Raw genomic sequence first — 140,359 nt, forward strand, 5'->3', positions numbered from 1 at the left:
ATCAATTGATAAACATATGATAATTGACAAAAGATGAGTGCAAAAGGGGAAAACAGAGCAATAAGAATGAATATGGCCTAAACGAGAACCTATAAAAATCGAGTTCGCGCAACAAAGACCTGTAAACGCCTCTTCATGAGCTGAATCGACTGTGCGATTGCGGCGGCGTGGCTCCTCCAATCGCTCTCGTTATCGTCGAGGATCGGCCAGCCGCGGGTGGCGATATCGTCGACGGTGAGCCCGTCGGAGCTCCTCTGCTCGAACTCTGCTTGAGATACGTACCGGCGATTGGGGAAGCGTCCGTTCCCCGTAGGAAGCCACCATGAAGGAAAGAAGCGACCTTTCTGTAATACCCAATACCCATCTTCCGTTCTCTCGTTGGAGCACGAAAATTCGAACGACCCACTTGGGAATTTGGATTGAAGAGGGTGGAAAGGGCGGGAATTCGAGAGATGGGGACGGAAACGGTGAGACTTTTGGTGGGTTGGCTGAAAAAGAGAGAATCGGAAGAGTGGGATCTTCCGGAGGGAAAGCTTCATGTTTTCCCTTTGAAATTAGTTCGAATTTGGTTCCAAGAAGCCTACGCTTCGCATTCCCCTTGGGGAAGAGGCATTTTGTGAGACAATTAGGTCGGGTTGTCAACGGATCGGGTTAAGTTGGGACTCAGGTAAAACCAAACCCAAACCTGATTTGAGATTATGATACTGGACCTGGACTCAGGTCTAATCGGACTCACCGTAAGAGAAACCATACTCGGATCCTATAATGGTTACATGAAGCCGACCCGGTAAAATAGTTTTTTTTTTACATTGAAAATTTGTGTATCTTAATTGGAACTCCTCAGGCCCGGGTCTGGTATGAAATTTCACAAACCATACCCGGCTCCATATATTAATCGGACCCTTAGGTCAAATCGGAATTCTCATCGGAACTTCTTATTTATCACCAAACCCTGACCTTATGGGGTTTGGTACAGGTCAGGTCCGAGTCAAACCCGACCCATTGACACCCTACAATTAGGGATGTCAATGAATCGGATCTTATCCCATACCCCGACAAAATTCCATTTCCTTTAGTTGCATTTGGTAATTCAAACCATATACCATTATAATCATACGTGGATGTGATTTTGATTTGTTGCCATTGGTTGTGAGACTGAGTCACTGAATGCTTGTAGATGCTTCTAAGGATGGGATTAGAGTTGCTGTTGAATCGGTTTTGGACCTTTCGGTCGCTTATATGAAAGTATCAGGCACTGGCACGTTCCCAACTATGTGTTCAGCATTGCATTTTCTTTCCTCCCTTGGTTGCAATGGGCACACCCATGGGTTTCGAACTCATGACGTCCCTTCAACTTGGTGACTTTCATGAGTTGTTCCTACTAGACAAACGGAGCCCTTCTGGGCTGCCTTCCATCCAAACCATGGCCTTTTATGCATCACGATGGATACTCATGTGCCATGGGCCAACTTTGGGCTGCATCTGCAACCCGAAACTAGATAAGTCTCATCCCTAACCTGACCCTAGATGTGTATAGGCTCGGGTTGAGGTAGGACTCAATGTGGTTCAAAAAAATTTCACTGGTGCATCCTCGCTCGTGAAACTATCATTGTTTTTTGTTTTTTAAAGGTGCACTCTCTCATTGTTTTTTTTTTTTTTAAAGACGAAGGAAAACCCTCACCAAAAACGGAATTACTTAAAGGCCCCGCCTCCCTGCTGACCACCCAGCCTTTGGTGCTGATAAAGCAATAGCCCCATGCACCAGCAGGATTCGACCCTGGGCCTTCAGCTTGACACAGGACCCTTGTTATATCATACTTTCTAACATCACAAGGTATTACTAAATTAAAATATAACAATCGAAATACAGCGGTTGAACTACCACAGACTTTCTCAAGAAATCAGGTCTCTTCATGTCAAAAAGGACAAGGTCAACCTAAATTTGCACCAAAATGCCATATAAATTTGAGCGGAATTCAGGAGGCACCAGCACCAGGCTCAGTGATTTCAGTAAATCAGGTTGTTTAATATTGCAAGCTAATTACAGAGGTTGTGCAGTCCAGATTTACCTCTGTTTGAAAGCTGTCAGCTGAGAATGAGAGTTTATGCATTTGATAGGTACATGGTCAAACTACCTTGGTAGTAAACTGGTAGCTGGGATGGGACTTCATGCATTTGGGAGAGGAAGTGAGACTGTCTCCCTTTTATATTTGCACTAAAAAGTGGATTTGGTAGCCTAAGCTGCCTCAAGAGCTTCCGTAAGGGGGGAAGGGGAGGAGGAATCATTTACAGGATCCTGCACATAGCCCCACATAATTTTGCTCATATTGTAAAACCCCACATGTTGCTGGTGAAGCACAATGCATGAATGTTGAAGAAAAACACAGAAGATGATAACAATAGATAAAAGAATATAACATGAAGATACATTTTAAATATGCCTAGTGATGCAAACTTACTACTTTAAGTACATGGGATTCCTTTGAACGTATGAAATTAGTAGGTTGGGTAATATCAATGAACCAATCAAAATCTGAAGCATACCACCAGCCATGTTCAATACAAATATCAGAGACATGTCAAGATGATCCATCATCCACAACTAGTATCACAACATCATTTCAAAGCAAAAAAGGAAATACCCACAAACAGAAAATATCTGGTGGGTTCAGTTTTGTGCATGTACCAAACTTGCATACAGAACATATAAAAGCAGGCACAGCTATGGAGTGGAGCACACCAAAGCCGTCAAAGATAAGTTAAACATTGGGAAGCCATTACTACCTTCAACGCCTTTTGCTATGCCTCCTGCTTTTCCTTCGACTCTCTTTATCTGAATGGGAATCATAAGCAGACTCTGAATCAGAAGAATCCGAAGAGCTATACCTATGGTGCCTTCTCTTCTTCTGCTTCCTCCTCCTTCTCCTTCTCCGTTCCTCCTCTGATTCGGATTCTGAGGAACTATAACTCAAACTACTTTCCTCACTGGAGGAATCGGATTCCGTCCCAGATGACCCCTTACTAGAGACGCCACTATCGCTCGTGAACACAGAAGCCTCACTCCCAGAATCCGAGTCAGAATGCTTCTTCCTTTTGCTGTTCTTGCTTCTCTTTTTTCCCTTGTTCGCCTTCTCCCCGCTGCCAGAACCTGATGGCTGACCCGCTTGATCAACACCCCGGAGTGGATTATCAGGATTGTCGAGCTCATACGAAACCGAGAACTTCATCTTCAATTTGGGGTTCTTAAGCTGTTGGGTACGAGAGGGACGCGATATATAAACCCGTTCGTTCTTGCACTCATACGTCCAATGGCCGGCCTGGAAGCATTTCTGGCACTGAGCAGCTCCGCCGACAGAGACCGACAGTTTCAGGTCCTTCCTCTCCCCCAATCTAACAGCCTTCTCAGTACTCATCAGATACATTTGCCTCTTTGCTTCTTTCCTCTCCTGCCATCTGCTCGGCCCCTCTTCCTTCTGCCCATAAGCATTAACATTCCTTGCTGCCGCAGCAGCCGCCCTTTCGGCTTGCGCGCGACTAAGACCCTTCGCCGCATTCAAAGCAGCGGCTTTAATCCGATCAGCCGCAGCCTGAGACTTCTCTTCTTTCTTGCTCGACATTGCACACCGACACCAATCAGGAAAACCCTAGATGAGCGAACTGCTCCTAATCCGAAACCACCAACGAACCACCAATCGAGAAATCCTAGCTCTTTCACAGAGAACAATTCCACCAAAGGTCAATACCACACCTTCTGCGTATAACCAAAAAACCCTTAATAATATACGAAGAAAACACTAGATCCACGAAATTCAGGGAAGCAAGCGATTCACTTCATCAAAGAACCAACTGGCAATTCTAGATCGTTCCTCAACCCAAACACAACCCTTTCACCTCGAGATTTCAGAACCTACGTTACTATCCCGGACCCAAATCCCCGAATCTGGAGAAAATTTCTCCCTTTCTTTTCAGCGTAAAACCCTAATCCCCAATTTCAGCCGAACCGGAGTGCTTAACAAAACACACACAGAGTATCAAACCCTAAACATCAAAACACAGGAAAGAAACTAACACATTGTGATCCAACTCCTTCAGAGAATAAATATCCAAAGAGAAAAGAAAAAAACCAAGCCGTTCTCCGAATCGAGAAAGGAAACGACGGAAAGAATAGGCTCAGAAGTCACAATAAGAAGAAGAAGAAGAGAGAGAGAGTTTTACCTGAGGAAACGGTGGTGACGGAGAAGGGAGAAAGAGAAACCCTAGGAAAATTGAAAACCCCCGACGGGTTTCCTTCGGGGCACCATTATATAGGTGCTGACTTCTGAGCGGTGTCCCCTCCCCCGAAGGTGAGAAAGGTTCGGATCTGTTTCTGGACCATAGATGATCCAGATCTATATCTGAAAGAGCATTCCCAACTTGCAAGCCTCGGACGGACGATTTTGGATATTATCATAATGGGATCCGATGGAATCTTGGAAAGGATCCTACCAAAATCAATCAGCAAAGGCTTAAAGGGGCGTTTGGATGGAGAACGGATCCCCATATGATGAGATCCACTCTATACTCAAACCTAGACGCCCAACCAATGGCTAGGGTCAGTTTTCACATTCTCAACTTAATTTACCTATGCAACCTTAACCCAATGAGGACTCAAATTTAGATAGGGCCTGCTCCTAAGAAAAAAATCAGGCTTAGTCAAGTTCAATAAGGTCCAACCGTAATTAAGCCTGAGCCTAGGCATGGACTTAGTCCAAAGCACAATGAGGTTCGGATTGTTAAGAGATGGCATGTCAGGTTTGAGGTTGGATCATCAGTTGACTTGTATTTTAAGATAAATTTGTTCAGTATTTTTTTAATTCGATATAAAATATAAGAATGATGTGTTTATAAAACATACACATATACATACATAATATACAATTTATAAGAAGATTTTGTTATTCATATTTGGTTAGGGATGGCAGTGGACTGGGGCGGGTGCGGTTGACAAGGTCTCCACTCCTGCCCCATCTCAAAATTTTGCCCTCTATCCCTGCTTTCATCCCCGCAAGGGTTTTGATTTTAACCATCATCGCCGGTTCATTCCCTGTTTCATGTCCTCCATCCTCGGTCCAAACGTGGCGAGGCTGGTGGGGCCCCATTTCTTTGATCCTTCAATCGCATCTACTTTCCACCTTCTGTCATTCGAGAAAGGGTCTGATGTTAGGGTTAGGATTATATATATATATATATATATATATATATAGTAAGTTCCATCCCCACACTGGTTCGAGACAGTAACTTAAGTTCTAAAATCTAGAGGTGAAAGGGTTGTGTTTGGGTTGATGAACGATCTAGAATTGCCAGTTGGTTCTTTGATGAAGTGAATCGCTTGCTTCCCTGAATTTCATGGATCTAGGGTTTTCTTCACATATTATTAAGGGGTTTTTGGTTATTAACAAAAGGTGTGGCATTGACCTTTGGTGGAATTGTTCTCTGTGAAAGAGTTAGGGTGTCTCCATTGGTGGTTTCATATTAAGACCAGTTTGCTCATCTAGGATTTTCCTAATTGGTGTCGGTGTGCAATATCGAGCAAGAAAGAAGAGAAGTCGCAGGCTGCGGCTGATCGAATTAAAGTCGCCGCTTTGAATGTGGTGAAGGGTCTTAGTCATGCTCAAGCCGACGGTTTCTGCGGCCGCAAGAGTAAGTCCATCCTCGCTTCATTCCTGCACGAGTTTTTTTATTTTAACATCCATTCTTAGTTCATTTCTTGTTTCATGTCTTCCATCCCCTATCCAAACGGGGTGTGACGGGATGGGGCTCCATTTCTCCCCGATCCACTACCTTCCCTATATTCTGTAGGGATGCAAGCCGTTGGAAACAGCCTAATACATGAAAGATTCAAATTATGTTGGACTCATTTTTATTCATAATACTTGGCTTGGACACCCAAATGAGCTTACTCATACTTGTTGAGCCAAAGTTGAACCAAATGGTAGGGATGGCCGTTAGGCCGGCCCGATTAGGGCTCAATAGGCCTGACCCATGTATTGACCTGAGCCCAGCCTTATTCAATCATACTTGAGCTTGGGTCAAGCTCAAATGTGACTTGGGCTAGGCCCTTGATGCAATGGCAGATCTCGATCCGGATTGATCTAAAAAGAATAAGAAAGACAAGAAAAAGTCGAAAGAGTATTAGTTTTAAGATTTATTTGGATCCAGATTAGGTTTATTTATTTTTGCTTTGTGTTTGAATTTTTGGATTTATCTAAAATTTGACTATAATAATTTATTTTGAGGGCTTTGTAATTAGTTTGATTGATTAATTATTCTAAATTTGAATTTCTCTTTTTTCTATAAGCCATATTTTCTATTTTCTTTTCGGAGTTAATAGTATAAATCAATAATCATGGCATAAATTTATGCCAAAATAAACAATCAATTTGGTATCTGAGCTTGCAATTGTCTAGTGAGAAATCTTGATGGGGCATATTTTGGACAGCAAACTTGTAGAGTTTGTAGATTTGATTGCATGCAATGATCGCTTTAATCAAAACGTGTCAGAGCTACTTGAAAGATTTGATTGCACGGAGGAGAAAAGTTCAATTAACGATCAAAAAAAAATTTGAGTCTCAACAGTTTATATCAGGTGTCAGCCAACCAATCTTCTACTCAAACAACTTCAATAGTGGAGGTAGCCATGGTCAAGCTACTGATCGAGTCCTCAGCCCAAGCCAATGAACCCCTACACCATATTGCCCTAAACATAATTGGAAGCAATGTCGTGGTGGTTTCAGAGATGTTATCAAAGGAGCTACGACTGAGTAGATGATTGGAAAATCGATTCCCAACCATGGAGGTTCATCGGCTCAACCCCACCATAGTCAGCCCGTGGGAACCAAAACAAACCCTAGGAATGGCCTAGCCCAGCCTTCACCTGTCAGATCGGGCCTAGTTGTCATCGAAAAGGCCTTAGGATGATGGGTTTTAACCAGTAAAACCCTTGTGGGTTCTGCCTCTTTTGCATAACCGGTCAGATGAGACCAACGTTGGCCAGAACCCGATGGGCGACATCACGTCGAGCATATCCAGCTTGCTGGACTCCTTCATTCCAGTGGGAGGGGCCCTTGGTCCACCGCCATGTTAGGAGGTGGCCTGGGGTTCTCTCCCTCATGCTGGTTCACTGCCACAAAGCCTGCAAGGCATCATCAGCGTTGATCGGACTTCGATCAGCAATGATCCACCAGTTGATTCTCGCCGACGGGACCTTGCCCAATTGGTGGGTGGGGTCCGTTATCCAAATTTTGATGTAAGATATAGGGTTTTCTTTTTAAAGTATAAATATTTTATTTTGAGGCTTTGTAATTGTTTTGATTCTTTTTTTTTCTAAACATGTTTTTCTTTTTCATTTTTTTTAAACCATATTCTTTATTTTCTTTTCTTATTATAGATGGTAGCCTAGGCCAACCGATTTGCATCAGCCCTTTAGGCTCAAACCAATTAATGTGTCCAGTCTGTCAAGCCTTGTGTACTTTACACAGGGACCCAGCCTGATTAAAGCTCAATTATCTAATCAGGTCGGTCCCAACCCAACATTATTCGGACTGAGGCTGCAAATTCGACCCAAATCAGGCTGAGTACCAGAAAGCCCGTTGGACACTCAGCCCGATAGCCACTCTTACCGAACGTTTTTGTTATTATTATTATTATTAGTAGTAGTTGGTTACTTAGATTGGGTCGGTTAAAGTGTCTGATACAGATCCGATCCATTAACAGCCCAAACGGAAATTGGAGAAAATTCCACGGATAATGTTTTAGGTCAATGGGAAGCAAAAACAAGTACTTGGTGCACCATGAAATTGGATTCCAACGTCTCCCAAACACATCAAAAGAAAAAAAGAGGGTTAACTGACCAATAAAATTTTCACAGAAGGAGCATTGGCATCAAGGAATCATGCAATGGAGAAACCCTACGGTGAGAAACCCCACTCCCAGACCCATCACCACCACCACCGAAGAACTCTCCCAGGATGAGATCGCCTTTCCATCTCCGATCAGAGGACTCTTTATCTCGTACTCTTTCTTTCCCTCCTTTCTTTTCCCAACTAAATTCGATTTCCCCACCTGCCACTGATTCTGTTTCATTCATTCATTTCCTGTAGGTCAATATATTCATCGCCCAAACAGCACGCTTCCTGAACAGGTTCTCTGCCCTCTGCGAAGAAAAGCTTACGTCCACAGGTAGAAAACAGAAAAAAGAAAAAAAAAACGAAATTGGTTCTTGTAAAAAATTGTGATTGACTAACAAAGTATCCGTAACCATCGCTTTCATTTCTTATCTTTTGCATTATTTTGCGTTCGATGATGAAAAGTTAGCAGGAGTTTCATCTCTTTAGCTTCATATAACAGAACCCATATGAAGGGGATGGGTGGTTTAATGCAAATTGAAGAATTTGGGAGAATGGGTAGGCGTGTAGAGATGTGAATGGACTGGATTCACAAGCCCATCTACATGTAGATTGGCAAAGCTTAATGTTAGTGATGCTGAATCGTATACTCTCTTCACTTAGTAAACGTACTCAAAGGACCAATTGTAGTTTAGTATCTAGCAGCTTCTCCATAAATTGGATGTTCTCACAAATGACTGGGTACTACTTTATAGGCCTATCTGCAATTAGCAATTGTGTTCATTTTCAAAAAAAAATAATTACTTTCGCGTTACTGATCAGTGACCACCATCATCACAACTAGCAGTATTTTGCATCCTTCATAAAGTTTTGTGTGTATGTTTTTTCAGTTTATAGCCAATTGGCTGCAAAATTTCTTATAATTTTATGCAAATTAAAATTTGACTGCCCATTTTTAATCTAGTTTGATGTCATGACAATTTTGCCTCATTGAATCACTGCAATTTCATAACAGGTAGAAACTCTGCAATAACTGAAATTAAATTAATTGGATGATAATTGTTAGAATGATCATATGATTTTTGAAAACCACAAAATTTATTTAGCTTTAAGTAAATTACGTCGAATCTCAATTCTGTATTACCTTTCAAATATCATACTCCAGAGGGTTGTGTACATGCTACTCCTTTATCCCATTTTTGAGAATGGCAAGTCAAGCTAAAACAAATTAGAAGTATCTATCATGGAGAACAGAACTAATTTTTATCTTTCCAATTCACCACAATACGCAAGTTAAATTTGTCTAGTTCATAGACTTACCTGCATTGATGAGTGAGTGAGTGTGTGTGGAGGGGGGGACGGGTGGATTGGTGGGTAATTCATATTACCAAAACTCACTAGTTGGCTGACCTGTTATTCATTTAGCTAAAAGCCTGCAGCCAATTCCTGTCCTACATATGCAGGCGGATACTACATCTGGATACAACACTTATGCTTTTGGAGGCCAAGTTGAGAAGCGTTGATTGTCCGGGGGATCTTAAAGATGGCAGTCCCTTAGAAGAAGATAAACCATTTTCTCAATATGCAAACAATTGTCAATCTGATGGTACAAGCTCCCCCAAGTCTCCGCAGAGTTCTGCTTCTACTTCAAGGTGAACAATCTTTATTCATTATTGCAACCTCGATTTTCTTGTTAAATTTTAATTTTTGCTTATGCACCTTTTTCCTGGTTGTGTAATGTACTGATTGTATAACAAATCTATTTTTTTCACCTTCATTGGTATTTTTTTTTGGTTTGTCAAGGATATCGGTTTTTTGCAAACTTATATGTACAGTTTTCATTTATTTTGTACCATATCCTTTTTATAGGATCTAATTCCTCTAATATAGCTTCTTGTCCTTGTTACATCCCTTTCAAGAATCCATGGGACTAGCTCATGGTAACAAACTACTGCAGGAATGGCCTAGTTTTTCAATAGCTATTACTGGATATGCAGCTGAAAGCTGAAGCACTAGAATGGTAGTGCATAGGATATCTAACTGGTGTGACAGAAGTAACTTTTATTATGTATATGCTTCATATTTGTATCATCCTCTGTGTCCTTGGATGCTGTTGTCCAAGGGGAAGTGTTTATGCAGTGAAATACGAAACTAGTAGTAATATGCAATAAAAATTGTATGTCCAAGGAGATGAATGTTTGGAATCGATGCCTTCTCAAGTGGTTCCTGTTTGGCCTAATAAGGAAGAGAACCTGGTCTCTGTATTGTTAGAGTTTCGTGGATGCCCAGAAATTTGTCAATCTCTGAAGATTTTCTTGTTTAAAGGACTAGATTCAGGTGGATTTTTACGTGATTAGATTCTTGAATGGTACCCACAGGAGTTTGATGTAATCATTTTTTTCTTTTGTTTTTGGTGGTTGACAAGAGGTTGGACGGCTAAAGCTTAACCTATTTTAAGCAAGCTGATAGTTGTAAGTATCATTATGGAAATTGGTCTAGTAATTTTGGCCATAAGCTCTCATTTTATCATAAAAGATTTTTCTAAAGCAGGTAAGGACACAAAGTGACCATACTGGTAGAATATATGTTCATCCATATGCAATGTATGATTTTATCTATTCATCTATATGCAATTGATAATTTTGTCTATAAGCTTTTATCACATTTGCTAGTTGGACAAACTGCTATTAGACATTGCTATTATTATGACAGTTGCCATCAAAATGACATGTTTGTTGAAAGGAGCAAAAATGTCACATTCAATGAAGATCCTATATAATCTGCAGATGGCATGACCATTTCTGAGATTGCAAGATCATCAAAATCGTGAAACTGCCTCCGACTTGGAAATTTCTTCCTTCTGGCAAAGTGGTTACCTTGTAGATTGAGTTAGGATACCATGTTTGTGTAGCGCAATCACATCCAGAGTTTCCACTTGTTGCAGATAAAAGTGGTTCTTGGGCGCAATGCCTTGCTATGCTCTACTTCTGAATATTGGACTATTGGAGTAATCTCATTTGGGTAATTACGTCATCTTGTCACTCTGATATTCTAAGAGGCCCCTACCGAGGTTAGCATGTGGGGACTACCGAGGTCAGCTCGTGTTTATATGGACTAACAGACAAACCTGCTGCTGTTCAAAATTTCCTGCAATCCCCGTTGTCATATATGCCTTGAGCCATCTTGCCTAAGTCTTCTTGGAAGGTTGCAGATTTTTTTATTGCTTCGGGTCAGGTTGGGTTGGTTTCAGTGCGAATCAATATTATTGTTATTATTATTATTGTTGTTGTTGTCGTTAGTTCTTCCACATTTGTTTATTCAGATTAGGGTTGGTTGAGGTGTCTTACAGATTCAATTCATTAACAGTCTTCTCCATGAAATGGTCATATTTTAAATGTGAAGGAAAGAAATGTTGCACTTGGAAGTGGGTTCCTATATTTGGAATTCTGATTGACGAGGGATTTTGCAAATAATTGGATTTTGTGATTTTGTTATTGTTAAACTGATTCCTCTTGCTATTCAGACCACTCCAATGTGCAGCCCAAAAGTACAGACATAGGCATTCATGTCTTTTTTATGTAAAGGAGTTGGAGCCTGCAGGCACCGGTTATCTTGAAAAAATAATGGCTACATTTGACAGTTTCAAACCCATGGTCATGAGTGAAAAGCTCTAATTCTTTTTTAGTTTTTTTGCATATCTAATCTCTAGATGTGATCTACATGTTTGGTTTAGTAGAAACTGGCTCTTGAATCTTGCAGGTAAGAAAGAGAAACAACTAGATGGAAAATGAGAATAACATTCATTCTTAGAATTGATCAACCACTAAATGCACCACAATGCCTATAGCTTGCGAGGGAGTGCTTCATATTTTTCAAATGATGAATTTTGGTTATCTAAATAATCTAGGTCTGATTAGTTGGGAGTGGGGGGCATTGCAACGAGACTGAATTAGATGATATTTTAGATACAAGCTTTTATTGCTAAAATATCCAAGTCAAAGCCGGATATGGAATCAAACCCACTTATCAGAATTCAGATACAGTGTCAAGCTAAGCATAACCAGATCAATATCCAACTCATTTGCCTCAAAATAGTTTATTTTCTTTTCTTTTTCTTTCATTTGCTCTAAAAAAGACATTGATTTAGCTCAAATTACACCATGAAAACAAAAGGAAAGTATTGATCCAACCTCCTTGCAAACGAAGGATCTCAAAACCGAGGTTCTGATATCCTTGGTTTGGCAAAAAAATAACAAAAAAGAGAGATCACCATGTAGGGCATTTTTATCATTTTTAATGAGCAAGTCTCCGTAACCACGTGGGGGAAGGAGTAAGCCCACGGAGTTTTAAGGACAGCAACTGTTCCTGGGTGTGGTTTCTCCTTGTAAATATAAAAAAAGAACTCTCCTTCACCATGGCATGGTAGCTAGGTTGGTCTAACCCTTAGCCATTAAGCTAAGTCAAAAGAAAGATACAAGTAATAACATGGAAGGCTTCACCAAATCCCTACCGTTCTCAGCTAAAAAATTACTGACCTATTTGAAACCTAGCCACTGAGACTCGGTCCAACTCAATGCAAGTAACCCACACGGCCTGTGCTGACTCGACCAAAGTGATCCTTGGTTGAACTTGCCTATACCAGATTGGCCAAGCAGCAAAAGATCACACAGATCTTGCAGACCTTGTCGCAACTCAAGATCAAACCAAGTCCAAGTCAACGACCGACCAAGGATCATTTGTTTATGGGGCTATCCTCATTGAATTGCTGAAACAAGCAGCTTTGACCACTAAACCCCAAGAAGTAAGAGCTGGGAAATGAGATGAGCATCTCGTGGTTTGGCTCGTAAAGGGCTTGTGTGGAGTCTTAAAGTAGGCTCATCTAGCTAAACATAAATAACAAGTGTTCGGTTTGTATGGATAGTGAAGTAGTAATAATTTATTTTAATTTGGCCTTAAAACTAATAATTTTAGAGTTCAAATCTTTGGCCTGCAGCTGTGAAACAACGCAATTTTTTCTGTAAATGAGCTAACTTCAACTTGGCTCAATAGGATTTCGTGAACAGTGGACTCAATGGTTTTTTGAAAAATATCTGGATTTTGATTAAAGGTGATGTAGGACCCCTACCTACAAGTCTTTCCTTTGTCGCTAAAAATGTACAACCTCACCAAGAATTTAAGCTTCCTTCGATCAAAGTTTTAGTTGTAGCATTGTGTGCCTTGTATGTGACTCTAATATAAAAAAATGAGCTTGATGGGGTACAAAACACCACCAATACTTGAAAATGGCCAAAACACACAAAATATACTAATATTAGCCGAATCAACACTGGATTAAATGAAAAAATCAATAAATGATAGAAAATGAGTAAATATGAGTCTTACCTCGGGCTTAGGCAGCTTTTTCTACAACGACAATGAACAAATATAGCTTCAACTAGGTCTATTCGAGACTGGTGAGTAAAGGATCTAGATCTAGGGTTTTGGGTATGAATTTCGACAAAGTATGGGTAAATATACTAGGCTAGGGGGGACATTGGATAGAATGTGGGTGCAAGGTGTTAGTCAAACGTAGGAGGGAAACCACACATTTATAAAGGATCTAAATGCCTGAAATGGGGGGACATGGCCCATGTTTATAGCTTTTTAATAGAATTATGGGTCTTGGTTTGATGGATCCTAGGTTATAGAAACCAAATCCAGATGCCATCTGATTGGCTAGAGACCTGGGGTGGTGCAGTCCTATTGGTTAGAGTTTTTAGCTTGGGGACCAAGAATTGGGTGTGACAGGCTGAAGAGGCTAAGGAACCAGATTTGAAAGGTTGAAGGGTTGAGTTTTGAGCTTTTTGGCAAGTTTTGAGGTCCAAAGTTCCTTTCAAATGTGAACTATGCCCAAAATGGGGGGTCCCAGGCTTGGGCACCACCCTAGGGGTATGGGCGCCAACCTTGGTTATCGTCCTTATTGAGATGGGTTCGGATCCATACCTGGAACGACAACTGGATTAGTATGGGCGACAACTCAACCTATATTCAATCTATATCCAAATAGTATGGGTGACAACCTGGATTGGATTGGGTCCACTAGGGAGAACTATAAGTGGCTAAGAACGATAACTTGGCCTGGATTTGATCCAGATCCAAATAGGTCGGATGACATCTAAGATGGATCTATTCTAGATCCACTTAGTATGGGTGTCAATTTAGGTTCAAATCCATACCACAACTAGGGTCCATATCCAAATAGTATGGCGACAGGTGGGGTCCAGGTTCAAACCAAGAATGACAACTGAGGTTTGGGCGACAAGCTTGAGTGGATTTGGGTTTAAATTCATATCCAAACAGGGTAAAAGCCTTGTTTTGGTCATAGCTTTTGATTTCCATATTTGTTTGAGGTGATTTTTAGTGGGCTTGAAAGCTTATGATGTATTCTTTGACTTTTTCTTTTAGATAGAAAGCTTGAAAAGATCATTTTCTAAGCCAAAAATATATTTGAAGTAGATACAATAGTTTTGGATACAAGACGTCAATGTTTTGAGAAAACATATATTTGGATAAAATCCATAGAATGATGATTGGTCAAATTTGCTGTGTCTGAGTGTTCAAATATTGATCGAGCTTTACACTTGCCATAAAACGAACCAAGCTTGAATAGCTAAAGTTTAGTACGTTTGGCTTGTTTACCAATGCTACAAGTGAGGGTGTCAATGGGTCAGACCTGGTTGGGCCCTAACCCGGATTTGACTTTGAAGTGCTGGTACTGAGCCAAACCTTGGTTTGATTAGACCCACCAAAAAAAACTGATTCTTAAATTTCTGCTTTTTTTTAATTAAAAATTATAGATCTTAATTGGAGCTCGGGTTGGACCCAGGTCTGTTATGAAATCTCGCCAACCATACTCGACTCAATATGCTAATCACTCTTTAGGTTTGATCTAGATTCTAATCAGACCTCATTCTTTATCACTAAACCCTAACCCTATAGGGTTCGGTAGGGGTCAGGTTGAGGTCAAACCCTACCAATTGACACCCCAACCTACAACCAGGTATTGGTAGCGGCTTGAAATCCCCTGGCTCGAAGTGTCCATCCATGGCTGAGGGCAAGACCTAAGCTGAGGCGTCAGAATTGGGTTCAGTGATTGTGTGGTACTGATTCAAAATACTAGTATCTTTTGTGTATGTTGTTGACATGCTGTTGCTTTCCTGGCGGGCTCATTGTCATATTTAGTATCTGATGGTAAAAAGTATGTAGATTTCTTGCAGCCCGGTGCATGATGTGGCTGATTCATGTAGGACAGGTTTCTTTGGCATGGCCTTGGGTACAAATCTGTAATATTTACCATTTTCACAATTACCATAGCCATCTGTGTGAGCTTCAGCTTGGCCGCTATGTATGGAATTGTCATAGCAGCTCTTGGAATGCTTAGTACCATTCAACAGGTCTTGCAATTGATACATATGGGCCTATTAGTGATAATGCATGGAAATTGCAGAGATGGTAGTGATAAGCCATAAGATCCCTAACAGAACAGATGCTCTTAATGCTGCTGGAAACTGTTGGATCAGGATATTGAATTTAAATATGGCCATTGGGTCTCATATAATGGAATTCAATGACCACCAAGGACTCTTAGTGGGGTGGTAATTGAAAAGTAGGGCATGCTTCTCCAAAAAAATGTGGTGAATCCCCTGCTTACGTAGATGAGAGAAATGAAAAAAAGACACACTGAGCTCTCTGCAAAGGAAGGGATTGTGAGATTCAACACATAAGAGAAGAGGGCTGAGATAGCTCAATGACAGAGGATGTGATCATTACAAAGTTGGAGGTTCAACCCTTTCTACCAGTGCACATCACCCCAACCTAAACGAGTTTCAGGAACCTAAACGGGGTTCCTACAAACTACCGCTGTTATTGGCAAGGTGAACACCTTACGAAACTCTCTGCTCATATTTCCATGTGTGTTCATGCACATACGTACACATAAACACACATATAATCATTTTATCATTGCATCTATCAGTTCATAACAAATTTTGGCTTCTGTAATTGTTTCTCAAATTTCTTTGAGTTTCAGCTTATTGTAAGAATTTGACATTGACAAAATCTGAACTAAATTCCTAGCTTTGATTTTACTTTCTTGATAATGAAATTCTTGTTCGATCCAGGAATTTGCCATCAGATCAGCTGCACTTGTTTCTCTTGCTCTGTTTGGGGCCTTAGTCGGGATGGCATAAACACAGTTGATGTGCTAACCCCCAAGGTCTTTATTGGACTGATTGTTGGTGCTATGCTTATTGTGACCTACTGGTTTTCAGCCATGACCATGAAAAGTGTGGGCAGTGCAGCTTTGAAAATGGTGGAATAAGTTTGCCGACAACAGTTCAATTTTATACCACCTAGGTACGGGTACAGAGAGGTACGATAGGACAATTTTGAAAAATATGGGTACGAGCATACCAATCAAGGAAAGTCCACAATAAATTAAAAATTTTCTTTTTTCTACAATATTGGAAAAGATCAACATATATAAATTTTAAAAATTTAAGAAGATATAAAAACGTAATAAAATAATGATAAAAATTAAAAAGTTCTTCATATCACTATTTATCGCCAAATTCGTGCAGACTGCAGGATTAAATTCAATCCGACAGTTCAAATTTTTAACAATCATAAATGACATCTAAGAATGGGCTGCCAAGAGACATCATTTGCAAAAAATGAGTGTAACTGAGATGCGTATGTTTCGATGGATGTGTGAAAATACACTAAAAGATAAGATTCGGAACGAGAAAATACGTAAGAAGGTAGGCATTGCATCCATTGAAAATAAGATGAGTGAGAATCGTTTATGCTGGTTTGGGCATATTCGGCGAAGGCCTAATGATGTTCCGGTTAGAAGGATGGAGAAATGGAAAAATCTTTTATCTAAAAGAGGTCGGGGTAAGCCTAAGAAGACTTGGATGGAGATGATAAGAAAAGATATGAATGCTTTGAACCTCACCGACGACATGACATTGGATAGAAATGATTGAAGAAGGATTCATGTGGAGGACCCAAAATGATTTTCTTTTTGGTTCATATCGCCGACCCCAATAGTTTGGGATGAAGGCGTTGTTGTTGTATAAATGACATCTAAGAATGATGAATTTTAATTAATTATTATACATAAGATAATTTCATAAATGATTCCTAATGGGCGGAAATCATTTATGAGAGCTTGAATTTTAAAACTAAAATTTGCATCGTTGGATTGAATCTAACCCAACAGTTCAGATGATGTCACAATGGTTGCTGCAAAATTGGTCATCTTATTCCTTATAAAGACACTTAAGCCATCAAAGCGAAGATGACTTGGAAGAGCTTAATGAAAGAAAAATAAGAAAAATTTGTGAAAGAGATAAAGAAAATACTGTGAGCCCCATTCATATTTCCCCTTCTCTTGTTCACATTGTCATGCATGAACAAATGAACAAGAACATTGTCGTGTTCCACAAACCCACATTTTCAAAATGCCGAGTTCCTTTTCCTCTAGCCACCGGTTTAAAGGACCACAAGTATCAACAAGACCAAGAAAATTCATTCAGTTCTAAGCAAAAAAAAAAAAAGTCCACAACCATTTAGTAGACCACCGTCGAACCTAGAAGATCCCAGAAAGGAGGTTGGCTGCGGTCGAGAGCGCAGCCCCGGTGATGGCGCACTGCACTATACGCTCATGCGATGTATCATCCGTTGTAAGCGCCAGTGTTGCACCCGTTATCGCCCCGGCCACCGCGCTGTTCTTCTGCAACCCATTGCAGATCCCTGCCTTAAGTTTGTGATCGAGGCAAGAAAAAAGAGAGGAAAACAAAAACTGAAGACCCCACACTAGACAAATTTCAAAAGCACCATCCTCTTCGAAATAAGTGTTGGAGTTCATGAATACTTGATCATGTTAATTGCGAACACAAAACTATAAAAAATTGAAGGGATCAGCCAAATTACAGCGTACGCAAGCATGGCTGGGTCTTCACTCCTCTTAGTTCCAAATTTCAAATGTTTCTAGCATACCATACCATCTGGATGATTATGTTTCAAAATTTTCTCATCCAGCAGACCCGCGTTTCCCAAATGTTGTCAGTATCGGTATCGGCCCTGAAAGCCACCGATTCAGCTGTATCGGCGATACTGAAGTGAATAGTTCTGTATCGCCCAAAAATAATAATAAAATATTATGTATCAATCATAACGTGACACGTGTTAAAACTATTAAAATTATTTTTTAGTATTTTTATATTTATTAAAAAATAGCCGATTCAGGGGGTGAAGCTTATCGATTTTCTGCCGATACTCACCGATACCGACAACATTACCACACTATGGGAGGCATTAATAGTTCAAATGAGGTTTTTTATCCTTGCATATAGAGTTGTTCCTTACAACCCAGTGAAGCATTTCAGACCCACACATCTGGTGACCAATAGTACCATCCCATGAACACAATTTGCTTTGTTTAACCAATTGATCCATTTCAACTTAGTGCCCATCTTTTCTTTTTCATCGCCAAGCGGGTGGACGGGCCAAATTAAAGAGACCCAAACCCTTATCTTAAGATGGTGGTACCCTACCAATTCAACTATTTCACTGGATCCCACGAGGGCTGGAAAACGAACCAAGCAGCTTGTGACTCGGCTCTTCCCTGATTCGTTAGAGTTCAGTTTGTCTAGATGCCTAACACAAACTCGCTCAAAGTACCCGAGCCAAGCACGAACAGAGGGTGTTCGTCTCGGCTCGTTTGGATAGCTTCTATGATTTTATCATACATGCTAACGACCCTTTGATTTAAAAAAAAAAAGATTACTTTATTCTGCTCGGCGCATACGAGCTTGACAAGCCGAACCCAAACACCCCCTGGCCATAAACGTGCCAGAGCCCAAACAGTCCTTGTTCGGTTCATTCAGCTCATTTACCAGCCCTAGATCACCCCCACACTTCTCAGTCCCCTCTTTTTCTTTTTTTCCTGTTCTTTCAATTCAACAAGTCATTGCATGTGAAATAGTTAAAAACCTACCCAGTCATGAGAGCCGCTTGCCTCCTTCAGGCCATAGGTGAGCCCTGAGTACATGCCTGCAGCTAGACCTGCCATCCAATGAATCAGTCAAGAATGCATTTTACACCACAAAGAAATATCAAGCAAGGGCTGCACCTTTTCCAACCTTGTCGGCGACATTTTGAAAATATCACGACAATACACTTCCAAAATAACGTGGTATTTTGAAAATATCATGTTTCTATGCCAGTATTAACCTGATAACACAGTTTCTAATAAAATATCACGTTTTACTCCCTGTGTTAACCAGATAAAACAGTTTTTAATGTACTTGTACTCTAAAATGTTTTTCCAGTTTTCTTTTTCTATATATCAACATTTAACAAAGATTTACTAGACTACAAGTAAAAACTTTAATCACTGGGTAAGCAGAGTTGGGGTAAAAACTAAGCCCAAAACTAGGGGTGGGCAACCAGCGCGGTGGTCAAGCCGACCCAGCCCTCCGTGGGCCATGATTTTAGGCCCGAGCCCCTTAGGTACCGAGCCAATACCGGGCCCGTTATATGCGTGGGCCAGGCTCAAGCCAGCCAGCCTGATGGGCATGAATTATTTATTATTTTTTTAATAATAATTTTTTTTAAAAAATTAACTATTACATAATAACTTGAATAACTATTATTATTATTTACCTTTGTTATTTGTTAAATATTACTATTTATCTAATTAGTTGCATTAATTAAGAATTAATTGCATGAAAACTTATTTTTCTCTCATTAACCCATAATTTCAGTCAACCAGTTATGCATTTTAAGATTGGGCCAGGCGGACCAAGCCCGCTTTAGGCCGATGGGCTCTTCAAACCTGAGCCCGTTAAAATCTGGGCCAAAACCTGGCCCCCCCAGTAAACGGGTCAGGTTGTTGACCAGGCCGGCCCAGTCAACAAACCGGTCCATTAGCAGGCCGGGCCGATGCCCACCCCTACCCAAAACCAAGATCCTATTAGGGCTGGCCCACCCTTGACCGAAAGCTAATCCGGTAAATGAAATAGATCGGACTTGGTAAGATCGTAATTCAAATCGAATATATGGATCTTAAAATAATTAGAATTAGAATTATAATTGGATCCACACCTATACGTTCGGACTCAGATACAGATCAACATATTGGATCGATACTCGGATCAGGATTGAATCCAATAAGTTTATGCATTTTCACATGTAAAACGCATGCTCTCAACCTACTTTCAAGGGATCGGAAAGTGGTATATCAAACTCGGTTTCTATTTCAGATTCAGTTTCAGGCTCACTGCTTGAAACTCAGGTTCAGATTCAGACCAACCATGACCAGGCCCATATGAGGCTTTCACAATCCAAATTCAAATCGGTTCTGCCAACATCCGATTAATCGAATATGCTATTGACCCCATCCGATACGGATCGGATCCGTTCACATTCCTATTAATTTGGGGGCATCCTGCCATTCCCCCTATAGCCGGTAAGAGCCTGAACCCTGAGTGGATCTGGGTCAGGAACGTGAATAGTAATCCAAACCCATTCTCGTGGTTCTTGAAACGCTCGACCCGGATCCACTCATCCACTGATTAGAAATTTGAAAATCCAACAATAAAATTTTCCGAATCGTTATCGAGAGTGACTTATTCTGCCCAATCTCACAAATCCTTATTCTGGAGAAAATCTCCTCAAGAAATATATCCCGATAAATTAATTAAAAAAACAAATTCTCGGTAGAATATCAGATTATTAAAAATTTGAAAAAGCAAAACAACCGAAAAATATAAAGACAAGAAACAAAAACGTGTTGATATATCGTTACGCGATTTTTTCAAACTAGGCGATATTTTGAAAACATGAGTTCTTTTCAAGAATGTACCACCGTCTCCCTAATTTACAGAAAGTAAAAAAACACAGGGAAGCATAATACGTTTACACGTACCCCACTGAAGCGACTCCTTGCCCGTATTTTTCACCTGAAATCATGAGACATAAAAAAAAAAAAAGCTAAAATCTATCTTTTGAAGCGTGTAAACAAAGCTGAAGCTCCCTAAATTCCCACGAACGAATTCATTACAAAAATAATAGCTCGGAAATAAATAAATAAAAAGGGTTTTTGTTACTTTTGTAAGGGTAAATTGGTCATCGGTTCCACTCATCCCTCCTTGAGATTTCATTGACGCAAGTTGTTTTGATCAAAACAGACTCCAAAAGATGTGATCTACGTCATTCATTTAGTGCAAATTGGCATTTAAATTGCCCAAATCCAACTTGTTTGCAGGTTAAAAGAATCGATAGTTGACAAGGCATGATTTCAAAAATCATATTTTTTGAATGCGATGGACGATTCATGTTTAATGCCGAAATTACTGTTGTCACTGTCTGGCACCGTAAAATGCTGTGGGCTTACCCCATGCTCCAAAGGAGTCCATCAAAACAACTTCATTACTTGCATCATAAAATTTATGAGGGTATCGTATGAAGAAGGAGGATGACACACGGGATGAGTGCAATCGAACGAGGACAGAGCGATGGACCCTCCTGAGTAGGGATGGCAGTGGTCAGGGAAAATTGGGGCCTAGTCCCGTTTGGACGAGGGATGGAGGGCATGAAACGGGAACAGAGGACATAAAGAGAATTGACTGGAGATGGAGGTTAAAATCAAAATCAGTACGGGATGGAGGGCAAAATTTTGATACCGGTCCAACACCCGCCCCGGTCCACTGTCATCCCAACTCCTGAGTGCACAGAAAACTACGAAAGTACCCTTAAAAGCAAAAGATATTCTCGCGCTTACCAGGGCCTCAAGACACTTCGCGCATGTCTCTCCTGCAAAAAGAAAGAAAAACCACAAAACAAAACGCAAAAAGTCAAAGCTCGAGAGGTCGCCGGAAAAAGGCATTCTCCGGCAATGGAAAACAAGAGAAGATCCAAGTTTTTTTTTTCTTCTTTTCTTTGGCCTCTCACCTTTCAATTCGGGGAAGCGAGGGTGGCGCTTGGTCTTGATGAGCTCCGGGTCGCCACCGCCGGCGTCTCCAGACCCTCCTGACACGAAAAGAGGTCACCTTCTTGACGGGTAACGCATTTAGATTTGCTACACACTACAATTATAAACCCCGATCAAGTAAAACGAAGAAGCGACACCACAAGAAGGGCATTTTCGTCATCTTGATGGAAAGAGCCACCGTGTCAAAAAGATACGGGTACCATCGGATACGTGACTCGAGTTTGACACGCATGTTCGATGTTTTTTTCAAAAATAGGATACAGCGACACGATTTTTTTAACAAGTAATAAAATAAAATTTAAAAAACACCGAATTAATGCCAATACGATCGGATCGCGTCATAAATGACACTATAAAATGTTCTGTCAGTGACACTGAATTTAAATTTTAACTATACTTCTCATGATGATTTTTACGAGGCGCTAATTTATCTGGAGATCGATTCCCCCGACATTTTCGGATTCTGAAGGGCTCTCTCTCTCTCTCTCTCTCTCTCTCTCTCTCTCTCTCTCTCTCTCTCTCTCTCTCTCTCAGTTCTAGAATGACGGGAACATCTCCGATATACAAAAGAAACGGCAACCGCTTCTTTTACCTTCCACCAGAGCGATGTACGCGTCGCGGGAGACCGCCTGAACAGCGCCGATCTGAAATCATCACCGGGAAAGAACAAATACATGAGAGAGAGAGAGAGTTCGCCGGAAAACCAGTACGAAAACCGGAAGGGGAGAGGAAGAGAAGGTTACCCCGGCGGCCTTGACGAAGCACTCGGCGACCCTGTTGAGGAGAGGGTGGCCGAGGTCGAAGAGCCCTCCCTTGTCAAAGCTCCGGAGCTCGTCCAGGAGCGATCGGCTTCCACTGCCGCTCATCCTTCGTAAACCCCGATCGACGCCTCCCACGCCTTCAACTTGACCCAACGCTTCAACAAAACCAAAAGCAAAGAAACGAGAGAGATAAATAGAAAATTTGGAGCGAAGAAGATGTAGCAAGACTGAAGCTTACGGGTAGTTATATAGAAGAGTCTGGTTTCTCAGAAAAGACCGATTTGCCCTCGTGATTCGAAGCTTTGTAAGACTAACGTGATTTCGTCCGTCCGATGTAGAGGTAAAAGTGGAAATATCCATATGTTTTGACACGTAGCTTTGTTCCTGCGAGATCGCTGGCTTACGCGCCGCGCACCTGCGACCGCCTCGTTCTCATTTGAGTGACCAAAATACCCCTTTACTTTACAAAATGGACGAGGGATCCAAACGGGTCTGATCCGGTCGTCTCTGGTCCGATTTGGGTTGTGGTTAAGCTGACAATAAACAACTACATAAAAATCTTTTATTTTAAATATATAAAAATAGAAAAGCTTAAAAGGTTTTTTACTTGTTACCTAAGTGGTTTTAACTGTTTTTGTTTTACTGAATACTGCGTTTCATCCAATTTGCGACCCACAACACTCGCCATTGGGTCAGGTTGGACCAGCCTGATACAGGTCCTTTATGGGAGTTTTGCCGGCCCTTAATTGATGGGTATTTTGGTCATTTTTCATACCACTGATGATTGAACGTTATTTTCCGTATGAGGTCGCAACGTAACCCGTTTAATCTCATTCGCAAACGATTGTGATACGGGCTAGATTCGGATCCTCAATTTAAGCATCAGAACCGAATAGAGATCCAGATCCAAATTTAATGTGATGTAGTGGCGTAGTGATTGGATCTGAATTTTGCGGCGAGACTGGGTCCAGTTAAAAACGAAAAGGAAACAAGGGATAGCCTTTAAAATTTTCAAATAGATCCTACTAACGTGGATCTAGATCCAAATCAGACTTGAAATATCGATTCAAATTTAGTTTCAAATCTAAAGAGTGATGCGTCATCACGCTTTGAGAAAATTCAAGCTGTGATTGTTGTAACAAGGTGAGTTTTGTGACCAACTTCACAGTTCCAGGAGAGAGGCATTCTCAAGTGAGAATCACAATCATAACTTGTGTTTTCTCATGTTTCATTAAACTTGAGAAAGTGTTGTGATTGTCATTTGCTGTCACAAGCACTTTAGGGAATCCAACTTTCACATGGCATTGCAAACATGCCCCTAAGAAAGCTCGACCACGTTAGTTCATAGCTCAAATACTCTTTCTGATCTTCCTGTTTGGAAATTGTAGCTTAGGGGCAAAAAAGTGCATTCCATAATAGTCATGGATTCAGTGAAAGAAGTTTAGTCACTGGAGGAAGGTTGATTTTCTCTCTTGTACCAGCATATATTTATATATATAGAAATTACTTTTTAGCAATTAGATTAGAAATAGTTGTTTTAATTCAACTATCATTTTTAGTTAATTAGAATTAATTTTAGCTGATTTAAGAATAGTTAGTTCTTTTGTTTATTTATTAAATTCAATTCATGTTAATGTTGTTCATTGGATTAGTATGATAGTTAGTTCATGTAATTAGAATAAATTAGATTAATTGTTTAGAAATTAGTTTGTTTAGATAGATTAATTAAAATAGTTTAACCGGTTTTCTTTCTTGTTATCAATTATCGTTTTAACATAGCTAGGTTATTTTCATTCATTCATGTTTTGCTGTAGTTTAATATTAGTCTAATGCAGTTAGTGATGTTTAGTCTTATTTTAATTCACATTAGTTAATTAGTTAGTCCAAATTAAGTTAATTCATGTTAGCCGAGCTTTAGATTTAATAGTTAGTTCAGATTTTGATTTTATCATGTGTAGTTGTGTTAAATTAACATTAATTGATTCTTGTTTTGACTTTTATACTTTGTTATTAATTAAATCAAATAGTTTAGAGTGTTATTGCATTTAGTTAAGTATAGTCTTGTTGTATTTTATGTTTTACTTAGTCGTTTAGTGGGGTCCACCTAGGTAGGGGTGGCAATCGTGTCGGGTTGGCGGGTCGACCCGACGGCTTGGCGGGTCAGCATACCTCAACCCGAACCCGACCCGTTTAATAAACGGGTAACCCGACACGACCCGCCAACCCATTTAATAAATGGGTTGGGTTGGGTAAACGGGTTCTCAGGTTCGCGGGTCAGGTTGACGGGTCGGGTTGATGGGTTGACGGGTCGGGTTGGCGGGTCGACAGGTTGGCGGGTTGGGTTGACGGGTTGGCAGACGGGTTGGCGGGTCGGGTTGGCGGGTTGACCCACCCGCCTAACCCGTTTATTAAACGGGTCAGCCGGGTTGGCGGGTTGGCATACCCCCAACCCGAACCCGACCTGCTTAATAAACGGGTTACGCGGGTCGACCCGTTTATTAAACGGGTTGGCTTAAGCCCAACCCGAACCCGCCTAAGAGGCGGGTTGGCGGGTCATGTCAGAAATTGCCACCCCTACACCTAGGGGGGCGTGAGCCTCTTAGTCAAAGTCAGACCTAAATTCGCTCCCCTTAGTGTCCTAGTTAGAGCAACTAACCCTAGTTAGGTTTAAGTTAGTTGTTAACTTTAATTTAAAGTAGTTTTAAATTCAATTATCTTTTTAGAGTTAAGTAGTTAGCTTATATTAAGTTATTGCATTAGAATATTCTAACTCTTAATTGTATTTTAGTTTAATGTAGTTTAGTTATGATGTGTAATTTAGATTTAATCTCGTACTGAATCTTGTCTTTCATGTACGCACTAAACACATTGAAATTGACTTTCACTTTGTTCGAAACCATGTGCAAAAGAGATACCTTCAAGTGCAGTTTATCAATTCTGCTGACCAGCTTGCTAACAGTCTAACAAAACTCCTTGTTTCACTTTTCATGCTCATTCGTGACAAGCTCAACGTCGTTGAACCCACACTGAGCTTGCAAGGGCATGATAAGAATAATGGTAGTTCGATAGATCAGTCTAGAAGAGACTCACGAAGACCGAATTTTAGTGTCAACAAGAATTCAGTTTTCCCTAAAGTCAAAGTTGTTCCAGAAGATAATAGAAGTCTAGCATATACAAGAAGTCCACAAAATCCAAATTCTAGTGTAAACAAGAGTTTGGTTCTGGAAGATAGTAGAACTCCAACAAAGTTAAGAAGTTCTGAATTAAGCATATCGTAGAAGAGTTCACAACATTAGAAGAGTTCGAAATATCCAGGGGTATTCAGTTTTGATAATTCTTAAGCAAGTTGTACCGAGTTTTTGATAAAACGATAATCCTTAAGTTATCATTTTATCATTAGCGTATTATCATTTTCTTGTATCTCTCTCATTGTCGATTTTTATAAACAGTTGATTGTCACACCAAAGAGTGGGTGAAGAAGAAGAGTCAAAGTCGAGTTTAATAAGAAGTGACTTGAGCCAAAGGAGATCAGCCGCTGCATAGGCCAAGGACTTATACTCAGCCTCAGTGCTGGATCGGACAATAGTTCTTTGCTTGCGAGAGGACCACGACACCAGACTAGAGCCAAGAAAGACTGTAATACCACTTGTGGACTTTCGATCATCAATATTGCCCGCCCATTCAGCATCAGAGAATGCACTGAGATGGAAAGATGATGTATGTGCAAGAAACAAGCCATAATGAATGGTCGCTTTAACATACCAAAGAATGTGTTTGACCGCAGACCAGTGAGTGACCGTGGGGCTATGCATGAATTAAAAAACTTTGTTTACCGCAAACACAATGTCTGGTTGAGTGATGGTGAGATATTGAAGACCACTCACAACACTACGATATAGAGAAGGATCATGGAAGGAAGTAGCATCGTCCTTGGTCAACCGAGAAGTAGAGCTTAGTAAGGTAGAGATCGGCTTAGCTTCGGACATGGTGGCATGTTGTAATAGTTGAAGTGCATATGTGCACTGACAAAGGAGAAGTCTAGATGAGTTATAAAGAACTTTAATACCCAAGAAATAATTTAACCACCCAAGGTCTTTGATGGAAAAGGTCTCACTATGGCACTTGATTAAATCCTGAATAGTACTTGAAGAGTTGTTGGTAATAATGATGTCATCAACATAGACAAGCAAATAAATGACCAAGCCTCTGTCACAAAAAATAAATAACGAAGTATCTGAAAGTGAAATACAAAAGCCGCAAGTCAAAAGGTAGGTACTAAGTCATTGGTACCAGGCACGCGGAGCCTATTTGAGGCCATACAACGCCCGATCAAGTTTGTGAACATGCTAAGGGCATGATGGATCTTCAAAACCTTGAGGTTGTGTCATATAGACATCTTCAGTCAAGAGACCATTAAGAAAGGCATTATTGAGATCCAACTGATGAATCGGCCAACCTGAAGAAACGGCAAGAGCAAGGATAACACAAATGGTGGTGGGCTTGACTACAGGACTAAATGTCTCAAAGCAATTGATGCTCTTTTCTTGATGAAAACCTTTGTCAACTAGTCAAGCTTTGTAGCGAGCGACACAGCCATCAACATGTCGTTTAATGTGAAATACTCACTTGGAGCCAATGACATTATAATGAGGCAGAAGGGGAATAAGATGCCAAGTGTGGTTAAGTTGGAGGGCATGAAATTCTTTAGTCATAGCCGCTCGCCATTTGGGGTCAAGGCTAGCCTATTAAAATAAGGAAGGTTCGAGAGTGAGGAAGATAGGACTAAAGCAAACAAGGGAAAGAGGATAGCGGGTGGTGGAGAAAACATGAGGTTTAAGAGAGTTGGTCATGGATCGAGTAACCATGGGGTGAGTATGGTTAGCAGGACGACTGACAAGGGGTTCAGTAAAGGATGAGTCAGGTGGGTCAGGAGCAAGAGTGGGGCTCTCAGGTGAGGATGGACAAGGTGACAGAGACAACAGAGAGGTATTGAATGGGGTCGTCAATGGAGGAAGGGACGGTGAAACCAGTTCGGGTGAAGGTAGGATAATCGGGGAAGAAAGGCCCCACTCAGAGAGGTTTGGTGATGAGGAGCAAAAAGACTTATTGGCAGGGCCAAAAACAGATTCATCAAAGTAAACATGCCGAGAGATGTAGGTGTGGCAATGGGAGGGGTCAAAGCAAAGGTAACCTTTGTGATAAGAGACATAGCCAAGGAAAATATAGAATGTGGTCTTTGGCTGAAACTTTGAAGTGTGATAGGGTGTCAACAGGAGGTAGCAACGGGCACCAAAATTACATAGCTGATGATAGTAAAAAAATTTATAAGAAAGGAGTTCATACGGAGTTTTATGATTAAGAACAAGGGTGAAAAGACGGTTAATAATATAGACAGCGGTGAGAAAGGCATCAACCCAAAAGGTATAAGGCAAGGTGGCAGTATATAACAAACTAAGTCCAGTTTCAACGACATGTCGATGTTTTCGCTCAACTAACCCATTTTGTTCTGGGGTATGCGAGCACAAAAAATGATGAAGAATACAATAGTCTTGTAAAAAGCATTCAAATTCATGACTAGTAAATTCATCACCATTATCAGCTTAAAAAGCTCGGATAGCAAGTTGGAATTGTTTTTTTTGTGACTTGCTTGAAACACTTAAAGCACTCAAATACTTGAGACTTGGCATATAATAGAAAAAGGCAAGAAAAATGAGAAAAATCATCCACTGTAAGAAGATAAAAATAAAAGTTATCACGAGAAGCAATTGGAGCAGGCCCCCAGACATCTGCATGTAAAAGCTCGAGAGGAGATGCTGTAGAGGAGCAAGAATGACCAAAAGGCAGTTTGTGAGCTTTGCCTATCAAACAACTCTCACGCACTTTTATTTTACTGTCTTTAAGAACTGAAATAAAATTATGAGAGTTTAAGTAAGAGACAATTTTCTGATTAGCATGCCCAAGACGTTGATGCCATATGTCTAAAGGAGTTGTTCTGCTAGCATATGCTGCCATCTGCTTAGTGTCATTAAATTTGATTGGGTATTGTCTCGCGCTGAATTTCAGTCCTCGAAGATGAATATTATTTGTATGTGGATCCTTAACAAGAAATTTAGAATGAGTGAGTTCAAAAATATAAACATTATCTTCAGTAAACTGACCCACAGATAAAAGATTCTTTATAACGGAAGGAACATGAAGAACATCCTTTAAATCAAATGAAGATCCATGAGCTTTCAAAGTAAGATTACCAGTGTGTGAGATGGGAAGCATCTTACCATTACCAACCATGATTTGCTCACCACAATGATATGAAGATTTATGGGTGAGTTATTGATCATCCATAACAAGATGATTTGTAGCACTAGTGTCAGGATATCAATAGTCATCCACATATTACTGAAAAGACATGGCAAAGAAAACTTTTGAGATATCCCAACAATTTTTAGCAATATGCCCTTGTTTTCCACAATATTGACAGGTAACAACTCCACGACCACCTTGATTTGAATTATTGTTGGTCAGGTTTGGCAAGAAGTTTCCTTGGCCCCGGCCACAACCGCAGTAAAAACTATGGCCACGACCTCACCCTCTGGATGATGTGAAGGTAGTTTGCTGCAGTTTAGGAGTTTCAATGGGCTTAACATGCATAAGAAGCACACATTTTTTCTTGGTTAAGCAATAGATCATATAAATTTGTGAAAGTAGACAAGGTCAGATTAATGGTGACAGAGGTCACGAAGCTTTCATATTCAAGGGGCAGGCCATTCAGAGTGAACTGGACTAATTCTTCATCTTCAACAGGATGATTGGTGATGGTAAGAGAGTTGGCCAGAAACTTTATGCGGTCAAGATATAACATGTTCATACTCTCTTTCTTAATAAAAGTCAGATCATTTTTTAGAAGCATGAGTCTTAAAGGGGATTGAGATCCGTATGCTTTTTCTAAAGCAATTCAGGCTTCGTGAGCCGTTTTTGTTCTCATGATTTGCCTGAGAACAACTTCAGTCACAGTCGCTTTAATCCAACTGAAGGCTAATTGATCAGAACGAATCCAAATAAGATAACTTAGATTTTTGGTCTTACCTCCATCAGCTGTGATAATGAATGGTTCTAGTTGAATACAAGTTTCATCAATGAACTTGAGGAGGTCCTGACTGATCATGACAGATTCTAGTTGTGATCTCCACAACAGGTAATTGTCTCGACTTAAGTTTTATCGAGACTAAGCTGGCGATAACGTTCCATTGGGTCATAGGAAATGTGAGGGAGAGGAGGAAGCCATTGATGACTCGTTTGAGGTTGCAGACTTTGATACCGTGAAAGAAGTTTAATCACGGGAGGAAGGTCGATTTTCTCTCTTGTACACCGAGAGGTCGAGCATATATTTATATATAAGAGAATACAAACTGTTTACAAAAATCGACAATGAGAGAGATAATGATAAAACGATAACTTAAGGATTATCGTTTTATCAAAAAATCGGTAAATCTTGCTTAAGAATTATCAAAACTCGGTACACCTGGATTTTTCCAACTCTTCTAATGCTGTGAACTCTTCTACGTTATGCTTGATTCAGAACTTCTTAACTCTGCTGGACTTCTACTATCTTTCGTAACCAAACTTTTGTTTATACTACAATTCGGCTTTTGTGGACTTCTTGTATCTGCTAGACATCTATTATCTTATGGAACAACTTTGACTTGAGGGAAAACTGAATTTTTGTTGACACTAGAATTGGGTTTTCGTGACTAGACTGATCTATCGAACTACCATTATTCTTATCATTTAGCAAATCCTCTGGGTTGTTTGGCAACTCGGTATTCCCTGGCAGAGAATATCCCCGGAACAAGATTTGTGACCACGAGGTATATCTTGTGTTAAATTTTTTATTGTTATTTGGCAACTCCATTCCTTTTGGCAAGGCGCCCAATCAGAACCTTTGACACCAACCCACCAACGATAGTTGATAGATAACCCATTCTGAAACGTGAGAAGGCGGTCTTCAAACCAAACCAACTCATGCTTGGAACAGAACAATTTTTTTAGTCAAGCTGGAGTTAGGCGAACCCCTACCAGTTCATTAAGTATGAAGTAATTTTATACGAATCACCAGATCAAACATGTGTGCCAATCAGGGGCCTATCTTTCCATATTTTGTTGATCCCCCTCTAGTTAATTTAGTTAGATTACTCCCCAAAAAAAATCAGTTTTACAGTCATTAAAACAAACTTTGAGCCCACCAAAACTGTACAGGACATCTATAAGAGTAGTTGGCCAGATCAGTCCGCGACCGGTTTATATTATTATATTTCCTGTTACATTAGTTCCCTTCATGATTTCCTACCATGCCCCCCATTCCCTATCTCTCAAACCTCCTCTCCTTATAAAGCATCCAGCATCATTAATGTCGCCTCCCACATGACTACACAGTACCACCTACTTTGGAGGAATACGAGCACTCAAAATGCTGAGCAAACAAAGAAGCTGACCACATGATAGGAAATGGCAACATTCAGATGCTAACAAAGCAATGAAGCTCTCTACAAATTGGGAATCCCATGCATCCTGAGAAAGATGAATAACTCACACAAGCCCCCCCAAGCACCCAGTGTAGAAACCCAAATCCTACAGACCAAATTAGGATGATGAGGAATTGGAATGGTGAAAGGTAACCAATTCCTGAAATTGGCTTGTCAACGCCTGCTTTTATGTCAAATACCAAAGAGTGAACACCGCAACTACCACTCAGCTCCTCAAATGCATCAGCTTCCTTTTCCCAAACTATGGGCAGGGTAAGTTTATCAGCTTGGACCCAAACCTATGTCACAGATAGGTACCATTTTGACCACTTGTGACCATGGTTTTCTACCCCATACTAGTTCTTTGAGGAGCGTCCAGCATGAACACTCCTAAAGCATATCTGATAGGAGAAGAAAAGCTCAAGGGACATAATGCAGAGGTTTAACAGAGAAGGAAAGCTCAAGGGACATAATGCAGCACAACTGATTGTTAACATCAAAATTTTTACCTTAATTCTTTTTTTGGATCCAATTATCGTCACATCATTACTACACAGAATGAGCAAAGAGTAGGGGTGCACACGAGTCCAGCTTGGGCTGTTCAAGCTCGGCTCAAACAGAAATAACACTGCTCCAACTTGGCTCGAGCTCGGAGGCGAGCTTGAACAACACTGTCTAGGATCAGGTCGGCCTCGAGCCGAGCTTGACGTTTTTCAAGGGGCAGGATTTGATCCCGCCACCTCTAAAAAGTTAGATATAAAGCCTGCCCACTATGGTAGCCTGTACTTTTTTTGAATTAAAGGACAGAAAATATATATAAATAAACTTTACAGCTGGATGGTCAAAACATAGATCACCTTAGTCGGCGGTGGGATTTACACAACTGGACTGTTAAAAATAAAACTTTAGTAATCGTGCGATTCCAACCCATCACGTTTTGATAAAAAGGTATTAACCCTGCCCATCGACGCAAAATCACTTTTGGTACCATATGACAAACAAATATTTACATATTACCTAACCGAGCTTAATCGAGTTCAGGAGCTTGATCAAGCTCGGCTCACTTATATAAGTCAAGCCTGATCTTATGTTCAAGCTCGGCTCATATATCTTCATGGACAATTTCGAGCCAAGCTCGGTGCACCCCTAGCAAAGAGCTGAGCTAAAAGACCCCAATCAGATTTTCCACTTTTCCCCACAACAATGTACAAGGTCTACAAATTGTTACATGGCTAAAAGCTAAAAGCCTACAACCCATATCGTTATTTCTGCTATCACTAATCTCCCAAAAGACCCAACACCCTAACACTGAAAATTTCGAAGAAAAAGGAAAATGCCACATGTGGGTCCCCAACTTGGATGAAAAAAACCCATTAACAACAAAAATTTAAGCAAAGGAAAAAACAGGAAAAAAAAAAGAAATAAAAGGGAAATGAATGTTTGTAAGAAAACGTGATGAGGAAGCAAGCATTATTTTGACATTGTTTCTTTTTTTTTTACAGAGGATGAGGAAGCAGCACTTACAAAGATGAGATACTCACAATAGCCAGATAACATGCCGAGAATGCACGCTTCGCTGCGGTGGATACAATGGCAGCAGCTGCATTGGTGCATCCTCTCTTGTACGTCTGGCTACTGATAAATTAGATGCTGCAACCATGTCAGGAATGCAAAAAAAAAGTTGCAACCTTTATTTCCCTCTGGCCACCAATGCAGACATCTCGTTCTTTTCTTTTTGTTTCTTCTTTTATGCCCTAAAAAATTGGAAGCGGCTGCATCTTGTTCCATGTTTTTGAACCCCACTAGAAGTAAACTTGATAACCAAATGTTCGACGATGATAGCTGTCATCGGACTGGATATGGCTCGGAGGTTGCAACTTTAGCTCCGTTTAACTCAGATGCAGAGCTACTGACAGGAGCCAGCGATCGATCCTCTCCATTACTTTGTCTGATATCAGCAGTAGAAGATAAGCAATTGCAACCTCTTGGAACTGCACCTGCCGTTTCACCAGGAGATTCTTCTGAATGTATGCTCTTAGAAGCAGATTGACGAGAATTAGCAGAAACCATCTTTTTAGGGGACTCAATGGGGGTACACATCAAACAAGTTGAACCAACATTAACAGATCGATTGTCCAAGTTTCTATTTAATCTTTGTTTTTTTGTCATATCTAATCTCTCATCCTTGGAGTTGGCTCCGACACTTTGTTTCCGCTTTGCAGAAGAGTCAGCTGCGCTATTGCAAATGGTAGAATCCTCCTGCTTATCCCCATGCCGAGGTGGGGAATCATCACCGTCGTCGTCATCTTCATAGTCAACCAGCCCTATCAACCCCGCCCTATAACATTTCATGCAGGTTTAATACAGTGGGGTCTCTAACATCCACACACACACACACACACACACACACACACACACACACACACACACACACACACACGCAGGAAGCAATACCTTGAAGATGAATAGCTTGTGCTCATCCCATTTACCAAGACAGATTGTGCTGGTTGGTTCCGTGAACTGGAGACATGGGCTGTGGCAGAATCTTCTTCATCACTGATGAAAAACAAAAAAAAATAAAAAATATAGAACACAAGGAATCATATCAAGTCATGAGACAGGTAGGGGGTAGGAGTATACCTGTCATTGAAATAATCTTCCTCTTCTTTCTCGAGAGAACGTTCATCCATCCTCTTTCTCGGGTCCACGTCACCTTTGGTGTTTTTAGTTTGGCAAGTTTCCAGTGCCTAACAAAGCAATGAAACTCAAAAACATTATCCTTCAGAAACCAGACATAATTTAAAACATGAACAGAAACTAGTGCATAATCATTATTGATTCTACAACTTCCCAACTTATTGATTATTTGCATTACATGATCCTCCCCAAATGTCAAATTTCTATATGAAAGAGGGGCCTCACCTGCTCGTACTTGAGTTTTAGTGATCTAAATGTTTCTATGTACTCAAATTTCTCTAACTGGCCCCAAAGGCACTCAACTGTGTATGTGATCAAGGGTTTAAGGCTTTCCTGCACAAAAAAGGATGATGATTAAGGAAAATCAACAAATTTGCACCATAAGGAATACAAAAACAGAAAAAAAAAGACACCTTACGGATATGATCAAAAAGCTCTATGACTGCAGAGTTGAGCATATTATAGTGACTGCCATTCGCAACAAAAACATCCACTATAGGTTTCAAAAGGCCGTTCTTAACTATATGACGAAGAAGGCCGTCATCCTACAAGCATACAGAACTTCAACATCAGTTCACTCACCCATTCAAAACAAAAGGACAACAAACGTATGCACTTAGAGGCACAAACCTTAGCATATAGATATCACAAAAACATTTACAAAGTGGCACTCGAAATCTCCCAATTTATGCTCTTGTGATTTTATCATGCTACGTAATTGTGCCTATTCCAATTAATCAGTCATATTTATTCTTCAACCATAAGTGGTAGATAAGAACCTTTCAATCTTAAATCACTTGTACAGCAATGAATCTGCTGAAAACATGGGTATTCTTAGGACTCAAAAGGGTAAAGATTTTTCACATCTGGGCACACGAACACACACATCAAAAGTTGTAGCCATCAAGATACTATACTGTCTATAGATGTGATCTTCAAAGCTTTTTTAGTGAAAGACATGCATTAATTTCATATATTTTGAGATCTATATAAGATTTTAAATGGTTCAAAGTTCAGTGGCACATTATGAACCAAATCTTCACAACAAAAATTAGAATTTACATCAAAACAATTAGATCATGAGCATATTTCTTGGTAAAGAAACACTGACAAACATATCTATCAGGTCTAATTTACTACCTGCAACCATGACTTCTACTGGAGGATATGGTACTATCGAGGACCAAAGCTATCTCGCAGTCTCTCTAGATAAATATTAATAATTCTCTCAACGCAAAACCAACAAGCTAGACTCTCAGATACAACCAAATAATTGTCACTAACCATTCATACAAGAGTTAAAGCAATAGACAAACAAAAAACAGATGCAAACACCACAAAACTTACAGCAATAAACAGATATACAAACGTGCATGCACACGCACACGCACACGCACACACATAAAATACATGCACAGACTTCTTTGGTACTACCAGTAGTACCATCTATGCAGTAGAAGCCCCATTGATTTTCTAACATTGGTAATGGGTGTGTCGATCAGATTATAAGATGTGATCTCCACGGCTGTTTTTGCTGGAGAACATGTATTAAATTGTCACATGGGTACGGGTACGTGTGTGGGTGTGGGTATGATATGGTGATATAAAAAATTATGGGTACAAGGACACAGCTATACAACAACAACAACAACAACAACTACGCCTTCACCCCAAAACAATTGGGGTCGGCGATATGAACCAAAAAAGAAAATCATTCTGGGTCTTCCACATGAATCCTTCTCCTCCAATCATTTCTATCCAATGTCATGTCCTCGGTGAGGTTCAAAGCATTCATATCCTTTCCTATCATCTCTATCCAAGTCTTCCTAGGCCTACCCCGACCTCTTTTAACTAATATATTTTCCCATTTCTCCATCCTTCTAACTGGAGCATCATTAGGCCTTCGCCGAATATGTCCAAACCACCGTAAACGATTCTCTCTCATCTTATTTTCAATGGGTGCAACGCCTACCTTATTACGTATCTCCTCGTTCCGAATCTTATCTTTTATTGTATTTCCACACATCCATCTAAGCATACGCATCTCAGCTACACTCATTTTTTGAATATGATGTCTCTTGGCAGCCCAACATTCCGTACCATATAGTAAAGCGGGCCTAATAGTCGTCCTATAAAACTTTCTCTTCAACCGCAATGGCATTCTACGATCGCACAACACTCCAGTTGCACTTTTCCATTTCATCCATCCAACCTTTATCCTATGATTTACATCTCCATCAATTTCTCCATACTTTTGAATGATAGATCCCAAATATTTGAAACAATCATCCACCGGTATTTCTTGCTCACCAAGCTTCACTACACTCCCATCACTACTTCGTTGCTTACTAAACTAACATTCCATATATTCTAACTTACTCTTACCCAACTTAAAACATATATATATATATATATATATATATATTGAGGAGAGTGGGGGTGTGGATGATATTTTGGGGAAATAGGGGGTGTGGATGAATTTTTTTTTTAAAGAAAGGAGGGGGGCAGTTTGATCTTTTCTTTTTATAAAATAAAATGTTATGTTTGTTTTTTTCTCTCTCCAGCACACCAATGGAAGAAGAATAAGAGAAGAGGAAGGAGAAGAAGTCAAGTACGCCTCCTTGGCTTGCAAATGTGAAGAATGTCCCAGAACCATACACAGCTCACCTATAAGAGTTTGAAACAAGTTTTAAAATCAAACAAGTGTCTGGAAAGATTCAACAACAACAAGGAATAGCAGCAAGTGTGTTTCCATGAAAAATGTGATTAAACACACTTTCACAAAAAATAAAAACAATAACAACAAAAAAACCATCATAAACATGTCTACAAGATCTCATAAATAAGACTTCTACTAGATAGTTGGTAGTGCCCACATGATGGCACATTGGAAGTGCAGCCAAAGTGAAAGACCAATACCCCTAGAGACCGAAATGAAGTGAATAACAATCACAATGGAATGCCACTAAGGGATACAAGAGATCACAAACTCACAAAGACCACTATTAGGTCAAATACAATCTCACAAAGGAGGCACACAATCTCACAAGAACAATATAAAAATAAATATTTTATATTACCAGACAAAATGCTTGTAAAAAACGTTAGAGAACAAGAAATAGTGAAGCTCTATTTATAGAGCCTCACATGCAAGAGAGGGAGGCAGTACAACAGTCGTTGGGCTGCCTCCAGTGGTCATATTTATGAATGTTGGGAGTAGTCCAACGACTAGTTGGACTGCCTCCCAACAGTCATATTGATTTACAATATAAAAAACAGAAAAATAAAAATAAAATAAATAGACTCTGCAGTCCCCAGTAGACTGTATTCTATTACAGTACATTAAATGATCAAAATACCCCTGATATATGTGTATTGTATAAATATACATATATCAGTTGAATACAAAAGTATATACAATGTATTTTAACAGAGACATAGGCTTGCAAATGCAAAAGATTGTCCCAGAACCACACACAACTCAACCTATCAGAGTTTGAAAAAAGTTTTAAAATCAAACAAGTGTCTGGAAACATTCAACAACAACAAGGAATGGCAGCAAGTACGTTTCCACCAAAAAATGTGATTAAACACACTTTCACAAAGAAAAAAGACAACAACAACAAAAAACCATCATAAACATGTCTACAAGATCTCAATAGACTTCTACAAGATAGTTGGTAGTGCCCACATGATGGGCACGTTGGAAATGCAGCCAAAGTGGAAGACCAAATACCCCTAGAGACACAGGCTTGCAAATGCAAAAGATTGTCCCGGAACCATACACAGCTCAACCTATCAGAGATTGAAAAAAGTTTTAAAATCAAACAAGTGTCCGGAAACAGTCAACAACAAGGAATGGCAGGAAGTATGTTTCCAACAAAAAATGAGATTAAAAAAGTGCATATCTGATATGCTCAGACATTGGGAAATCAAGAACAATTCTGAGACCCATTTTCATTTTCAGTACACAATGAAAATGGAAATATATGAAACATGGAACTTACAAATCATACTTTTAGCCAAGCCTACTGGATATAGCTAATCAATGTTGTTGCACCACAGTGTGTGTATGTGCATGCATATGCACTCCACCGTCAAGTTTTTCTTGAGAGATTCTCCAAGAGACAGACTGGGCACTGCAAATATTTTGCAAGACAATATCAAGAGAAGATGAGCCCTGGCGAGAAAATGTATCCGCATGCATATGAAATTTGCATGGACAATTGGACATATTCATACATAGCAATGGCCATTGAGTTGATCTCTTCCCGATTGCTCTCATTAAGAAGAAGACAGCTAGATATTTTATTTCTGGAATATTACACAGGTGTTTACGGGCAGCTAGTTCACATGGACCCTCCCCTTCTACAGATCACTTTGTACTTCATGTTATTTCTTGTGCTCCATGTAAGAATATGTGGTTTGTGCATTTCTATGCATGCTCTTGCATTTGAGGAGTGAAGCAGTGTTAAAATTTGTTTCACAACCTCTTTTTCGTTGTCTTGGCCCTGGGTGTTTGCCCGGACCTCAATAATATAAGTGTTAAAGAAATACAGATTGAGAATTCTAACAGAGACAAACATTATGCCATGTTGACATGAGAACTAATTGAAAAGTGAAGTTAAAATCACTTACATTACGTGAGATAACTGACCGCAGAAAGCGAACAGCTGAAACCACTAAGTACTTCTCTTTTCTGCGAATAAGAGAGAGTACCTTCTCTATGGCATTGTTGCGAAGAAAATTGCACCTGCAAAAATGGAAACCATGTTTATAAGTCAGCATGGGATTACACCAACATGTTGAAGAAACCAATGCTACGGATGAACTGGTATCAATACTTTATCCTATACGGATGGTGATGCACACAAAAGCAGAGCAGTTCACAGATGTTCAGGAGAATCTCAGGCTGAGTGACAGCCCGAGCTTCAAAATCAACCAAAGTACCCACACTTCGAGCTGTCCCTTTTGGGGGGCAGGATGAGGCTACAACATCTATTAAATGGTCCATGTGTTTTTCATAGAAAACCTCCAAAATCGCATCTTTCTGCTCTACAGAAAAAGATAAGCATTAGTAAACTAATCAACAATCAGTCACTGATAGTAGACTCTGAATGAATTCTTCATTTATGTCTATATAAATTAAAGAGGTGACCAACACTTTTAGAAGACCATGTTGGATGGTAAAAAAAAAGTTCAATAACTACAAGGATTCCTACCAAATGAGAATATTCAAGCAACAATATTACAATAACATATGGCCTCATCAAATCCCTCCAAATAAAGAAAAGGCATCAGCATCAGTTTACTAATTTAGGGCTTACTCATGCAAGTCATTATAATTGTACTTTCTTGTCTTCTATGGTACATTTTATGTTAAAAAATTCATTACACCTACATAAATTTAAATAGAGAGAGAGAGATGAAGCCAAAACAATCATTCAGATGTCCATATCAGACAGAGAAATAAGCATATTATTAAAGCAACTTTTAAGGAAGGAGGAAAGGCACCTCCCAGAAGCAGAGGCGTTGATATGAAGATATCATGAAAGTGGGGGTCAAGGACAGCAAGCCCGAAGAGGACACCACCTTCAATGGCATCCACATCATATTTACAGGGATTTTGGTAGCTGATTATGTCACAGAGATGATGAGGAGGCTATACATTTGCCCATTCTGAGAAGAAACCTAACAGAACCTTCTGTCCTCATGACCCCCACTTTCATGAAAGGTTCCATTGCCTCTGCTTGCTGTCCTTGCCACATGTACCCTCCAACTTTAGACAGACTAGATGTCCTTTCAGTAAGGCAATATGGAAAATTAGAATATAAGAAGGAACATATTGTATTCCTTTGATGATCCACAAGGGTCGGGACTCGGGATAAATGTTGCAAGCACCTTGATGATAATGACACGACCAAGAATATTAACATAAAGAATGTATTGTATATATATAATGACAACCTTACCAATTCCAAATCACTCATTGAGTCTATTACACAAGCCTTCGCTGCTTATAGCAACATACCAAGTCAGGTGAACAGTCACAAATTGGTTAGAGCAACTGCCCTCATCTTCCCACTTACCCACTTCCTCCTCACCCGGATAGGTTATCGCTGTTTAAACAAACATTAACTATCATATGGTTCTCCATAGTTCATACATTTTCGGGTGATATACAAAATACATATTCTCTAACCATGTGAGGAAAGGACATCGAAGCAAAATCAGCAACATAAAAAAACCTGTGATCAGATTGTGGACACCAGAATATTTGCCGAAAGAGGCACTTTTGGAAGTCCACCTCAACCATAGAAACATCATGCGCACAAATCAGATACTGTCGTTGATGCAGATGGAATACATGTTCAAGGACAATGCAAGATACAAGAAGGTCCACTCTTTGACATACTAACTTTTTAATAAGGGACGAGAACACATTTGCAACAAAGAAATATGAATAATCCAAGAGCAATGACAGAACTACTTCAAAGATACAATGAGTCAAGGAAATAGCACATGACCCCTTGGGGTTGATATCAGACTGGGCAGACCCACTTTGCAACCCATTAGAACCTGATCAGCCCGTTCAGCATTTGGGCTGCCGAAATCCCAACCCAATAATTATCGGATTTGTTTAGGCCAGACATTAATGGGGCACAGGTTTTAATCAATTGCCTGAGATCCGCCGAAACAGTTAGTGAAAAGATGTCACGACTGGACCTGGATCTCAGGATCCAAACCCAATCTGTTTTAGTTTTATTTAAACACATGCTCATTAATGGCATGTTGTAATTTCTACACTTTATGTAATACCCTAATTACACTGTACGTGCATATAGTGAATGAAAAGAAACAGCAAACCTTGATTTTGGGTTTTCTGCAGCCACCAACGTCTCTCTCCCTCTCTATTCCTCTTCCTCTTGTGGTTTACAGTGGAGTACCAGTTTCTAACATGGTATCAGAGCTTCAGATACTTGAAGATCGTTCCAACCCCTTCATCTTCTTCTAAGATATTTTTCTCTTCCTTGAAGATCGTTTCTTTCCTTCCTTCACAACCCATAATATTTGATTTCTTCTTCTCCGTTTTATTTCTCTTCTCGTTGTTCTTTCTTTCTTTCATACTGTTGCATCTGTTTTCTTCTTCTCCTGTTTATTTACCCACATAATATCAAAACTCATGTTTGCGTGATTTGAAATCACGTCAAACTCGTTCTTTTCTTTCTTCCATATTGATGTCAGAACTGAATCTGACCTGCACGATCTGTATTCTACCTTGATTGGTTAACAGCACCTTATCTTCCTCTCTACCTTGAATTTTCTCCCATTTAGAAAGAAACTACAGTGAAGAAAACACGTTGTTTTTATATTAACGTGCTTCCTTGCCGACTGAATACTTATTTTCCTTTAGAGCAGTTCTTCTTTACTGCATATTATGTTTTTCCTGCCTCGGGTCTGCAGGCTAAAAAAAAAAGAGGCAGCCGAGTTCTCTGAAATTCAGTTATCTGTTCTAAATTCTTATTTTGTTTGCTCTAAAATGACTTCTCTTTCCGGTCTCTTCATCCTCTTCGTTTTCGCTTCCCATTGACTATGGATTCATTCTCCTTTTTCGCAATCTGGCCTTTCTTCCAACTTTCTCAGTCAACTTGTGTCTGAGAAACTGAACAATTCCAATTTTTTAACCTAGAAGAGACAAGTTATCTCATTCATAAGGAGTCAGGATCTTTCTGGACATCTGGATGGCTTTGTTCATGTTCCTTCATATCACAAGAAGGCAAGAGTGGGGAGAGTGACACTTCAATTACTTTTGTTAAAAATCCAGAGTATGTATCCTTGATGAAGCGAGACCAGGCTTTGGTTGCCTACATCACTTTCACTCTGTCACAGGAGGTGGTCATGGCAATCCCGGATAACTACTCAGCTATGCAGTTATGGCATCGTCTTGTTCAGACATATTCACAAGTTTCTCAGGCTAGAATATCATTTTTAAAGAAAGAGTTTCAAATGTTGAGGAAGGACTCCATGACTGTCATGGAGTACTTAAACAAAATGAATACTATCACGGATCAGTTGGCCATCGTGGGTTGTGCGATCAGTGACAAAAATATGGTACAACAGACTTTGAGTGGGCTAGGACCCAATTATCACATGATGGTTACTTCTTTGTTGTGTTTACCAGACTTACCTACATTTGAAGACCTTCGTGCTAAGCTCTTACAGCATGAGATGACCTTGAAGGGATTCTCTAAAGGTAGTCACAACCCCATTGGAGCACACGATGTTCTTGCCACAGGAGTTACTTATGGTCGAGCACGTGGCAGGTATGAATCTCGGGAAAGGGGAGGTCAAGAGAAGAATGGACAAGGAGCTCATGGAATATTACCTACTCCCAGTATGGCTCCTAATCTACAAAGGCAAAAGACAATACCTACTTGTTTTTTCTGCAACAAAAGGGGGTACATCAAAGAAAATTGCTGGCATAACCCGCAAAATAGAGGAAAACCATTGGAGACAAGAAAAGGCACAGATACATTGAAGAATACTGGAGAAGTCAAAGAGTTATTATCTGTCTTGGCTGAATTGAACATCAAACAGAATGATCAAGGTACTTGGTATGTTGATTCTGGTGCAACCACTCATGTCACTGGTGATGCTGGTAAGCTCCTAAACCTTGTTCCTTATGTTGGTAGAAATAGTATTGTCACCGGAGATGAGTCTCATTACCATATTTCGCACATTGAAAATGATGTAATTCCTATGTCCAACTCGTCCCTTGCTCTTTCAAATGTCATTCATGCTCCTAATATTAAGAAAAATATTGTTTCAGCCTCTAAGCTTGTCGATGACATTAATGCTTCAGTTGAGTTTACTCCTTTTTCTTTTTATGTTAAGGATCTTCTCATGAGGAAAACGTTCGCTGAAGGAAAATGATAAGGAAATATGTACGTGTTCCAAGAGGATCCTTTCTCTCGTGTTCAAACTGTTGATTCCATCTTGAAGCTCACATCATCTTCAGTTTCTCTTGAGAGTATTCTTAATATTTCTAAATGTATTGAGCCGAATCTTTGGCATGGTCGTCTGGGTCATTGTAGTAGTTGTTTTATTGATAAGCTTGTATCAAGCAATCTTATTCCCAAGTTAAGTCTGAATTTAAGTGTCGATAATAAAAAATATTCTAGTTGTCTTCAGTGTAAGAGTCATGTTCTTCCATTTCATTTCATTTCATTAATAAAAGAGCTTCAAGACCATTTGAAATTATATGTTCTGATGTTTGGGGTCCGGCTCCAGTTCCTTCCATGTCTGACACTAGATATTATCTCATTTTTGTTGATAGCTATTCTCAATATACATGGATCTTCTTTATGAAAAGTAAATCTGAAATCTTCAAATTGTTTCAGAATTTTCATTCCTTTGTTCAAAATAAATTCTCTGAAAATATTACTTGTTTCCAATGTGATGGAGGGGGTGAGTTCTCTTCAAATGACTTTATTAATTTCTTCCAGACAAATGGAATAAGTAGGCAGGTGTATTGTCCCCATACACCTCAACAGAATGAAATTGTTGAACGAAAGCATCGCCATATTGTTGAAAGTGCAATGAGCATGATGCATGATAGTAATCTACAAGTTACCTTCTGGGCAGAGGCCTTTCAAATAGCAGTCTATGTCATAAATCAATTGCCCATAAATATATTGGAAAACAAATCACCCCATTTCTCTTCGTATGGTGTGCATCCAAATTATCATGATTTGCGTGTATTTGGGTGTGTATGTTATGTTCATGTTGATAGTTCAATGCGACACAAGTTTCAGGATAAGGGCTTACAATGCAGATTTGTGGGATATGCTGATGATTACAAAGGATACAAATGCTATGATCCCGTGAGCAGGATCCAGAAATGTTGTGTTTAATGAATCAAATTTTGGTCATAATGTTGACACTCCTCCTGAAATTGAAATTTATCACCCTTGGTTGAACTCAGACCTTTTTTCTAGCATTGACGGTGTTTTTCCTTCAGACTGTAATCAAAGAGATGAGGAAAATGTGACTACTGTTGCACAAAGAACTCAGGAAAGTGTGATCTCTGAACCATCATTGGCCCCCGAAAGGTATAAAAACATTGTTTACTCTCGACGTGGGAAGGAGATATTCCCCAACTCTAATCAAGAGTTGAATTCTCCCTCTGTTTCTATTCAATAATCTGTTCACAGAAGGTCTACCCGGCCTCGACATCCTATTGATAAGTGGGTTAACTATGAGAACTTCACAATGGATTTTCAACTTTTCTTAACCTCTTTGGGCAAAGAAGATCAACCCACCACGTTTTATCAAGCAATAAATTCTAAAAGATGGATTGAAGCTATGAACGAAGAGACCATACAATCGAAATGTGGTTGGTTCAAAGTGGGTGTATAAGATAAAGTATAAGTCGGATGGTACTATCGAGCAATACAAGGCTAGACTGGTTGCCAAAAGCTTCACACAGGAGCAAGGACAAGACTATGATGAGACCTTCAGTCCAGTCGTGAAAATGGGCACTATCCGCATCATATTATCATTGGTTGTTGAGCACCAGTGAGCTCTCAGTCAACTGGATGTAAAAAATGCATTTCTCCATGGAACTCTGAAGGAAGAAGTATACATAGAGCAACCCACTGGGTATGCCGAAGAGAATTCCAAAGAATACGTGTGCAGGTTAAATAGAGCTATATATGGTCTGAAGCAGGCATCTCGATCTTGGTTTGACAGTTTCTCCCTTGAAGTAGAAAAATATGGCTTTAATCGGTCTCTTCTTGACCATTCTCTTTTCATATTCAAATGCAAGGATATAGTTACCCTGTTATTGATATATGTTGATGACATTATCATTACAGGTAACTCTAATGAACATATTGAACAGGTCAAAGAACTTTTGAACAATAGATTTAAGATGAAGGATCTTGGTAAACTACGATACTTTCTTGGAGTAGAAGTTGATAGGACTCCTGAAGGCATGACACTCGCTCGACATAAGTATATTGTTGATGTTCTTAGCAAGGCAGGTATGACAGATTGCAAGCCTCTAAGCACACCTAGTGTACTTCATCAAAAACTCAGTTCCCAAGATGGAGATTTGTATGCGGACCCTACAGGATATCGCAGGGTAGTAGGAATGCTTTAGTATCTTACCTTCACTCGGCCTGACATTGTCTATTCGGTCAATCAGGTGTCTCAGTTCATGCATGAGCCGCATATTGGACATATAGAAGTTGTTAAACGCATTCTTCGATATTTGAAGAAAACTATTGGAGATGGACTTCTATACAGAAAGAGTATGCATGGCCATCACATGCATGAACTTCTTAATTACACAGATGCAAATTGGGCAGAAGATCCAGATGAGCGTAAATCAGTCTCAGGATACTATGTTTTCATTGGCCTAAATCTTGTCTCCTGGAGCAGTAGGAAATAAAAGGCCATAGCCAGGTCAAGCACAGAAATTGAATATAGATCAATGGCAGTTACTACAACTGAAGTAACATGGATCAGACACCTCTTGACAGAAGTAAGAGAATCGATTTCTAAAAGCATTCTCTTGTGTGATAATCAAAGTGCTATCAACATGTCATTTAATCCTATCTACCACAGTCGTGCCAAGCATTTTGAAATTGATCAACATTTTGTAAGACAGAAGGTCAAAGAGAAGGAAATTGAACCAGAATACGTTCGGACTGTTGATCAAGTTGCTGACTTGTTTACAAAAGGACTTATCAAGGACAGATTTTGGATGTTAAAAGGCAAGTCGTTCATGGTTCAAAACCATGTACAACTTGAGGGAGGGTGAAAAGATGTCACGACTGGGCTTGGATCTCAGGATCCAGACCCAATCTGTTTTAGTTTTATTTAAACACATGCTCATTAATGGCATGTTGTAATTTCCACACTTTATGTAATGCCCTAATTACATTGTATGTGTATATAGTGAAACAAAAGAAACGACAGATCCTGACTTTGGGTTTTCTACAGCCACTGACGCCTCCCTCCCTCTCTATTCCTCTTCCTCCTGTGGTTTACGGTGGAGTACCAGATTCTAACAGTTAGGACCGGGTCGGGCCAGATAAGCCTGAATAAGCCAATCCATGGATTAATGTGCAAAGAAAGGTGGGTTATCCTTATAGGTTTCGGATGAGGCTTGCTTCCCTTCCCTAGTAAATATGGAACTAATCCACCTTAATTAATATTTGGAAAAGACCTTGTCAGGTTCCTTTACCAGAAAGGAAACATTAATGACAGTATTGAATGGGAATGCTTCCATAAAAAGAAAAACTTTGCTTTTCTCATGCAGCATGCATGAATGAAACCTCATGGGAATCATCCCATATCGACCAAGAGAGAAGAGGGTGAGGAGCTCTTCATTGGATATAAAGATAAGAACTTTTACCTTTCCACATTCACAGTGGATTACCTTCATTAATGGACTATGTCACCTGGGAACGGGTGCGGGGGTGCCCGTGCGGGTACGGGTGCGAAGGGTACAACACAGTGATTCCAAAAAAATGTGGGTATGGGGACACGGCTAAATATACACTGAAAAATATATATTATATATCTAAAATATATACTGAAAATATATATTATATATCTAAAATAATATGGCACCCAAAGTGCCATGTTGGGTATCATAGTTAATGGGTCAGGCTTCGGATTTAATTATCCATAACCCACCATATGACCTAAAAAGTAATGGGCTAAAAAGTAAAAATATGTTAAGTTTAATTGGGCCCATAAGAGCCTGACTTGGGCCTGGACCAATGACCGAGCCCGACCCAATATCTTATCGGGTAGGGCTGGGTCTTCAGATGCTGGCACAAGCCAGACTGTTATCAGGTCGGGTACCAGACCTGATGTGCACCCTTAATGACCCCCAAAGCCCTTCATCAAATTCCTAACTGGACACAGCCTAGTGATACTTTCACTTAGAGACCACATAATAGATACACAATCATGATAAACCTCCAATAATCACAAAAGAATGGTAAATTATTTGAATGTCTGACAAGTCAAAGTATATCAAGTAACTGAAAAAGATAAATCAAAAGAGCATTCAACATGTAATCTAATCTGAAACAGGACCATGTCCAACATCTAGTCACTTGAAGATCAGGGGCATCAGAATTCCACCTGTGATGCAGCAACAGAGTATTGATCCAACAATATGCGAAATATTTCAAGAAATTGGCAATGCATGTCCTCCCCAAAGTCTGTTGTCATACCTCTGACCTGCAGCGCAATTCGAATGTCAGTCAAACATTATTAAGATAATGAGACAAGAAAAAATCATCCAACTCATCTTTTCATGGGAAAGAAAACAAGAACTTTAAAAAAAAAGGAAACTACACACACCAAGAGTCCAAGGAAGATGTTTCCATCCTGTTGAGTGATATATGACCTAAGAAGATTTGGGTCATGGTTCAGAATTATGAGAAGAATGTCTGTCCTGCATATACAACAAACATTCAGATTACATAACTTAGTTTACATGAAGAACTTGACATGAAATATAAAATAGAGACTGAGATTAGCTTAAGAGTCATAATGATGAGACATAACACATGAATATTACCCAGTCAAAACAAGTGTCTTATCTCGACTTTGCAAAATGCCAGCAATGATGTCAAACACGCCTTCATTTACAAGATCCCTGCAAGAGACTAAATCACTTCCACATCCCATGAAAACATGGTGAAACAGCATAAGTCTTGGATAATGTCATTAAAATAATAATAATATATTCTCCTTGATCAGAAACCCTTCAGCATTAGCTATAATTAAATTTCATATATTTGGAAGCCATAGTTAGCAATACATGAAATGGCAGAAGTTTAGTGACATACTAAAACATTTTAAATTCAAAAAGACTCAAGAAATGGTGAAGAAAAAAGGGCAAAGCATATGGGTCAAATTTGTTTTAATATAATAAAATACAGCCAGAAGAACAAGCATATATATGACAGACAAGAAAAGAATGTGTTTGAACAGCGCATTGTTAACTATGCAGAAAACAATATTATCAGCACAATCAAATATATAACCACCAGTTCACATAGTTCTGACTTAAATTATAAAAAGAGACAACAAATAACACTTCAATCCCTTACCTAAATAGCTGCACCTGTTGAACCAGCTGCAAGCTTTTTCCCAAGCTACAGAATTCATACAAGAATGACACCTGGAAGGAGTTTTTTTAGGGGGGGGGGGGAGAGAAAGCAGCTGGTCATTACAGAGCAAGGACAGGTAAAGCCACTTATATATGCACCACTTTGCAAGTATGCAGATGAAGACTGCTGAAGCATATGGTTCATAAATATGACCTCTTGGATTAAATCAAGCTTAAACAAGTTGAAGACCCATGACAGTGGAGATGTTACCAAATTATGAGATTAAAAAAGGGCTAAGTGGTTTGACAGGAACTTTCTGAAATTTTTTAAAAGAATTTTATAACAGCATTATAGCTTCCGCTCATTTAGCTGGCTACACAAAATACAGTGGGTTGAAGGAAACACTGTTAAAAGCATAAAAGATTTTCTCAACAGTAGCACAACTAACTTAAATCGACGCAACTATGAATAAAAACCAGATCAAATTTACCAAGTTCTTCTTTGAATCTGCAGTGGTAGCTGGAAATGTCAATCTGAAAAACAGTTCTTGTATAAATTTGCTATCATCCTTCAACAAAGATACAACCTGGAGAACATAAAACATGTCAGACAATGAAACCATTTAGCAAGTCATTATCTTGGCTTAACATTCCATGAACTCACCACAGTATTATTGGAATGAATCATTGAATTGAGGTTAGCCACCACCGCCTCATCCAACACCCTTGGTAAAATGACATCCTGAAATTTACATAAAGAACCTAGCGATGTCAAACAAAGCACCCCAAAAAAATCACAAACAATTGCTTAATAGGAAAGTGCATTTACCTTGATGTAACCAATCCTGTAAGTCTGATGTATCTTGGATAATACTGAGGGAGATTTTATAGGGATAGCCTATTGCGAATGACAAACCAAGAGAGTTTGGAATATTGTGGAGATAAGAATTGAAACTTAATTGTAGACGTACCAAGACCAGATAACAACATCAAACCACAAGCAGACATACATATAAATTACCTCCTTGAATACCACATGTTCTTTCAGAAAAACACGATGTGGTTGTCTCTTAGGAATCTCTGGATCATCTGTATACCAGTAAAAGGGCTTCGGTTCACATATTCGGGTAAACAAACCAAACAATGTAATAAAAGATATTGATTCATAGAGATTGAAATGTCGTTGAATGAGCCAATTAGATATCAATAACAGCTATCACAAAAGGGCCAAGAATGCAACACTAATACCAATGATAAAGGGTAAAAAGAAAACAGGAAGATAAAGAAGAATCAACAAGCCCAAAATGCCCCCAAATAGGTAAAATCAAAATTAGTCAACATGTCCATAGTTCCATGGTGCCATTAATGTTAACCATATCAGAACTGAACAAGAGTTAAAACCAAGCTCGAACTCAAGCTATTCAAGTTTGATTCAGTTGATCAACGATGGGCTTGAGCAGCAGCGCTCAGCTCAAGTTGGAATTGAGCTCCAAGAGACAAGCTCAAGAATTTTTTCCCTTTTTTAACTGAAGAAAAGGCGGAAACTTGAGGCACTGATAAATATGATATGTATCTGCAGATAACACATTCTCTATCTTAATGAACCAAACTGAGCTGCTAATGAACTTAATCGGGTAACTTGCAAACTACCCAGTTCAATGCCCTCATGCAACAAGCTTTCTATATATGATTTTTGATATTATTTTCAAGAGTCTTACAAAAAAAACCTTCCTCACCTAAGAGGGGCATTAAACTGTAATTTCACCTCATCACACCATTATAATTCACAAACGCATTAACACATAAAAAGAATTTCAAAGCAGCAATAGCTACAAAATTGTAACCCATGTTGAAAGCAAGGTCATGGAAAAGAGCCAAAAACTGGCAGGAATTTCTGTAGATCAAGTCAGAAAGTCATTCAAAAGACACAGAAGGGTTAAGAACATTAAAAGTTCCATGATTCTTCTTGCCACAAAAACAAGTATCCAAAGTAAACCAAAAAAAAAAGCAATAAATTTTAAAATTTGGAGAAAGAACCTACATTCAAGAGCACCAATGATGTCCATGATAAATTCATCACTGAACATTCTCTCAAAGATTGAGAGGCTGTTGAGTAAAACTGTAAAAAACAGTTAAGTTACTTTTGTCAGCTAATTTGACAAAGGCCAAAGAAGACTGCAGACAAATAAATGATGTGATTACTAACTTGTCCCCTTAACCAATTTGAATATCAAATGGAGCTCTTCAATATTATCAAGATCTTCACATATTCTAAACAGATCCATCAGCTTCTGGAAAAAATCCTTCTACAAAAATGACAAAGAAAAGTTAGAAGTGATCGGATGCTTTTGAAAAAGGGAGAAAAGAAACTACAAATCGATACACTTGTAACCAAGGCACTTGCCATTGTATTGATATAAATCATGCAAAAATTAATCAAATAAAATTGTCAGATACTATAAAAATAGTTTTAACCCTGCCTGAGCCTTTCAAACAAAATGAGCAACACACTCATCACTCATATTTTGCTAGTACATGACCAGGGCAACTGTACCACACTTAGTCAATCGGTTGCATGTTTCTAATGGATAAAGCTTCTTCCCAAGAAAAATCAGTTTGTAGTCAACCAATATATTTTTCATACAGTTTTGGATGTGAATCTTCAAGTTCTAGCAAACCATGGACGTGTTTGAGTACAGATATAACTTCTACAAAAAATGGTGATATCATCCAAATGAAAATCCAATGTTTGATGTTGAAGATGATGAAGAACACCTATCATGGCCCCTAAGTTTCTTTATGTTGAGGTGTCAATGCCATGAAACTTTTATTAATATTAGAAACCTGCCCCAAGTGGGCATCACATATGGGTAATACAAATGAACAAGGAAATTGAAAAATCACAAGTATGCCACATCATGTGACACTGGAACCCCATTAAATAAACCATGGGGCATTAATAAATAAAGAGACAAATCCAATGAACAAAGAAAAGATCCAGAATTTGTGCTTAGACGTAATATGCAGCCATCAAGTGCTGCAAGCTAGCAGTTTAAACTGAAAGTGCTTCAAAGATTCATTATTAGTTTCATTGTTTCCCATCAATTATCAGTTATGGCAGCCAATGATGTTGGATCCTCAAACCATTTGAGATATTTGTCTAACAGAAACTGTATGAAACAAAATCCCACCCAGAACACATGCTGACTAGGCATTTTCAAAACATGCCCTATTTTTATTAATTCTTCTCAACTGAAACAATGTTGTGCCGCCTTTCTATCAACACCTTAACCATCTCCATCTTTTCACGAACTACCACACATGATATCTTGCGTGCAACTAGATTTCAACAATTCTGGGGGAAATCTGCAACTATAAACCCTCTTTTCGTTGTTTAAACCCAGATAATAAACATAGACAATCATTTTTTGTCAGAACGAGTAACTTGAAATAAAAATAGCCAGATGATACACCTCCAAGGTTGGTCAACTTACTGAAATATCCTCAAACAAGCTCATTTTGCAACTCAACCATAATTTGAGGAAGGATTAAAAGCAAGACATTGCAGAGAGAGACAAAACTCAGCCACCATAGTTCCAAGCAGAGTAAAAAATATCGCCGAGATTTTGGAAATCTTGCAATATTTTCATGATAAATTAAGAATATACATTAATCCTGATATTCTCGTGAGATTCTCAAAATCTTGGTATTTTCTAATGTCAAGATATTATCATGGTATTATTGTGATATTAAATGCAAAAAAAGATTTATACAAGGTCAATTTTGTACCTTTGCCCTCATTCAAATTTCTTCAACCCATAAAAGAACTTTAGAAAAAGGTGCCTACCTGGCAACCTTTCTTCAGCAGCAAGCCTTGTATGTGTGTGTGTTCCCAAGGCCACAGAGAAAAGTAACATTAAAAATTTTGAATGGAGTGCCTATTGATGAAAGGAACATGGGACGCAGCAGCCAATCAGGCGCAGCCAGCAGGGCATAGCGGACAAGACAGCGCAGCCAGCAGGGCATAGCGGACATGACGCAGCAGCAAGGCAGCGCAACAGAATGCATGCATGGCACATAATGGGCGGGACCATGGTTGCCAGTTGAGGAAGCGGGAGCGGGAAGCGAGGCACTTTCAAAATTTTAGGAAGCAGGGAAGCGTGGGACCACTTAGGAGCGATTCGGGAAGTGTCTCGGAAGCGACCTAGGAAGCGTCTCGGAAGCGACCTAGGAAGCGTCTCGGAAGCGAGGGGGAAGCGAAAAAAATAAAAATAAAAAATACAAAAAATTTGAAAAAAACAGGGGAAGCGAGGGGGAAGCGTGATGGGAAGCGTGCTTCCCATTAAAGGGAAACGCGTCCCCCATTAAAGGGAAACGCGCTTCCCAAAAAAGGGGGACGCTTCCCCCCACGCTTCGGAAGCGCGACGTTCCGCGCTTCCGAAGCGCGCTTCCCCTTTTAGCTAGGCGCTTCCGGTAACCCTGGGCGGGACCACTTGGCTTGGGCGGTAAATGCAGTTGGAAAACAAAGCGGGTTCTCAATAGTTTGGGCGGTATTGGTTTGGCAGGATTTTGAGTCTTGTAGCCTATAAATAGCCGATGCCTTGAATTGTATTTCATCTTTGGAAAATTAATAGAACTTGAGAGTTTCTTTTGGTGCCTTTTCTACATTTGATCTCCTTGTGACATTGTGGAGTATCCGATGATCCAAACCTCGTAGGCCAATCGTTCAACCGTGTGTTGATCGATTCGGATAGGGCGTTGCCTAAGCCTGCTCATTGCATAACCGGCGATTGGGACGCATCGCGGATAAGCTTTTTTGTGCGGCAGAGCTTCAACGTGCATGTTTTCCTTGCGGTTTCTCCAAGCTTCAACGCAGTTGTGAAGATGTCAAGTTTGCAGTGCTCATCCGCAGAAACAATGAGTACTTGACTTCTTTTCAGATTTCGTCATTTCACTTGGTGCACATCATTTACTGCTCGTCCACTTCTTTTGTTGATGTGTTGCATGATCACTGTGGAACGAGTTCATAGTTACCAGTCAAGGAAGCGGGAGCGGGAAGCGATACGGGAAGCGGGAGCGAGAAGCGAGGCACTTTAAAAAATTTAGGAAGCGGGGAAGCGTGGGACCACTTAGAAGAAAATTACGAACCGTCTCGGAAGCAACCTAGGAAGCGAACCGGAAGAGACCTAGGAAGCGAACCAGAAGCGAGGGAGAAGCGAAAAAAAAATGAAAAAATGGGGCTTAGAAAATAGTTTTGATTAACCTTTCTGCTATTGATGCTTAGAAAATTCTAGAGGGATGAATGAAGAAGATGGGTTTTGGTAAACGTGGTTTAAAAAAAGACTTGGTCCCAAGTTTGAAGTTTAAACTATAGACAGCTTAACCAAGGCCCATCAACTTGTAACACTATTAAGTATGAATTACATAAATAGGTATTATCTTTGACATTCCCAACCATTTAAATTATGAAATCAAATTCTTGTTGACAGGCCTTTACATTTAAAACCAAATAAGTTACCCCGTGGCATGTGTTTCAAAATTTAAATAGCTCTTGTTTCCACAAACTACTGAGACAATGAGATTACATTTATCTCAATGTCACATGGATATGGCCATATATAGGGGATATAAACATTTTATGCATTTGGTCAAAATTAATATTCACAATGCTGTACAATATTATTGTCTGGCTGCCACACCGAGTTTCACTTGGCCAAAATTGGAGCCAAGATTAACTATATAATTTCCACTACAAAATGTAAAACTACATTAAATATTCTTGTTATCAGTTACATGAAATAAAAAGGACAAGAGAGAGAGGGGGGAATCTTCTGAGAATGTTAGCAATAAAAATTAACTGAAATGGCATGATTTTCTTGTCCAATATGAGGATCAATATAAATCATATCTGTGTGTCTTGTTACCTATTCCAACAAAAAAAATGACCATTAAAAGGTCATGAGCAAAAAATATGAAGCACGACATGGACCTAGGAAGTATAATAAAAAAACTTTGCTAATGGAATATTTAATTCTATGGAATTCTGTGGTGAAAATAGGAATAGGAGAAGAGAACTACCTGTCTTAGCAGGGTCATAAGATCTCCACCAACACAATACTCTAATACCAGCCATAAATGTGCCGAAGTTTCATTAGTGCTGGCAGGCCAGCATGGCCATTAGCAAGGTGGGAACTCAATCCCACCTAACCGATTACTGTTGGCAGGCCAGCAGAGCAAGGTGGGAACTCAATCCCACCTGACCGATTAGTTGTTGGCATACCAGCATGGCCATTAGCAAGGTGGGAATGAGCTTCCCAAAAAGCCAGCCTGGGGTCAGCATGAATGAAGGGGAACACATCGGCAAGTCTGATAGAAAACCCATGCCGACCCCTTTTCACCGAGGACCCAGCAGAGAGCGTGAGAGAGAGGAGAAAGAAGAAATAGAGTGAGAGAAGAGAAGTGAGCGTACCTGAATGGATTCATCGCCAAAAGTAGGGAGGAGGTCGTCGGAGGTCGCCGGAGGTCGTTGGAACTCGGAACTCGCCGAAAACTCGAGAGAGAGACTCGGATGCGTGAAAAAATAAAACCCTAAGCCCTCAGGGTTTTGTTTTTTCACGAGTTTTGTAAAATGCCAATTTTACCCTTAGTTAAAGGGCATATTCACGTGTTGATTTTTAAATCACACGTGCAAAAAAAATATTTAAGGGCAAACTAGTCATAACCTTGAAAGTGTCCCCTTTTAAAAGGGTACGCGTCCCCCATTAAAGGGACACGCGTACCCCTTTAAAGGGAAGTGTGTCTCCCTTTAAAGGGGGACGCGTACCCCTTTAAAGGGGGAAGCGCTTCCCTTTAAAGGGGGATGTGCTTCCTTAATGAAACATGCGCTTCCTCACGCGTTTCGGAAGCGTCGCGTTTCGGAAGCGTCGCGTTTCGCGCTTCCGAAGCGCGCTTCGCCTATCCCATGGACGTTTCCGGTAACTCTGGTTTAAACCCAGATAGTAAACATAGACAATCATTTTTTGTCAGAACGAGTAACTTGAAATAAAAATAGCCAGATGATACACCTCCAAGGTTGGTCAACTTACTGAAATATCCTCAAACAAGCTCATTTTGCAACTCAACCATAATTCGAGGAAGGATTAAAAGCAAGACATTGCAGAGAGAGACAAAACTCAGCCACCATAGTTCCAAGCAGAGTAAAAAATATCGCCGAGATTTTGGAAATCTTGCAATATTTTCATGATAAATTAAGAATATACATTAATCCTGATATTCTCGTGAGATTCTCAAAATTTTGGTATTTTCTAATATGTCAAGATATTATCATGGTATTATTGTGATATTAAATGCAAAAAAAGATTTATACAAGGTCAATTTTGTACCTTTGCCCTCATTCAAATTTCTTCAACCCATAAAAGAACTTTAGAAAAAGGTGCCTACCTGGCAACCTTTCTTCAACAGCAAGCCTTGTATGTGTGTGTGTTCCCAAGGCCACAGAGAAAAGTAACATTAAAAATTTTGAATGGAGTGCCTATTGATGAAAGGAACATGGGACGCAGCAGCCAATCATGATTCCATGTCTTAGCCCTGTTGAGAGCTGAAAGCTCAGCTTCCATTGCTTTTAGCCATTCATGATTCTTTTTGGCTTCTTCGAAGTTTCTGGGTTCTATATAGGAATGAATGGTGCTAAGGCAGGCTCTATGTTTAGGAGCAAAGGAATCATATGAAATAAACCTAGAAGGCATCTTTCTGCTTCTCTCAGTCCTACGTAGGTTTTCAGCATTTGTTGAATTGGAACCAGGGTTACCGGAAGCGCCTAGCTAAAAGGGGAAGCGCGCTTCCCCAAAGCGCGCTTCGGAAGCGCGAAACGTCGCGCTTCCAAAGCGTGGGGGGAAGCGTCCCCCTTTTTTGGGAAGCACGCTTCCCTTTAATGGGGGACACGTTTCCCTTTAATGGGGGACGCGCTTCCCTTTAATGGGAAGCGCGCTTCCCATCACGCTTCTCCCTCGCTTCCCCTGTTTTTCAATTTTTTGTATTTTTTATTTTTTATTTTTATTTTTTTCGCTTCCCCCTCGCTTCTGAGACGCTTCCTAGGTCGCTTCCGAGACACTTCTCGAATCGGTCCTAAGTGGTCCCACGCTTCCCCGCTTCCTAAAATTTTGAAAGTGCCCCGCTTCCCGCTCCCGCTTCCCGTATCGCTTCCCGCTCCCGCTTCCTCAACTGGCAACCATGATTGGAACTACTAGGTTCACTGTATTTTTCAATTGCACTCCTAAAACTGTTTCTATCTCTATGGGTATATGTTATGGGATCTCTCAATGCTCCTTCATTACTATGTTGGGAGACAAGGAGATGGGATGAACCATCTTATTTATCAATGACTTCATTATGAATGGCATCGTCATCACTATCATTATCATGTGCTAACATTTCAAATAAAAAAGAGTAATCCATATTTTCTTCAAAGGGTTCACTCCTTTCAAAACCATTAACATCTTCCAGAAAACTCACATTTCCGGAGACATATAGTTTATCATTCTTAATATCATAACAACGAAACTCTTTTGGGGTTTCGGAATATCCGAGAAAAGCACAGGCAATAGCTTTAGGTAAAAGTTTGTCGTTCTTGTCAATAAGAACGAAGCATTTACAGCCGAAAATTCTCAACCGACTATAGTCGGGTTCTTTGGTATATAATTTTTTGAAAGGCGAGATATTGTTCAAATTTTTAGAATGTAGCCGATTTATTAGGTAGACAGATGCTAAAGCTACCTCAGCCCAAAAACCTTTTGGGATGTTTTGAAAAACAAGTAATGTTCGAGTTGTCTCTATTATATGTTTATGCTTCCTTTCGGCTAATCCATTCTGTTGAGAGGTTTTTGGACAAGATCTTTGGTGAAGAATACCATGACTTTCAAGATAATTTTTGAATTCGTTTGAAAGGTATTCTCCACCAAAGTCAGTTCTAAAAATTTTTAGATTCTCATTAAATTGATTTTTAATCATCATATGATAGGTTTTAAAAATCGAGAAAACTTTATATTTGTGTTTAAGAAAATAAATCTAACAGTATCTCGTGTAGTCGTCAATAAAAATGACATAATATGCGAAGCCTCCTTTTGATAGAACAGGTGTCGGTCCCCATACATCTGAATGGATGATTTCAAAAGGTTTAGTTATAAACATAGATCTTTGACAAAAAGGCAATTTTTTCATTTTCCCAAGTATACAGTCGTTACAAGTGAAATCACTTTTACATAGACTTTTAACAAAAGGTAAATGAAAATTTTTTACAATATTTGGGTGTCTAAGTCTCTTGTGCCACACATTAATATCCTTTGTTGGACAACATTACAAAATGGGTTTTTTGGAATTTGAAGAGAATCGACATAGTATAGATCTCCCTTCCTAGAGTCTTCCCCAATCAATCTCCCGGACCGGTGATCCTGTATTCAACATTTGTTATATGAGAACTTTATATCACATCCATGATCCGAGAGTTTAGAAACGGAAAGCAAATTTAAGTTTAATTTTGGTAAAAATCTAATTTTTGGAATAAAGAAACCTTGTTTTTCAAAATTTCCTATTCCTTTTACTTCAAGGGATGTTCCATCCGCGGTTGAAACAAAAGAAGGAGAGGAATTTTTTGAATATTTGAAAAAAGAGCTAATACTTGAGGTCATGTGAAAAGAAGCACCTGAATCTAAAAGCTAAGAGGTCTTATCGGGAGGAGAGGAGTTTGACATGGCGGCTCCGGAAATAGCCCATTTTAGAAGAGGTTTAAGTGTATCCACGATTTGTTGTAATAAGAGAGCTCTATTTGAAGATGACAAGAACTCTTCCTTTTGAGGTTGGGATGTAGTAGCCATGGTGTAACTTTTTCTACTTTGGGCAAATAGGCTTAATGTGCCCCGGTTCCTTACAAAAGTGGCACAAAAACTTGTTATAATCTCTCTTCCCTCTTTGACCATTTGAGTTTTGATTCTTGAAGTGAGGAGGCTTGTAGGTCCTTAAGTTACTCCTGGGTCTTGAGATGGCATTTACACCTTCATTTTCTTCATTATTTAAAGGTGTAACTAGAACACTTGGGTTGTTTTTTCTTATACCCACACGAGTTTCTTCCCCGCTTAGTTTAGTAATTACATCTTCAAGAGAGGGGGAAGTGAAAGCGGATAAAAGAGAATATCGAATTTGTTCGAATTCGGGCCTAAGCCCATTCAAAAAATTGAAAAATCTATCTTCTTTCAATTGTTTATGACGAAGCAATATGGCTTCTCCACTCCACTTGGGTTCGAGCATAGCAAACTCTTCCCAAATAGAAGAGAGTTCGGCAAAATACTCTCTTATAGTCATCTACCCTTGATGAAGAGTTAATGCCCTCTTTTGGAGGTAATACTTATGGGACAAGTCCCTAGAGATGTACATTTTCTCAAGGTACTCCCATGCTTGAGAAGTCTTCTTAAACTTGATAATATTGGTGTTAACTCTTGTTTCTACGGATGACAAAATCCATGAGAGGATTTTAAAATTCCTCATCTCCCATTCTTCATGCTTTTTAGCATAGTCTTCAAGAGCCTTGGCTCTTTCTTCGCCTTGGAGGATTTTTATTTCTCCTTCCTCCACTGAGGTTATCTTTGACTCCGGTTCGAGAATCAAGCCTTAGACATAGCCCCAAAGCCCTTTTCCTTTGATATGAGCCTCCATGTTTCCGGCCCAAACGTGATAGTTGAACCCATTAAGTTTGAAGCCGAGAGAAAAATGGGAGTCTTTTACACCCATTAGAGAGGAGAGATGATGAAAAAGAATACGTACCACAAAGGATTTTTAGATCTTTCTTGATAGAAGAGTCTTCTAAAATATTGGATGAACAAGAGGATCCACTCCAATCTTCAAAATTTTGAGAGCACGCTTTTCGAGGTACCAAAAAGGGGAGAATCCACACGATCTTTTTTTCTCCAACAAGGCTTTGATACCATGTGAAAGTATCTTTAACAAGATACTATTATCAAGACCTTAACATTCTTGATGACAAGCACGTGCACACATGCACAAATAACACTCTTACAACACTTTGCACAAAAGCACAACTCACTAAATCTCACAAATGCACAAAGGCATAAAAGAATAAAAGCTTTATTGAAGAACACTTGGGCTTTGACTCAAAGCCTTAAGAAATACAAAGGGGAGAACCCCTATTTATAACAACAATAAAGGAGCCTTGGAGGGGCTCCACTGATAGACGTTGGAGCCCCTCCAACGGTCACAAATGTGACCGTTGGAGGGGCCCAACATCTATTTGAGTGGGGCCCCCAAGGTACCTTTTGGTACTTAAATAAAAAGAAATAAAAAGAAAAGAAAAGAAAGAATAAAAAATAATTGCAATCACATTCATAAAGTGAATGTGCGTAAAACAGTGGAAATGACTAAACTACCCCTATGATTAAAATAAGGAAATATATATTTTACATATATAAATGGATAATATATATATATGTATTATCCTTTATATATGTAAAATATATAGGATTACAAGGTTTCGTAATACAATTTAACAGTATCAAAGTCAATGAAGGCATTAGACTCGATGAGGGGTTTACTTCTCACCAAGGACGTGAAGGAATTACACGCTCCTTCTTCATGGAGACTCATGCGGAACTTATGAGAAAAATGTGTTAAAAATAAAATGAGACATTCACGCATGGATAGGTTGGAAATGCTAATGATGCAACTCACACAAAATGTCAATAATTTTGTGGGGCAAGCTCATGAGCAAAGTACGCCAAGGAAAGCCCAAGAAGCAATGATGGGGCAACTAGAACAAGAAGAAGAATAGGGTCAAGAGGTTCCTAATTGGATAGCCAATAGGAACTATGCGCAAAGAGTCCACAAAATCAAGGTTGAACTTTCATCCTTCAAGGGAGAGAATCCAAGAGAGTGGCTTTTTAAGGCACTCCACTATTTCACGTGCCACCAAACTCCTTATGAACTCAAAGTAGATGAAGTCATAGCCCGCTTAGAAAGAAGTGTGTTGAGGTGATACCATTGGTATGAGATTATGTATGGGAAGCCTAATTGGGAAACCTTCCAAGATACTCTACTTGAAAGGTTCGGTCCGACCATGTTGGTTAACCATAGTGTGTGGCAATGAAGCAATTGAAACAAAAAGGCTCTTTAGATGACTGCCAAAGTAAGTTTGAAGAGGTTTGTTCGATGCTTCCACACATGGACCAAGGCACTTTGTTCGGCTCGTATTGGCCGGGGGGGGTGAAAGATGATTTATCGAAGTGTTAGCTTCAAATGTCCACACCACAAGTGAGGCCTACAAGGTTGTGAAGCTTCATGAAGAGAAACTAAAACTTAGTTGGGCCTCCAAAAGACAAAAGCAAAAGAGGTTTTCAAGTTCTCTAAATCGGCTCCTAAAGAAGATAAGAGAGTGGGTTTGCAAAAACCCAAATTTGAGTATGTCACAAGCACAACTTGAAGAGAAAAGGAAAAGAGGAGAGTGTTTCCGTTGTGGAGAGCCACAGAACCCAAGCCACAAATGTCGAGGCCTCAAAATCCTTCAAATCATTGATGAGGAGAAGGATAGTGAGGAACCAATTCAAGAGGAGACATTAGAAAGTCATGGCAAAGCCTATATCGAGTATCATGCTCTTTCGGGAATATCAGGCCCTCACTCCATGAAGCTTGAGGGAAAGCTAAATGGACAAAAGATTCAAATACTCATCGACACTGAGGCTACTCAGTGTTTCATTCAAGAAGTGGCAATACAATCTGAATGCAAAATCAAGGAACATCTAGTATTCCAAGTCGTTATTGGGGATGAAGGATGCTTACAATGCCTCAAAGTGTGCCAAGATGCATCACAGGTGCTTTAATAAACTCACTTCGTAGTAGACTCATATCTTCTTCCAATTAAGGGAGTGAATGTGGTACTCGAAATGTCTTGGTTAAAAGGGCACTTGGGAAAGTGTCATGGGACTTTGGCACTATGGAAATGGCATACAAAGAAGGGGATACATGGGTTACTTTGAAAGCATACAACTCTAAGGAGGTGGATGAAAAAGAAGCCCTCAAACTCTTCAAAATCACTCAATGCACCGCCCTATGCTTGGTTCAAAAATTAGACCAAGTAGAAGGAGAAGTTCAAGAACCTATACATCCGGAAATAGCGCTGGTATTAGAGGAATTCCAAGAGGTCTTTCAAGAGCCTAAGAGATTACCTCCTAAAAGATCGCAAGATCACCACATCGTTCTCTCCGACAATGCCAAACCCGTAAGTGTGCGACCTTATAGGTACGTCATCTCTGAAAAATAAGTCATAGAAGAAATGGTTAAAGAAATGATGGATAGTGGGATCATAAGGCCAAGCTCTAGTCCCTTCTCCTCGCCGGTTTTGTTGGTCAAGAAAAAAAAAACTCATAGAGGTTTTGCATTGACTACCGAGCTCTAAACACAATAACAGTAAAGGACAAACATCCTATACCAGTTATTGCAGAGTTATTGGATGAGTTATATGGGGACAAATATTTTACCAAGCTAGACTTAAGAATGGCGGATGAAGATGTATTCAAAACGGCTTTTCAAACTCATGATGGGCAATATGAGTTTCTTGTCATGCCTTTTGGTCTAACCAAAGCACCGACAACATTTCAAAGAACAATGAATGATATTTTCCGACCACTATTGAGGAAGAACATTTTGGTTTTCTTTGACGATATTCTCGTATATAGCAAGAGTTGGGAAAATCATCTCCAACATGTGAGAGAAGCCTTAGGCATTCTAAAGGAAAATAGATTATATGACAAAAGATCCAAATGTGACTTCAAACTTCGACAAGTCATGTATTTAAGCCATATAGTGTCATGCAAAGGGGTAATGTCAAATCCAGACAAAATAAAGATTATGAAGGAATAGCCCACGCCTAAGACACCAAAAATGTTGAGAGGCTTTCTCGGGTTAACAGGTTACTATCGTTGCTTCAGACAAAGTTATGGCACTATTGCAGCTCCTCTTCTTTGTTAAGAAAAAATGCATTCATATGGTCGGCTAAGGCTCAGAAAGCTTTTGAAGCACTCAAATTAGCCATGATAAGTGCTCGCGTGTTGGCAATTCCAGACTTCACCAAAGTGTTTGTCGTAGAAACTGATGCAAGTGACTACAGGGTAGGAGTGATCCTTCTAAAAGAAGAGCATCCAATAGCCTTTATGAGTAAGGCAATCCCAAAACGAGTGCACATAATGAGCGTGTATGACAGAGAGATGTTGGCAATTGTTTTAGCAATTGAAAAGTGGAGGCCCTACATTTTGGGAAGAAGGTTTGTAGTAAGAACAGATCATCAGAGTTTGAAATTCCTTCTAGAGCAAAGGCTTACGACAATCAATCAACAACGATGCATTATTAACTTCAAAGCTATGATTTTGATTTAGAATATAAAAAGGGAACCAACAATCGAGTCGCAGATGCTTTGTCACTAGGAGAAGAAAAACATGATGAGAACAACTATTCCTTTGAAGACAAAGGGTGAGCGAAGCAGTGGTGGGCTGATGCGAACCTTGGGAAAACTCAGGGCTGATGCGAACCTTGGGAAAACGCACATGGGACGCAGCAGCCAATCAGGCATAGCCACGACAAGCGCAGCCAGTAGGGTATAACATGCGAGACAGCGCAGCCAATAGGGCATAGCAGGCAAGACAGCACAGCCAGCAGGGCAGTGACATGGCGCGGCAGAAGAGCAGGGCAACGGCCAAGCCACCTCAACACAACAGAATGCACGCATGGCGCATAATGGGCGTGACCACTTGGCTTGGGCGGTAAATGTTGTTGGAAAACCAAGCGGGTTCTCAACTGTTTGGGCGGTAATGGTTTGGCGGAATTTTGAGTCTTGTAGCCTATAAATAGTTGATGCCTTAAATTGTATTTCATCTTTGAAAAATTAATAGAACTTGAGAGTTTCTTTTGGTTCCTTTTCGACATTTGATCTCCTTGTGAGATTGTGGAGTATTCGATGATCCAAACCTCATAGGCCAGTCGTTCAACCGTGTGTTGATCGATTCGGATAGGGCGTTGCCTAAGCCTGCTCATTGCACAGTTGGCAATTGGGACGCATCGCGGATAAGCTTGTTTGTGCAGCAGAGCTTCAACGTGCACATCGTTGACTGCTCGTCTACTTTTGTTGATGTGCTGCATGATCACTGTGAAACGAGTTCATCGGCGCACGCCTTGAACTGCTCTTACAATTGCTGCACAGTTGTGAGATCTTTCGCAATTACCGCAAGCCGAAGGGAGGATTTCCGCCTCGTGCGGCTTGGCGGCCTCTGGCCTTGCCACAAGCTGAAGGGAGGTTTTTCACCCCCTCATGTGCGCGCAGAGCTCACGTGGAAGAACAGAATCGGTATCTGATTCCAGTTCACCACAGGTTCTAGGATCGAGTAGATCAACCGCAGTGACGAACCTCCCCTGACGGATCGTTGAACCAGACTTGTTTGGAACCATCTCTGGTGTGCAATCTATAAGGGTTTGTTTCCAAAAGCAACCGTTGTGTCATCATCACAACATTCGTCTTGCCGCACCCTGCAGCGTGCGCAAGACCATGCGCAGATCGTGCATCCTCAGACGTTGTGCTCAGACCGTGCCACATCCATCGTCGTGTGCAGGCCGCGCAGCATCAGACGCCGCGAGCAGACAACATATCCTCCAACGCCGGGCACAGATCCCGCGCAATATCCCCATAGCACATCGCCGCAGTGCATCATCGTGCGTAGCACGCACGACAGCAACTGCATCACGCCAGCAACGCACCAGCCGCACGATAGTGTTCTGCAGTGCACCAGCCTGTGCGACATCAATCGCAGCACATTCATTATGTGAGCGCCCAACGTCGCACGTCCAGGTGCCGTGCAAAACGATGCCACCATAATTGTGTGCTTATTGCTTCACTGCAATGTGTATAGCCGACTGAGATCGACACAGTGTGTGCAGTGTGTATGTGTGCCTGACGCAGGCCACGATCGTGCGCAAGCACAGATGCCGACAGCAAGCCGAGTTCACTCTACTGATTTTCATTGCTTTATTCATTTTGAAATTGAGCTTGTAACTGCTAGCATAAGCTAGACGAAACCCCTTCTCAGCCTTGTAAGCTTTAAATTCCTAGTCTAGGTGTGGTTTGCACACAAGCACACACAAGTGGCGCCTCGTACATGCTCACGTGTATAAGAGAAGCTTAGGCGTTTTGGCATTGAGCTTGAACATCCGTCCGTGCGCCAAGCTATTGAGGACCATCCGCAAGGTCCTAAGCCTTCAAAATTGGATCCAAAATCTACGGTCCCACCACTAAGCAGCAAGCGTACCACTCATCCTTCCAAATGCTAAAAGATAAGGGTGGGTGTCTCTTAAATAGCCGGAGTGGCCCTTCTCTCCACTCCTCATCAATATGTGACTAATTACCTTTACCCTACTATTGAACTTATTCTCTTCATTAAAGTCTTACCTACCCATCTTAGTTATTAGATACTCAGTACTTATTAAGCATATTTTATTTCTAACTTTTAACATATAATATTTTCTTAGTACATATGTACTTATAATGTAATATAATATCCTATGTCACATGGGTGCGGGTGCGGCGCGATTTTAAAATTTTTGGACACGGGGACTCGGCTATATATATATATATATATATATATATATATATGTGTGTGTGTTGTGTGCACAGTCTGTGACTGTGCACTTCACAATCTGTGACTGTGCTGTGTGCACAGTCCACTGTGCAGCCCCCCCCCCCTCCCACCCCCAAAAAAGTTTTTTTTTTAATTCTGTAGCCCAGAAAATTTAAAAAAAAATCCAAAAAATGGACCAAAATGACCCTGGGTGTGTTGACCGCACCCAGGGTCGGGTTGACCGAGTCCGAGCCGCACCAGTGTCAGTGCGTGTCTACGCGGGTGCGTCGACCTTGGAGCCGAGTCCGTGTGACATAGATAATATCCAAGATTTCCTGAAAATTATAAACTTTTTTAATATCTACCAAGAAATTCCTGAGAACAATATTTGTCACTATGGTTCCAAGTCAGCAGAGGCAAAACCTAGTCAGCAGCTGCAAGAATCCATATCACATGCAACAGTATGGAAATTTGCAAGCTTAAAACTTTGGTTCAAATGTTCATGGATATGGATAAACTCTCGTCAAATTTTTGTATTCAAATTTACCAGTTTAATTACACTGAAATTTGAGAATGCAAATAGTTTGTTATTCAGATTGTGTGACAAAATCATAACATAGCTTACACAAAGTAAGAAGTTACGCTTCATCCTAATGGAAAAAGCCCTGTGAAAAACATGATATTCCAGCCAAATAATATGGTCAAGCAAAAGCTCCAACCGATCCACATTCAGCTTCAAAAATTATGAGACAAAGGAGAAATATATGGATGAGAACATAAATAAAGACAAGAAACAGCACTAGAACATTCAATCACAAATGAAACAGCTAACAAAACATAATTTTAGAACACGTGAAGAATAAGAAACAATGACATTTTATGTTAGATTCACCATAACCTCAAGAAAAAAAGACAATTGATGCATAAGCTTAGTAGAAATACACTCAACTATTGGATAATGATATTAAAATGATAGACAATAAAGTAATGATCCATCACCACGTAGGAATAGACACATGTCAAATAGGTCCTGTGTACATTTTCACAAAACATATTTATGAACTTTTATAAGGTTTGGCAGAAGCTTACATCTTGTAGTATGAGCTCTGTAACATGAATTTGATCTGCAGCACAACCCTCCACAATCTGCACAAAAGAGATTCTTCTCTTTTCAGAAAGAAACAAAGAGCATTTCCTCAAAAAAAAAAGGTAAGAAGATTGGGGCTCATGAAAAAACTTTACCGAAAGTAAAAAGAAAGGCAATTTAGCTGCCACCATCGAGCATATTGATTAGAATTAAAACTTTTCTTTGAAAAGCTGACACTTAAAAGTCATAGTATCACTCACCACTACATACCATTACAACCACTCTCAGAGAAAGGAGATGGCAGTAATACCAAGAACATCAGCATGGGTGAGATGAAACAGGGATGCAGATTATGTTGTACTGTCAGGTCAAGCCCAGCAGACAGTGACAGGTCAGGGGAAGGCCTGAACCACCACTAGCTGGGCCCAGTTCTTATCATAGAGCTTGAAAGGGATCCAAGTGTTACCATGCCAAGACCAAGCCCATGTACAATCTGTTAGAAAATATGTACTTGTCTTGTTTATACCTAAGTATACTCTTTATACTTATGGGTATTGTGCATTATATTTATTGATTTCTTTTTGTTTTGTATTCTAGGTATACTGAATGTATACCTATTGCTTGTATTTTGCTCTTAGTCAAGGTATACACTAAGTATACCTATTTAGTTAAGGTAAGTATACTCATTGTATACTTATAGGATAGATTAGGGTTCTTTTTCTACTTTTTTATTTTGTTTTGTTTTTTTTTTGCTTTTTTGTACTTATTATTGTAAGCTGGTTCAACTAGCTGTCAGGTCAAACTAGCCATTAGGCTAGTCTAACGGCTAGTCAAACTAGTCGTTATATATGAGGTTTATGCCTCGTGCTTCTTGAGAGACGATGAGTATACACAAGATGTGTGCTTGAGTGTTGTAGTGAGGTTACTTTGTAATTTTTATATCTTTTATCATTAATAAAATTATTATTTATTTTATTTATTGGTGTCCTTGTGCATGCATGAAATTATGAATATGGTCACCATTTACTCTTGGCCAAATGTATTATGTTTATGCTTTAGTCCCTTTTTATTTTTCATTTGGTTGTATCTTGGGTTATGTGCCGTTTCATGACCCAATCATCTTACCTCTGGGCTCTTGGGCCAAGCCAGGTCCCATTGAACCAATTTGCAGTCAGGCTAGGCCAGGCCCAGGTCCAACAAGGTCCCAATGGCCTCAAACCCTGCCTGTCCCAGGCCAGGCACCCGAGGGCCCCAGTTTCCATCCCAGGATCGAAATGAGAGAAAACATGGCAATCTATAAATACAATAATTGGACATATAAGTACAAATGCGTGCATATAATGTAGATGGGTTTCTATATTCATATGCTTGTGTGGATGCAAATGTATGTTTGGATAACCAGACTATTGGCTGAACCATTCAGGTACAACTGCAGGGTCAAGTTGGTCAACCACCTCGAATCATAAATATTGGAAAAATCTTGGTACATTAATCATAAAAAATAGAAAAGAAACAAAGAAAATGTCAAAACTAAAAATAAAAATATCAAAAAACTGATAGTATCATAATATTTCAAAAATAAACAAGATTTTTAATATCTCACTATTAGAATTTTCACCGGGATTTTCATGGCATGATTTTCTGAATCTCGCCGATATTTGTGACTATGCACTGGATTACTGGTAGAACCATCTAGTTCATGTTTCAGAGTTTTCCAGCAAAAAGGCCAAACGCAAAATTGGACCATATTTAACCACCAGCTGATCTAGATAGATTTTTAAAAATGTTGTATTTAGGAGCTTTCTCTCTTCTCTCTGGTGCACACACACACACACACACACACACACACACACACACACACACACACACACACACACACACACACACACACACACACACACACACCTGTTGTTAGTTTTCAACAGAAAAACAGAATTACACACATGTACATAGATAAAGAAATAAGAAACCAGAGCCTATGTCCAACCTACCTTTCTTGGCAGGCGTGCCTTTCCCTAACTATCTCCAAATAAGATACAGTAATCTGAGAAGATATAAAGCATGTAGGAAACACTATTCTTCAGTTTATCCATATAAATATATGATTATAAACGGATAATAAATAAGCCCTAGTTTTCTTTTCTTTTCCCCTGAAAAATTAGCAGGACCTCCACCATCTTTTCATAAAATTATAAGGCAATCATCAGCAATTAGAAAATAGATTAAGAATCAAGTTGTATACACATAACACACATACACATAATGGATAAATATGCAAGCTCTAGAGAGAGTTGAAATGAACTATTATAACAATTGCTATAGGATGATATAAGAAGAAAACAGGCATCTAACACCAGGTCACACATTCCATTACATGGTACAAGCAAATGCAACCCTTGTTAATTCAATAACAGTATATAGTTACATCTATTCATAATGCCAGAATCTGCAAACGAAAATTCCGACGATCAGCTAGATAGAAAGGGACCTTTAAAATTGAAGGGAGATTGGACAGCTCGACTGGTGGCAATTCATGCAATTCACCACCAAGATTGTGAAATGCCTCATCTGAAAAAGAAACACGAAAAGGCTCAACACTTTCACCTCTATATCTGATGAACATCCATGTCCAAAATAAAATGCATGTCTTCATAACTGAGTGAATGCACATGTAAAAATGGTTGTATATGAAGATATGTTTTTAATGCTTTGCTCAGAGAAACTAGCTAACAAAAAAAACAGAATGTCAGAAAAATTGAAAGAGTGAAATTTCTTATGTGCAAGTTCAAGCATCCCCATAGGGCTGGGAAGAAATGAGACACTCAAAACTTGGATGAATAATGACCTCATCCTGACTCATGAAATATCTTCATATACAGCTTGATGAACTTATTTTACAATTCATCTTGTTTAATAAACTGAACTTGATTAAGGTCTGTTCAGCTAGCTGCAGTAGGGGGGGCTTCCAAATCACTATTCCTCTAAGACTCTAAAATATCCAACATTGCCAACAAGCACAATATGAACATCAATTAAAACTTTTTAGATAAAATCTACATTTGAAGTACATGACTGACCACCCCCATCAAAGGTTATCAAACACAAATCAACACAACAGCTTACCAATAGATAAAGAGTGCACCAAATATTATCTACCCAAAAAAGACCAACAAAGTCTCGTGTCTATAAAATTATCTTTCCAGTGAAGATTCTATCAATCCAAGAATTGGCTACAGGTGGCCAATGGGCCAGCCAGTATTTTGGTCCACCTAGAGTGTCAATGTGCTGCAGCATGGAGCACAACTTATAAAAGGAAAGTGAGCCCAGCCCTGGCCAGTTCAATGGTCTAAAATCCAACCTAGGCCTGACTGCTTGACCCAATTGAATGGGAGGGCAACAGGTTGAGATGGGCTGGCCCAACCTTTAAGTGGGTCGGACTAAAGCTTAAATTTACAGCCCAAACCCAACCGATACAGGCTAGGCCACAGGTAGCCCACAGGCTGCCGAGTCCTAGAATCGGCTAACAAAACATCCAATATGAAGACACATACTTGGACCAGCAAAAGTAGGGAATACTTGAATAAACAAGGGAAATATGTACCATTAATATGAGATGCGCTAGAATTCTCCAAATTATCCTTAGCTGGACAAGGTCCCATTTCCAGATCTATAAATAAAACCAAATTAAATGATCTTAGCAAAATTCATAAAGCTTGAAACTATAGGGGTCATGAAGATCATAACTCCTAATGCAATGCCAGCAGCAAGACTTACTACTGAGTGTAGTAAACTGCATATTCCTCTGACCGCTACATATTTGGTCCCTATGGGAAAATAAAAATCACAATGAAAATAGTTATGAAACATAAATATAGTGGGAAAAAGAAACAAAGATTAATACATATATATTATGGTAAAAAGAAACAAAGACCAAGTGGCATAGAGAAATAGAGAGCATATTACCATATATAAGAACAGCCCATACTCTCTTGAAAGCTAAGAGCCAACTCTGTAGATAATTCAGAATCCCTCCAAGAAATAATTGTGTCTAGAAAAAAATAAAAATGATAACAAAAGAAGATCACGACAAAAACACAAGGAATATATAAAATAGGTGATACTCTTAGCATAATACAACTCCACAAGTTCTGAGAGCTCTAACAAAAATATATTAGAGGTAAACGAACATGTATGAACCAACAGAAAAGACAGACAGCACCCAATCTTACAAATATGAACACAATTGAAGAAGGAAAGCAGCTACCTTCTTGTCTCCGGTAAATTTCATCTGATGAGATACGGTGTACAAGTAATGTCTCGTTATCATCCTCATCAATGACAAACAACCCAAAATCTTCTGACCGCTGTTGGATGATGCATAGCAATATAAATGTTTTAGAAATTAGTAGTCTCTTCTTAATATTCAAAGCAACATAAAATGATCTTTTCCAATTCCTCCTTTTTAGGAGAAAAGTAGAAGAGCCAAAAGAGACAACAAGAAAAGTTCACTTTCTAATAAACACAAATATCAGCCACAAAATATTATTTTCTGACTAATAACTTCAAGTAGTACCAAGAACATAAAAGAATTGTCGAATTTCAGAATAGACAAGAACGACGAGCACATTAATGGAAAATCATGTGTTGGTTCCTAACTTTTGTGCCAAAGCTGGCCTTTACAAGAATACTGATCATGACCTCTAGTAATCAGATACATCAAGACAAGTCAAAGACAAAAGACAACATAAATGGCAATATTTAACTACACAAATAACATTGGTATTCCGAACTTCAATGTTCACCACTAAGAACAAAAATTACCATTTGTCATATGGGTGGCTTTGCAGAATGTGACACTCTCAATCTTGCCAATCTTTTACTGCACACACTCCAACATACCAACAATGAGTATAGATCAACTGGAGGATAGAAGTGTTATAGTCTTGGGAGGCCCAAAACAGAAAATACACTGAGCTGTTTACAGGCAGATCAAGCACCAATGAGCTTGCAGACCTCAACACAGCATTTGTGTTTAAATAGTTGCGTAGCTCGCTCATCAATTGGGAAAAATCATGATTTCCAGTTTCAGATATTATATATATCATTGAATATTTGAATTCCCCTATATTTTTTCACCACCTGCTTTTAGACCAGTTTTCGGAAATATGAAAAGAGATTGCCAGAGCACTTGGACACATTTTCATCTATCCACCACATCTCTATATAGATAATAAAAAACTTTTTTTACCACCGTTTGGAGACTCTACTTTAATTAGGACAACTGTAATCCCATAGACTAAGTTCACCCTCGCTAAATTAGAATCTCCAATTAGCATGGAATCCCCGTCATGGACACGTGTAGCTATTGGAAAGTCTCCAACTTGTCCATCAATAGCTCATTTGGCACCATGCCTTTGTGGGACTTCTATTGAACAGCTCACTTCTATGTCAACCCAGCCTTTTCATTCTTATTGGGCTTTGGCATTGCAATGTTCTGGTGACCTAATTATTGTTTATGACCTATGTAACATGGACTCTTCTAACAAGGCACGCACAAGCGTCGCACATGCACCTATGCGGGTATGACACTTGGACTTCCTTTGTGTCAGGTGAAGTCAACCACACTGTGGTCCATTTCTGTCCAAAAGTAGATTCAGTTAACCCTAACCAAGTCCAGTTTTATCTATATTATATATAGATATATAAATGCTCACACATATACATAGTGTTAACTTTAAACTGTTAAAAATTATATATATACCCTCCCCACACCCCCGCACCCAAGATTTTTTAAAGTGCCGCATGGCTGCATCCACACCCACAGCTATGTGACATAATTTATGACTTTGATGGTCACTGTTTTATACTGGAGCAGGATGCCAGCTCCTTCCAAAAGCCAATAATGGGTTTCTGATGATATGGATATATATGATAATGTCCTATTTTGCATGTTGACCTTCAGAATCTTTACACGGGCTATTGATCATGTATGTACTCTGTACTTTTCTTTTATGTAGATAAGATCAAAACTTCTTGTCACCAGCCACCATCATATTCTCTTTATACTCTACAATGTTATCTCTTTTCACTTGTTCTCTATATAACACGAACACTCCATTTAGGGTGTTGTACCCATGTAGACACGGGTACCGCCACCGGATGCAGTGCGGTACGCCACAGTTCGGGTCCAAAAAAACATGACCTGTGCTGAGTTTTTTTAAAGACCCCCCCCCACTGGTTCTCTCTCTCTCTGTCCCTCGCAGTGCCGCCTCTCTCAACCCCTTGCAGCATCACTCAGACCCTCACAACTCCGCTCAACCCCTCAGAGTGGCACCCTCGTTGCGCAGCTTAGGTACCTCTCTCTCTCTCTCTCTCTCTCTCTCTCTCTCTCTCTCTCTCTCTCTCTCTCTCTCTCTCTCTCTCTCTCTCTCTATATATATATATATATATATATATATATATATATATATATATATATATATTTCCCTCTTTCAGTTTTTTTTAAGTTCTTTATTTTTTTGGTTTTAAGGTGTTTTCAGTTATATATTTTATTAGATATTCAGACCAAATATGGATTATCTATTTTCAGACAGAATATAGATTATTAGATATTTTCTAATGAATATATCTAATAATCTAGATACTTTCAGACTGCATATAGATTATTTAGATATTTTCAGTTGTAGTTGTAGCTTTATTTGTTATTGAATTTTTATTCTTTGAATAAAAGTTGTTAGATTGTTCTGTTGGTTATTAAATGTTAAATTATTTTATGTTGTCTTGTTGGAATAATAGATTTTGATTTTTTGAATTTATTTTATATTAATGCAATATATATATATACCGTTGTGTCCCCTGAAATGAAACATGATGTGCACAATCACAATGCCAACAAAGGGCTACACAAGTGCACACTCGCAATATGATCACTAGAGATCAATAACAATCTCACAAAAAAGATAAAATTACAAAGAACACAAAGAGAATAAGAAGCTTTGTATTTCACAAATATGCTTTGAAAAGCATACATAAAACAGTTACAAAGTGCTCTATTTATAGAGATTCTACATGCACCAAAACAAGGATGAGAGGAGGCAGCCCAACTAGTCGTTGGACTGCCTCCAACGGTCAGAAATATGAGTTGGGAGCAGTCCAACGACTAGTTGGACTGCTTCCCAACAGTCCTTTACAAAAAACAAAAAGCAAAAGAAAAATAAAAAAGACCTAACTAAATTACTATACAGTCCCTAGTGACCGATATTTATAAAAAGACCAAAATGCCCCTGATATACGTATATTTATATGAATGTATAAATATATGTATATCAGGTGTATATATATATATACAATGTATTTTAACATCCCCGTACCCACATTTTTTGGAATTGCCGTGTCGTACACGCACCCATACCCATGTGACTTAGCTTGTTCTCCATATGGAAGCATGGTGATCAGCTGAGCACTCAGATGTTTAAGGAATGTAGATTAATGATGTGAAGCATTTTCCCACATTCAAAGTCAGTAAGCTACACACAGAGCTTTACATCTAAAATATTGGGGATGAGGATAACTAGTTGGCTACAAGCTATGTCACAGGGACTCGGCTAGCAGGGTGCCACACCTGCGTCGACGCAACTCGACGTGGGTGCGGTCAACCCGACCCTGGGTGCGTTGACTGCACCCAGGGTCATTTTGGTCCTTTTTTTGTTTTTTTGTTTTAATTTTGCCCTATGAAATGGGCTGCGGATGGTCCATTTTTTTTTGGTTTTTAAAAAAAAAATTGCCCTATGAAATGGGCTGCAGAATTTAAAAAAAATCTGGGGGGGGGGGGGGGGCTGCCCCCCTATAACCCCCCGCCAGGGGCGCCCCCCTGGACCCCCACCCGCTGACCGCGCAGCGGGACCCGCGCCGGGGGGAACCCCCGGACCCCCCTTATATATATTATTTACAGTTTTGCCCCTGCCGCACCCGGGTTTTTTGGAAGTGCCGAATTCCCTCACCCATGTGACATAGGCTACAAGATACAACAGAGATAAAGTCCTAACTGGTGAATGGTAATTTCTAGATACTCAAGAGAGCAGATCCCACAGTCAAATGTGTTTCTTCAAAGGGGAAAGGATGCATACTGCATATGGTTCAACAAAAATAAGTACTGCTAACGAAGTTTGATTTTCTTGTAGAAGCATATCATTGGATGATTGGAGGAACTAAATAATCCTCCCTCTTTGTATGCCCAAACACGAGATGCAATAGTTTTAAGTGGATGAACATGATAGGGTACTAATACTAACTGGATCAGTTAGAAGATAAAAAGTCTCAATGGATAACCATGGATATGCCGTTTAGAAGCCCCAACCCAGTTGTTTTTTTAATGCAATATAGCTAACTAGCATGCACCCAATCTTCTAAAGCTCGACTAGAGGTGAAAAAATTTACAAAAAGCACATTTCTTCTGCATTGAGTTCTCTATTACCATCGACATCCAAGAAAACAAAGAACAAGATTTAATGGTTGTGAAAGCGACCTAATCATTCCATTGTTCCAAGCAACAAAACTTACATTCCAAGTGATTCAATCAGATTGTTATTACCTGCAGTGCACATTTCACAGATCCCCAATCATGCATTGTCATAAAAGTAGATTACAGTACACAGTAATCAACAAGAGAAATGTAATAATGATGATGACGACATTAAGATACAGACATATACAGGGTCTCACACGTTTACCATAAGATTGTAGCTAAGAGAAGGCCTGAGAACCAGTGGACATATAGGGATGGCCAAAAAAGAAATGGAAGGGGAAAATAAAAATAAAGAGTTGTCAAAATATACACAAACCTCTAGATAACCAACGCTAACATGTCCAGTGCCACGATCATCCCACTTTCCTTCTTCATTCAATCGATACACCTTGACACGCTGGAGAAAGAAACTTGTCAGCCAAATTCTGCCATCCAGCATCATCAAAAGTATAACACAGAAATTGATGGAGATAAAAGGAAATAATGATTGAAAAGCAAAATGAGAAAAAATAGAACACAAAAAAGTGAAAAAAGATTGCTTTTGGAAGAAAATTTTGACTTCAGGAAGCATCCTTTAAGTGAAATAATCAGCTAGGAGGAAAATCCCTGAAGTTCCAGAAAAGGTTCAGCTGGAAAACTGTTGCTAAAAGAAAATAAGTTTTACAATATGGGAACACATATAGCTAAGCAATTCATAAAAGATCATTCTGAAGATCAAAACAGAAGCATCAAAATTAGAAATGGCATCACATAAGCATATGCCCTTGAAATCCTTCAATGGGCGAAGAAGATATGCAAGACTTAAAACAAGCAACAAACAAAGCCACAACATTGCAGCATCAAGAAATATGTTCAATTAGCTAATCTTACAAAGCAGTACATCCTTCCCCATTAGAATTAGACTACTAGCAAGGGTGGCCTGTGTTAAAATGTATCTAATATATATATATATATATTCTGTATATTACATCAATACCCGATAGGGGTATTTTTGTAATTTCACCTAGTTGTTTTAGGAAACAACTATTTTCGTTTTTTTGCTAAAATGTATTTTTATTTTTTATTTTTTAATTCTTTTTTTCCTTCTTTTGAGGACTACAAGGGGCTCCAACCTTAGAGTCGTTGGAGCCCCCAACGGTCACAAATGTGGGGGCGAACCCCTTGTATATTTTCTCATTCTTGAGAGCTTTCTCTCTTCTCAATAAGAGGCTTTTTATATTGTTTCCTTTTTAAAGGCTTGTGCTTGTATTGTCCCTTTGTGGACTTGTGATATTGTCTCTTTTATTCATTGTTGTAAGTGCTTGTATGCACTCTTTATATTTCCGCAATATCTCATTACAGCCTGGACCCTCTTTGGATTGCTTTGTAATATTTTAAAAAGTAATGTTGGATCCATTTTAGTTTTTCAATTTTTCTCTGTTGGTTAAGGGTGCTTACAGGGTGTTTTTAAGGAGTTTCATATATAACGTGCCCAGTAGATTAGGAGGCAACACATGTGGACCGTCTCTCCCTTCTCCATCTTTTCTTCTGATGTAACAATGGATACCAAGTTACCAACTCTTCCCTAACTACAAATAAAAAGAAAGATCCCTCCTCTTAATTGGTTTAAAGCAGAATTTTGGACTCATGGTCCTTGGTATCAATGGTTCCAGCAAGAAGCAAAAAGATTTTGTTCACTCATCGACTTTCTAGTTGTCATTGTTTTTGTTTTACAAACCGTGTGTTTATTCATCCATCTACGTTATAAATAAGTTTTATTATTGAAGTTGTTTATGCTGGACGCTTGCTAAAGTTAGCTCACAGGAAGACATTTGAATGTTAATACATTAACATATTCTCACCAAATAGTGAGGTAAATCCAACTTCAAATCCTTTTTTTTAGTTGTGTTTTATCCTTATGTGGAACCCACGGCAACATTTTCTGTGAAGTATTCAAGTGGTCATGCAGTGCCCACACAGATAGGGGATGCTCATTGAGGAAACAATATGTGGGAATCTCTACATATTGAAGGAAGCTCCATCTTCAAGTCAAACCTTAGTTTCCGGTGTCGATCAATCTAGCAAATTGTGCCCACGAGTTATGGCAAAAGCATTTGGGCTATTGTAATTCTGGTTTATTAGACAAGACAGTCGGTTTTATTCCTAATATTAAGAAGTTTGTGAATGAAGTCTCCTCATGCTCCAGTTGTCAAGTATGTAAGAGTCATGAATTATCATTTATGAGACATAATAAAAGAGCTTCATTTCCATATGATGCCTTGGAGCTCCAAAGCCCTTTTTCAAACTCCAAATATTATGTTACATTTATACATGATTTCAGCAATTTACATGGGTATATTTGTTCGCATCCAAATTCGAAGCACTTCATGTATTTCAGCAATTCAAAGCCTTTGTTAAGAACTTTTTCTCCAGCAAAACTCTCTCTGGATATAAATGGAGGTGGCAAATACTCATCTAGTGCCTTTTCTAGTTTCCTACTAGATAATGGAATTGAACACCAAACATCTTGCCATACACCTCAGCACAATGTGGGATAGCCAAAAAGAAACACCACCACATTCTAGAGACTACTCTCAATATGATGAATGCATCTAAGCTTGTGACTGATCCATGAAGTGAGGCATTTCACATTGTTTACTTGAAAAGTTACCATCAAAGGCCCTACCTGTGACCAGGGTTACCGGAAGCGCACATAGGCATGGGGAAGTGGCACTTCCAAAACGTGCGGGGAAGCACGCTTCCCACGTGCTTCTCATTTCACTTCCCGGTCACTTCCCAATATCATGAAATAAGTTTTCTTTTTGGGGGGACTTGGAGCCTTAACATTTTTTTGCCCAATATCGGGAAAACTCGATTCCTCTTCGCTTCCTAGGTCGCTTCCCTCTTTGTTTCCTCTTCACTTCCGGTTTGCTTCCTATGTCGCTTCCGGATCGCTTTCCTTATCGCTTCCGAGACGATTCCCGGTTTACTTCTAAGTCGTCCCACACTTCTCGCTTCTTAAAATTTTAGAAGTACCTTGCTTCCCGCTTCTACTTCCCGAATCACCTCCCGCTTCCGCTTCCTCGATAGGCAACTCTGCCTGTGACACTACATATTATGCATTATATCTATATGATAAACATGCCAACTACTCGCATTTATGAGCATTTGGATGTATTTGTTATGCAAATATTGAATAGAACCCTTCAAGTCAAACTGTCTCTAGATGTTGAGATTTGTAAGCTTGTGGGATATGATGACAATCATAAAAGGTACAGGTGCTTCAATCCCAGATTTCATTGTTTACTCATTTCCAGGCATGTTATTTTTTATGAATGGACATACGAACTAACAAACTTAGAGGGTAGGTATTTGCCAAAATTATTAGTTTCGGATTTTTAAGGATTGAGATGACCTGGAGTAAAAGACCAGCAACATGTTCATATGCAGCCAGCTTTGAAAGATGGCATGGTCATGGATCCTGCGTGTGTTGAAGTACTTCTAATTCATCCACTCAAGACATGTTAGCCACAGGATCTAAATGGTGGGATCCTCCTATTGTACACTATTAAAGAGTGTGTGAAAGAGACGCTAAGCCTCAAGCAAATCAAGAGGATGCCACTTTGATTCATGTTGAAAAAGGTTTATGCAAATTATCCAGGCCGCACCCTCATGTTGATTGATGGGCGAGTTATGTGACATTCTCACTAGACTATCATACAGCAACCTCTTTTATAATTCAGAACCAAAAGGTTATAGTCAAAGTTCAAACATCACCAACAATAGATGGATAGAAACCATGAATACAAAGATGTAAACATTGCTTGAATGTGGCACGTGGGATGTATCTGACAGCCTTAAAGACAAAAAATGTAGTGGGAGCAAGTGGGTGTATAAAATTAAATATGAAGCATATGGTACCATTAAGAAATTTAAAGCATGACTCGCTGCACTCAAGAACACAGGCTGGATTACGAAGAGACGTGTACGCCAATTGGAAAAATGGGAACAATTCACAAAGTGTCGTCCTTAGCTGTTATATATGGATGGAATCTAAATCAAATGGACATAAAAAATCATGTTGTATGGTGGCCTCAAGGAAGAAGTATACATGAAGCAACCTCCCAACTATGCTCAAGGTGATGTGACATAAAGGTATTGTGACTCAAGAAAGCTATATATGGACTCAAGCATACCCCAAGAGCCTAGTTTTAGAGCTTTTGTAGGGTTTCTCATAACATGATTTCATATGTAACGATGTTGGTTGCTTCCTGTTTATTTCTACTAAAGTGCTTCTGAATCATTAGAGTGATTTTGCTCTAATCAAACAATATAGTGATGATCATTGGTGAAAATGAAACCTACTTATCTTAGTAATTAAAATACTAAGAGAATAGTTTCAGATGTAATATTTGGGCCGGTTGTAATATTTATTGCAGATTGAAATACACAAGAAAATTGATTTAATTACCCTAAAACAACATAAGTATGCAATTGATCTATTCAATGCACATGCATCATTGGTTGTAAGCCCATGCTAACACCCATAACAACAAAGTTGCCAAATGATAATAGAGAATTTTTATCTCATACAAAACAGTAAAGAAGCATCATGTAGCACTCTCCAATATTGGACTTTCACGAGACCTGATATAGTATACTATGAAAGTATGAATCAAGTACCGTAGTTCATGCATTCCTACAAATCTTTACATCTAGATGCAATTACAACGATTTTGCAATATATTAAAGAGACTTGCACTGAAGGACTCATGTACAGGAGATTGTCTCATATATCCATTCCAGTTTAGATCAAAATTGTTATAATGGCATATTCTGATGCCAATTAGGCAGGTGAGCCCGAGATAGGAAGGTCAGTTCTGAGTAGTCTATATTAAATAATCATTTTGTTTCATGAAGCAGTTGAAAACAAAGAACAATTAAAAGAACCAACACATAAGCTAATAATGTGCCATAGCATCTATGACTGCAAAGATGACATGGGTTCGACATCTTCCTACTTCTTCCCATCAACATCTAGATAAACCCATATTGTATTGTGATACCGCAGTGCAATCTCCATATCTATCAATCCAGTACACCACAATAAAACCATGCATATTGAAATAGACAAACACTTCGTTCTGCAAAAAGTATAAGAGCAAGAAATCTAGCCTCGGCTCATTACGATTGAGTTGCAAGTAGTCAATATCATGACTAAACCTTTAACCTGAAGTCAGCACAATGTTATCAAGGCCAAACTCTCAATGGTCCTAGACCATGTCCATTTGTCGAGTGTGTGAGAAGTATTCAAGCAATTGGCCACCAGGGAAACAGGAGTAGTTTTTTTTTCATGTGTATTTTAGACATCCCTAATGTAAGGGTATTCTTGCATTTCATTTATACACCATAAGGGTACTCTTGTAATCCAAAGTTAAGGAGGTCTATTATAAATACAATACAAGTCCCAAAAGAAAACATCTATAGATTCTTCTCCAACATGTGGTCTACGCCTCTCTTCTTCCTCTCCTCTTTCAACCTCTTTAATGCTTGTGAGTGCAGACATTCAAGAACATGCAGCAGCCAATGAAGTTCTCAAGGAAAGTGCAACTTTTACACATTGATCTTTGGAACCGCTTACCAACATTTTCCTCTTGAAAATGGCAGGCAACACCATCATTCTAAAATTCATTTGGCAAGTGACAAAACTAACTAATCTCTCTTAAATTAGTGGCACTCTCATGCTATTGATGATTGATGATGAAACAAATAACCAGTAAGTTTTACATGTTTTTAGATGAATCAAATGTCGTCCAACTACTATCAGTGAATTAAATCTAGTTTTATTGCATAACGTATGTTAAGATTCAACAATACTTCAAGGTCTATGTGTCAGTGTCGTCTATGAGCAACCTATCATTCAATTTTCTTCACTTAAGCCCAAGTTTATAAAAGAAATAGGCTACAAACCCTCCATCAGGGCATGCAATTTGATTAGTTTGTTTGTTGTAATAATGCAATGTATTTGAAAATGTAGTAATCATCAATACCATCATCTTCCTTTAGCCCATCGATTTGGAACCACATATGTGATTCCAGTGCCTCCATCAAACCAAAACATGAATTTATACACAGTCTTTTGTAACACAAAATCTCCCAGTTAGCCACACTTTTTTCGCATTCCCCATGTTACATTACATTGCCATTTCACAATGTTGTTTCAAAACTTCATACCACATGAAAAAACTAGGCTCCTTCATTTTTCCTTTTTATTGGTACAACATTTTTAGTCCTAGCTCTATCCATATTCAATGCTGCTGAAATATTTATCTTCTGTTATCTAGCTCAGCCATATGTGCATTATCTTTCTCCAATTTTCTTGTAGCCCAACTCTCAAACCAGACATATGGAAATTCCTCCGAGGGTCCTAGAAAAATATCCTTCCAAATCATAATGGCCCTGACATAAATAACAAACAAACTAATTTTATTTGGCTTCAATTTTCCAAAACTAAACATGCCAATGAAGTCTTCGTCAATTCCACCACCTTGATGTAGACTGGAGCCCCAACACTTTGACTTCATTATCTATTACGCCTTTGATCTATGTCTTCACCAGTATTTTACTTTATATTTGCATTTTTACCACTAGCTACTAAATACTATATCATTAGCAAGCTCTGTTATACCATAAAGACTTCTGATTGAATAGTTGATGTTACTTCGTCAACAATCAAAGGGTCAAGAGATTAGTTTGTAGCCCATCCCAAAACATGTTGATATATCCACACATTTCCAACACTATTTTCAACCTTGAAATGAAAGATCTTATTAATTTCAATAAAACCAATAAATAGTAAGCAGTGCATTTCTTCATTCTATGTTTTGAGTCTATTGACTAACATTTGCTTCAAAACTCCGTCAAGAGCTTTTTCTAGATTGGTGAAAGCCATCTATAATTTTCTCATCTCTTTAAACTCTTCGATAAAATATTTTTTTTTCCTCCTAGTATTACAAACTAATACTAGGAAACATTTGATTCTGTTCGCACATTGCTGCACTTTGTGTCCTAAAGCTTCATTTCATGCCATACATATTAACAACACAATTGTTGGTACAACTTTTAACATCCTTTTCATCTATTATTGACATAGAAGAAAATAGTATTCCGCGATTTATATTGTTTAATCTTATTATAGAAGAAAACATTATTCCTCAATTTATATTGTTTAATCTTATTACATTTAAATGTTACTGAACAACTCGTCCAACAATTCAAACCCCACCTTGCTTATTAAGGTCCATGCTTCAACAAGAACAGTGTATTAGGCACACCACCATGTTTCTTCTTGTCTTTCTTCAGCAGTATTAGTGGCCAGCTTCAATTCCTCATGATGAATCTCCAGAACATACAGTATGAAGTTACAAGATTAGGCATGTAAATAGAGAAGGAACCAAATCACTGTCAAAGATCATTGTGATTGACTTACATATGCTTGCTTTTACACTAAATAACAACAACCTCCAACCATTTCCATTATTCAGATCCATTGTCAAAGATTGTTGTGATTGACTTACATATGCTTGCTTTTACACTAAATAACAACAACCTCCAACCATTGCCACTATTCAGATCTATTGTCACAGATCATTGTGATTGACTTACATATGCTTGCTTTTACACTAAATAACAACAACCTCCAACCATTGTCACTATTTAGATCCACCGTCATTGCCAATGTTGAGATCTATTGTTGCCTCAGTGCATCAGAGTCATGGCTTAAAAATTCCCAATATTTTGTCCTTAAAACCATCATTAGTGATTGAAAACAAGCACGAGGCAAGTGCTCCATATAAATTGATGCAAGAAAAAAGATTCACATAAGTTACTGGAGACCTAACAGCCACCATCCAACTTCCACAGTTTTTATGCTGAGGTCGCATAAGAATACAATCTTGAAACCCTTTTCATTGCCTTCTACTCAATATTTATGCTGCCTACAGCCATCTTAGTTTAGTTTTGTTTGATAGCAGTTTCATATTTTTGAATAATTAGCATCAATTATCAACTTTACTAGTCAGTGTCAATCTACCAAAGATCTCATGCACCTTGAGGATCATTGACGCACCAAAAAAAAGTATTCTCTTTTAATTACTGAATGCAATTACCTATTCTTCCTCCTAAAAACCTTAAATTCCAGTCACCCTTCTAAAACACATGCTTGCAAACTCCTAAAACCCAGGGTCCATCAATGGATAAGGATATCACCTGAAAGCATCCATCAGCCATTAGCTGCAGTAACTGAAAGAAGATTTATAGCCACCATTACAAGTTGAAAAGAGGAAACACCCAGAAATACCCACACAAATCTTCTACAAACTAACCTATTTTTAAAAATATTGTCTTCTGCACCAGAATGATTATCATAAATGCTGTCACGAAGAACACTGAAGGCTGTTTGAACCAGTCCAGACCAGAGCATGCCTTGCAGTGGTTAACTGCATGATCTCACTAGACCCATGAACTAACAATAACCGAGTCAAGTTTAATGTTCAAAACGAAGTCCTGGGCTGATGTAGTACCACTCTCAGCACAAAATGAAACCATGGCAAACCATCAAAAGTTGTCAACAAAAAAAAAAAAACAGAAATACGGGACTCAATTAGCAGTTTTTGATGAGACGAGAACAAAATGATTGATCAACTTTAATTGCACGTATAAACGCCAAACAATCCCTCCTATATTAACCAGGCACTAATCCCACAAAAGAATATAAAGCGATAACCTACTCTCTGCAACACAAATACCACAAAGAAAACAACACCCAGAAAGGGAAGAAAATCAACTTTGAGAGAAAACTACCCAATCCCCCGAAACAACTAAGCAAGCCAAACCCCAAATCAAGAAACCCTAACCAAGCGCTCACGGAGATCGCAACCCAGCCCATAACAAGCCAATTACATGCAAAACAGGTAAAGGCGCAAGCTAAACGAGAGAAACCCACGAAAGAACATAATTAGAGCGAATACACAACTCTGGGGCAAGCATGAACCTTTCGGAGGGCTCAAGACGCCTACCTGCATAGAATCCGCCATTGGGGACGCCTTCCCTTGAGCACCCATATTCTTCTTTCCTGAGAAATCACCAATTTCTCAGAGAGGGAGAGAGTTTGAAATAGTGGGTTCGATACGGAACGAGACGACGGAAAAAAGGGAATGTCCAGAGAGAGAGAGAGTGGGAGGCGAATCGAGGGAATGAAACGGGGAGAGATTGAGACAAGGGGATAGTGTGAGAGTGAGGGCGGAGGAAGGAGATGAGAAGGAGGGGAGTGATCAAGAGAGCAATCTACCCGCCATTAACGACGCAAGAAACCCTCCCGCCATTAACGACCCAAGAAACCCTCTCTCTCTCTCTCTCTCGTTTTTCGTTTTCACTCCTTACGCGGAACGAACGGAAAGTTTCGCATTTTATATTGAGAGAGAATTTCCGGAAAGCAACCAATGTTTGAAAAATTGCTCATATGCCCTCCGGCCACCCACCCTATGCTGTCCACCTCAGCTCTCTCTAAGTATCAAGTTTTCCATCCCATCGCGTAAACCGCCTGATTGGTTTCCTTCATCAATGTAAGATGTTAGAGTTTGTTTCTGTTGATGTATCCTGGTCGGGGTCTGCGTAACCCTATTTAGTAAGCTAAAACCATATTCGATCATGCCAATATGGTTTTGATCAATGTTGTTAAAATCGGTTTGAATTGCCCGGATCCAATTGCCCTTTGCTGATTCACGTGTTATTCCAATTCATTTTTTATTTTTAAGAAATTGTTTAATATTTTTTAAATGTTTTTATTGTTTAATGACATGTGTCATCTGATAGTAAAAAGTTGTCAATTCACAAACGATTCTATTCGATTTGTTTCTTTTGTTTTGATTTTTTTGCTATTGAATCGAAGAACATCTAAATTCCATTACAAGTAAAAAAATTGGAACTTTTTTCGCCATCCAAATTCAAATCCGTTTTAGTCACATCTATCCCACACCCTGTCTACAGTCAGACCTGTGTCCATAAAAAGAACACTATATCCAGTTCTTACAAGGATTACATAGTATGGACCTGGTCCATGCTTGATAAAATAATAGTTCTTAAATTAAAATTTCTAGATCTTAATTGGATCTCAAGTAGGGTATAAAGTTTCATAAATCACTCCTGGCCCTGTATCTTAATCGGACCTCACACATCTGACCCGGATAGTAAATCTGACTTCTTTCAACGGGTAGAGGTCGGAATCAGGTCATATCCAACCTATTTGCACCCCTTTACGCCTCAAACGTTCAATGTACCAGTGACTTAGCGGTGCTGGTGGATCGGGTACCAACCTGGTGTGAACAGGATCCGTGGTGTCCCATTATTTGGGTTATTTGTCATTCACTCTAAGGCTCCATTTGGGGACCAATTGCTATAGACGCGAATGAGAAATGGACAGCTTTTATGGTTTTATCAAATCCATACAGCTGTTTGGGAGGCCTCTTAAATGTCGCTGAAGAATCCCCCACTCATGTTTTTAGGTTATTTTTTTCGAAGAAAGCTGGGGTTAGGCAGACCCTCACCAGTTATACAACTCATACCATTGGGTTTTGAACTTGCAACTTCCCAACACAAGGTGGCGTGCATTAACTGTTCCTACCAAACAAGCAGAGCCCCGTTGGTCTGTTTTCAAGTTGTTTGGGATGCAGACCCTGTGCTATTAGGTTTTGTTTGAGAACCAATGTTGGAAGGATTTACAATAAGTTTGAAGAACTACAAAAGCTGGAGTTCAAGGGAATTGGATTTTAAAGGAGTTGTAGATTCCCTCTTTTATTTTGAAGCATAAGTAACTCTTTCAAGGATTTTAACTTTCAACTCCTGATTTATGACCATGTTTGGTTGTAGGTGAGTGTAATGCAAGTAGACGTTCACAATGAGTTGGGCAGCCCAGCCCAATCGGTCATGGACTGGGCTTGGGCCTATAAATTAGATTCAAGTTTGACCTAAATTGAGCCGAAACAGGCTGAGCATAAACCAAACTTGACCTATATATAAAACAATATATATTATATACAATATAATAAACTTGGCTTAACTAGATTAGGCCCACACAGGCATAACGGGCAGGTTGTGGGCCAAGGTTTTCCCAACGGGTTATGTCGAACCAGGCTGTTGGCCCAACCCATCAATTTATGAGTCAGGTCTTGATCAGGTTGCTTGGGTCAACAACCCCGTTGACCCAGTCCATTAGTAGGCTTGGTTGGCTCGTTGCCCACTCCTAGTTGTTAGCCTCTTAACTGCACCATTATTGTAATTAATAATGAGTTAAAATAGGTGGATATAAGATTTACTGAGATAAATAGGGTAAAAAAATGAACCATACAAAATTCTTGTGATTCTTGTAAATACCTCATCTTTACTAAAGGTGTTGAAAATTGAAATTTTTGGTATTTGGAGTTAGCTGACTCCCTTTTTTCTTCACTTCCCTCTCTCAAACACACTACAAATCTGTTTATACCCTATCACCCTCCCAACTCATCTGATACCCTTCTACCAGACAAAGCCTTAATAACATTGGGAGGATCAACCGAGGAACATTGGGGTGGTAGTTGTTAATTATCATCTCATTCTCATGGCAGTCAAAATGTGGAAATGGTGTCAGCAAATGCATTCTCGAGTGCTGCTTTTCTTACTTTTTCACTCTCCCAAACTGCAATTGATGTTGGGAACTCCACAACTCCCTTATGGATGTGGGATTTAGTGAAGCTATATGTTATATGCAGGGATTAGATGGGTCAAGTTCAATTTAGATGTAGCATTCATGAACCCATCATAATCATATACTACCTCATCAATTTCAATTTCGGCATCGGTTTAGAACAATTACTATTTTTCAATGTGGACTAGTTGGGTATTTGAGTCAATCAAACATGCTTTCACATGTTATGTGGATTTGAATTCATGTTTGGATTAAAAATGGTTGAAGTCAAATCCAAATTCAATAGATTGAGATGCTAGCTCATTTACTAAATCTTGCTAGTGAGTTCAAATTTAATTGACAAAAACAAGAATCTAACTACTAGAAACAAACTACATGTAGCAAATATGAACTAACCTATAACAAACTAAACACTAAATGATAAAATAACAAAAAAAACTAACTAACAAGAACTAATTTATAACAACTAACTATAAATTAATTAAGAAATCAAGAAACTAAGCTAGCCAAAACTCAAGAGAGGAATTAACCTAATATGATTGACTAACTAATTAACTAATCTAATATTACTAAATAGCAAGACTAACAAGAACTAACTAACAAGAACATTGACTAACAAAAATGTTAATTAAATTGCAAGAATCACTAAAACAAAAACTAGCTATTTAAGATTAATAACTAACTAATAAACAAATGATAAATAAGAAAACATGTTGAACAAAATTCAAGAATGAACTAATCTAACTAACAAACTTGGAAATAATATAATATCTAACCTAAGCTATTTAATCTAATAAAAAACCAATGAACAAGAGAACACAAAAACACAGCTCGACTATTAGTATTTAATGACTAGCTTAATTCTAAATTGCAGATTGAAATAACACTAAACAAACTTAACGTAAATTAAACAAAATTACAGCTGACAAAATAAATTAAAAATTGAATTTAACCTACAACTTTATCATTAATGTCAACTACATTAATTAAATAAAACTTGCTAATCGAAAGAACGCGTAACTCGGCTAACCAAAAAAATTTATTTTAATCTAATCTAAGCAATTGACTAAAAACTTCTAGAACTAAATAAAACAGTTGGCTAACTAATAAAAGATGACAAAAGTTAAATCTATGTTATGTGGGTGAGTAGAATAAATTAAATAAAAAATTTGTTAATCTACGTTTTACCGATTTTTCCTTGTCTAATAACTAATCTAACTAAAAAAACTAATTTACTGTGAATGAAAGCTTAACTGTATGCATTGAACAGTAATTAACTAACCTAGGTTGGATTTAAATAAAAAAATATGATCTACTTGATGCAATCTAAAAAGATTCAGAAAAACTACAAAAGAACTAAACCAGCTAATGATAGAAAAACTAATTAATTAATCTAGTAAATACTGAATATTAAAAATATGATTTGTACTAAATCTAACCTAGATATATCATAAACTGAATTAAAAATCATAAAAATATCATAAAATGCTATGCTAAATCCACTAATTTGAATAAAATATTATTATTCTATGCACAAATCAAGAAAATTGGTTAAACTAAACTATTTTATATTTTTTTCTTTTTATATTTTCAGATGATGAAAAATACAACTAATCTAAACTAGATGTGATGAATATGCCATGAATAAATGAAACCGCATGCAATGATATGATGCATGCTATGCAGAAACTAAAACTACGAAACTACGGAGAGATGGAGGAGAATAAATGCATCTTTCGATCCGTTCCTGACAGAGGGGTTGTGAAGAAGAAAGTGGTTTTACCTTCGAGCTGCGCGTACCTCCGACAATGGGGATAAGGAGAAGCCGGCGATATGAGAGATTAGAAGAAAGATGAAACAAGAGGAAAATGAAGAACCGAGGGAGGAACCAGCCAAGAGTGAAACATGAGAGGAATAGAAGAGGGGGAGGGAGACAAATGCCTACATTTTCTCTGAAGGCAAAAACGTGGGTTCTTGCTGAAAAAAATACTATTTATACTAAGCATTAGGTCAAAACATATTTTTCTATAGAAGTCCATTTTTTCATAAATTCTAAAAAGGGTCTTCCTCAAAAACGTGTTTTTCAAAATAAGCTTTTCTAAACTAGTTTCAATTAGTTAATTAACTCCTAATCTAATTAAACTACAAATTAAAAACTTCTAAACTAAACTAAACACTGAACAACGCAAGGCAAGTTCTGAAATATGTGATTTTTTGATATTTTTAATTTCAAAGCAGTTTCTCAAAACACTGATAAGAATGAGTTTTTAATGCAATTTTTCACTGGATCATGCATAAAATAGTATAAATAAAATGCAAAATATATGCATGATCAGTAATAAAGGAAAGGATGAAATGGGACATTCACCTTGAAGGTCGGTTGTGGGCATAGAGGGATTTGAACTCCCGACACCATGGTTCATAGCCATGTGCTCTATTCTCTTGGGCTACTGGCCCATAAATGGACTCCTTCATTTTTCATGTTGTAAAATTAGGTTTATCAAGACTGTATAAATAATTTTCAAAACATCTCACTTGGGTTTGAAGTTTCAAGAATGATGTTGCCTCTACTTCCTTCTTCCCCTAAGACTATTAAACACTCATCATCTTTCAGAGGGACTCACATTCCACATCAGCTCTTGTTCGACACATTAAGTGGGAGGAGAACTCTCAATTGGTTATCTACTAATTACACAAATAGCAATACATGAATTTCTTATAATACACCAAATACTCACAGATAATTTACATAGTCATTGAAGATCAAAGTGAAGATTGATCCCAGGGTCCCCAACTTTGTTGCCTTCGATAAAATTTTTAGGAGTCTTTTCTAGAATACCATCTCTATACAAGATGAAATCTCGAATTGTATAGGACCTATTTTCTCCTTTGACTTGAAAGATTTAGCAATAAACATCATTGAGCTCATTCTCAAAATTTTGTACCCAAACTTCGTATTTATTATTTCATACTTATTGGGTGCAAACTCAAGTAGGTGACTATATTTGAGGTTTACTAATTCAGACAAATCGGGTAGGAACTACCTACTTGAATTTCCTTTGATGTTGATTGTGGAGAGCTTTGAGACAGAGCTGAGTATTTGTCATTTTTTTTTGTTGGATCTTTTTCAACATCGACTTTAAGGCATCATTTTCACTCTCTAAGTTAAGATGAGACTATTTATCCTCATATTCATAAACTATATGCATTCATTTTGTTGAAGTCTTTGTCATGAACTACCCCTAATCATAAATGACTCATCTACTTTTTCCAATATGTAATGATACAATCTTACTAAAGCATGCATGTTTTTCTATTTCTAATTGACTTGCCATCTTTTTCATCAATGCCCACTTCTCATTCAGTCACATGACTATTCTAATGTTTCTTTGACTTGCAGCTCTTGGTATTTCCAACATTTCTTGGTCATCTTGGTTTTCTCTCATTTATCGGTTCTTGGGATCCTGGTTAGACTTAGAAGATCTAGTAATCCTCTTGCCTTTACCAGTAGTATCAGGTAGTGCTTTGGATGTCCCATATTCCAAGTTTGGATATGAGATCTCATAAGTGTTAGAATTTGGATTATTGTTTGAGTCTCTTTTACCGATAGGTTTAGGTTTCCAGGCACACAAGTGTTCACACAAAGCACCTTGCACACAAATCTAATGTTTAAAAGCAATTGAGTTGCTTAGATATCCACAAATCTGCGAAGCCTATCACTAGATTCTACTAGGTAAGGGTTACTTTCGTCCAATCCTTTGAGATATACTCAAGTTATGGCTTTTGGTACATGAGAGCAGGCACCCAACCTACTTAAACAACCATTGATATACCTGAGTTGATGGCTCCTAGTAAGGGTGAAAGGATTCAAAGATCCAAATAATAAGTTTATGATACATAGCATCCAGAAGAACAGAGCTCAAAAGCATAGTTGGATCCCAATCCAACTCTCTAGACCCGATATGGGCATCGCTACCCGAGGCGATCCACCCGTTTGCAGGACATCCCTTGTCCTAGTGGATTCGCAGTTTAGTTGATGCTCGCCTTTCTCCTTCGCTAGATGCTTTGATTTCATGGCTTTCTGTGTGAAATCATATTTTGGACATTTTTGTCTCCAGTATTTATTTATTTATTTATTTATTTATTTATTTTTTTTAGGAGTTGGAATCTTCGGATCCGGATAGTTCTGGTGAACTGTAGGATTCTTTTGTGGCACTAGAGGGTGTATGGGGTATAAGGGTAGTTTTTTTCCTTTTATGCATTTAAATTTACAATGCAATTTTGTTGTTGGGTCTGGATATGAAACAATGTTTGGATCTTGCCCAAGATCCAAACTTCTTTTGGACCCATGGGTGGCTCCACTTTATGTAGACACTCATAACCCTTATTTTTTAATCTAGCTTTGACTCCAAAGTCAAGCTAGTTGTTGGAAGCCCTTAAAGTCTTTTGTGCCATTTTTAGATTAGTCAAAATCGTGGGTTGTGCTATGCTTGGGAAGACCATTTCCTCTTTAATGTGGCTCTTTCCCAAGCCTCTTAATATGGGGAGGTTGACCAAGAGAAAGAAGGGGGTTACTGATTATTCAAGAAGGTTTGAAATTTTTTGGTTTGAAAATCCCTTTGGCTGAAAGAAGAAAAACTTGACTTTTGGAATTGAAGTGTTCTCTTGGTGAAGCTTGTTCTTGTGGTTGGCATGTGCTTGTCTTGTCTGAGGTTGTTGGACGCCTGAAAAGACTACGTCTGTTTGTTGTTCCTAAGCTTATGCTGGTGTCTTGCTTCACAGCTACACCTACCTCATCTTTATCAAAACAGATAACGTGTTTAGCATATTTTGAGTTCCAATGTCTTTGTGTTGTTCTATTATTGTTCTTGATGATTGTAATTTGTAAGAAACTTTTTTATAATTGATGGAATGAATGTTATGAGATTTTTTATGTTATTGAATGTTCTCAAAGTTTGTTTTATAATCCTGCTCATTGTGGGTTGCTTACACTCAATTTTTGTTGAAAAATGGGTTATCTTGTTCTCAAGTTGTCTGAGACGACCCTAGTAATCGACCGTATCGACCTGGATACTGGTTGAATTCAAGTGTTTTTTAGCTTGCTAGAAAGCTAAGACACCAACCTACATTATTGTTGTTAAGGCTTCTGCATGATTCGACCATCTGTGTCCTTAAAAATTGTTGTGAAGTCTTAGACGACCAGAACCCTTCTATACCATGTCCAGTATAGAACACTCCTAACGGTGTTACATATTTATTGGTTATTTTTCAACTCCCTGCATGAAATCTTGATTAGTTTGTTTATGTGGAAAGCTAAGACATGGGTCTATAACTTTCATGTTTATAGTTTTTGTTGAATCAGCTCGTAAGTTACTCAAAAATCTTGTTCTTTCTGCGTCTGTCGCAAAGTCGCTATTTCAAATTCATGTTATTCTCTTTTTGAATAGGTTTTCATGTTTTTTGAATATCCTAATATTCTCTACATTATTTATAAATCTAAAACTTGATCTGATTAGATAACATCTTGATAGTTCATATTGTTGTCTTGAGGTTTGCATGATTCTATCTTTTGATTGTCCAAAAATCAATGTTAGTCTGATTGCATGCTTAGAACCACAGTTCATATTTTACAATAGTTAGAACATACTATGTCTAGAATTCAAAAAATTGTAGGTACCTGTAGGAATATCCAAAAAATCTAAACTTTGGCTTTCTAGAAAAGTCTCAATTTGACATTTAAATCATCTGTTCAGAGTTTTCCGAAACTCTGTCGTCATAGGGCTCGAAATCCCTCTCACACAGACTGCATGCATGCAACATTAATGTGTGTCTTACTGAAACACGATTGAGAGTCTAACACCTTACTTTTATAATGTACAAATAATGAATGAGCTAATGAGTGGTTAGTCATTCGGGTTATAATAAAATATATAGCATAATAAATGGCTAAATGGTTTGGAATGAATGAACAATTTTGTCTATAGGTACCTATATGATTAAGCAAGAGAAACAATTAATTAGATTATTATGATCACTTTATATTATATAATTATGCTTATTTATTATTTTGTTGAAATCATGCCTATGTTAATATGATATTTAACGATGATATATTGTGATAATGTATTTTCTGAAATTAATTGTTGCTGAGATTTAGTTGAATGCTTATTGTTATGTATTATGTGATATTATGAATACATGATTATGTGTGCTTAATATGGTGCATGCATGCAACATTAATATGTGTCTTACTGAAACACGATTGAGAGTCTAACATCTTACTTTTATAATGCACAAACAATGAATGAGCTAATGAGTGGTTAGTCATTCAGGTTATAATAAAATATATAGCATAATAAATGGCTAAATGATTTTGATTGAATGAACAATTTTGCCTATGGGTACCTATATGATTAAGCAAGAGAAACAATTAATTAGATGATTATGATCACTTTATATTATATAGTTATGCTTATTTATTATTTTGTTGAAATCATGCCTATGTTAATATGGTATTTAATGATGACATATTATGATAATGTAATTCCTAAAATTAACTGTTGTTGAGATTTAGTTGAATGCTTATCGTTATGTATTATGTGATATTATGAATACATGATTATATATGCTTAATATGGTGTATGCATACAACATTAATGTGTGTCTTACTGAAACACGATTGAGAGTCTAACACTTTACTTTTATAAAACACAGATAATGAATGAGCTGATGAGCGGTTAGGTGCTGATGCGGGGGCGACATGTGAACCATTCATTTATTCTATTTAGATCTCGTGGATTATATTTTACTCTAATAACCATTTATTTAATTGAACATTAATATGAACTATTTGATTATGGAAGACTGAATTAGAATAGTTTATGATTTTTTGATGTTGTTTTAAAATATCTGGAACTCACCCAAATTGTTTAACCATTTTCAAAATAATGTTTTAGCTATAAATTTTTAAAAGTATATGTGATTTCGAAATAAAGAGTTTTATCAGTTGGCCATCTTTTCACGGATTCTGTTCTAGGGAGCTAGTAAACATCGGTGCTTGCACGGGCTGACTTCTTAAAGCTCAATTCGGTTAAGTCAGTGCCATATATTAGACATTGTGTAAAAAAATTCTACATATTTTTCGGTTAAAATTTTGGGGTGTTACATCAACAATGGTTTTTGATTCATTTTTCTAGCTAAAAGCATGCAAATAATCGATTCTAGCTATTGTTTTTGCCTTATAAAAGACCCATTATATATATATAACAAAATATTTTAAAAACCATAAATCTACTTGTTCACGTGAAAAATGTTTTCTTATGTAACCCGATCTGCATGAATATGGATGATGAGGCTAGAAAGCATATCTAAAAGCGACCCTCACCATAGAGAATGTTCAGATAAGAGTGCAATAAGGAGACCCTCAAGCAATTAAAATAATAGATATAATTAGAGCAATTAAAATAATAGATATAATTAGAGCAATTAATGACCTAGGGGTGCTAGAATCACCATATTTCAATACTAAAAAATAAAGAAATATGATCTCAAAACCAAGAAGTTACCATAATTTGTTTTGCAACCCAAGATATGTACAAGCTTTTGACACTGATTTGGAACTAAAAAATCAATAAAATCTAAAAAACTGCCAAAAAAGCAGAAAATGAGGATTTTACAAGCTTTCTAATGATACCAAAATTGTTGGAAAAAAGATGATACAGCCCTAGCAATGCACATATGTTAGGTGAAAAATAAGCACCAAGGTGATTATTTTGTCAAATATAAGCTACATTTCAAGCATCAACACTAAAAATATGAAAAAAAAATAGTCAAATAAACAAAGAAATATTAAGAAATCAGTTTCCCACTAACACCAAGATCACCTAAAAATGTACGATTTGAGAGAGATGACTTTTGGAAGATAGATTTAAAATTCCACTAGAGGGGGGGTGAATAGTGAAATATGATAAAGATCGATAAAATAAAATGAACAGGCAATAAGGCACAACACATAAAACACAGAATTTATATTGGTTCGGTCAATACCCAGACCTACATCCAGTCCCCAAGCAAACCACTTGAGTTTTCCACTATAACATCCGAGTCACCGGATAAATAGTACAACACCCTCTTCTTCAAAGGTCTTCTTCTCTCAACAGAGAAGGGGCACACCCTCTTCCACAGAGGTCTTCTTCTCTCAACAGAGAAGGGCAACACCCTCTTTCTCAGAGGTCTACTTCTTTCAACAAAGAATGAATACAGTGAATAACAGAAAGTTACAATACTTCCTATAGAACCTTCAGAATGATATGAATGCACGAATGAAGGATTCTCAGAATGTTCTGTTTGTCACTCAGAAGATACTCTTTGTCAAAGAGCTATACTTGACTTTTTCTCTTTTCTTTCTTTCCTTTTTCTCTTTCTTTTTCAAAGCTCTCTTTTTCAAATAATGAATAGGAATTTTTCTCGTTGTAAGCTCACAGGTCCATTCCATTCCATGTTGAATAGTTTATTTGAGTGTGTTTATATAGCATTTAAAAAAGTAGTCATTACATTTTGAAATCATAGCCTTTTTGAAATGTGAAATGTTATGTCATTTCAAAAAACATCTTTTAGAGAAATTCGAGAATGCCTTTTTCCATAAAAGTAAAATATAGGGTACACTAGTCGTTGTAATATTTTAGGTAATGCATATTTTATGTAAAAAGTCTATTTCTTACAATAGTACATTGAACGTTGGATTGTAGTTTTGTCTTTATTCTAATTAATGATTTGAGGTACATAAGTACTTCTTTACTTTAAATGAGTGTAAGTACAATGAGTGCTTTGAGATATTTATTTGTACATAGTCATGTCAAGTGTTTTCTTTATGTTGTGGTTTTCAAAGTCTTCAGAGAGAATGAGGACTACAAGAAAGTCGACATTCTTGAGAAGGATATTTAACAAGGATTTCTTACAGAAGGTATTTAATGCTTGTACAAAGAGAATGATGACTTCAAGTAAGTCGACATTCTATGGGTTTGTAAAAAGGTAACTAGAGTCTTTATCAAAACCTTTATTGTATTTGTTTTCTTTGTGTAGCCGATTTTCATGTTTTGCCTTTTACCCATATTTAAAATCATTTCTTTAAAGAAGGTAACTAGAGTCTTTTCAAAAACATATTATATTTGTTTTTCTTTATGTAGCCGATTTCATGTTTTGTCTTTTTCCTACATTTCTTTTCATGTTGTCTTGTATATGATGTAAGGTACAATTATTACATTTTGAAATCATGTCAAAATACCTTTTTTGTAAATGGTTGTAAGAAGGTACAATTATTAGTTTTCAAAAAGAAGCTTTTTGAAACTATCGTATACTTTTATGATATAGTTTTTATGAATGAGTATGTAATATGCAATATGCATGTTCCTGAAGGTTCTGTTACATATGACTCTAAAGAAGAAGAAAAATCTTCATCTTGAGGTAGCCGATCTCTTCAGTTGAACTTTAAGAATGCATGGCTCATCAAGCTTTTTCTTCAAGGAGTATGATTTCACTAGTTGTACTGGAACAGGAAGTCTCCATCCTTTTTGGGTGAGATATCCTTGCATCAAATACTCGTTAGATTTATGACAAAACATATTCAGTCATAATATAACATTTTTCAAGAGGACATATTATCATATCATATAAAATCAAATACGACAGTGTATCATATTATGTGACATCAAAATAGAGTTTCTCAACATTCTCCCCCTTTTTGATGATGACAAAATATGCTCCCCCAGTCAAAAAGACATTATGCATAGAAATAATAATATATTGGAAAAATGTTTAAAGAGAGTATTTCTCCAATAATAGAGACAGGTTTTCTCCCCCTTTGTCATAAACAAAAAGGAATGGATCAGAGTAAGAGAGTTATTACAGACCAAAATTAATTAAGAGTTATTACAGACCGAAAAAAATAAGTTTATTTTGAGCCGGAGGAAGGGTGAAACTTTTGGAGTAATGCATCTTGGTCAAGTTGTAGTGAAGCTTGATTCTTCAGAAGGAGATCCTGGGTGTTCTGAATATTGACAATAGCTGTGAAGATGTCAAGGTCAGAAGTTGCTGCTTGATCTGCTTCTTGAGGGCCTTCGTCGTCAGAGTTTAGAGGGGAGGACTCTTCTTCATGAAGAGAGGAGTCATCAATTAAATTGTTTGAGTAGTAGACGACATCGGTTGCAAGAGGAATCTGGAAGAATTCAAGAATAAGTGAGATGAAGTATCCGAAGGGAAGAGACTTAAAAGAACGAAAGTTGATCATGTTGTGGAAGATGACACTGGACCAGATGATGGGAAAGGCAGAGAAGATGGCATAAAGAAGAAGGGAGACTTCATTTGCAATAAATCCCCTGGAGGGCGACTTGGGGACGATATTGGAGGAAAGAATTTTGGACAACAATAGAGCATGAGGTTGGAGATTGCTCTCATGCCATGGGAAGTGAGTGGAGCGAGTGGAGAGGAGGATTTTCTAAAACACAGAGTGGTCGAGAGGAACAGTGTTGGGAAGTTCAATACCGTAAGAAGAAATATTCAAAATATTGCCTAACTGAGATATGTCAAAGGAGAAAATTTTTCCATGTATCATGGAAGTGATAAAAGAGTGATCATGGTCAATAGAAAGGTTGGTGTAGAAAACTTTGATAAGGTGAGGATAGATGGGCATTTGTTTTGGAGAGGCTAGAACATGAATAAGTTCAGAAAGAGAAGTTTGTAAGTCAAATGCTGGAAAGGCTTCAAGGTGAATCAAGCTGCCTGGTAGGATGGTCAAAGATTTTATGGAGTGATAAGTGTGAATGAGATCAGGAAATCTCAACTCCGAAGCTTGGAGTAAGTCGGATGGGCCAAAGAATGCCATTGCAAAAGGAAGTTGAGAGAGAAGGAATTTGGGAGTATGTATGAAGATAGTGAGCTTCGAGTGGTATTGGTGAGGAATGAACCAATCGATTAAATAGAAGAGAGAAAAGAATTGTGACAATAATTGAATGACAAAGGAAGTGAATGATTTTTTTATTATAGTTTGAATAAGAAAATTCGTGAGTTGTAAAATAAGAGACTTGTGAATGACAAATCAAATCAATGGTGGAAGATAGTGTATCATATTGGTATGTAGGTTAAGAAGGACATAGATTTGAACAAATATACTATGGGAGAGTGTATCGAGTAGTGAGAAATGTTATGAATGGAGTATGGAGTGACACATTGAAGAGAGTGAAGAAAATAATGGCCTAATAAAACAAACAACTTTTACTGCATGATATTACTTGATATGGAAGCATTCCAAATTCGTGAAGAGTGATTTTGGAATAAGATAAACAAAGATGAGAGAGTGAGAGGCAATAATACGTATATATTTTGATATGTGTGGAAAAAGAATGACTAGACATAAAAAAGGGTGATACGGATATGTGGTTTGAAAGATATGACATTTTGGAAAGAAAAGAATGCCTTAAAAAAATGTGTCATGATTAATGAGTCTTCACATTTGTGATTTCTATGAGTATACGTAAAGATGAGAGGGACACACTTTGACTATGAATAGTGATGAGACAAAAAGATATTTATGAATGAAGAGTAATAATTGCTTATATAAGAAATATTTTTATGGATATGTGTGGAAGAAGTGAGATGACATATATGGATTTTCGAGTAGGATAGGAAGTAATAAAAAATCATGATTGATAAAAGACATAAAGTTATGATTGACATGAATTATTGTTTATTTGATAAACATATTTTTAAAGAAACTTGATTTGAGGAAGTTCATAGAGAATAAAGTTAAGTTTTAAAAGGAGTCACAAACTCGGTTTGACAAGAATGGAGACTCAATTTGTATGAGAGAGAGAATGTACTAAAGGTACTCAAAAAAAATAAAGGACAAGATTTTAATGGGTCTCGATTGGAGAGAAATATATGAGAGAGTCATGGTCACGGATGAAAAGGAGCTTCGTATAATGTAGAGAGAGAGAGAATAACGTACTAATGGGTGGAGTACAAGTGTTTTTACAATACTTTTTGTAAAAGATGTAGAATATGAAGAGATGATAATAGATAGTTCTTTAGGCTATGATATAAAGGATGATATAGTAAAAATTTACGTGAGATATAATAGAGTGTACGTAATATATGAGATATCAAATGATATAGTGAAAAGTTTACGTGAGAACATAGTAACTAGATCTTTAGAAGAAGGTAAAAAAAAATAATCATCCGATTTTAACTAAAAATTTGAAAGGCAAGATTTTTCATAAACTAATTATGTTATTATGTTGAAGGTGAATCAATTTATCGTAAGAGAAGTTTTCACAAAAGGACAAAAATAATAAAGGAGTTATGAGATGAGTGATGTGAACAATGATAACTTTTAATATAATTAGTTTTTATGGATATGAGTGAAAGGAGATAGGACAAAGAGTCATAATGGATGTGTACTTGAAAGATGACAAGTTGAAAGACATAAAAAATGTGTCTTATAAGAGTTTTAGAGTATACGTGAATATGGAAACCTAATTTGACTAACAAAGATCGATAAGAAGAAAAAAACTTTTAGAATAAGATTTTAACAAAACTTATAAGAGGTATTATAAGTGTGATTAATTTATAAGTCACTTAGTTTGCATATTCCTAGTTCTCTTCTAATTCGTGTAAAGTCTTCATGTTTCAATGGTTTAGTGAATATGTCTGCTAACTGTTGATTAGTGGGTATGAATTCGAGTTTAATTATGTTGTTTAAGACTTGTTCTCTTAAGAAGTGGTGTCTTATTTGAATGTGCTTAGTTCGTGAATGTAAAATAGGATTCTTAGATAAGTTTATAGCACTAGTATTATCGCAGAAAATAGTTGTATTTTCAAAATTTAAACCAAAATCTTTTAAGGTTTGTTTCATCCAGATAACTTGTGTACAGGCTAGGCTAGCAGCAATGTATTCGGCTTCAGTAGTTGATAAGGATACACAGTTTTGTTTCTTACTGAACCATGATACAAGAGAGTGCCCTAGCATATGACATGTTCCACTTGTGCTTTTTCTGTCAGATTTACTTCCAGCAAAGTCAGCATCGCTGTATGAGATTAAATCAAATGTAGAGGATTTTGAATAGAATAATCCAAAATCAACTATGTCTTTTAAATATCTCATTATTCTTTTTACAGCCTTAAGATGTGATTCTTTTGGATTTGACTGAAATCTAGCACACAAGCAAACACTGAACATAATATATGGACGACTAGCAGTTAAATAGAGAAGTGATCCTATCATACCTCGGTATACCTTTGTATCAACAAACTTACCATCTTCATCTTTGTCCAAAACAGTAGTAGTGCTCATAGGAGTAGTTATTGAAGCAGTTGAGTTCATGTTGAACCTCTTCAGAAGTTCACGAGCATACTTAGATTGATTGATGAAAACTCCATCCTTGGTTTGCTTAATATGCAGTCCAAGAAAGTAGGTGAGTTCTCCCATCATACTCATTTCAAATTCTTTCTGCATGGACTTAGAGAATTCTTCACAAAGAGTGTTGTTAGAAGATCCAAAGATGATATCGTCTACATATATTTGAACAATTAGGGTATGATTATTCACTATTTTAACAAATAATGTAGAGTCTGCTTTGCCTACAGAAAAACCAGTTTTTAACAAAAAGGTTTTAAGTCTATCATACCAAGCACGAGGTGCTTGTTTTAAACCATACAAAGCACGTTTGAGTTTGAAAACATGATCTGAATATTGTTCATTTTCAAATCCTGGAGGTTGTTTTACATAAACTTCTTCATTTATAAAACCATTTAGAAAAACACTTTTAACATCCATTTGATATAATTTGAAATCCATATAGCTTGCATATGCTAAAAACATTCTAATAGATTCAAGTCTAGCAACAGGAGCAAATGCTTCATCAAAATCGATACCTTCCTCTTAGTTGTATCCTTGAGTTACTAGTCTTGCCTTGTTTCTTATAACATTACCTGTTTCATCTAGCGTGTTTCTGAAGATCCATCTTGTCCCAATGATCTGATGATCCTTTGGTCTTGGTACAAGATCCCAAACTTCATTCCTTTGGAATTGATTTAGTTCTTCAGTCATGGCTAGCATCCGGAACTCATCAATGATAACTTCATCAATCTTCTTTGGTTCAAGTTGAGAAATGAATGCCATATTTGCAATTCGTTCAAGCTGAGCTCTAGTCTGAACCCCCTTTGTCAGTTCTCCCAAAATCTGCTTTTGAGGATGATCTTTGATATCGACAAATGTTCTTTGATGATCATCTTCATTAGACTTAGCTGTGTTATCTAAAAATAAATTTGTACTTTCAACATCATCATCGTTAGTTTGCTTATGAACAGATTGATCAATAGATTCACAAAAACTAACATGCATAGATTCTTTAATAGTATTAGAACTCTTATTGAAAACTCTGTATGCTTTACTATGACTTGAATATCCTAAAAATATGCATTCAACGGATTTAGCATCAAATTTATCCAGGCTATCTTTTGTGTTTAGGATAAAGCATTTACAACCAAAGACTTTGAAATAGTCTATTCTTGGAGTTCTGTCATAGAATAGTTCATATGGAGTTTTATTTAATAAGGGTCTAATGAGAACTCTATTTGTTATGTAGCATGCAGTATTAACAGCTTTTGCCCAAAAAGATTTAGCAAGATTATTGTGTTGGAGCATAGTTCTAGCAGATTCCTGAAGGGTTCTATTCTTTCTTTCTACTACACCATTTTGAGGTGCAGCTCTAGGAAAGGCAAAGTTATGAGAAATACCATGCAAGTTACAAAAATTTTCAAAAAGCTCATTTTCAAATTCTCCTCCATGGTCACTACGAATTTTAACAATAGAACAAGATTTTTCATTTTGTAATTTTTTACATAAAATTTCAAATTGACGAAACGTATCACTTTTGTTTTTCAAAAATGTCACCCAAGTAAATCTTGAGTAGTCATCTACAATGACAAAAACGTATTTATTGTGATTATGACTAGCTATCCTAGAAGGACCAAAAAGATCCAGGTGGAGAAGCTCTAAAGGTCTTTTGCTTGAAATGATATTTTTTGATTTGAAAGATGATTTTGATAATTTTCCTAATTGACATGCATCACAAAAATAATCCTTTTTAAAAGATATTTTGGGTAACCCACGTACTAACTTATCTTTAGCTAATTTAGACATGTATTTAGAATTGACATGACCCATTTTCATGTGCCATAGATGTTGAGAGTCATTATTAGCTATAAGACAATGTTCTGTGATGTTTTCTAGGTATAGTTCATATATATTATTTTTTCTTAAACCTTTTAAGATAATATTTTCGTTGGTGTATGCTATAAGACAAGCATTATGATTAAAGCTAATATTATAACATGTATCACACATTTGACTAATACTTAAAAGGTTATGTTTTAAGCCTTTAACCAGGAGAACGTCTTTGATAAGAGGTTTATCTATATTTCCAATATTACCAATACCTATTATCAAACCTTTGTTGTTATCTCCAAAGGTAACAGTTCCTCCTTCCTTTTTATGAAGAACAGCAAAGAGGTCTGAATGTCCAGTCATGTGTTTTGAACATCCACTGTCTAGAATCCATCTGTTCTTCTTATTTGGAGCCTGCAAATCATCAAGTAAAATTTCTTTTTGGTACCCAATCGGGTCCCTTTTTGTTAGACCTAGGAACCTATATCCATTTGGATTTGGGTTTGTCTACAACCTTAGAGGAGTTAAAAGAATTAACATTATAATACTCCTTATTTGGTTCAGACGAACTTTTCACAAAAGTGGTCTTTTGATTCATACAAGAAGGCTTGTTGAAATGAGAGTAACCAATACCATTCTTGTAGAAAGAGACTTTTTGAGAAGATAGGAGTTTATCCAAGTTCTCTTTTCCTTTGGTAAACTTGAAAACCGTTTTCATAAGGTTTTCAGTTTTACTTTTTAATTCTGAAATTTCTACTTGCAAATTTTTAGTCTTGAAGCTAGTAGATAAGATTTCAGAAGTAATACGAAGATTTTTCTTTTTCAACTCAGAGTTTTCACTACTGAGTTTTTTATTTTTCTGGGAAAGCTCTAAATTTTCAGATTTTAAAGTTTTATTTTTGAAGCTTAATTTTCTAGATTCTTCAAATAGTTCTTGAAAAGCATCTAGAAGATCTTCAAAGGAAAAATCAGAAATTTCACTTACAGAGCTTTCGTTTGCCATGAAGCACATGTTTGCAGTTTCGGCTTCATCATCACTTGACTCTTCACTGGTGGATGGTTCTGAGTCATCCCATTGAGCATGCATAGCCTTTTTCTTGAAGAACCTCTTCTTTGGTTCCTCGATCTTGGACTTTCTTTTGAGAAGGGGACAGTCACGCCTCAAGTGACCTGGCTTATTACACTGATAGCACATGAGATCTTCCTTAGGATCCTTTCTTTCCTTGTGCTTGTTTGGAAGCCGGTTCCTTCTCATGAAGCGCTGAAATTTTCTGGTTAGTAGCGCAATTTCAGATTCTTTATCTGAGTCTTCATTCTCAGATAGAGCTGGGAATGCTAGAGTTTTCTTTATTGGTTGCTCTTCTTCCCTTCTTTCTTTCATATGGACTTTATAGGCCATAAGATTGTCTATTAAGTCGTCCAGAGTTAGCTTAGATAAATCTTGAGCTTCTTCAATAGCTGTAGTCTTTTTCTCCCAATCAGTTGTGAGAGATCTCAAGATTTTCTTCACCTTTTCTGTCTGGGAATATGTTACACCCAGAGATTTCAGATCGTTGGTGATGTTGGTGAATCTGGTAAACATCTCTGTGATGGGTTCATCTTTGTTCATTTTGAACAACTCATATTTTCTGACAAGAGATGAGATTTTGGCTTCTTTTACTTTGTTGGTTCCTTTATGAATAATCTCCAAAGAATGCCAAATATCATATGCAGATTCACATATAGATATTCTATTGAATTCGTTCTGATCAATGACACAATATAAGGCATTCATAGCCTTTGCATTTAGGTTTTTCATTTTCTTTTCTTCATCAGACCATAAGTTATAGTCTGCGGATGGAGATGTGTATGGATGCTCAATAATTTTTCATACAGCAAAATCTATGGATTTGAGAAATATAGCCATTCTGCACTTCCAGTATCCATAGTTGGAGCCATTGAAGAAAGAAGGACGAGATGTGTGTTGACCTTCAATATCACGAGCATAAGAGGTAGATGCCATTTGTGCTGGAAGACTTGTTATGTCGAAACCAGCAAACCTGCTCTGATACCAAATGAAATTCCACTAGAGGGGGGGTGAATAGTGAAATACGATAAAGATCGATAAAATAAAATGAACAAGCAATAAGGCACAACACATAAAACACAGAATTTATACTGGTTCGGTCAATACCCAGACCTACATCCAGTCCCCAAGCAAACCACTTGAGCTCTCCACTATAACATCCGAGTCACCGGATAAATAGTACAACACCCTCTTTCTCAGAGGTCTTTTTCTCTCAACAGAGAAGGGGCACATCCTCTTCCACAGAGGTCTTCTTCTCTCAATAGAGAAGGGCAACACCCTCTTTCTTAGAGGTCTACTTCTTTCAACAAAGAAAGAATACAATGAATAACAGAAAGTTACAATACTTCCTATAGAACCTTCAGAATGATATGAATGCACGAATGAAGGATTCTCAGAATGTTCTGTTTGTCACTCAGAAGATACTTTTTGTCAAAGAGCTATACTTGACTTTTTCTCTTTTCTTTCTTTCCTTTTTCTCTTTCTTTTTCAAGGCTCTCTTTTTCAAATAATGAATAAGAATTTTTCTCGTTGTAAGCTCACACGTCCATTCCATTCCATGTTGAATAGTTTATTTGAGTGTGTTTATATAGCATTTAAAAAAGTAGTCGTTACATTTGAAATCGTAGCCTTTTTGAAATGTGAAATGTTATGTCATTTCAAAAAACATCTTTTAGAGAAATTCGAGAATGCCTTTTTCCATAAAAGTAAAATATAGGGTACACTAGTCGTAATATTTTAGGTAATGCATATTTTATGTAAAAAGTCTATTTCTTACAATAGTACATTGAACGTTGGATTGTAGTTTTGTCTTTATTCTAATTAATGATTTGAGGTACATAAGTACTTCTTTACTTTAAATGAGTGTAAGTACAATGAGTGCTTTGAGATATTTATTTGTACATAGTCATGTCAAGTGTTTTCTTTATGTTGTGGTTTTCAAAGTCTTCAGAGAGACTGAAGACTACAAGAAAGTCGACATTCTTGAGAAGGATATTTAACAAGGATTTCTTACAGGAGGTATTTAATGCTTGTACAAAGAGAATGATGACTTCAAGTAAGTCGACATTCTATGGGTTTGTAAAAAGGTAACTAGTCTTTATCAAAACCTTTATTGTATTTGTTTTCTTTGTATAGCCGATTTTTATGTTTTGTCTTTTACCCATATTTAAAATAATTTCTTTAAAGAAGGTAGCTAGAGTCTTTTCAAAAACATATTATATTTATTTTTCTTTATGTAGCCGATTTCATGTTTTGTCTTTTTCCTACATTTCTTTTCATGTTGTCTTGTATATGATGTAAGGTACAATTATTACATTTTGAAATCATGTCAAAATACATTTTTCATAAATGGTTGTAAGAATGTACAATTATTAGTTTTCAAAAAGGAGCTTTTTGAAACTATCGTATACTTTTATGATATAGTTTTTATGAATGAGTATGTAATATGCAATATGCATGTTCCTGAAGGTTCTGTTACATATGACTCTAAAGAAGAAAAAAAATCTTCATCTTGAGGTAGCCGATCTCTTCAGTTGAACTTTAGGAATGCATGGCTCATCAAGCTTTTTCTTCAAGGAGTATGATTGCACTAGTTGTACTTGAACAGGAAGTCTCCATCCTTTTTGGGTGAGATATCCTTGCATCAAATACTCGTTAGATTTATGGCAAAACATATTCAGTTATAATATAACATTTTTCAAGAGGACATATTATCATATCATATAAAATCAAATACGACAGTGTATCATATTATGTGACATCAAAACAGAGTTTCTCAACAAGATTGTCCAATGACCATTGACTATATGTCAGAAATCTGTCTCAATTTTTTATCGTAGAAATGATGACCCTAGAAGAGTTTTCAGTTATGAGACAAAACATAACATATTTAAATCCTAATTTTAGCTTTCCTATGGATATGAAAACATGGATTTTTTAAATATGAATGTTGAGATATGATCAGAAAGCAGAGATTGGTGGACGAAAAAAACCCTTAAAGTGACTTTTCTATTATTCTGATGTTTTTTTGAGGGTTTAGAGAAAAATTTGAATTCACATAAAAAATGATAATTGTAGCCTCATATGTTTACTTTTAAATAACTCCTAGAATATGTTGAATTGACTCACATACTCAAAGATATGGCCTTGCCATTAGGACACGGTCAAGACAGGAAGCAAAGCAAAAATGAATTTTGGTTCTAAGGTAGATGTAATATCTGAAAACACTAAAAAGAAACGATAAATGCAAACTTGCAATGCTAAATCCCATTGATTTTCAATTATGATATTTAGATGAGTGGTCCCATTATGATCACCATTATATGGATCCTCAAAATTTAAAATAGAAAATAGGGGTAAGTTTGAAAATGAAATTTGGATTCGAAAACATGTTCAAATTTTAGAAGACACAAGAATGTACTGTTCACTCTTCAAGGCATATGCATTTCCTCATTCAATTAGCAAGGGTCAGCCACTCTAGGAACTTTAAAATCTTCAATGAATAGATTTTAGCTTGCAAAGTTACACACCTCGAATGTGGATCATAAAAGCGTGAGGTTAACGATGTAGGGCATCACCAACTCTAAAAGAGACGAGCAAAAGCAAATATAAAAAAATTAGATACAAACACACTCCAAAATAGTTAAATAAAATAAAAAAAATTAAATGAGAAGACAAGTAAACTCACCCCTAGCTTACATAACCCTCATAAGATGACTCTTACGAGTGACAAATTCGACAACACCTCCGCAAGGCACATACTCAAGGAGGTTCGAATATAACATAATGGATTCTATGATAGGTGATATAGAATTGAGCTACATGGGCTAGCGGGTTCAGCAGAGTGATGAAGCTTACTTACTCTAGTTCTAGATGATTGGACTAGAGGGGTGGATCCATATTTATAGATTTTTAAGGAGAACATGGGACTAATCCTATTAGGTTTGGTTCTAACTATCTATATTTGATTGTTGCACAACAACTAACATCTACATGGCTTTCTCTTTTTGGCTCTAGTTATAAAGTTACATTCTATTGGTTGAAATTGCCTTGCTTAGAGGCTAAGTAATATAAAACTGAATAGGTTCAATGAATCTAGGGTGAAAGTTATCCCTAAGAGATTAGGTTCATTGAATGTGGACCATGATAGCATTCCATTAGATTTTGAATCAAATCAAACAATTCAGATCACAATTAGCCAATCATGTTGGATATGAATATAGATTAGACCCATTTTGACATCAAAACTATTTTGACCATAACTTTTGATCTGAATGTAGATCAAAGTGATTCTCGATGCATTAAAAATTTAACATCCTATATTTTAAAACATATTTTGAAACAAAACCAAATTTGATAGTTTTATGTGGTCAAACCACACTTAAAGTGGGTTATACCTTAAAACAAAATTCTTAATGAACAAGTCAATTTGGTTTGGTCAAAACTTTCTACTCTGATGTGTATTGACCTAATTTTTGTCTTGTTTGAAAGTTAAATCCTCTAGTATTTGATATTTTAGGTAAAAACTTTGAAGTTGTTATTTTGAATGTTAAAAATGAAGTTGAAGTTAAAATAACTTTAAATGAGGTTAAAGACACTATATTTTGGGGTATGACTCTGGACATGAAAATGACCTTGTCAAAATTGAGGTGTCAATAAACAATGTAATTGTTTATTGAAAAGCTAATTAATAGTGAGCTCAATGGAGTTTGAAAAATCTAGTATTTGAAGACAAGGCAAAAATAAATGTTTGTTTATACAATATTATACTCTTTATTTTCTTGTTGTTGCTTTATTTTTTGTGATAGAAATAACAGTTTGTTTGAGCAATATTGTTGCTTTATTTTTGAGGATTTTCATTGTTGAAGAATTTAAGTGAATGTAAACATTTAATTTATTTTGTTTAAATCATTTGAATAATGTAATAATAAAGTTGAAGATTGGTGAATTTTTGTGAGCAGATATGGGTTTTACTCCATAGTTAAATTGTCGCCTGAGGTCACATTGAATTGAGTTAAGTATTGTTGTTTATTTTTATTTATTTTAAGTAATAAAATTTTAGAACCAAGTTATTGCTTTATAATGGTGTTCCTTTTTTCAAAAAATGACCCTTTATTGTAGCATCGTGCATGTCTTCAAATATGTTACTCTTATATAAATTTTGTGAAAAGAAATTAATTTGTAATTACTCTCAAGTAAGTTAGCCATTTTGGAGATGTTAATAGTCATGGGTGAATTAATTGCAATTACTCGAATAGGATAATTACTTTAGGGATATGAATGAAATCATGTATGAGACTCTCACATGAGTGGTTTGGTATTCCAATCACTCAATATACCATTATTTAGTCATCTAGAGAGAGAGAGAGAGAGAGAGAGAGAGAGAGAGAGAGAGAGAGACGAAAGAAGATCAACATTACCACTCATGAAGATCAACAAAATGTTGAACCCATGAACTGAACAAGATAGAAAACATAAATAGAAATATAGAAAAATCAGAAGCTAAAGAAAAATAAACTACAGATAGATAGCAACAGACAACAAAGCCAAGTTCAACCAGGATCTGCTGGACTAGAAGGCACCAACGATGAGTGAATGTTGATCAGAGGGAAAGGGAGGTCTCTAAGATGCATACGTAGAATCACATATACATCAATCATGATTTTATGAACAAGATTATTAAGAACGATTGGAATTTGACAGAAAATAGCATAATTGCACGCCATCCAAACAAACCACCAAGACTCCTCTTTGACAATTACGTCTGAAGATCTCCACGTCCTATTAAAAAGGACCACAAAGATTGTGCAAGACCATAATAAATAAAAGGTAGCTTCTTCAGTAGCTTGACAAAGCACACACCAGCTAGAAAACTAAAAACTCAACATATTTAAATAACTGTGAGTCTAAACCCTACCATGCAAAATTAACCAAGCCAAGACCCGAGATCTTGGGGAAGGGCCTTTAGCCCATAACACGCACTCTAGGAACAAATCGGCCCCCGAGGAGAGCAACGATCTATACACATTGTGGGTATGAAATGCACCATTTGGCATAATCACACATTGCAATCACTGATCATAATTTCCTGCATCCCTAATTTGATCTCTAAAGAATGATAAGGCTCTCAGCCACATGCTTCGCAAGTGTGATATCGCCAACCCCCGGGTTCCATGACGAAGAAGAGATAAATCAGAAGCACCATATTTAGCATGAAGCAAACAAGAACAAGGAGAACTCGGTTGATAGGCCATCCAACATCGCTTGGCCACAAGAGCAATACTCCTCTGACTGGGTGCAAAAACACCTAAGCCAGCCATACGCCTAGGTAACACCATTGTTCGCCAACCAACCAAATGACGCTTACCCTAAAGTTGACACCCAAACCAAAAAAAAATCGCCATTAAACGACAGATCTGCTTCTCCACATGCACAGGCATCACGAACATTGACATAAAAAATTCAGGGATAGAGGAAAAAACATGTTTGATTAAAGTGAGACGACCAACGATGGAGAGATAAGACGTCTGTCACGAAAAAAGCATATTTTTCACTTTTTGAATAGTTAGAGCCTAAGCAACGGAGGAGATACACTTCACTTGTAACGGCATGCCTAAATACGTCATCGACAACTCAAAGATCGCGTAATAAAAAATCCGTTATCCCACTGCAAGCATAGAAGACTCAACATTGAACATAGTAAGAGAGCACTTGTTATCATTTAGAGAAAGCCCAGAAAGAGAGAGAAAGAACTAGATAATAAGTTTGAATCGAAGCATCTGTTGCACGTTTGTTCGCCCAAAAATAATTATATCATCAACATAAATAAGAATATGGTCCAAAAAATCCAGAATATCTAAAGGATATATCAGGCGCTTCTCCGCCGCACGCTTAAGCAACACCACGAGACCCTCAACAATGACATTGAACAACAAAGGTGAGAGAGGGCAGCCTTGTCGTAATCCATGCCCCAACTTGATCTGGCCACCGCTAATGTCGTTAATCTTAATCATGGTCTGAGCATTAGAGACCAATTCTCTCACCCACCCAGAAAAATAATGACCAATGCCAAAATTGGATAACATTTGAAATAAGAATGACTAATGCACAAAATCAAAGGCTTTATGAAAATCTAATTTAAGAGAAAATAGAGTTGGCCACTAAGATGTAAGGAGTAAATGACTTCAGAGGCCAAGACAAAAGAATGGTAAATCATCTTATTATGGATAAAAGTGAACTGAGAGTTCGAAAATATTTGGTGAGCCATGACCTTCAACCTATTAACCAACACCATGGCGATCATCTGATAGAGGGCACTCATAACGGAAATCGAGCGAAACCTATAGATATCAGTGGCAACATCATCTTTTAGAATTAAAGATATAATTGCCAAGTGAGTTTGAATAGGCAATTTGGAGTTGCGATAGAACTCATCAAACATGTTAATAACATTAAGCTTGACACAAGACCAAAAAATTGTGAAGAAATCAACATGAAACCCATTAGAACCTGGAGCTTTCCACCTTGACAAACCTTTGATGGCCCTAAAAATCTCGTCTTTAGAGAACTTCATTTGCATAGATCTGGCTTGATCTTGTTGAATCGACCCAATAAAAACAGGACCAATGACACCTTCCGCGGTAAGCAAAATAGAGTATAAATATTTAAAATACTGAGTGACAGCTGAAATAATGCATTGATTAAAGTACAAAACACTCTCAATGGTGATTGATGGAACAACATTCCTTTTATGATGATGAGAAGCATATGAATGAAAAAATTTAGTATTACTGTCTCGAGCCGCAAGCCATTTCACCCTAGCCCGCTGCTTTCATCTAATTTCCTCCTTGACCCTCCAGTTTTTCAAAAGCATTCATAACTCAACAGATCTGTCCTACAAACTCTGCAGGTGCAAATCAGATAGAGACTTCAGAGAAGACATAGTTTGATACATCACTGAAATCTCTTGCTCTCAAGTAGCCATTTGCTGAAATTTAACCACATCTTAATTATGGAGCCAAGCCTTGATATCCTTAGCGAGACAAGATAGCTTCACATGACACCGGATAGCCGCCCACTGCTCATTTAAGGGCTTGTTCAAAGAGTAAGAAATAATTGTGTGAAAGTCTGGCTCCTGAAGTCACCATTGTTAAACACAAAACTCCAGACATATTTAAAATCATTTTCCCAAAGAGTGATTAACTGACCATGATTCGAGATAAAAGGAGCTAGCAAGACACACCTGACATCGAGAATGAGATCCAACAGATTTAAAGTGACAAAAACCCTGTCAAGAACTCTGCAACATGGGCAAATCTGCCTATTCGACCAAGAGAAACGCTCCTTGATAAAAGAAATAGGGTAAATGTGATGTCGATGAACAAAATCTTGGAAACCTCGCATAGATGAATTAGGAAAAATGAGGTTATTAGAATCATGAATAGACAAAAGGCAATTAAAATCCCCCATTAGAAAATGTTACTCCCCGTTTGAGACGATGATCATATTTAAGTCATTCTAGAAAGCAAGCCTCATGACGGCAGGATTAGAGCCATACACAACAGTGACCACGATTCTCCTGCCACTATCTAGCAAAGTGAAAGCAACAAACAATGAAAAAGACCCATGTCCAGCTGAAAAAATTGTAAAGACTGCTTCCCCAAAATAAAGATACCACCGACATAGCTGATTGTAGACTTAAAAAAATAGTTAGCACCTCTCCACATACCAAAGGTAACATAACAAGAAACATCATCCATCTTAGTTTTACAAATAGCAATCAGGTCAGGCTTCTCCTGTCTAACCCAATTAGCCAAAAATATACGCTTGGCAAGGCAATTCAAGCCCCTGATATTTCAACAAAGTGACTTCATGACACACAACCAGAGAAAATTTGAGTGTGTAGCCTCGTCAACCTTCGTGGAGACCTGCCATTGAAAGTCGTAACATTGAAGGAGTTTCTCCTCCTACTTCTACTACCATTGCTAATGTGTCGATGCCGAACAACCCCTGCACGCTTAGTAGCCCTCGAAGAACTGAGAGAATCATCTCTCAAACCAGAGACAATATCAAGTGAAGGATCTATGGAGCCACATATAATAGTAGAGACTGTCGAAATGGTAGATATCATATCGACAATTATATGAAGCAACTGCGATGAAGAGAGAGAGATATTAAGCATCTGAGCTGCCTCTTCAACCTCAACACCCAAAGGCCACAGCGGGGGGCGCTACTAAGGAAGGGGTGGAGCAGAAGGGAGAGCCCCTCCCCCCCAAGAACTACACGCAAAAACAGTGACGACAGGGGCAGTAGTAGTGGCCTTAGTGATGACATGCGAGAAAGGAAAAGGAATTGATAGGCTAATAATCATGCATTTGTGAGCCTTAGTGAAACAAGCATTAAATGTCATAATGTGAACCACCATATAATCAAAATGCCTGATTGGAAAAATAATAACGGACGAGGGCAAAGACAACATTTTTCCACCTTTTGCATGACTGTCCAACCACGCTACCAATCCACCTCGGGAAGGGGCACTAGTCATGTAAAACGCAAAGTCACTGACAAAGAATCCATGATGGGCATGAACATGGAGAATAATGATGGACTGATCACCAGTAAAATAATAATCAAAATTAGCTGTAGTAGATTTCTCGAGGCCTCCAGCAGCACATTCGATGACTGTTGGAAGCAGGAAACGAGGAGTCGAACAAACGTGAGGGGTTTGCCATCGTACGTCGGAGATGGTGACGATTTAGTCGAAACCAAAGTCGAAAAGGATTTTCCAGTGAATTGTCTTGGTAGAGCATGGGATAGCCGGACCGGGACCCAGATAGTCCCAATCTTGATGGCATGAAAAGAATTTTTTGGCTCCTAAAGATCTTCAATCTACACCCATGGCAAGAAAGTAGTACTCCGCGGAGGCCGCTTCGAACTCTGATGGGCAAAGTGGCTCCCCAACACAGGAGAATCGCGGGAGTCAAGAGGCTTCCCGATTGAATGGTGATGAGAAACATTTGTTTGCCTTCGCTTCCAAAAAGGATGACGACGAGCAAGGAAAGAAGAACCACACCTATGACAATCAAAGCGTTTCTAAAAATTAAGAGAAAAACATGTTGCACACTACCAATCCTCCGATCTAGCGCGACACAACTAATATCTTGTGCGAAGGGCATAGAAGGAGATTTGCCATGGAGACAGGACCTGCTGTCAGCCTTGATCGAAGCTATCGAAAAAAGAAAGGCGGGTCAAGCAGTGCCATGACAGAATAGGCTTCGAGCGGCTCCCTCATAACGACACAAATAAATTTCCTGATGTCCGAGATATGTAGAGAACCCACGTCCAGATACAAACCAAAGACCTCCGAAAGATTGAAAAATAATCGATACTTGAGTCTGAATGGTAGGTCAACATCGAAACCCCATCGTCAGAGGATGAATGTTGCTTCTTAGTCATTAAGAGCATCCTGAATGATATTGTGGGCCTGCTGATTTGCTCCCAAAGAGTGATCAAAAGCAAGACCCAAAAAATATGCGACAAGTGACTAATGAGAGAGAGGGGAGAGAAAGAGGATAATATGATTTGGGATGTTGAATGGTAGAACAAGGTTGGATGCCACTGGAGGGTGCCACGACGCCAGATTGAATTCTGACGAAATTCTGGTGGGTTTCAGGTCATGGTGGAGCAATTTTCTAGTGGGTTTTAGGTTGTGGGTAGGTTTTCATCGTGTATATATATAGAGAGAGAGCATCTGGCTGCCGGAGGTGCGATGGACGGTTGCAGCCTGTGGTCGACTTAGGGCTGGACACGGCGTGTGAGTGAGGGCAATGCAACCCTTAAATGTCCAAAGAACTAAGGATGTGCTGTCGATGACCCTCTTCAGCAGTCATGAAACCCCCAAATCTCCAAAGAACTTGTAGATGGTTGGAACAACACTTCCATTTCAATCCTTTGTGCAGTCTCTTCCCATGCTCTCCCCATAATGCTGAGAGAGAGAGAGAGGAGGTGGATGAGAAGTGGAGAGGAGGAGGACAAGAGGATGAAGAGAAGGTGAAGGAGCACAGGAGAAGAAGTGGAGGCAGAACAGCAGAGGAGAGGAGGAAGAAAAAGAGGCGGAGGAGGAGAAGTAGAGGAGAGGAGGAGGAGAGAGAGAAAGAGAGAGAGAGAGAGAGAGAGATGATGGTGAGGAGGCATGCGAGAAGTGGTAGAAGGCATCCACAGGGCCATCGTTTATGCCACAGAGGAGCTTCGCAGCTATTTGTGGCAGCCAGTCGACCTCCACTAAATCATATTCTCTTTGTCTTGGAATGTGGTAGGTGGGGTATCCACTAAAGACAGACAAAAAACATAAACCATGGTTTCCTCATAAACCTTGGTCGTAGATTGGACCTACTTTCAGCCCATTCGGATGACCCTTCAGTCCATGATTTTGATCAAGCATTTTTTCTCAAGTTGTCATGTACGCTCAAGGACTGCCTCGATGCTGGTTTGATCTCATAGATGCGTGTTCGTTCATTTATTCAGAAGGTTCCAACGTGGATCCTATGATTTTGCAACGTAAGGGGGGCTTCTACTTTTTTTTTGTTTTTCTACTTGGTGTGTACTGATATCGATAATGGATGGGAGAGGGTCAAATCCAGGAAAGACAAAAAAATCAATTTGCTGCTCAGGAAGATGGCATCCTCGCCTGCTTGGCCGGGTGATTGGTGGTGCGAGAGATGCTGCACCCACAACTTCAAGCGCCAAGAAAATTGTTTTAGATGTGGTTTCAGTGCTGCACACAACCCCCCCCCAATCTTTTGGTGGTGCGTCTGATTTGTTGCAATCGGTTAAAATTGGAGCTTTTCATGTCCTAATTCTCCCAAAACATCATCGCCCATTTCAGTCAGTCACTCCTGCTGGTTCTTTTCCGGTGATAAATCTGGAAGTCGAAAGGCCAAGGTCCCCCCTCCCTGCCTGAGACGGTCTGCTGCGTTCCTGTGGTGGGGTGCACCCCTAACAACATCATCAAGGCTTCCCCTCTCAACTCTTCGTATGTGCAATAACTATTGCCTTCTCTGATGACCTCTCACCTAAATTTCTCCCCCTCTTCCATTAACAGTTTTCCTTCTTTCCCAAAGCCACCTTAAAATATCCTTGGCCCTATCCCTTTTTATTTATTCAATTATTGGGCAACGTCCCTCCCTTCCTCTTTTTCTTCTCCTCATCATTACCCATCATCCTCCCCTTTATTGTCCTTCTCAACTCTTCCTGCGGTTAACCCACCCTTCCTTTTGCAACCCAAAACCAGATCCAAATCCCACTTGTGTCTTTATCTGACTTCCGATTTCTACAATAGGTTTGCTACCTATCCTGGCCCAACCTCTCTCCTCTCCTCACCTGAACCCATTTCTTCATCGGGCTCGACATCTGCGGGTCCTTCTTCTTCAATGATTCCCTCTCCCTTGATCTCTATTTCGGCCATTTGTGACGTCCCTTGTCATACCAACCTCGTCATCTCCCTTCTTGGTTTGTCAGTCTAGCTTTCTTTGGAATCAATGGGAGTCATGCTTCCTGCTGATGCGTCCGACCATATTCAATGTGCCTTGCAGTCCAAGCTCAACAAACGGTATGTGGATTCTTCCATGTGTTGCCAGAGCCCTTGCATCTTCGGCCTTTGTCGAACATATCATGATCTTACAGTCACAATATGCCCTCAGATTGTATCAGACCATGGCGCCATCTTCTTGGAGTTTGGATGTGAATTAAAAGCACATCGTCGGTCAGCTATGGTGCCTTCGTGATGAAGTTAAGTAGAGACAAAGATCCCATATTAGATGGCTAAAGTGTGGTGAGCAAAATACCAAGTTTTTTCACTTCAAAGCTTCTCATAATCGTCTTTTAAATCGAATTCCATTCATTCGGGTGAACTCTAATGCTTGCAAGGGTCTCAACTTGCTGGCCGATATCACTTTGAATATTTCAAAAATAATCTTGTTATGCCCAGCTGCTCTTTTGGACAACTTGTTGGTTTTTCCTTCAAGGTTATTTCCAATGATCTCCTTACATCCTTACTGCAGCAAAAATTTCCATGGAGGAGCTTAAAGATGCAGTTTGGTCTCTTCCTTCGAGCAAAGCTCTGGGCCCAAATGGTTTTCCAACACATTTTTTCAAGATTTTTTGGGAAGCTTGTAAGTGGGACCTACACCACTTTGTTTCAAGTTTCTTCACAAATGGAATGATGCTGAGAGATTTCAATCGATCAGAATTTATTCTCATTCCTAAGGAGAGGCAAGCCCAAGACGTTTCTTGGTTTCACCCAATCTCTCTTCTTAATATCTCATACAAGATTTTGGCAAAGGTGTTGGCGAGAAGACCCAAGCTTGGGATACCTATGCTCATTTCTCCAAGTTAATCGGACATCCTTAAGGGCTGTCTCCTGCTTGATGGGGTTCTAATCAGTTAAACCATTCTATGATTTGTGAGTGTTTTTCATATTTTCATTTAGGTCTCTACATGAACCCTCTATGATTGTCATATTTTCATTTAGGTCTCGAGTTTATGCATTTGTGAGAGGAAGTGAGACTCTTACACTTTTACATTTGTATTAAAGAGCGTATTTGGCATGTGATCCAATATCGGAATCAAATTTGGATCTGTTTAGTCAGAATCAATAGCCAAAGTCGGATCTGTTTAGTGATTGAATATCAATATTGACTTTTACATCCAAATCTGACTATGATCCAAACCCAAATATATGTAAATGTTGGATTTTAAGTCAGCTGGTTCTGGATTCAGTTTTAGCTGATCCCATCCAACTTCAAATCCAACCTGAACCCCACACATCAAATCCATGTTTCCTGCAAACATGATACATCAGATCCTTAAATCTAAGATTAAAAAATAACCCCAATTTTTATAAAATTCATGAATTCTTGGCTCAAGAATGATGATTGAGCCGTAGGGATGTAAACTGTTCAGATTCAGATAGGATGTGGGCAATACTACATCTTGGGTTGTTGCCTAAACTAATTTGGTCTCATGTGGTGAAAAGCTCATACCAAATCCACATTTTTACATGTAATCATATTTGGATATCCATCAAATCTGCATATATACATCCAATAAATGAAGTTGGATTTGGGCAGATATAGGATAAAATCTGATCCGTTGACATTCCTATTGGGCCCTCTCTCTCTTGGATGGGCCCACATGCACACATCAAACACTAGATTTAAGATCCAGTTAGAAATCATGGGACATGAGATCAACTGAACCCTTGAGATCCAAATTTGACTAAGCTGGGGTTAGGGTTACGTTTTTAGCAATATGCATGACAGGATCACAAAAGCATTAATTAAAGGCAAGACATTAATAAGGTTGTATTTTTTGTCATACTTTTGAGTTTTCCCTTTGCATATCGGATAAAGAGGGTTGTAAAGGTGGGCCCACCGTTTGTGCTTTTAGGTGAGATCGGCCGACTGTTGGGTCCCACCATGACGTCAAAACTGCTTCGATTTTTTTCGGAAATGTATATTTTTGTTTATTCAATATTTGTACGACTCTCCAGCTTATCCAAGATACCAAAAATAATTTAATTAGAAAGAGGTTATTCACATGAATGACAATAATACCCCTTCATTTTTACATGGCTTTTTTGCCCTCTATCATCAGCTTAAATTCCCATTTTGTCTGCGTTTGAACTGACCCGCTTTCTTAACTGAAAATCCAGGTCAGGATTAGCTCAGATATGTCAGTATTAACTCTGGGATTTTGACAAAGGAAAGGGGTAGTTTTATCTTTATTGACGGGAAATGGGTGTTTTTCACAAAACTCAATGACGGGCGTGCGTTTTTTCGGGCTCCACAGTTACGAATCAAACAATGAAAACCGCTGTTTCTGCAGAAAACTCTCGACCGGCGTGCTAAAATACGCGCTGCCTCTAGGTTTTCCGCGAAAATGGCTCTCCTTGGGGTGGCGGGGTCTGATTCTGTTTTCACGTCAGACATGCATACGCCCCCTTAAGGTGCATTTGCTTGTCACGGTGGCACCTTCTTCTGTAGAAAACTATTTGAACCGGGAACTGAATATGTGAAAAATGAGGTCCAACGTGTAAAATGAAGGCTGCTTTACGGAGGAAAGCAGCTTCCATGTTTGTGTTGTATTGTGCAATAATGGCACCCACATTTATGCATTTTAATGAAAAGCAGTCATTTTTTTTACATGCAAATGGGTCCTTAAGGTACTTTAATAAATTTTTTTTTTAAAACAGAAAGTCTGATAACACTCGTACAAATTCTAAAATGACACCCATTTCCTTCCTTTTTTAATTACAAGAATTTCACTCTAAAGATTGGCAAATATATTCCTACATTTAAACAACCTTTAACAAGAATGGCTTGGTCATTTAACAACATCAAAAGTGCTGTTTCGACCATAAAGTATGAAGGGCAATTCCGAAAATTTCGTACAAACCCAGGTCCTTTATGGTTCACGTGCTTTTCAATTTTTCCTAAGACAAACTATATGTCACCGTAATATTCCCTGAAGAAATGCATGTCATTTCTTCAAATGATTGGGGCATAATCGTACGTAGCGTACAAAATCTAACCCCCTCTACCGTCAATTTCTTTTACGGACGCGAAAGTTTTCTCCAATAGGTTTTTATCGAGTAGGCCCCATCCTGACATCTACATATAATAAGCCTCACTAACGGGAGAGTCGATCTCCCAACTTCTCTCCTCATCCTGTTTCATTCCTCTCTAATGGCGACGACGATAGGGTTTGGTTTTCTGGCCTTCGTCGCCCTCCTCTCTCTCTCTACCGTATTTGCGGAAGTCTTCTTCGAAGAGCGATTCAACGGTATGACCCTCTCTCTCTCATGATCTTGAGTTATTGTTGAAGAACGAAATTACATCGTCTTACGAGTCTGTTTTTGTGCTAAATAATCGGGTGTTTTCTGACATTTAACTTCATGTAAAATGTTGCTTCCTCGTTTATCTCTCCGTCTCTCTGTCTCTTTCCGTCTCTCTTCTCTCTCTAGATCTTGAATTTTTGTTGAAGTATGAAATTAGTTCGTTTTACGAGAATGTTTTTGTGGTGAATGTACTTTCTTCTCTCTCTAGATCCTGAGTTTTTGTTGAAGTATGAAATTAGATCGTTTTACGAGTCTGTTTTTGTGGTGAATTTATAAAATGTTGCTTCACTCGTTGATCTCTCCGATTGTCTCTCTTTCTCTCTCTCATGATCTCGAGTTATTGTTGAAGAACGAGATTAGATCATCTTACGAGTCTGTTTTTGTGCTAAATGATCGTGTGTTTTCTGACATTTAACTTCATGTAAAATGCTGCATCCTCGTTGATCTCGCTGTCTCTCTTCTCCCTCTGGATCTTGAGTTTTTTTGTTGAAGTATGAAATTAGATCGTTTTACGAGTCTGTTTTTGTGGTGAATGTAAATTGTTGCTTCACTCGTTGATCCCTTCGATTATCTCTCTCTCTCTCTCTCTCTGATGATCTTGAGTTATTGTTCAAGAACGAAATTAGATCGTTTTACGAGCCTGCTTTTGTGCTAAATGATCTGGTGTTTTCTGACGTTTAACTTCGTCTAAAATGTTGTTCCACTCGTTAATCTTTCCGTCTCTCTCTCTCTCTCTCGATCTTGAATTTTTGTTGAAGTATGAAATTAGATAATTTTACGAGTCTGTTTTTATGCTAAATGATCTGTGTTTTCTGAGGTTTAACTTCTTGTAAAATGTTGTTTCACTCGTTTATATCTCCGGCTCTGTCTCTCTTCTCTCTCTCGATCTTGACTTATTGTTGAAGAACGAAATTAGATCTTTTTACGAGTCTGTTCTTGTGCTAAACGATCTGGTGTTTTCTGACGTTTAACTTCGTCTAAAATGTTGCTTCACTCGTTGATCTCTCAGTTTCTCTTTCTCTGTCGATCTTGAGTTTTTTTGTTGAAGTATGAAATTAGATCGTTTACGTGTCTATTTTGTGTTAAAAGTTGTTCACTCATTGATCTGGAGTTCCCTGACATGTTACTTTATGTTAAATGTTGCTTCATTCATTGATCTGGTGTTTTCTGATCGAGAAATTTTTCTTTAGGTCTGTAATTGAGATCATAAGAGGGATAACTTTGTTTTTTGAGTTAAAGAACAAAATTGGTCGAGATTTGTTTTTTATTTTCTTTCTTCTCGTGTTGATCTGGTTGTCTTTTAGTTTGGGTTAGTAAACACTGTTTCTTTTCTTCCTCCTGTAGGTCGTCATAAAGTAATTTCTTTTTCATATTTGAAATTCCTGGAGTTAATTTATCTAGAACAATTGAGGAGTAATATCATCTCTGCTTCTAAAATTTGTGCTATTGATCTCAAACTTTTTTCTGAATTTACACTTTCATTTTTTCCATTTCTGACTTGGGCTTATAACCTTGTTTGTATTTAATGTGCAGTATGTTCAGATTTGTTTTGTTTGGAGACAAGTTTACATGTTAGTGTTAAGATTGACATGATTCAGATCCTGTTGGTGATATGAATAGATTTGCATCTCTTAGTGCCAATTTTAGTTTTAAAATGCCGTTTTATAACTTTAGTTAAACGTGAATCATTGCGATCTGAAGCCAACCTTGTACATCACATCTGTACCGTATGATCTATCAAAAAACAAAAAATATGACATGTCCTTTGCTACTATGTATGAAATCAAGTCACCATGTCTATGTATGTACATGTGCGTTTGTCTGCACATGCACACACACACACACATGTATGTGCGTGTAAAATTTGATCAGAAGCGTACCAGACAAAAAAAGCCTCTTTTGAACATAAAGTGGAAATAAAAACTTTCAGGGCCCTTGAAATTTTTTGTCAAAAAGTTCTCATTGTTTACAAAATCAACAGCTAAACATTAAAATTGAGGCACTCTGCTGGATAATCTCAAAGGTGGTTTGACTAACTTTAGCCAACTTCAAAATGTTGAGAATTTTTTTATTAAGATAAAAAGACATTCGGTCAATCCTGTCAGCTCTTAATAACGAGCAGAATAAGATAAAATTCACGGGACTGTATAACTTCTTGACAAAACTGGTTTCATGCTGAAAACTCAATGAAGTGGCAATGCCATTTGATTATACCTTTCAGAATTATGGTGCACATATTGGGAATTTATATTGCAAATCATAAAATAAGATGAAAACGACCATAGAAGAGGTCAGCATTCATTAAAGAGTTAGATTGCTCTTTCTCATGCTTTTTTCCTGAAACATAGGGAGATATTTCCAATTCCCATTAGGATTCTGTGCACTCTAATCCTGGTTTAGAAAGATCTTTTAGGCTTTTTTCGAGATCATCGAGTCTTTTCTGCAGGAGCAATTGTCTTGAGCGTGGCCCATATTTTAGTGCCTGAGCGTCCCTAACTCTCCATAATTATTTGTTGAATAAAAACTGCATATGTTCAAATTTCAATGTTTAGAAAAGCTTGAGGATGGATTAAAATATAAAAAAATAAGAAAAAATCATATTCTGTGGTAATTTGCTGTGGATTTTTTTTTGTATAATTTATTTTTTATTTAATTGAATAATTTGGTTTTATATTTGCATTTAACACATTTGTTGCAACTTTGGGATAGGTGTTTCACTACCTGGTTACTTTATCTATCTTATCTTTTTCACATCAATTCATGACATTTGCATGCTTCTCTGATCGTGATTGCTTAGATGGATGGGAAAATAGATGGGTTAAATCAGACTGGAAAAAGGATGAGAAGATGGCCGGTGAATGGAATTACACCTCTGGAAAGTGGAATGGAAATCCAAATGACAAAGGTACTGTTGTTCCTAAAGGTTTACTTTTACTCTTCAGGGATTTCATTGGAGAGGAATGTTGATTTGAATATACTTACCTCCTTGAGTGCAGGTATCCAGACAAGTGAAGACTACCGATTCTTTGCCATATCTGCTGAGATTCCTGAGATCAGCAACAAGGATAAGACATTGGTGTTCCAGTTCTCAGTTAAGCATGAACAGAAGCTTGACTGTGGTGGTGGATACATGAAGTTGCTCAGCGGTGAGGTTGATCAGAAGAAATTTGGTGGTGAGACACCATACAGGTGATAACACTGGTCATTTTATTCCATCATCTGTTCCATTGTCTGGCACTAGCTGTTTGATTCTTGTGCATTATTGCTGACTAATAGTTCGTATGTGGTTAAATGTGCAGCATCATGTTTGGACCTGACATTTGTGGTTATAGTACCAAAAAAGTTCATGTCATTCTTACACGTAATGGCAATAACCATCTTATAAATAAGGACATCCCTTGTGAGACTGACCAATTGACGCATGTTTATACTTTAATAATTGGGCCTGATGCCACGTACAGTGTCTTAATTGACAACAATGAAAAACAATCTGGGAGCTTGTATTCAGACTGGGACATCCTTCCACCAAAGAAAATCAAGGATCCCGAAGCCAAAAAAGTGGGTGGACCTCATTCATATGTATCAAACCATTTTCCATTTTAGATTTGGCTTCTCAAGTCAGTTTTGTGGTGCTTGCAGCCTGAGGATTGGGATGATAAGGAATTCATTCCAGACCCTGAAGATAAGAAGCCTGAGGTATGATCTGAGAGTCTCAGAGGTGACTATCTGTTATTTTCAGACAAGACATGCTAATTCTTGAATGATGAGCATCTTCTCATTATGTTTTGACTTGAAGATTTCTCTCTCTAATAAAATTGTTTGTTGTAAATTATCAGATTTTTTTCTTTGTTGTTATATGGCACATGTTCTTGTGGATTGACCCATTCTTCAAAATGAACTAACTGCATTATCTTGCTTGTCAAGGGATATGATGACATCCCCAAGGAGATCCCTGATTATGATGCCAAAAAGGTAGCACTGCATGAATGCGGGATAGTTTAAAGCATTGTAGCTTGGAATGTATACTTTTTCTCAGGATATTGGAAAGCATCATCTTTCATATCATGCAGTTGTTTTTAATTCTTTGACTTGTTTATATTTTATTTTTTCCCCTTGCAGCCCGAAGACTGGGATGATGATGAGGATGGTGAATGGACTGCCCCAACTATTCCAAACCCTGAATACAAGGGACCATGGAAGCCCAAGGTGAGTAGAACTCTGTTAAGTTAATTTAAGCAATGCTAGGGTTTGAGCTACTGAAAGATAACACTGATCTGCTGACAGAAAATTAAGAATCCCAACTACAAGGGGAAGTGGAAGGCACCGATGATTGACAATCCAGGTATGTCCTGCTTAGCTACTTATTCCTTATTCTTCAGATTGCTTCTATACTGTTTTTAGATTTATGTATTGTAATCTGCTGCTAACTTCTCTTGCATTCCAGACTTCAATGATGATCCAGATATCTATGTTTTCCCTAATTTAAAATATGTGGCTATTGAGTTGTGGCAGGTTAGTTCCAAATTGAAATAATGTTCTTCGTGTTTGTTTGTTTGTGGAGTGTATGAGTATGCAGTGATCAGCTGACTAGCAGTTAATATTGTTTGTGATTCCAGGTGAAATCTGGAACCCTGTTTGACAATGTACTAGTCACTGATGATCCTGAGTATGCAAAGAAGTTTGCTGAAGAGACATGGGGAAAGCTAAAAGATGTAAGATCTTTCCCAGTTTTCTCACCTTCCTATTTCCCTTGTATTATTGTTATTATGTTCTTTTGGTGGTATTTCTAGGCTGAGAAAGCATCATTCGATGAGGTAGAGAAGAAGAGGGAAGAGAAGGTATTGTGACCATGTTTTCCTGTAGCTCTAAACATCTAATTGGTTATTCACGTTATCAACTTGCATTGTGTTTTTGTAAGTATTCTTTTGTAAACTTGTAGTTTTCCAAAATTGTAGTTCAATAGCAAAACACAACATTATGTCGAGTACAACCTTCCCTAGAGCCTCCGTCAGAACAGCTATGGTCTTTCTTGATGGTAAAATAACTTCATAGCACTGTCATCAAGATCCTTCTTGGGCATTGCTGTAAGCAAAAATGCACTCCCATAATGTTAGCATACTGGTTTTTGAGATAGAAATGTATTGTTACCTTCCATTGAAAAGAAAAACTATGTCAAGTACAACGTTCCCCATCTCCTCAGAGAGTCAGAATGATGCACTCCGGCTATGGTCTTTCTGGATGATAAAATAACTTCATAGCAGTGCCACCAAGATCCTTCTTGGGCATTGCTGTAAGCAAAAATGGACTCCAATGAAGTTAGATTCTGATTTTTGAGATAGAAATGTGTTGTTGCCTTCAATTGAAAAGAAAAAAAGAAAATAAGGAAAAGAACTTGCTGCTGCAAATCCAGGTTGCCTGATTGGTAGAAGAGAATCAGCTAGATTCTTCCCAAATTAAACTTAGATATCTGCAGTATGTTGGTTGAGCCAACAAGGTGGTTTGCGTGTTTTATATCTTATGTTTTCTTGTAAATTTCTTAATTCTTCCCCACTTCTTTCTTTGAAGGAATTCAAGAGTGAACCGGCTGATGACTCTGATGTGAGTTTTCTCTTTGATTTAAAAAGCGCCTTTTTTTTTTTCAAAACCTTCTCCAAGTTCTCTCACATTCTTCTTTCAACAGGATGACAAAGATGATTCTGACGATGGGGATGATGCTGAAGCTGATGATGCAGAAACTGAGGATGTCAAACACGTAATACTTTGCTCTTTTTTCTTCTAAAACTGTAAATCCCTCCAATGTGGCTTTGCTTATTGCTTGATGGTTGTCTGTGCTTGTTAAATTTCAGGATGAACTATAGAGCGATGGCCAGCAACATCTGGTTTTGACGGCAGCAGTAACTCGATTTTTTTCTTTGCAGTAGCTTATATCCACTCCTTATCACGTTTTGCTAGATTAAAAATAACAGTTAGCGCTTTAGCCTGTGAGCCTCCCGAAAGTTAGCCACAAAAAGTTTGGATTTGTGGAATGATATGTGCCAGTTTGGGGCTTACCCATGAGAGAAAATATGATAGGAATAGATAATTAGAAGTGATTTTGATCTTTTTTTGGTTACAATTCTTTCTCTTGTCTTGCCACAATACGTGGAATTCAAGCACGGTTTTTGTTTCATGTGGTTTTAGTTGCTTGAGGTATCTTTGCGTGGTCATTTATTTAAACAGATGGTTTTTCTAGACCGACTTGCACTCATCCTTATCTCTGTATGCTCTGAATCAGGGAGCCATCTGATCGGGTTAGAATTGCCCCTCATGGGTGGATTTGTCCCCTTGGTCTGGGACCCGGGCTTCTGTTACTGCATTTGATGATTGATGTTTAAATGCAACTCCTGTGTGTGTGTGTCACCATGTTGACGGTGTCCCAAAGTAGCACGTAGCACCAAAAGAGTGGTCAGTTTGTGCTACCCTGCCCGTGTCAGCGGTCTTATGTTTCCCAGCATGATGAAAACTTGAACTACATGCATGAAATTATTGGTTGGGCTTTGGGTATGAATTCAAGGCGGTGCTCTCGTGTGCTGCACACACATGCTATCAGAGAAGAAAATTTTCCTCGCTTTTTTGTGTTGGAGGGAGGTTTCTTTCCATTTTTTGAGGAGAAAAATTTGCCCAGTGACTATTTCCTTTGGATAAGGGTATCTCCAGTGATAACTTTATCCTGTAGTCGAAGAGGTTTTTCTTGTTTTTTTATTTGCAAACCTTCATGATTACAAGATGCTGCAGGATCTGCATGCAAATGAGCTATGGTTGGAAACCTCTTCAGTGGTTTGTCCTTCTATAATCTATTCACACCCATTGAACGGCTGCTGTGGCTAATATAGCTACTTGATTTGCTCATAAGCTTACCACGGAATCTTTGTTGACAAGACCAATTTGATTCATTATGAACAATTCTAGAATGATTTTGAGGTGCCTTGGGTTTGTTTCAGGATGTTAGACGTCACAAAGAAGCAATCCGATCCATAGTTGGATGCGTGCCCTGATAGTTGTTCAGTTTATGACTCTTCGTCCTTTGAGACTAATCTTCACGTGGAGACTAAGCTCTGTCCTTTAAGGTTTCAAAGTTATTGTAGGATTTATAGGGGTAGAGTTGAAGAAAACATAGTGCGCAGTGTCACAGATGACACTATTTTTCTTAGAACCTTTAATTGAACATGACTTCATGTCCATTGATCTCATGGACGATGAAGGGTCTTCAGAGATCTGTCTGACTGAGAACGTAAAACTTAGTGCTTTATGGGAGACAACCCATATTTGTGATATATTATTAGTAGTTTTAGTAGTTTTTTATTTTTAGTTAGTCTTTTTTTTTCGTGAGCGTGAATGATAGAGCATGTATGCATTATATTTTTTATTTTTATTTTTATGAGTTGCATAACAGGTAGACAGGTGAAATCTATGCAGGGTCATTCACATGTTGTATCAGGTAAAGTTTCACCGTGTGAATCAAATGACTTCTACTACTTCTCTCTTATTTATTTTTGTTCTCATATGCATTCACTCAGTTTCATGCAAGCATGTGGGAGTGTCACTGAGGACATTGTCATTCAAGCATAAGAGAAGATGTAGTTTGCACATTCAATTTTTTTCTATCTTTGTACTTGCGCTTTTGATGAAAACTCATAAAAATTGGGCTTTTAAAGAATGAGTTTGACCTTATATGAATGCTTTACATAATCTAATGTTTTTAGAAAATTTTTAAGTCCCACAAAAATTTTTTCTGACACTGATCTAGAAAATCATAGTTATTTATGTGGATTTCAAAGAAATGATTATAGATGCATGTTAGAGTTTATTTTAAACCACAAGTAAGAATATGCACAGTTTTATTTTTGAAAAACTAAGCAAATGAACAAATTGAAAAAAAGAGAGCATACATTTATTTTTTTTGCATCTTCGTATTCCCTAGTAGCTGGGCTTAGATACAAGTTAAAATGTTTGATTTCTATAATGAAAAAGATAACGAAAGAAGTCACTTTTTTGTCTAAGTTAATATATGTGACCTATTTTGTTCAAGCAAGTAGAGTCTGAGAGATGTTTACATTTGGTTCTCTAAAGCCATATGGTTTGGAAGCCACCGGCTCGAAAGCCCGTTACATGAACTTTATAGAGAGCCTAATAGATGTTGACATTGCACGTGATAGAAGCAGACTATACATAAAACTATGAAGATTGAAGGTTTAGTGACTTGAGCAATTAAGTTTAAGTATCTGGTACCTTAAGGTCGTCTGGCCTGAGAGTCATTGACCCAAAGTTTGTTACACGAGTCACGAAAATTGAAAATTTGATATAGTGCTTAATAAAAGAAAGAAAGAAAAAGTATAAAAATTTTGAAAATAAAAAAAAATGTAAAAGAAAAAGTTTACTGTTTAGAAGCAAATATTGAGAAAACTTGTGCAGAAAACATATGAGTGGAGATTAGTAAATAATATGTATATATTTGATTTTTTTAGAATAAAGCATAAATGATTAGGGTATTTAAAAAAGTGAAAGAAAAGGTTTTCTTCTGTAGTGGCATATAAAAGATTTTAATTATGTTTTGAAAATGTATGACATGAAATATTTGTGAAAATAATTATTTTTAACTGCCTGATGATTTTTGAAGTTGAATTTCTATGCATATATGACAGAGATGTTTGTGGGTAGTATCACTGAAAACCTTCACGAGACTTTACTCATTCATTGTGGTAATTTAGGAGTTGAAAAGACTTGTTGCATATGCTAAATACAATCATGATTCTTATAAAATTGAGTTATTTTTTTGTTTTAATTAGTTTAATATTTTTGTTTTTACTTTAGTTAGGTCAAGAACTAACAAATGATAAGCATGAGAGAATTTGATCATGCATATGCTCAGAATTTACGTCTTAAAAAGGCAGGCCTAAGGTTCTCGGCAAGGATTTTTTGCCATCATGTATAGCTGTCTCAGTCTCAAGACTAAACAAGCATAATAAAAAACTTTAGTTCTTGACATTGGTTGGTGGACTTCTGGATTCTTTTCTTTTGTTGAAAATCTTGACTGTTGTTGTGTCAAGGACAAAATGAACATGTCTATGAGATAATTAGCATAAAGACATCGGTCATGTTTGTGAATGGGGGTGAGAGGTACCTTTAATGAAGGGAGAATATATAAAAGAAAATGCTTTCATCATGTAAATTCACGTGGTAATCTCTTAAAAGGTTAGAGGGAGGGTGGGCATTTAATACCTGGGTACAAAATTGAGAGTTCATGGGATGAGAATGATTGATCTGTTTCTCGTGATAAAGGCAGTAGTACAATGTCGGTGGGGTTGGTAACAGAGATGATGGCAATGCTTACTCGTCCATTGCACGCAATGTAGGGTCCGAGTGACAGTCAAAGAAAAGGGTGGAGGGGTAGAGGAGATAGATATTGCAAACGAGCAATGAAGATAAGCCAACAGGTTAGACATGTGAGAAACGGATCCGTGAGAGAAGGCCAAGAGAAATACAAATCCAAGTGAATATATCAACCACCAGAGTCGGATGGAATCGGTCCCAAATCGATTTGCTTCAATGTCGAATTCGGCCCAACTAAAAAAAATGGCCCCTATTCAACCCCCGAATGGTTATGAATCGAAACAGTTTGAGCAGAATCGGCCCTTTTAATTTTTTTTTGCAATTTTTCAGTTTTCAAAACTTTTTTTTTTGAATTTTAAAAGTTAAAACCATTAGTTCAACCGGATTTGTCTCCAGCATGAATCGGCTGATTCTTTGAGTCTTCTTAAAAAACGATTTGGTTCATAAACCGATTTTGACAACGTTGATGCCGACCAAAAACACTTGCACCACAATATAGAAAAAAGGAGCAAAAACAAAATTTTTTATTTTTTATATTATTAAAAAAACAAAAACATATACATACACACACAGGGGCGGATCCTGGGGCAAGGAGGGGTTTGAGCTTCTCCTCAAGTTTTGATTTTTTTTATTATTTTATTATAAAAATTTATATTGTTTCCCTTATATTTTAATTTTATTATAAAATTTTTTGCCTCCTTTAAGCAAAATATAAAAATTTATATTGCTCCTCTTTATATTTTAGTTTTATATTTTATTTTATTAGAATTTTTTCTCCTTCAAGCAAAATATAAAATTTATATTGTTCTTTTTTATATTTTATTTTATTATAAAATTTTTTTGCTCTCATTAAGCTAAATTCTTCTTTATATTTTATTTTATTATAATTTTTTTCCTCTGTAAAATCCTCACACACGTGGCCTTAAGGCTTTGGTCTTATCCACAACACGTTCATGCCACCCACTGTTATCAGGTTTGAGTTAGCTTGAAATGTAACCCACGGTTTTGGATCCTTATCCCTGCTGGCCTTCTATAATTTAAAAACAAGAAGTGGGGATCAAACCAATTATAGTGCTTGGGGCTAAGCCCATATCCAAATAGGTTACTTGGACCTGATTGGACCTCTGTCGAGATCCAGATTTTTGTTCTATCAATGCTACCACGATCCGATTGGGTTGATCCGGGTTCGCTCTGTTGGGAACTCCAAACAAGTTGCATCCCTAAACAACCTAGCCAACATGGAAAGGATTTTGGATCTCCGAAGCTGCACGCATGATACCCAAAATCCAGAATTTCCTAAGAATCAGTGATTCTAGTGGTGTTAAGAAATTTAAAATCCAGAAAATCTGGATTTTCTCTGGCATAAAAAGAAAGACACCATCCAATAAGCTACATGGTAAAATCAGAGTGGGATGTACCAAACCCGGACCCGACTTGGATAGCCAGACCCGCTGCATATTCCACAACTGAAGCCCTGACCCATTGTCCTAAACAGGCCCAAAACATGGCCTTCAAATCCCAGCCATATCAGCCTATGTCAGAAATATCACGATATTTTGAAATATCATATAATACAAAAAAATGTGATATTTTCAAAATATCGTCTATTTTGAAAATATCATGTTTCCTATCACCATATTTAACGTGATAAAAAACAGTATCTTTTTATATTATTTAAGTTTTATTTATATATATATATATATATATATATATATATATATATATATATATATATATATATATATATATATATATATATATATATATATTTACATGTGCCTGATATTTTCTTTAGATTTTTTCAAGAAAAGCTTGTTTCTTCAAAATATCGTGAGTGTTTCCTGAGAACTAGATTTTGGCATTGATACATCTCATTCAACCTCACCCGTCGATCGTCATGTTCATTGGATCGGGAAGTGCCTGATGGCGTTTCCGGTGTAGGATAAAGTCCAGATCTTTCCCCACCTAGGGATGTAAACGGTTTGGATTTGGATTGGGTGTGGCCGATATGGTATTCGACCAATCTGCTCTTGGCTAATCGGATTCTAATTTGGATTCGGACTTGGATGGTGAAAAGCTCATACCCAATCTGCTCTTTTACATGTAACCATATTCAGATATCCGTTAAGTTCAGACATTTGTCAGATTCGGTAGAAAAAAAAAAATTAAACCATATCTGCATCCGATTATAATCGGATATGGTGTTGGATGCAATTAATCGGAATCAAATTTAATCGGGTATCGGATAAAATCCGATTCATTGACAATCCTATCCAGACCCTACCAGATCATGGATCGGGTCAAACACCAGAAAACCGATTTGCCAGCACGTTTTCAATCCATAGGACATCTTGTCATTACAGAATTCATAGAGGGCCCATTCAGTAACGCCACACCCACGCCCGCGGGACATTCTCGTAATTCCCAAGAAACCACGTTGCATTTCCGGGAATCATTCATAGCTTCCAAAACCGTGGACGCGGAAAGCCGCGGGATGCCCAAAACCAGAAACCGCTCATCTCGGGAGCGCTATAAACCCCTCCCGACCGCCGTTCGCCGGAACCCAGCGCATCATCTGCGGAGCGAAGCGATCGAGCGATTTCCGATTACGGTTTTCCGGCGTACCTTCTTCGACTTTCGAGCAGAGTTTCTTCTTTTCCTGGTTTTCCGATGGCCGACGAGGAGGTCAGGGAGCGTCGGATCGTGGTGGCGGTGGACGAGAGCGAGCAGAGCATGTACGCCCTCTCCTGGTGCTTGGAGAATCTCGTCTGCGATGTGGAAAACGGAAATTCCAAAGATACCCTCATCCTCGCCTACGCCAGGCCCCCTCGAACTGTCTACACCGCCCTAGACGGAACAGGTACTTTCCGGCTTTCTTCGAGGTTAGAATGATCCATTTTTTTTCAGATGGTCGTTTCTCTTCCATCTTTTTCCGATTAGGGTTTGTATAGTAGTGGACACGACACGGGAGCAAAGTGTAGTATCCCTGTGAAGTATGTTTGGGTGTTGTTTCGTCTCGGGGATGTTAGGGATTATAGAAGGACACCGGGACACGCCATTTTTTATTTTCATTCAGGAAACGTGTGAAACATGACACGACACGATAGCAAATTGGAGTATCGCTGTGAAGTATGTTGGGTGTTTTTTCGTGTCGGGGATGTTAGGAATGGCAAAAGGACACCGCGACACGCCATTTTTTATTTCATTTAGGAAATGTGATACACGACACGACATGGGAGCGAATTGGAGTATCCCTGTGAAGCACGTTGGGTTTCTGTTTCGTCTCGGGGGTGAATGATCATTACGGTCCACTTATCAAATTGGGTTTGGACATGACCCGACGGATTGGTCCGGATGGTATTCGGATCTGAGTCCAGTTCGGCGCCGGTACCCACCATGGTTGTGGGTCTCGGGTCACCCGTTTATTGGATCCGCACATTGGGCATTGAGGCGTTGGGTTTTGCCTGTGTCCGTTTCGGGTCTGGTTTTGTCAAACCCAAATTTGAATCGGGTCTGAAAATTAAACCCAAACCCAAACCCAAACCCGTTTGAAATCGTGTTCGGGTTCCGCTCTCGTCACATGGTTTGTTGTAGACTCAAAATTCAAATTTAGTTAACGGGTCGGGTTGATATGGGGTTCGTGTAGTTAACGGGTTGGGTTGGTATCGGGTTCGTATAGTTAACGGGTCGGGTTGATATCGTGTCAAACATTTTGAGAGTACAGGTTGAGTGAGAACCGGGTCGGGTCTATAAGCATTTTGGTCTATATACGGGTGGGGTCTAGAGTTTATGCCAATGAAGTTGGTGAGCGTGGCCGATTTTTCTTCAATTATATAAAATAATTACAATAGAAAAAAAATAACCAAGTAACCTCATAAAATCCGAAGAGATCGGGTCTAAACAGTTTGCTTTTTCTATTCGGATCGGGTTACTCGACCCATGTTGTTAGTTGCTGAGTCGTGGGTCCAAGTAGAGAACCGAATAACTTTGGGTATGCATAGGCAACCGGATCGGTACTTCACTGTTTCGGCTACCAAAAAGTGTTGGAAGTTATAAAAAGATATTTTGGTTGCTATCGAGTAGGGATTTAAACGGGTCGGGATTGTATCGGATCTAAGCATTACTGAATCTGATTTATCGGGTTGGTTTCGAATCAGAGTTGGAAGGGAAAATGTAATACCGAACTCGGATCCGATTATCTAATTGGATATGTTTTATATGTGATCGGGTCAGACTACCTTTCCGCTTTAGATGCTGAGCTGGGTACGTATCCAACCCCGATTATTGAGTGGATACCACCTGTTTTACCGTTTTCGTTTATAAACGGATATCCAATCCAACCCAGATCCTTTGTTTGGACCATGAGTTTGGACCCTGTAAGGTCCAACCCATTTATAACTTTCCCAGATAGCACGGACTCGTGTCATTTCTGTTTGGTTTTTGGGATCTCGTGTAACGTGGATTCCGTTTTCTGCAGCAGGGTATTTGTTCTCAACGGAGGTGGTTGATTCCATGGAGAAATACAGTCTAGACATGGCTGCTTCCGTTCTGGAAAAGGCTACTGCGGTCTGCAAGGACCTAAAGCATGTAAGTCTTCCTCATTACTTAGGGTCCCATTCGGATCCATTTTGGTTATTGAGTTTCCTTTAATTATTTAAGTGTATTGGATTTTGAGTTACGTTTTGGATCTTTGTTTTATTTTGGATATATCTCATATTCCTAATAGGATTAGGTTTCTAGGGACTTTCTGGTTTGTTATATATATTCATTGTAAACTGGAGGGAGGAGGGAGCTTGATAAATAAATTATTATTGATTTGTAGTTATTTTTCTTTCAAATTTCTGTCATTTTTCATTAATTCTTTCTTTCATAGAAATTAAGGTTTTAGTTAGGGTGTTGATTTTGCGGGGTTCAGGAGTGATCCTCCTGTCCACTGCATCAAATTGATCTTTGCCGAGTTTAGGAGTGATCCTCATGTCAACTGCATAAGGTGCCTTCATCTCAACGCCTTCACAACCACCCCTCTTGCCACGCGGGTGACCCCGCAGTGGTGATTACATATATTAGATTCATGTGGTAATTTTGCAATGTTCCATATTTGCTTTGGCGGTTCAGCTCAAATTTGAAGTGCACACCAAATCTTGGTAGCGATTGAATCTCAAGCAATATTGTTTAATGCTTGGAACTTAGCTATAGACTTTGCATTGGATTTGGTCATTTTAAGCTGACCCACATCACTAGTTTATGTGTAACAAATGGTGAGTTAAAACGAGTAGCTCAATTTAGGTGTTTTTGTGCAATGGTTTGATTTTGTGTAAATGGAAATTTCTGGGTAGGTCAAAGTTGACACTAAGGTTGGGTGTGGAGATGCAAGGGATGTGATATGTGACATGGTTGAGAAGGTTGGGGGTGACATTCTGGTCATGGGAAGCCATGGATATGGGCTCATCAAAAGGTAAGTAGGCACTTTATTGAATGTTTTTCCACGACAAAAAAAAAAAAATCTGTTGGTGTGAATGTGTGATCCTTCTTCATTACCTTTTAGATGTTTGTTTCTGAGGGTTTTCCTTTCCTGTGTTGTTTACTTGTTACTGTCTGTGTTTGCAGGGCTTTCTTAGGGAGTGTGAGCAATCACTGTGCACAAAATGTGAAATGTCCTGTTTTGATTGTCAAGAAACCCAAAGCCTAGAGTTGGGGTTGGACAAATGCTTGTGGACTTTTTGGTCTTGGATGTAGTGCTGTGTGTGTGTGTGCAGGGGTATGTATATAAGAATGCTTCTCTCTCTCTCTCTCTCTCTCTCTCTGCAGTGTTATATATAAGAATGCTTTTTGTGGAACCCAAAGTCCTCAACATCTTCTGCTTAAACAATGCCTATGCAAATATGCTTGATGAGCTTTGTTGATGGTGGATAAAATAATGGTTTCGAAGTTGATCTGTGTGTGTGTGCAGTGGTGTGTATATAATTTTTTTTTGTGGAACCCAAAATCTTCAACATCTTCAAGCTTAAACAATACCTATGCAAATATGCTTGATGAGCTTTGTTGATAGTGGATAAAATAATGGCTTTGAAGTTGATGTTGTTGTCATAAAAGAATTGGCAAAATTGTGGGTAAAACTCCACCTGGCCAGTCAGTGGGTGTCCATCTTAGATTCAATATTTAGCTATCTAACCAACGGCTGGGATTAGTCTACATTCTTGCTTGGGTGTGGACTTAGCCATCCTGGATGGCTAGGATCATCATAGATGGGATCCTTTTTGGGAATTAGCGATTATAAATGGAAAGCTGGACAAACTTTTGATCGGATTGCAGTTTACAAAAAAAAAAAATCTTGGATATCAGGGTGAGTTGGTTAAAGTAGTAAAGCCATCAACACCTCTCTGCTGCTACAAGTAGGTGAGGAAGAAGAGAGGGTGAATAATTCCAGTGCGTGGCTTTTTGCAAGGTAGAGTGACTACCAGTAGAGAGAAAAACCTTGGGGTGAGTGGTGTCTGTGTGTCCTGGAGCTGGAGGAATTGATGGGACTTGGACCAATAACCCTTGTTTTATTTTTCGTTGTATTTTCTTTTTTGATAGTCCAGTAGGTGATAACCCTGCTAGGTTCGAACCTAAGGTTAAGATAGTGCAACCTAGCGATCCAACTATTTCATTCATTCCCACAACCTATAATAGGGATTAGCGTTTGTTTGGCTTGAGTTATTACATCATTTGGTTCACGATTTTTAAAGTCCAACGATATAAGGCCTGAACAACATCGTGAGCATTTACAATCTGACATTTTTTTTACTCGGTGGAACCGCCCCAGGTTCCGAGACCTAGCTGCGCTGACTCAGCCTGCCGTACTTGCGGTCTCAGTCCATGTCAGTGTAAAACTCCGAGGGCTTACCCCTCGACCCCAGGGATATGCAGTGGGTGACGCCCATAGGATCTGAACCTAGACTACCCGTCAAAGTCAAACGGTCTAAGCTCCATCCCACTATGCCAAATTGAATTTTAACATGACATCAAATTGAGAATGAAAATCATGCACTCTTTGAAATTATTTGGACACATAATCCAGCTGCCGGCGAGTGCTCCCATGGTGCAATGGCATTTGAATATCCAAGGATCCATTTTTTGAGTCAACAAAGAGTTGCTTATGCACTTGAACTATGGGTTCTTTATGTATAGGTGTTTTAAGTGTGGAGAAATTAGATTTTAACCACCTGAGTTTTCAAAATATAAGACAATTTCTTAACATTTCAAGAAAATGTTCAGACATCCGGATAAATTATATTTTTTTTTTACTTTAAATTTACTGGATGCCCAAAAAGAGACTTTTCTTTTTGAGGAAACCAATACATAAAGAGAGAGAACTCTGGTGCTGGAAATTCCTGTCGAGCTACGTCTGCTTGTCTTGCAGCATAACACCCTAAGGTCCCTTACTCTTGAGGAGCCTGCTGCTTCAGCTTGCAACAAGGATATGAATTTTGAACTCACGATGCAGGGATAACACCGATCCTCAAAGGGGTTTCACATAGTGGGATGGGATCTAGGCCTCTAGGAAGGTGGTTTAGGTTTAAATTTCATGGCCGAAGCCTGACAACTCCTTGAGGGCAAGAGGTAAGCTCATGGAGTTTTATGCTGCCAGGACAACGACCGTAAGTACCGCAGGCAAAGCTTGGTAGTTTGTGTAAATTGTTGGATATATTGAGTCTGGGTCCAACCCACAGGGTGACCCGGTTTGACAACCATTAGTGAGTCACATTAGTGGCCACATAATGAGGTTAGTGGGTGGGACTTACGTGAATGTGGAGAGACCACATTCACGTGACTGCCTATTTCTCCCATTATATAAGGGGGTAGGATGCTACGAAGATGATGAGAGATTCGTAGTTGTAATCCTACCCAAATTCACATCCTATTTACGTGGTATAGGGTCCTGCTCATTATGGGCATCGACCGGTTGAGAAGAACGCTGAATTTTTTGCACGTGCTCTATGGCGAATACAGGTACGCTTTCTGTGTTTGTTTTACAGAAAATGCCAACATTGGGTTATGGGCCCACCATGCTTCCGCTGCGCGTGGTCGTGTAGGGCCTTTCAGCGTTGTCTGAATTCTGGCCACTGATCACATGTCACCGTGGGGTGACATGGGTCACCGGTCATTCCGGCAGTCTGTCGCAAACAGCAACAGGATGACGATCATGATTTCCCGCTGACTGTTGCCATGGTGCGACAACCTTCACCGGTGTGACAGACCCATTTTATGAGGTGATCGCCCGTCGTCGTGGGGCGACGTGGGTCTTCAGTAGACAACAACAGTCACCGTGGGGCGACTGCCATAGAGGGTGACTGTCACCGTGGGGCGACTGCCATTTTCGGCAGCCATACGCCGGTGGTGATTGCAGCCCCGATGACCCTCTGTCAAAAAAAAAAAAAAACAGAGGATCGAGGGTTTCACTTGCGCCATTGGGTTGCAGGGTAGTCTGCCAGCATCGGGATCGCCATAGGATGTCGCCGGGGGAGGGGGCTTTGTCGGACCGCTAGATTGCTGGGGGAGGGGACTTTGTCGGACCGCTAGATTGCCGGCGGAGTGCAGCGAACTCCTTACCTATTGCGTCAGTCGTCAGAAAATGCAGGGTTGAAAAACCCTATTCATCAAAACCCTTCAACCGTCGGGCTGGAGACTTCGGTCGATGGTTTTTTGCTGAGGAGGTGTTGGGGCAGTGGCGGCCTAGTCAGCGCCGCTGGCAGCTCGACGACATCGCCGATTTATCGGTTGTTCTGACGACAGATAAAAAAAAAAACTGTAACCCTTACTTGTCGTCGGGGTGTCGTCGAGGTTGCATTGTCGTAGATGCATCGCCGAAGGTGCGTCGTCGGGGGAGGTGAACGTCGCCGTTGGGCGACGATGAGGAGAAACCTTTTCGGTTTCTCAGAAAAATGCAAACAGAAACCTGAGGGTTTCTGTTTCGTTTTAACAGTGGAACAGGATCAGGTCCCGCATGTTGACCCGGTGACAGGCCCGATCCAAACCCATTTGGGGTGGATCGGGTCTGATATTTATTTTTGGATCGGACCTTGACCCATAATACTTCTGGGTATGATCCGAAAAGATCCGGGCCCCGATCAGACCGGATTAGACCCAGGTTCATTTAGTATCGAGTTAGACCCGGTTCCTGCCAAGGACCGGGTCAGACCTGGGTCTATTTTGAATTGGGTAAGACCTAGTTTTTTTTGAACCGGGTCCACTTTGGACTGGGTCCAACCCGGGTCCACTTTGGACAAGGTCAGACCCAGGTCTATTTTGGACCGGGTCAGACCCAGGTCTTTGTTTGGATCGGGTCCAACCCGGGTTCTTGTTCGGATCGGGTTAGACCCGGGTCCCTTGTTCGGACCGGGTTAGACCCGGTCCATTTTCGGCCCGAGACTACTGGGTCCCTTTTCGGATCGGGTCCAACCCGAGTCTCTTTTTGGATCGGGTCCAACCAAGGTCCACTTTGGACCGGGTCAGACCCGAGTCTATTTTAGACCGGGTCCAGTTCAGACCAGGTTAGACCCAGACCCTATTTAGACTGGATTGGATCCATACTTCTGTAGGATCCAGACACTATTTGGCCTGAACTAGATCATGTACTGATTCAACCTTTTTTCGGGACCGGTTTAGAGCCATTTTTGACCGATTTCTTCCAGTTTTTCACTGGTTTCAAGATGTTAAGACCCTGTTTTCGTAAAGATAAGGAGGTGCATGGATTTTGGCATACAGTTATAGGGTTTTATGAACTTTTGTTCATATTTGATACCGGTTCATAAGGTTCAAAACCGGTTTGAACCCTTAGATGACCGGTTCAGGGTCGTTTCAGACCGGTCCAGAGTGTTTTCAGACATGTTCCTACTTGAGGACCCTGGGTTTTACCCACATGAGCATGTTTTTGTTATTTTTCATGCTTTATAAAGTATTTATTTTTAATAATGCATGACTTATGCATGTAAATTCATGTATTTTGTGTTGGTTAAGTTGTGTATGATGGTTTTAAGCTTGAATTGTAACTAAATTCATGAGTTAGTTTATGTATATTAGTTGAAGCATGAACTTGCATTATGTCATGAATATACATGCATTAAAATGTGTGCATGTGCGTGCTCCATAATACGAATAGGTTTTCGGTAAATGATCTTGATTGACCGATTCATGTAATCACCAAAGTGATCTAAGTCGTGTTGATTAAGGATTCTTTGGACCGTATTAAGATTAGTTATTATGATTATGTGTGAATTTATGAAACATCGATTCTACCAAAAGGTAGGTCGTTGTGTTCCAAATTTACACAGGGTGTGATAGTAGATGTGTATTCCAGCCCATGAAGCATGTTCGTACCCAAAGGTACAATGCTGAATTGCCTCTATATATATGATCTGCTAGTTTCACCAACTGAAGTCAATTCCTTGAGAATTAAAGAGTTAGAGCAACTATGAGTATTGTCGTTTTCACCAAAGTGAAACGATAATGCATGGCTCAACTATGCTTGTCTCAAAAAATATAAAAATAAAAGGTCTCACTTTTACCTTTTCAACACGAGTCCCGTATGAGCAATAATAGCGATATCTTTTCATTTTTGTTCCATGTTTTATCAGGTTCTTTCCTTATCGATGGTTCTAGTAATATCTTCTTTTTAGACGGATCTAACTTTTCAGATTGAAAAGAAATCATGTTATTCACTTTGGGCTATATGGATTTAGATCTGGCCCTTAGAATTGACGAACCTCCCACTCTTACAAAGCATAGTACATCCGATCAGAAGGTTGTCTCTGAGAAGTGGGAGCGCTCGAACATACTTAGCCTGTTGCTTTTGTAATCTCAGGTGGCTAAGAATATTCGAGGCGTCATTCTTTACTGCAGGACAATGAAGAAATTTCTGGGAGCCATTGAGGCTCAATTTGTCACTTTTAATAAGGCAAGGGCCAGTACGCTCATGTCCAAAATGGTGTCTATGAAATATGCTAGTGACAGTCACATCCGACAACACATTTTGGAAATTAGAAATATTGCGACTCAATTGAATGACATGAAGTTCGCCATCTTTGATTCCTTCTTGGTCCATCTGATCTTAACCTCATTACCTACTGAGTATGAACCCTTCAAAATCAATTACAACACACATAATGATGAGTGGTTTTTCAATGACCTCTTGGCCAAGTGTGTTGAAGAAGAGGAGAGATTGAAGGGTGAGGGGGTGCCAAGTGCACATATGGCCTCTCATAAGAATAAACACAGGTCGATGCCAAAGAAAAACTCCTTCAAAAAGAAGAATCTGAAGAAAGCCACTGGGGAGAGTTCAAACTCTCAGGCGAAAGCTAAATCCGAGTTAGGAGGCTCTTATATAAAGTGTTTCTTCTATAAAAAGATGGGGCATAAGAAGGTGGATTGTCTGAAGTACAAGAAGTGACTCAAAAATAAAGGTAATAAGTCATTTGTTTCTCATGAGTGCAATTTAATTCATGTTCCATTACCAACTCTTTACAGGCATTTCTGAACAAGAGGAAACCAACAGAGCATGAAAGAAGCATCTTTTCTGGAAATAGGATGCGTTCACATGTCAAGAATGTTGGGACCTGCAAAATTGTGTTGGAGTCAGGATTCATATTGGATTTGGTCGATACATTCTATGTTTTATCCTATAGTCGAAACCTAATTTCAATTTCAAAACTTGATAAGTTTGGCTTTGTATTTAAATTTGAAAATTCCAAACTTATTATAATGAAAAAATTCAATGAATATAGGTTCTGCATATATGTGTGATGGTTTGTATCGATTAAGAACCAAATTCCAAATTCAAGAATCTCACTCCATTGAGAACACAATGATTGACAATAAACGTGGCCTAAAAGATGATCAATCCTATCTGCTTTGGCATCAGAGGGTAGGACATATCTCGAAAGAGAGAGTCCAAAGACTCGTGAAAGAAAGAATCCTTGGATCCCTTGATTTTACGAATATAGAGTCATGCGTTGACTACATAAAGGCTAAGCAGTCTAACACGTATAAGAAAGATGTCAGACGCAGCAATGAAAGGTTGGAGATAGTGCATACGGATGTGTGCGACCCTTTTTCACTGTGTTATACGGGTGAAAAGTATTTGGTCACCTTTATAGACGATTACTCACGGTATATGTATATCTACTTATTATCTGAAAAATCAGAGGTCTTTCAAGTTTTTTAAGGACTTCAAGAAAGAAGTAGAGGCACAAACCAGTGAAGTTATTAAGGTTGTCACGTCTGATAGAGGTGGCGAATATTATGGTCATTTCACTGAGATGGGATAAAAAGAATGTCCATTAGCGCAATTTTTAAATGAAAAATGCATTGTACCTCAGTATACCATGCCTGATAGTGCTTACCAGAATGGTGTAGCTGAAAAGAAAAACCGTACGCTTAAAAAAATGGTTCGAGCGATGTTGAATCATTCAAACATTTGTTTGACCTTGTGGGGTGAAGCTCTTAGGACAACAATGCATATTTTGAATAAGGTTCCTATGAAGGTTGTTCAAAAGACTCCTTACGAGTTATGAACAGGTAGAAAACCTTCTTTATCATATATGCGCATATGAGAATGTCCGACAAAAGCTAAATTGTATAACCCACATATAAAAGCTTTTGATCCTAGGACAACTAGTGATTTTTTCATTGGTTATCCAGAAAGGTCAAAAGGCTTTAGGTTTTATTGTACATCTCATACACCATAAATAGTGGAAACAGATAAAACAAGATTTCTTGAAAATGGTTCTATTAGGATAGATGCGT

The 140,359-nt window shown here is 38.3% G+C and overlaps 7 protein-coding genes across 9 annotated transcripts in view; 3 read left to right on the forward strand and 4 right to left on the reverse strand.

Moving 5' to 3' along the window:
* The window catches only part of LOC149846265 (Peptide chain release factor 2), a 10,683-nt gene extending 10,130 nt beyond the window's left edge, over positions 1 to 553 (reverse strand). Inside the window, exon 1 of the mRNA XM_089997910.1 lies at positions 120 to 553. Within this exon, the coding sequence (XP_089854036.1) occupies positions 120 to 539 (420 nt within the window). The 5' untranslated portion in view covers positions 540 to 553. The remainder of the gene's footprint in view (positions 1 to 119) is intronic.
* Positions 554 to 2,371: 1,818 nt separating this feature from the next.
* Positions 2,372 to 4,277, reverse strand: LOC149846266 (uncharacterized). The gene is made up of 2 exons (XM_089996276.1): positions 4,216 to 4,277; positions 2,372 to 4,038 (listed from the first exon to the last, which is right to left on the reverse strand). The coding sequence occupies exon 2, from the start codon at positions 3,615 to 3,617 to the stop codon at positions 2,787 to 2,789; it is 831 nt and encodes a 276-aa protein (XP_089852402.1). The 5' UTR covers positions 3,618 to 4,038; positions 4,216 to 4,277; the 3' UTR covers positions 2,372 to 2,786.
* A 3,629-nt stretch (positions 4,278 to 7,906) lies between these two features.
* LOC149846267 (uncharacterized) lies at positions 7,907 to 11,410 on the forward strand. The gene is made up of 4 exons (XM_089997911.1): positions 7,907 to 8,049; positions 8,139 to 8,217; positions 9,347 to 9,535; positions 10,828 to 11,410. The coding sequence occupies exons 1-4, from the start codon at positions 8,007 to 8,009 to the stop codon at positions 10,829 to 10,831; spliced, it is 315 nt and encodes a 104-aa protein (XP_089854037.1). The 5' UTR covers positions 7,907 to 8,006; the 3' UTR covers positions 10,832 to 11,410.
* A 6,018-nt stretch (positions 11,411 to 17,428) lies between these two features.
* Positions 17,429 to 22,893, reverse strand: LOC149846268 (outer envelope pore protein 16-2, chloroplastic-like). The gene is made up of 7 exons (XM_089997912.1): positions 22,665 to 22,893; positions 22,514 to 22,565; positions 21,882 to 21,959; positions 21,712 to 21,743; positions 20,857 to 20,890; positions 18,925 to 18,992; positions 17,429 to 17,658 (listed from the first exon to the last, which is right to left on the reverse strand). The coding sequence occupies exons 1-7, from the start codon at positions 22,785 to 22,787 to the stop codon at positions 17,515 to 17,517; spliced, it is 531 nt and encodes a 176-aa protein (XP_089854038.1). The 5' UTR covers positions 22,788 to 22,893; the 3' UTR covers positions 17,429 to 17,514.
* Positions 22,894 to 32,685: 9,792 nt separating this feature from the next.
* On the reverse strand, positions 32,686 to 83,617 carry LOC149846269 (uncharacterized). Of its 2 annotated transcripts, XM_089996277.1 has the most exons (25): positions 83,364 to 83,617; positions 74,624 to 74,704; positions 70,048 to 70,147; positions 69,747 to 69,831; positions 69,558 to 69,607; positions 69,385 to 69,450; positions 68,272 to 68,351; positions 65,786 to 65,842; positions 50,245 to 50,344; positions 50,080 to 50,157; positions 49,060 to 49,127; positions 48,868 to 48,936; positions 48,703 to 48,780; positions 48,530 to 48,625; positions 48,040 to 48,110; positions 47,505 to 47,582; positions 47,285 to 47,378; positions 47,063 to 47,161; positions 38,743 to 38,948; positions 38,537 to 38,651; positions 34,312 to 34,443; positions 34,124 to 34,231; positions 33,842 to 33,948; positions 33,656 to 33,757; positions 32,686 to 33,539 (listed from the first exon to the last, which is right to left on the reverse strand). In XM_089996277.1, the coding sequence occupies exons 1-25, from the start codon at positions 83,406 to 83,408 to the stop codon at positions 33,047 to 33,049; spliced, it is 2,658 nt and encodes an 885-aa protein (XP_089852403.1). In that variant the 5' UTR covers positions 83,409 to 83,617; the 3' UTR covers positions 32,686 to 33,046. The 2 variants fall into 2 exon arrangements, 1 of the variants encoding a protein (XP_089852403.1); XR_016430272.1 differs by lacking the exons at positions 32,686 to 33,539; positions 33,656 to 33,757 and having other exon boundaries at positions 33,908 to 33,948; positions 34,317 to 34,443.
* Positions 83,618 to 118,022: 34,405 nt separating this feature from the next.
* Positions 118,023 to 124,447, forward strand: LOC149846270 (calreticulin-like). Its single transcript, XM_089997914.1, has 14 exons — positions 118,023 to 118,152; positions 121,005 to 121,112; positions 121,204 to 121,396; positions 121,507 to 121,765; positions 121,847 to 121,903; positions 122,132 to 122,179; positions 122,327 to 122,413; positions 122,492 to 122,549; positions 122,652 to 122,719; positions 122,824 to 122,919; positions 122,998 to 123,045; positions 123,773 to 123,805; positions 123,888 to 123,959; positions 124,054 to 124,447. The coding sequence occupies exons 1-14, from the start codon at positions 118,056 to 118,058 to the stop codon at positions 124,063 to 124,065; spliced, it is 1,236 nt and encodes a 411-aa protein (XP_089854040.1). The 5' UTR covers positions 118,023 to 118,055; the 3' UTR covers positions 124,066 to 124,447.
* Positions 124,448 to 130,065: 5,618 nt separating this feature from the next.
* LOC149846271 (Adenine nucleotide alpha hydrolases-like superfamily protein) lies at positions 130,066 to 133,463 on the forward strand. Of its 2 annotated transcripts, none has more exons than XM_089996281.1 (4): positions 130,066 to 130,436; positions 132,057 to 132,163; positions 132,913 to 133,031; positions 133,184 to 133,463. In XM_089996281.1, the coding sequence occupies exons 1-4, from the start codon at positions 130,247 to 130,249 to the stop codon at positions 133,263 to 133,265; spliced, it is 498 nt and encodes a 165-aa protein (XP_089852407.1). In that variant the 5' UTR covers positions 130,066 to 130,246; the 3' UTR covers positions 133,266 to 133,463. The 2 variants fall into 2 exon arrangements, with proteins under 2 accessions (XP_089852407.1, XP_089852405.1); XM_089996279.1 differs by having other exon boundaries at positions 130,068 to 130,436; positions 132,054 to 132,163.
* The last annotated feature ends 6,896 nt before the right edge of the window (positions 133,464 to 140,359 follow it).

Source organism: Nuphar pumila, chromosome 2 (genome assembly GCF_984573655.1).
Source record: "Nuphar pumila chromosome 2, dmNupPumi1.hap1.1, whole genome shotgun sequence".
Taxonomy (NCBI): domain Eukaryota; kingdom Viridiplantae; phylum Streptophyta; class Magnoliopsida; order Nymphaeales; family Nymphaeaceae; genus Nuphar; species Nuphar pumila.

What these genes read in the sequence shown, in the direction of transcription:
- LOC149846271 (XM_089996279.1), top strand. Translation starts at nt 130,247, where the DNA reads ATGGCCGACGAGGAGGTCAGGGAGCGTCGGATCGTGGTGGCGGTGGAC. An exon ending in CACCGCCCTAGACGGAACAG is followed by an intron (nt 130,437 to 132,053) that starts GTACTTTCCGGC and finishes CGTTTTCTGCAG; the next exon opens with CAGGGTATTTGTTCTCAACG. An exon ending in TCTGCAAGGACCTAAAGCAT is followed by an intron (nt 132,164 to 132,912) that starts GTAAGTCTTCCT and finishes ATTTCTGGGTAG; the next exon opens with GTCAAAGTTGACACTAAGGT.
- LOC149846268 (XM_089997912.1), bottom strand. Translation starts at nt 22,787, where the DNA reads ATGAGCGGCAGTGGAAGCCGATCGCTCCTGGACGAGCTCCGGAGCTTT. An exon ending in GCTTCGTCAAGGCCGCCGGG is followed by an intron (nt 22,566 to 22,664) that starts GTAACCTTCTCT and finishes TGATGATTTCAG; the next exon opens with ATCGGCGCTGTTCAGGCGGT. An exon ending in CGAAGTGTCTTGAGGCCCTG is followed by an intron (nt 20,891 to 21,711) that starts GTAAGCGCGAGA and finishes TCATGATTTCAG; the next exon opens with GTGAAAAATACGGGCAAGGA.
- LOC149846267 (XM_089997911.1), top strand. Translation starts at nt 8,007, where the DNA reads ATGAGATCGCCTTTCCATCTCCGATCAGAGGACTCTTTATCTC. An exon ending in ATCAGAGGACTCTTTATCTC is followed by an intron (nt 8,050 to 8,138) that starts GTACTCTTTCTT and finishes CATTTCCTGTAG; the next exon opens with GTCAATATATTCATCGCCCA. An exon ending in AGAAAAGCTTACGTCCACAG is followed by an intron (nt 8,218 to 9,346) that starts GTAGAAAACAGA and finishes CTACATATGCAG; the next exon opens with GCGGATACTACATCTGGATA.
- LOC149846270 (XM_089997914.1), top strand. Translation starts at nt 118,056, where the DNA reads ATGGCGACGACGATAGGGTTTGGTTTTCTGGCCTTCGTCGCCCTCCTC. An exon ending in TGGAAATCCAAATGACAAAG is followed by an intron (nt 121,113 to 121,203) that starts GTACTGTTGTTC and finishes CCTTGAGTGCAG; the next exon opens with GTATCCAGACAAGTGAAGAC. An exon ending in ACCGATGATTGACAATCCAG is followed by an intron (nt 122,550 to 122,651) that starts GTATGTCCTGCT and finishes CTTGCATTCCAG; the next exon opens with ACTTCAATGATGATCCAGAT.
- LOC149846266 (XM_089996276.1), bottom strand. Translation starts at nt 3,617, where the DNA reads ATGTCGAGCAAGAAAGAAGAGAAGTCTCAGGCTGCGGCTGATCGGATT.
- LOC149846269 (XM_089996277.1), bottom strand. Translation starts at nt 83,408, where the DNA reads ATGGGTGCTCAAGGGAAGGCGTCCCCAATGGCGGATTCTATGCAG. An exon ending in TTAGCGTTGGTTATCTAGAG is followed by an intron (nt 70,148 to 74,623) that starts GTTTGTGTATAT and finishes ATCATCCAACAG; the next exon opens with CGGTCAGAAGATTTTGGGTT. An exon ending in CATCATTGGTGCTCTTGAAT is followed by an intron (nt 49,128 to 50,079) that starts GTAGGTTCTTTC and finishes ACTGGTATACAG; the next exon opens with ATGATCCAGAGATTCCTAAG.